Source organism: Varanus komodoensis, unplaced genomic scaffold (assembly GCF_004798865.1).
Source record: "Varanus komodoensis strain SLA01 unplaced genomic scaffold, ASM479886v1 scaffold3, whole genome shotgun sequence".
Classification (NCBI taxonomy): domain Eukaryota; kingdom Metazoa; phylum Chordata; class Lepidosauria; order Squamata; family Varanidae; genus Varanus; species Varanus komodoensis.
Window position 1 is genome coordinate 16,356,135 of NW_025335761.1, and position 144,179 is coordinate 16,500,313.

At 44.0% G+C, this 144,179-nt stretch overlaps 2 protein-coding genes across 3 annotated transcripts; both read right to left on the minus strand.

Annotated features, from left to right (window-relative positions):
• Window positions 1-1,061: 1,061 nt before the first annotated feature.
• Window positions 1,062-56,497, minus strand: LOC123026272 (cytochrome c oxidase assembly protein COX16 homolog, mitochondrial). 2 transcript variants are annotated; one of them, XM_044435697.1, is made up of 5 exons: window positions 56,385-56,497; window positions 26,634-26,711; window positions 13,313-13,375; window positions 10,188-10,278; window positions 1,224-1,337 (listed from the first exon to the last, which is right to left on the minus strand). In XM_044435697.1, coding segments are annotated over exons 1-5 (285 nt in total). In that variant the 5' UTR covers window positions 56,436-56,497; the 3' UTR covers window positions 1,224-1,335. The 2 variants fall into 2 exon arrangements, with proteins under 2 accessions (XP_044291631.1, XP_044291632.1); XM_044435696.1 differs by lacking the exon at window positions 10,188-10,278 and having other exon boundaries at window positions 1,062-1,337.
• An 18,282-nt stretch (window positions 56,498-74,779) lies between these two features.
• LOC123026275 (deubiquitinase DESI2-like) lies at window positions 74,780-121,809 on the minus strand. Its single transcript, XM_044435699.1, has 5 exons — window positions 121,768-121,809; window positions 91,978-92,050; window positions 88,185-88,278; window positions 85,460-85,601; window positions 74,780-75,022 (listed from the first exon to the last, which is right to left on the minus strand). Exons 1-5 carry the CDS (start codon window positions 121,807-121,809, stop codon window positions 74,780-74,782), a joined length of 594 nt encoding a protein of 197 aa, XP_044291634.1.
• Between the last annotated feature and the right edge of the window lie 22,370 nt (window positions 121,810-144,179).

Consider the following 144,179-nt stretch of genomic DNA (forward strand, 5'->3'; position numbering starts at 1 on the left):
GCAATAGATGGGCCAGAATAGCCCTTGTGGCTTCATGAGCTTGCATTTCATCTCAGATTGCAACAGAGGCTGATGGAACAATTATTTTACTGGGAGCCACTGGGTTAGGGAATCTTGTAACAGCAAACAAAGGTCTCTGTGTAAGAGAAGGCTACTTGTGAAGAACTCCAAATCCTTGAGGAACTGAGGTGTCGCCTTGGCAAGTCATATCCCCAGACGTGAAACTGGTAGCTTGGAATTTTCCTGAAAAACTTTACTCTTCTTAGCTGGAATATTTTAAACACTCCCAAAAATAGTAACCAAAGACTTGACAGGTTTGTCTGGTCCACAGTAAAGTGGCAGTAAAGGTCCCTGGCAACTCCAGTGTAAGATCTCAGCAAACAAGAACTGGGGGAGACCTGACTGGGACTCATGTATGACCAAATCTGAGCTGTTGCTATTCAGAGTTGGCAAGACTAGACCAAGATAGGCCAAAGTCCAGATTTGATATAAGGCTGCTTTGTAAGCTCCACCGGAACAACAAGCTCTTTCTTGAAGGAAAAAAATGTTGCAGGCTACCCACACTGCTTTGGGAAGCACATGTCATGGACTGTCTACACAGTCAGCTGCTCAACAGCCACTCTACAAGTACAAACTTTTCATTTGCACTTGTAAAGTTGACAATGCTGCCCAGAATGGCCAGCACTGCACTGATATTTTTAACATTCATGTGAAAATTTACAGTGTTGTTTATGTAGGTAATTATGATCCATGTGTGAAAATGTATTGCCTTAAATAACAGGGATAAATCATGCATTAAAGTCACAGTGAACTACAAATGCAATAAAAATATATTCAAAAACAGAACCAATAAAGGAGTATGCGTGGGATACTATTTGGTTCAGGGCTGGGCTTGGAGGAGCCTAGTTAGTCCAGGATTTGGACTAAGTTACAAGATATCAATCCATCTTTTGATGTCAAGATTGTGGCCTTAACTAGTTGAAGAAACACCAATAAAAGAAACTCTGGCATTGTTGGCAAAAATGGCATGATTACTGCCCAAGTAAAATGTATGCAGTATATCAAGTATTCCTGGAAAACTTCCAGATCTTTATTTATAATGTTTCTACTTAACCATATCAGACCAAGATAGTTGTTTATTCCTGGCATTAACCTCTAGTCAGCCCAGACATTGGAAAAAGTCACAGTTCAGTGACAACCAAGTGAATGACATCAGATTGGCTTTTTGCCTAAGTTTGCTGCTTCTCCCGCTGTTGCTCTTGGACAGACTTTGAATCTTCCCATGGACGGGGACCTCGAATGTTCTTCCAATCCTCATAGGTGTCATTTTTCATTTTCTGTAGGAATAAGCAGAAAGAAATACCAATATACAGGTTGGAAAACATTGCTAGATCCATCAGATATCCTTGACTCCAATAAATGAGTTGCAGCTTCCTTGAAAGTCATGACAAAAAATTCTAAAGGAAATGTAGGGCAGTATCCAAGCAGTGCTTGTGTCCCTGTTGACTCTTTGTGTCCCACCAATTCCCATCCACAAACAGTGAGTTCTGCTGATTCCACTGTGCAGGTGGGATGCACTGTATACCCAATGGGGATTTAGGGCTTCCTAGACAAAGCCCCAAAATGAACAAAAACTGCATTTCTTGATCAGGACAGGTAAGCAGAGCTTCCTTTAGCAAGTTCCACTGATCTACAAATAAGCATTTTCCACTTGGTTTGGCTTGCCCCTGGAAGTGCAACGTTTCTACTCCTACTGAAGTGAAAGGGAATTGCATACTGCAAAGAAATTGATGGGGCAATAAGGAAGCTGGCAAGAAGTTGCAACAACAGATTTGGGAACCTGTCCCAAGCCTGCGAATGGGTAACAAAAGAAAGGGAAAAATTGTAGAAACCTTTATACAACTCTTTAAAAAAGGAAGACTAGTGTAGATCCAGCTTCACAATGCAAGGTAGGCCTTGTCCAAAGGGCATGAGAAATGAAGGTATATTCTTTTCTCCGGGCAGAATCAATCTAGTAGATTCTTTGAGCAGTATCTGATTAATGCTGTCCATCTGATAGCAGAATGGACACCACTGGTGGAATGGATTCCCCCACCCAGAAGTGCACTGAACAACCCCAAATCTGATCCAAAGGGAAGCCTCTCCAAATAAGACTGGGGGGGGGGGCATGGAGTGGAGATAAAGGGAAATCCTTTTGTGTGAGCAGAAGTCTGTATGACACTACTATATTTTTACACTGCTTTTCAATGATGTACTTACCAAGTAGTTTATCATCTCAGAAGCAATAAACATTCTAAACTAGAACAACAAACTGATGACAGGATTGTACCTAAGCAAGGGTTACACTAACAGATCTTAAAGACGAGGCAGGGGAAGGTGTTCAGTATGGAAGAAGATGCTTTTTGAATTCTTGACCCTAAATCTGATGGAAAACTGTTTCCACCCCAGGCCACCCGATCTTGTTCAAAGACATTTTAGCTAGATCTACTTATGTTGTACTGGTGAGGTCAAAATGTAACAGCAGCATCTGCCAATATTTTCCTTTAAACTTTGCATTTACTTAACTAAGGAAGCAAGCTATTCCGACCCCAGTGTAACTTCTGAAAAGAGGTCTCTCCCCTGTAGTTTAAGTTCTATGTGGATGAATGAGAATTTTGTTTTCAAATATCTGGCCAATAGTCTTCTAGGCTTCAGACACTTTGGTTTGATGTGGCAGATCAAATTTAGCTTCTCAGAAGCTCAGTGCAGCTTCCTCAGTAGACATCCTGGAGAAGTGCAGAGATTCCGCTGGGACCCACAGGTGTACCATGGAAAGAGGATGTGTGGCAGTTCCTCCCAATCCAGAGCAGCCAGCATGAAGGCCAGAGGGAACACTGACTGGAGGTAAGTATTACTTCACGCAAGGGTTGCCCAACATCTATAGCGTAGACAACAGAACTAGGTTGCAGAAATAAGAATCTTTTCATAACGAAAAGAACAGAAAGCTGGATAAATGGTGGGAGGAGGGGAAGAAAGACAAAAAAATCACCCCATACTTCCAATTGGAGTTCATTTTTGGTATGATTCCTTTTATTAGATGTATACAAGACAAAAAAAGGTTGACTTGAGAGAATAATAAAATTGAAAATGCACACCATGGCATGGTATGGCATGCCTTCTGTTCTTTCTTCCTGGGTCAATTAGTGTAAGAGATCATGGCTTGCATTTTCAGTAGTAAAGACAGAAAATACTATTTGTAAATAATGTTCAGAAAAGTAAACTGAACCAATAATCAGGAAAAAAATTACAAGCATCTCAGAAATGATATGTTGACATTTAAGATTTAGAACACCTGTTCAGTGTTGGCTAAGGCAATTAACTAAAACGTTTGTGCTTCCTCCCAAGAACCTGAAACATTTTCCCTGAAAAGAGCAACCCAGTGTATAACATGCCTGTTAAATGGCGTAATAAATACTGAGAGTGGGGGAACAAAGGAGCGGGAATCTAAAATATTGACTTTCACTCCCTGGCCTTGCAATGGGTTGAAATATTAAGAGATCTTGGTATTAAAAGCCATAGACTTATATATTGCAAGACATCACCTTATCAATTAACATTCACTGCTGAACTTCTAAAACCCAAACAATATTTGAACAGAGAATACAGAAGACAGGCCCAAAGCTGAGGGGTCACCAACTGAGGTGTTTAACAGCAACAAATAAAATTGAAAGGAAATGTGAACTGGGACCAACATAATCAATTGCACCATTCTATTTATAAAACACTTTTTTTCTAGCCAATCTCCTAGAGACAGTTTAAGTAAGGTCTCCCATGATTGCTTTCAAGTTAGTACCTCAAGTCACCTTTCATCTGGTTTTGTCATTTTACACTCCCCAACAAAAAATCTTTTGTTGCTGCTATTACAAACCTCATTTTTCATCCTGATGTTTTTTAAAAAGAAAAAGAAAAGGTGGTGGTGAGGGGGAAGCTGCCATTTTTTCCCTTGTGGCTGAGAAAGGTTAATATCTTTGGAACTCTGTGTCCAGTCCTTAAAATTTTCCTCCAGTAAACATCCTTTCTTGAATAGACAGATTCCTTACAGGTCAGAGCTCCTGTATTGTTTTTCAGTAATTTTATACAGAGGGAAAAATCAGTTGATGCAATTCCTTCTCAAACATACACATAGTTTATAAACAGAAATCACCTAAAACAGACTGTTTCATTTTTTTAAAATTCTGCACTTGTATTAGTACTCCAAATAATTACTTCTCATACTTTTAACCAACTGATCCCACAAAAGGCAGAGCTGCAATGTTTAGCCAAGTAATCAATTAAGTTTGATTAAGTTGATTTAAAAAGCAGATCAGGCAGATTTTTACGTTAAAAAAAAAGCCACAACACAACACACACAGGTACTTAAATGGGATGCTTCTTGTAAAACAGCTTGTCTGGCAACGTAACACCTGAAGTGTTACTGATAGTCCTTGTTAATCTGTGTATGTGAACCAGTGCGCATATACATGACTCAACAAACCTGGAAAGGATCTTCCACTGAGGCATGGTGAGCACTTGAGCAACTTTTCACAACAGCCTGCTAACATCAGAATCCGCTTGTTCCTAGCAACCATGAGCTTCTTGCTTTAGGGCAGGGGGGCAAAAAGTGCAGCCTATGGGCCACATGCAGCCCACCGAACCATTTCTGGTGACCTGCTAGACTCCCTGCATCTGCCCCCATGAACTTTCCATCTTTAATTAATTCCTTAAAACTGAAAGTATCGATCAGCTCAGATGTCTTTAAATTGGGTAAAATGGACACTGACAGCAACAAGGATGGGAGGCAATGAATCAGGAATAGGGATTTATTTTCCTGTCAGCAGCTACATCACCTCCGTGAAAAGCTGTTGGCTCTGTATTCCAGCAGCGGGTATAGCAACAGCTGAAAGTGGGCAGATGCAAATCTAGGATGCAAGTTCATCACGCAATAACAAAGATATTCATGTCCAGACACTTGGTTTCCTTCATCAGTTTGCAGCTGGGATACTGAGTACACAGAACCCAGAAATCAAGGCTGAAAGACTTGGGAGATTTGATCAATCTATTACAGGTTTCCCAACCCACCCGAGCATCTTACTTGTATATATTGGATGGTATGGTTGCAGCTAACACCAGTTCAATGTCCAATATGAAGTTCTAGTGTTTTGCATTAGACAACTCAATTTGCCCCAAAACACAGAAACACAGCGAGTCAGAAGGGGTCTCTTGGGCCATCTAGCCTGACCCCTGGCACGAGCCGGCTGTACTCATATAATGTCCAACATGTGGGTGTCCAATCTTTCCTCAGTGATGGGGCCTCCACCATCTCCTGTGGAAGTCCATTCCAAATCCTAGTAGACCTAATATCCTAGTAGGCCTAGTAGGGATAAACAATAGAATGTATTCTGTACTGATTTGTTATTTAGAAGTTGTGTGAAATACTGTTCCACTGGGAAACAGGAAAGAGATGATGAACAAAAAAAGGGCTTCAGGCATTCATGAAAAGAATCTAAAATAGAATCTTATTATGAAGCTACACTAAGAAGAAATGCCTTTTCTGCTTCTGGTAAATGCAAAAATTAACTTTTGATAAGGAATCCTACCATTAGACAATAGCCCTTCTGGTAAGATATTCCATAATAGAAATGAAACAATGTAAGTAATTATATTCCATAATTGGGTGAATTGGAAGGAGAAAAGAGACATAAATAGCCAGGTAGATACCATGCTGAGGTCCTTACGAGGCACCAACATACTTGGTTCATCTATGGCTTAAAACTTTGTCTTCATATGAAGCAGAATGAGCTGAATCTAGGTAGAAACCATTTCATGGGTCAGCTGTAAGATACTATTTTTAAATGCTTCACTACTCACCCCCCCCACCCCCACACACACACACAAAGGTCCATACAATAAGAAAACTGGAATAACAGGAAGAAAGAAGGTAGCGCTAGAATCTGAGCTCTGATGCTCTAGTGCTATTCTTTTTTTCCCTTTAAACCACTTACAACCTTAACTGGTGCAGACTACTCGACCAGTGCTTTATCACCTAATTCTGCTGAAAGAATGATGCCAGGGCCAGAACAGGTACGCTCCATAAACACAGTTAAAAAGGAAGGGTGGACAGAGTAGGCTCCTTCCTTGATTTGAAGTGTGTCACTTAGCTCTCCCCTTAATTCCTAGTACCCAGCTCCAAACTTTCACTTCCTTTCCTACTCTAGCTTCAGCTAGGACTGTGCCTTTCCCTCTCCTTGCTCCAGTTTGTACATTTGCCAGAGCAAACAATTCACTTAGTCGATGGATGAGCAAGCTTAACCCCTTGCTTTCAGCATTATGGTAAAGATTTTTGACAAGAAGAACCAATTGTACGGTGGTCCTATATTATATTGTATTGTACTCTACTGTGCTATACTATACTAAACTGTATTGTGTTTTTATTCCGTTTTGCTGAAAAACCATCAAGTTAGTGAACAGCAATGTAAAACAATAAAACCTTAAAATAAGGACAACAGAAACAGTATAACATTAGCACAGAGGAGCAAAATCTTAAGCCGGGGCCAAATACAGCACTTCAGGTTTCCCCTTTTCCAAAAACTCCAAAAGCTCCTCCAACATGGAATGAAGCCTTTGGGCTGAAAGAGGTTCAAAGCCCTGCATTTGGATATTTTAAAAACTACACAATTTAACAAGCTAGATTTAAAAGCCAGCCCTTCATGCCTTTTCCAAAAGCAAAAAGAATGAGGGACAATTTAAGTTCTTGGGAAAGTGCATTCCATAATTTGGTAGCATCCTTGGAGAAAGATCTTTCAGGCATGCCTGACAAACAGGTGTCTGCATGTAATGGTGCCTTTTCTAAAGATTTTAATTCCTAAGTAGAATACTACTGAGATAGGTGCCACCCTGGACAGCCAAGTCCTAAACTGTTTTCCTTAGGTTAAAACTAACACCTTGTCTTGAGCCTGGGAAAGAAGAGGCAACCAGTGCAGCTGGTGAACTTGAAGTAATTGTGTAAACTTGCTCCTTGCCACCACCATCATCTGAAGAATTGAGGACAGTGTAAGATCAAGGGGCATCCTCAAGTTACAATCCTGATGTTTCTACCCATTCCAGAACAGCTCAATCCGAATCCCGAGGTCAAGTTTTCTACTGAAGAACAATAAATTCTTCCACTTTACACTGTACTAGGGATGAGATTGGCTTTGCCCATCTACACGCTTGTGTGAGAAATCTGGTTCATGTGAGATATTATCTGATTTCTAGGAGTGGAAGAAAGTTTGCTCTTCTACTACACAAGCACTTGCCCTTCAAGTAGTTTGATCAAAATGGAAAGAGGATGGTGGTGACAGTGGAAATGCACTGGCCAATTCATTCAAAAGCTGGAGACAAAGGGAAGCATAATGGATGAAGTTTCATTATTCCTCCCTCACTTTCACATCATTTCATCTCTCACTTTCCTTATTCCCCCTCACTTTCATTCCTTCCTCACTTGCATTCACATTAATAAAGCAGCCTGAGAGAAGGTGAGGGAAAGAGCCAAAGTTGGGCAATTCACCTTCATGATCAATCAAATTGGTGTTCCAGTATTTGTAAGGAAAATTAGGGGGTCCCTCTCCCCCTCCTTCTCTACTTGCTACAGTTAGGTCACAGTTGGCTCTACCGTACACATGAGTGAGGAGAAAAACTAACAATGAAATAAATATTCCGTGTACAATGAGAGCTACGCAACCTCCTGCGAGCAGCAGAGATTGGAACAGACAGAGATGAGCAGTGGCTTGGCAGAGTGCCTGTCAGAACGGCCACATTTGGAGAAGGCCCGCACAGGCTGCTTGAGTCAGGTGAGTAACCTGCCGAGGCAAGGCTCGACTACGGAGCATACTCAAGATCCAGCTGGTTCCCGCGAGCTTCTTCCTAAGAGGGTTAGCTTAAATGCTTGCGACAAGCAAAGGATTGCTAGGTGCAAGGAAGAGAAACAATCTCTTCCCAGCTAGCCTGTGGGCGGTTTTGCACTTTGTACACCAGCTGATGGAATCCAGTGCTGTGCTGTTTTGTCAACAGGATTCTCTATGCCACTGGACACCTTCAACAGGCACACTGTTCCACCACTTTGCAACCACGCCTAAGCAAGGAGGATCACAGTCAGGCCCTTGGCTCTGGGTTGGCAAAACATCAGTGAAACCTTTGGGCACAACTTCACCTCTGACCTTGGTGAGTCTAGGGCCTAAACTGCTATTCTGCATTGCTTATTGTTGTCCATTCCAATGTGTGGCCCATGCTGGAGGCCGTATTATGTCCTCCATTTATGGGGGCTATTTGTTGGGCTTTTGCTTTCCCCGCATACTTCTCTGTATAGTTTAGCCAACTGTGAAATAGCAGTAGCAAATGGAGGCTGAGGAGCAAGGCGGGATGCGAATATGCTAAGTTCCTTTGTCTCTCTGGGGATTGGAGATATTTTGGAATAAAAAAGATGACAGCAAGAAGTGCTTTACTATTTAAAGCAAAGTAGCATATCAGAGTATCTTTGCCATTTATACCAATCTGTCTTTGTTTTTGTGTTTTCTTATTCACACTCTGCCACCCCAAATAATGTAGACCACTGTGTTCTAGTATGAAATCCTGTGCGTTGCATTTTTACAGTCTGCTTTACAAGGTGCATCCCAGAAGGGGAACTATGTTCCCATTAGCTCTGGTGGCACTTGTAGAAAGACCGATGATTTATTAGGCAAATGAGACAGCGAGGCCTAGCTGGCTGCATAAGAACATGCACACGTGTGAGCAGAATACTTAAACAGTGCGGATAGGGGTACTTGGGGCAGTCACTTATTCCCAGAGCGCTAGACAGATAGAACACATGATAGACCTGCAAGTGCAGTCATTTGATATATAAATATATGCACCAGTCGTAGCTCTCACTTGAGACCTTGAAAGAACATCAATATCAGAAGCAGTGCTGTATGGATAAACCTATCTTATACAATAAAGTGTGGCAATTATTCAGCAGCACAAACGCCTTCTCAAGATACATGGTACAAAGAGCAAACTACTTCCCTCTTCTAAATATGTTGTTTAGAGACTGTGCTGCATCTCTCACTTCAAAAGCAAAAAAGATGGGGATTTAAGCTTCTAACATTCTAATGAGATAATGGATAACAATTAGCATGCACTTAGAAAGGAGGGGCTGAGTGCCATTACCATTAGAGATAGGCACAGATACAGAAGAATAAGCCCACCCTGAAGCTCATATAAAGGGTAACTATAAAGGGCATTTTGCATTTATCAATTACAAGTAAAGAAATGAGGGTCACTTTTCTCTGTCCTGAAGTTGCATCAGTATTACAGACATTAGAATTTTAACTCTTTCTCCTAGGAGTGTGGACACTGTAAACATTCTGTTATGAATTCATACACCCTTCATAATATCAAGGTAGGAAGAGATTTGTTTGGCATTTTTTAAAATATGAAGACGTTTGCTTTTTGTCTTAGCATCACTTCAGAAGTAAGAATGAAAGAGGTTCACCACTTCCAAATTAATTGTGTGTGGGCATGTGTAAAAGATGTAAACTACCCAGTTCAATTTGCAGTAAGGTTCTCACTGTGGAACAAGTCCCTGGACTGCAAGACTCCTTTCTACTGTACAATTCTTTGACCAAAGTGCAGACTCTATAAAAGTTTTATGTAACAGATGGGAATTTGCTACTACTCTTAACCCTTTATCTTTCTCCTTCAGAGGCCACCAATCTTCTCCTTCAGTGGCAATGAGAGTGAAACTAATAATTTCATTTCTGTTTTACAGCACCTTAAAAGTACAATTTACTTGTACGCTGAAAGAAGACAAAAGATGAGCCACCCAAGCATTTTGCAAATCTCCCCTCCATCTGTCAAGGTCTGATTTGAGTGTGCTAAGGGGAATGGAATCCCCATAGCCAAGCCTTCTCCTTCTGGTGCTTCCCAGATGTTTTGGACTACAGCTCTCAGTATTCTTTGCCATGGGCTAGGGCTGGCTGAAGCTGATGGGAGTTGAAGCCCAACCTAGACAGACAGCATTAGGTTGGTGAAGGCTACCACAGCCCAACATGACATTTTCCCCATGTATAGCTTACCTCAGTCATTGGACAACATCTGGATCCACTTTTTCTGGTGGTTTTTGGAGTGGCTCCAAATAATTAAATCATACTTACAGGCAGACAATATTGCCCTCCTAACAGCAGTTTGCCAGGTACTGTTACATGTGTCAGATGGCAGCATCATGTGGCTTGTGAACCTGCTTCCCTGAAAGGTACCCCGAAACAAAGACCATCTAATTAAAGCCTTTATTTTGCAAAAGCTGACCAGCTAGGCTGCTTTTGTGAGCCAAAAGAAGAATATTGTAGGAGTCAATAACATAAACACAATAGAATACTGGCTCTTCACAAAATGCAGCTTAATGGCATGAAGTTTATTCTAAATGGAATGCCTCTCCTTCCCCACTAACCTAAAGGAGCCATCTCCACTTTGAGTGGTTCTTGCTGCTTATGGGCCAATTGCCAAAAATATATGATGCTTTTCAATTTGTCTGCCTGATGCCGTACAATTGGACTGATGATGTTTTGTCCAGCCCATCCATCTCTGAATGCTCAACCAAGTTTCCCATGAAACTTGACTCTTTCTGGTTCTCCTTGGCTGCCTGTTTTATCTCTGGGTTGGTTGGCCTTGGCATTCCAGTTAAGCATTCTAATCCGATGTCTTTTAGTTCCAGTTCTGAATCTGAGGCTACAACCTTTGAAGGCTCTTTGGTATGAGAAGAAGGCCTAATCCCTACAGGTGGTGATGCCAACAGCAAAGGGTGGATTGATCTTCTCCAGAAACCTCTCTCCAGCCCATCAGGTGTTCCTGCTGCCACTAGTGCTCTGAGCAGATGATGGGCTATATTGACATCCATTATGCAGAAAATATCACACCCTGAGTTTTGACCGTTAGTTGCAAAATTGCCCACTTACATGATCAGAACAAGTTGAACTATACATATATCAAAATTAAGGTTTCTAGATTGTATGGAAGCACTGCAGTTATTTTGGGACACACCTAAGGCACATTTCTTTTCAACTAAAAACCTGTAATTTTTCCAAAAAACTCCTTCAGCCTTTGGCAAGATTGAGACTCTAAAAAGGTGAAAGGAGAGCACTTAAAAGAAAACTCCTTTACTAAGGCAAGAGAAGTAGTAGTAGTAACAGTAGCAGCAGACATTGCAAATGAAGTGTTTAATGGTTCATTGTAAGTGCATGCACAGCATTAAACAGGTGGAACACCTTGTTGATTTAGAACTTGACTTATTTAGCTCAGGAATAGGCAAGGTGGTGCCCATGGGCACCAATGCACACCTTTCTTGAAGTTCACCAAGGTGCCCCACTCCTCTGACTTTAAAGAAACAAAGCAACACATTTTCTTACAGGATGCTGGGATTGCTGTGAAATGGGTTTCTGCTGGTGCAGAAAGCTGTGAGTTCAGGAAGTTATTTAGTGTTTAGTTATTTAGTGTGAGGGGGCTCATGTCTTGTACTCAGTCCTTTGGTCAGGTCACTTGTCCTTTGCTACACCTGCCATGGCAGCTATTTTGTGATGGTGCCCAGGATAGGGTCTCAAATTTCTAGATGTGACCACAACCTCCAAAAGATGCCTACCTTTGTTTTAATTGAATGTTTGTTATGAGGCACTTTCCAAGCTATAAAAATCTGAATTTCCTTCTGCTTTGAGAAATATTTGAATTTTCACTCAATGGGCCAAGGAAAGCATAGAAATCCTACAGCCACTTTTCCATCAGGTACTGTCCTCTCAAGCATATTCTGAGTGAACATGTAATATTTTCCTAATACTTTTTTTAAGTTAATACTTTTGATTTTCCCATCAGAGTCAATACATTTATGGTAATTTAAATATTTCCCTTAAGAGACTATTAAAACCTGCGTATCTAAGTATGCAAACAATTCCAGGATGAGTTGGGGGTCAAGATTTAAATGGGCGACTTTTCTTTTTGTTACATGATAGTACCTTCAAAGCAGAGCTGCAATGCCAACAAGGGATTGCCAAAAAGGAAAACAGATAAAGCATTTTTAATTTATGGATTTTAGAAAGCATTTTCATTCCACTTATGAAATAGTAATTAATGGTTCTGAATGAAATATATTTTAAGCATAGTAATGTCCCAGAATTAATTGGTTTAATCAAAATTGTAGTGATAATTTTTCCCCCTCTGATCTGTGAGTAAATAGCAAAAATTGAAGCAAATAAATGCATGTGAAACCAGAAGAGAGCATTGCATCAGCACTAGTCTGTCTTTGGCCTTCCTTGTGGTCTGGCTCTGAACCTACTCAAACAAGCATTTGTGGGGGGAAGGAGAGAGAAGACTAAAAAATTATGAATGATGTGGAGAAAATGGACAGGGATAGGCTTTTATCCTCCTCCAGCAGTAAAGCCAGGGGTCATCCAATGAAGCTGAATGGTAGGAGAGTCTGGACAGACAAAGGTAGTGCTATTCAGTGTGGCACATATTTAACATGGAATTTCTCATCACAAGATTCTAACCTGAATAGCTTTAAAAGGAGATCAGGCAAATGAACAGGCTGGGGAGAATGAGCAGGCGGGTGCTGTTCAACTCAGGTGCTGTTTGTGGGCTTCCCTTAGGAAGGACAAGCCTTTGATCGGATCAAGCACGACTCTTACTATGTTCTTACTATCCAAGTACAGAAAAGACAATGGAGACCTCTTCTGTCCTGATGGGGATGAGACCTAGAGGTTAGTAATCAGCTGGAAATGTGTATTTTGCAAAATCTCATGTTATTTCCTAAGTAAATGAAAAATATTTTTTCTGCAAAGGGTATTATGTTCATGTTGACACTCAAATAGAGCCAGAAAACCCCAAAAGTTACAAGAGGCTGTTAAATTAATAGCCAGTGCCACTAAAGCAATCATATGGTTTTGCAATTAGCCACATGGATTCCATCATACGGTTAGGAATATAAATGGAGACATATGCTCATTCCAGTCAGACCTGCATTTCTTTTATAGACTACCCACAGGAACAGTAAAAATGGCATTTGCAGTGCTGCATTTGGCAGATGGACATCAAAGAAGGGGTGTGCACTACAAGGCTTTGAACTTTCAAAAGCCTGATTTGACCAAAGTAAATAAAGCACCCGGCTTTTACTGGACGGCCTTGAAATCAAAGCCACAGCTTATTTAATTTTAGTTATGGGTAGAAAACACCGTATTATCACTAGGGCAGGGTAGAAAGAAAACTCAGTAGCACCAGTATATGCAGTGAACCATACCTCATATTCTGATTCCAGAGTCACTTTATTATTTCTTATTCTTTCTTCCAAAGCTGGATCAACCTGTCAAGTTAAGAAAAAAAACCCAGAAAATATATTCATTTCTATGTTTTTCAGAAAATCTAAGATTCTGAATGCTTATAAATAAGGCACCCACTCCAGACTGTTACATATGCTTTGTTTCCATATGTGGAGGGGAGGGGAGTGGAGGAGAATCTCTTAATCCATGGAAGACTCCAATGTGTCAAAATTCCAAATGACTCTTTGTCACAATAGGATCTGCAATATGGTGCAATGGAGAGCTCTCTAGAAAGTGACCCTTCATGTTGATTGTCCCAACTAATTGAAAGGAAGGATAAAAGGATGACCTGCATTTTCGTTATCTGTACACTGAAAATCTCTTGCATCTGTTTATAATCATAAAATGAGAAACTGGGAGAAGCTGACTAGTCTCCAGGAAAGCTTTGGTTTATTTTTTTTCATGGCTAGATGTACTTTTTCTATGTCCAATGTTGATCCCAAACCTAGCAGTTTCAGACTGCCAGAACCTCAAAGTTCAACCAAACTGACCACACCAGGAATACAAACACAGTAGCCAAGCTCGGATCATCTCCCTGAGAAGCCAGTTTTGAAAAAAGCACATTGATATTCTAAGCTTGAACAAGCACCTGCTCTTCAAAAGGTGGTGCACATTCAAACACTTGGCTAAGAAATTGTAGCGTCAGATTCAAGCAATGATACATAACATGCCGTTACGCTCTCTCAACCTCTGCAAGTGGTGAGAAATTCCAGAGGCACAACATTACCTGGGTTTGTTTCTGTGGAAGAAAAGTCTAGTACTTGTGGGAGTTTTGCAAATATACAGGCCAAGCAGTGGTGGAGGCAAAGCTTAAATGCTCCAACAAGCAGCCAGATCCACTGTCCCACATCAGATCTCTGGAGAGAGAGTGCCAGTACCCCCAAATACTGTTACCATACCCCCACCCCCCCCCCCCCCCCACAAAACCAAGCTCTGAGTTAGTTCATCTAATTCAAGCTGCAGTTTGCACTGTTTCATTTCGCACACCCAGGGCAGGGCAGTATCCATGTCTCTGCCTGCTCTGTTGCACCTGCACGACTCGCCACTAGTGTAACAGAAAGCGAGGCCTTTCAAAAGAAACTCTGGAAATGTGGTGCAATGTTAGTTTCTGAAGCAGGATAGCTCCCTTCTGCAACCTAGGCTGGAATGCCCCTTTCCAGCCTCTGAGCTCATTTCTGGGTGCTTCAGGAAGTGCCAGCCATGAGTCCCACCAGTGCACAGACAGCACTGGATACTGCCCCTAGACTCCATCATCTTTAGTTAGAAATCTAAGTGAGGGAAGAAAGCCACTGCTTCCCATCAGGTATTTCCTAAGCCTTTAGAAGTCTCTGAGAATTGTCAGACTAGCTCCTTAGCCAAATGCCCTGGGCTATCAGCATTCCTTTGTCATGTTCAAGCCTTTGGCTAGGTATTGCCTCATTCCTATTCACAGAATCTGATAGGAAACTCCTAACCATACCAAAATGAGAAGCTTGTAAAGTTATGGATAGGAACGCAAGTATAAAGTGCTGTCTCCTTTTTCCTTCTATAAGCTCCTCACTTATACATCTACAAGCTTTCTGGCATTTGACCTTTCTTCTTCCCTCCATGACACAAAGAATTTTAAACAAGAAAACAGGGCCCTGGTTATAAGGCTGTTATGTGCCACTACTAAATATACTCTATGCTGGCTGAACCTTCATGATAGCTCACTTTGGTCCAACAATAATCTAGTCTGAAAGCTAGGGCTGAATTGCATTGATGCAACTCTCCTGTCCTCAAGTGGAACAGATAGTTTTCAAAACCAAGGGAAGGAGAGAAGGGGGTGGAGGGAGAGCACAAGCAAATCAGGCAAGACTCCAAAGCAGATGGGCAGAGTCGATTTCATTGAACAACCGGAAAGAAGTTAAAAGAATCTATGAAAAAAGGCTTTCTGTTTGATTCGCTGGGGCAGCACCTCTCTCAATCCCTGCCTCAAATTCAGTCCTGTGTTGCAGAAACGTTTCACAGTCAAAATTTATTTATTTATAAAATTTGTATGCCATCCAATTACTTGTGTCTCTGGACAGCTTACAACATAAAGTGACCATCCACTCTGGCTGCAAATTAATAAAATACAACAATAAAATTCAGTATTAAAACATATTAAAATATTGATTAAATAAAAAAGTCTTGACCTGGTGCCGAAAAACATATAATGACGGCGCCAGGTGGACCTCTCTGGGGAGCGCATTCCACAGTTGGGGCACCACCGCAGAGAAGGCCCTTCTCCGGTTACTCTGTCTCCTAACGTCTTTTACAGAGGGTTCCAGGAGGACGGCTTCTTTTGCCAATCTCAGGGGGTGGGAGGGCAAATAGGGAAAAAGGCGTTCCTTTAGGTATCCTGGTCACGATGTATTTATAGTTCCAATTTTTGGGCCCAAGGATTCACAGTCACGGTAAAGCCCCTCTGCTGTGTTTGAGCTCTACTACACCTCTCTATATCTTACCTTGACCTTGACTCTGAGATCCAGCAGTGGTTGCCATTAGTGAGTACATGCACGCACACGTGTGTGTTTTAACCTGAACTCTGGATTTCAGGGAACCAACCTGATGTGGGGCATTGCCTTGGTTGGAGTAAAGAGTTGATGGAGGGTCTGTTTTGACTGATTCTGGACCTATACAATGCAGAAAATAAGGCATGGCCTATACCTACCATTATCTGCCACTTCCAAGAAACCCAGCAATCATGGCTTTTGCGAAGCTGTTGGTTTCCCTTGTCATCCTTGTCATGTAGCAGTTGATATTTTCCCAACCATGGCAAGGACTGATTTCATCTGTCATGCATGCAGTGTTGCCACATTGCACACCCGTGTTACTCTTCATTTACAGGGCCCCAACATGCATACCCTCTCCCTAAGGTTTGTGATCAGTATATAGCTTTCCACAACTCTTTAACTCACTTATATATTTTTTTTAGTTTAGCCTTTCTCTTATTTTCAGTGCAGGTTAAATATGGTCCTTACTGAACAGTGAGGTCTTAAATATAAGTTTAATAGTTCCAGAAATGCTTTTTTTCTCTCATTCAGCAGAATTTTACTAGCTGATGGTAGCTATTCCATACATTCATGATCTAAAGTTCAGATTATCTTATCTATGCAGTGAACCAAGAAAAAGGACTGGGTTAAAATAACTTGTTCATAAAGTATTGGATAAAGAATTGTGTTACCCCTCATCAACTCGAAATACCTACATTCTCCTAGAGAAAAAAGGGCAAGTCTTGCAATGTGTCCAAAATGTTAACAAATGCAACACTGCATCACCTTCTCTGGTCATATGATCTGCTATAGAACCTACCAAATTCCCTTGTGTTGTACTACAAAGGGTACCTCTTCATGAACTTTTTGTGCAGTGTATTTCTTGCCTACCTTTGCCAGATATGGAAAAACCCTCTAAGACATTTGACTACACAGACCCAACATTTTGTAAAAAAGTTTAAAAAACGTTTTGCACTGAAAAGATGAGACTAACAGAGGCCCATAACAACTTAACATGGATGGAGACAGGGAAGAATTTCCTGTGCTGGAAATCCTCTTGCTTTCCAGCTTTCCAGTTTTCTCTGTTGCTTCTTGTCCACCACTTCCATGAGGTCTGTGCCCTCCCATTTTAAAAGGGGAGGAAAGCCCTGCACCATACCTCCAATTTACAATCCAGTAATGTTTTTTAAAAAAATAAACAAAATCATAAAAGTGTAGTGCTGATTTACACTATAATATGCCATAAAACTGGCATTTGGATTTATTTATGTAAAATCTGTGTTTTTCTAGCTTCAGTTTTACATCTTCCAGGATAGCTTGCAGTCCATTAAAAATAATTTTTAAACCCCCGAATTATGCGTTTATGTATTGCATTTAAATATGTCCACACAAGTCATGGTAAAATTTACATCTGCTCTGATGTTTGCCTTGACTATATTAACATTAAAACTGAATTGCTCATATGTCCAAATCCTGCTTAGGATGGAGAGCATGCCCACTAGATAGCTCATGCTAATACGCACAAGCCTTGCGTCACACTGCCAACAAACATTTCTTACAATGCAATGCCATGGCTACTAAACAGCATCTACATGGCCACTGTTATGCAGAGTGCCAGCTCTGACCTCAGAAACGTGTTCCAAGGTTGGAGGTGGGCCTCCCACCACCTCACAGCTAGCGTGGAAGAACCACAGCAGCTGCCTCTCCAAGGTCATGAATGCAAACTCTGAGAAAGTGTTGAGTGGGAATTCGTAGGGAGGAGAAGCTGCTGTCACAATGTGAGGCATCCGGGCACTGTCTTAGGTTCCTTCCTGCGTGCTCTGAGAGGTGACACTTAGTCAGCAGAGTCCACACATTTTGCAGGGTGGGGGGATACAGAGGTGACCTTTGCCTCCATGCTCCTCCCACTCTGCACAGGGTGACCACGGTCTTTTAGTTTGGAAGGCTGCAGGCATCGGACTAGACTGTGCCCTTACGGAATTGGTTCCTCATTAATGAAACAGTTGCTCCTCCTCACCTCCAGATGAATGTTCGACTGTGCCATTGATGGACATGGTGGTGGTGATATTTTTGTTCCTTAAATTAAAAAACAAGAGCAAAGCAAAATCTGACTATAGCAGTTCCTACATAATACATTTGTTTCACTTTCAGGGGTGTTGTGAGAACAAGGTGTCAGGATGGAATTCTGAAATGAAGCCATTATTGTAGTGCAGATCACCTGTGGGGAAGAAGGCAGCGAGTTCTCTTTGTGGGGGGTGAAGCTAGGTTGGCAGAGTGACAATGGTGTCTTGTCCAGAAGCCCACGAAAGCACAGCATAGATGGTTGTAAAAATGAATTAGATAAATCCACAGAATGCTGCCACGGACAGGACATTTTGGAGGACATTCATTCATAGGGTCACAATAAGTTGGAGACCAGGTATTAAAATGTAATAGCAACAGGAATATCAAGACCTATTAGCCACAGCAGTTTCCAAGACCAGGAACTATGTGAATACCATGTGCTGGGTACCATCAGGCCCTGCTTGTGATCTTCACAAAGGAATCTAGCAACAAATAAAATGCTGGACTAGAAAGAATCCCAGAAACAGAAGAAGTGTTACTGTGGTAAGGAAGTCAGATAAGACTAGGCAGACCCAGGCTGAAATCCCTAATGTGCCACAAAGATTACAGGATGACCCGTGAGGTGACATGGAGGTCTCCTTATGAGTGCTTAAATGTACAGCCCACCTTGACGTCACTGAACTCTTTTTCCCCCTCTCTTACCCTAGTAGCCAACAGAGCTCCAAGGCTCCTAAGCAAAGCAACATAGGCTTGAGCCTGGATAAACTAACCGAAGGAGCAAGCACTGCTCTAAATAATCCATAAAAGGCTGGCATGAGTCAGAAAACTTAATCAGAGATTAAAAAACAAACAAACACCACATGGGAAGGGTCAATTGTGATTCCTGTGACAGCTGAGAGACGAGAATGTGCATACTAGGGGGCAGAGAAGTAAAAATGGGAGGGGAACATGAAGTTCACAGACCTACAGTATAAGGGAACAGTGTAACTGATGTAAGAGCAAAGTACCTTGGAGTCATGCAGAAAGAGAGAAGAGGGTCAGCAGTACAAAATAAAGAGAGAGATGAAAGGATAGTTAACAGAGGGAAGAGTTCAAAGGGAGCAGTTAGGGTGCTGAAAGAAAAGGAAGCGCACTGTGGGGCACAGTTAATGATATGCCCTTCCTGAAGCTAGCCTGGACAAACAAAGGGTCTCGCTCAGACCACGTATTCACTGCATTTCCGTAACTTTCATACTTTGTTACATGTCCAAAAAGCTGAGCTGCTGTAAAAACACACACAAGTTGGTATAGAGAGTCTCTTTTTGGGACTAGAACATTGCTGCTAAATCACTGGCTGACTCATCCTGAATGTAATAGAGGTAGATGGGGCAGGGGAGTAAGAAAAGTAAGACACCTATGCTTAAAATATTAAAAGACAATTCCTCAAGGTGCCTTTGTAAAGCCTCTTTAATATGCTGTACCTGTACTTTTACAAACCACTTAAATAGCCTGAAGTGCAGGATTTAAAACAAAATGCCCTCGAGGCTGAGGCTGAGAAAGAGGAAATGTTATATAGTGCAGTGCTTCAAAACTTTCCTTCTTTTTTCTGTTCTTCAAAAAGAGAGTAATTATATGAAGACTGCACCAATGTTTTCTGCTAGGATGTGAAGCATTTAAACAACAATCATGCAACCTCAAGTGTGATTTATTGTAGCGTCCTCAGAGAGAGAACTGCTGGGTCATCATAATTATTTATCTAGTGTGTGCTCCTAACTTTTTAAAACTTTGATTAAAATCTATTTTCTGCACACTTCCAGTTCCCTCCATCACTCAGGCATTTGGTCCCTTACATTCAACAGTATGGTTGTCTTCTGAGACTATCATGATACTGGAGCTTCAGGTAAGTAGAATTAGACTGTGTTGAAATGACAGAACACCAAGGTCAGATTCACCTCCTGGCGCATATTCAGAGAAATACATAGCAAATACATATTATTTGTTCATAAATAATGGCTGCAAATACTACTTCTGCATAGTCATTATTAGTTTCAAAATAGTGTTTGTGTGGGAACATGTTGGAAGTCAAATAAATAAATTACTGAATTTAAACACACCTCTTTAGTTCATATATGTAATTGTCCTTCACTGTTTCATTAAAGTCATCAGATTCTTAATCCAAGATTCACATTTCCTTAGGGCTTACAAAGAATAATACCCAAAGACTGAATAATCATAATCGAAGATCCACTAAATACTGGTCAAAATTGCTTCTATAGTGACATCTAGTGAACTGCAACAGCAATAAGAAAAAAATCCATAATATTAAGTATTTACACAGGACTTTTCATGCCCTTTTCATGCCCTAAGTGCCTTATAAACACTCTCTTTGAAATCCCTTTCTAATCCCCTGTAAACCATGGAAAATGAGAATTTATATATTTGAATAATTTAAAGTATATTTCTTTAGATGCCATGGAATTTTTTAAATAACTTTTTCTTTTTTAGAAAACAGCATTAAAAATATCTGGTGTCATTTGCATTCAGAACATGGAACTGATGGAAAAAATGGCCAACACTGTTTATAGGATCATAGGACCTGCTTATACGATCATAGGACCACTGCATTCCATCTGCTTGAGACAACTAAACGCAAAAGAGACAACTTTGAAAGCAAAATGGGGCTAGAGCCCTGCTAGAGTTTGTTTATATTGATGTCTATGCACATGTGCCGGTACACATATGCCAAAATGAGTGAGGTGCTTGACCAATATTAAGGCACAAAAGGGAACAGATACTATGTCCTACAGAAATCATTAAAGCACCAGAGTGACCAGGGAACAAGCACAGCACAAGCTCAAGCACAACCAAACACTAAGTCCCTCTCTACTGCTGTGCCCAGGGCCAACACCTCCCTTTTCTTCTCCCATGTTACAAGTGGAAAAGCACAGTCAGAGCTGATAGCAGTGCAGGTCAGTTCCTGCAGGATCTGAAGAGGACTTTTCAGCAACAACCTAAAGGAAACAACATTCTCTTCCCTAGGAATGAAATGTACAAATGAAAACAAGCCGCTGACACCTGTGATCCTAGAACAGTGATTAGGAGGTTTTGGAATTATAAAGTGTCGAAGTACCTGTAACCTCACTATCAGTTGCCATGGGAAAAAAGAGTGAAGAGGTGCAAGTATGTCTAACAGGAAGAAGATGCATAGCCAGTTCTGAAGAGGGTTGTGCTCCCCAGGAAGGAGCAGGTTTGAAGCTTGCAGTTCTCCTTGATCCAGCTGTCTCCTTAGCCTCAGTGGCACAGAGGGCCTTCTACTAGGCTTTGATTGCTGGCCCAGCTATACCCCTATCTGCCACAGGGGTAGCCTGGTTTCAGTAAGCTATACTTTGGTAATCTCTAAATCACTTCCCTCTAAATATGCTACAGCTTGTGCAAAATGCAGCCACCAGATGATTAACTGGGACCAGAAAGCCCAGCATTCTGTGTAAGCAATGGCTAACCAATATAGGAAACAAGCAAGTAGGACATAAGAGCAATGGCATCCACCACCACCACTTATGTTTCCAGAAACTGGTATATAAAACTATACTGCCTTTTGATAGATGATGAATTTTGGATTAAAATCTAAGACCTTGTTTGTATATAGAAAATTCCTTGGTGGTAAGCCACTACAATATTAAAGCAATTCTGAGGAGCTGCCTTAAAAAACAGATATCAGTAAAAGCTTTGAGGCCAATTTATCTTGCTATCTAAAATTATTTTAGCTTTGCTGCATAAATTAAATACATGTGTGGGTCCTTCTTTGCCAGATATTTTCTTGGATAACCTGGAGACACTGTTCATTCTCACAATGAATTCTGGAGAAATAGACTAACGAAGAGTCAAGATGTCTTTAATCATTTATTTCACACAACACTATTAGAGGGAATTATTGTTCCCAATATGTGGAGAGAATCTTACACTTGGAGCTGCAGCCAAGTTTTATTTATTTTATTTATTTTATTAAAACATTTCTATGCTGCCCCTTGCCGAAGCCTCGGGGCGGCTTACAACATCAAATAAAATACACAATAGAGAGATGTGGGCACTCCACACAAGCCCACCACAGGACTGCAAAATCTGTACCAGAAACAAGAAAAGGGTTCAGGAATCACATCATCATCATCTTATTTTATATTTTCCACCATGCAATTCAAACTGAGATAGGGTTCCTGGGTAGCACCCAGCACTACATAGACCAAAAAACAAAGACAGCTGGCTTCTGCTCTACACAAACTAAGGAACCTGTCTGGTTTGCACAGGATGAAAGTTTTGATTTAACTCCTGGATGTTATATTTTGCAAAATGAAGGATCATCAGTTGTCTGCTCCTTCCTTGTTCCCAATGGTCCTAGTAGAGTCCAGTCTGAATGTTCACAACCCCTTATTTGCCAGGAGCAAACCTATATATCATCATCCAATTCTGCAGTGGAAATTCAGTGGAAAAACAAAAATCGCTGTATTAATTATTCAGCTGCATCAGACCATCCATCATGTGGGATGTGCAGTACTAAAGTAGTCTGAAATTTTAAATAAGTTAAACAAATTATTTTATTAGCATAACTCTGATGAACAGTAGTATGTTGTGGGGGAGGTGGTTCCAAATCTTACAAATGCTTATATCACCAATAAATCTTGCACATACCAAATGATACCTCAAAGTGATTTTTTTAAACATAAAAATAAAATCAGGAGTTGTAGTCCAGTTGACATGCTAATGAATTTAGTCTCTGAAAATTAACTTAGAGAAATTAACAAAGGTTTTTCTTCATTAAGCTCAAAGCTCAGCCTGATCCAAACCTCTTAAGAAGGGGGGCAAACATCATCAATCCTTTGCCACATGCAGTCATCATGATTAGCTTACTGAAAGCCAATTAAATGGAGGAAACCTGCCTAGACAAGACAACTTAATTATTCTGTAAAGTTCAGCAGCAGATTCCACCACCATGACTCTGTATGCCCTTGCTGGCAGATTTAACACACAACTACTTTCCTATCTAGAAAAAGCTGCCTTGTTACGCTGCATATAGACTTCACCTGACTGATATCTTAATTGTCTCCTAGTTCCAGAGGAAAGAACTGTTTCATACTGATGCTGAACAGTCGTTCCATTTATGATGCTTATTTTTATCATTCTATCTTAATTTCACAACCTGCCAGAAAGTTCTGGGCTCAACTTTATTTGGCATATTTTGATTTCCCTTAGCTAAAATGCACACACAAACAAGGTAACAATACTCCAGAAAATGGCTGAGTGTAACGCCATCTGCTTTGAGTACTAAGTGTAAAAGATAGGACATCTTTTCTATGTATTTGTTATTATTCTATGATTGTAAGGCAAGAAAAGGGGTTTTGTGGGGTTCCTCAGCAGCCTTTCAAGGCTGACTCCTTAAGATGTAGTCTTCAAAGTATGAACAAGCCTTTTATTTCTTATTTGGAATTTGCCTCACAAGTGCCACACTGAGGCCATGAATATTTTAACACGGGTTACACAGAGTGGCCTATGAGGAGATGAAACATACTGAGCCAAAATGTTGCCAGTCGGAACAAACAGCACCCCTGGTTCTCAACAGTGTGCGATCACACATCTTTCAACAAAAGGTCAATATTCATAATTCCTGATACAAGGCCCAGTTCAGAGTTTGAGGGAGCTCTTGATAGTGTCTTCATGTGGTTCCAGCTTACAGTGAGGTTTCTGGTGGGAGTAATCAAATCAGCAGCAGTACTTCAACCAGCACTGGGTAGTTTGGTGCTGCCATTTTATATTTCCCATGACACCCAATCTAGTGTTTCCCCAGGGCATTGTGGGAAATTTTAGATGGCAGCTCCAAATTACTTAGTTGCAGGGATGCTTGCAATGTCAAGCAGGTATCACTGTCATGATGAGCTGGAGTCTCTAGCACCTACCTAAAGTTGCTTTGTGCTAACCCTGTGAATCCAAACAAAGTTACACTGTAGTGTAAATACACATGCACAACCATCTAAGGTCTATGGCAATAACATCAGAATCTGGTTAGAATGAATCCAGCAAATTATTAAAATATGCAGTAATGCATTTTGCACAATTCATCTATGCTTTCAGAAGTATCAATGAAGACTGCCTGTATATTTCAAACAACCAGAAGGATTAGAAGTGATTTTTTAGAAGTGAGATGAACAAGAAAACTTTCAAATTTTACACTAGATTTCAGATTTTCTTTGCAATATATATTTTGCAGGAATTTCACATTGCCTGATGAAACCAATAACTGAGAATTAAAGGTTGATTGTGTGGTATTTTGCAAACAATTTTTCTCAGGAGCAGTATTTGCTATGTTCTTTTCAGACACTTTCTCTCCCTTTGCACAGTTATGATCTTCAGAATCATGTTTGATAATGACCACCCTTCTAGGTATGCAGTCCTAACAGCTGCATCATGTTTACCAGCCAAACAGTAACATATGAAGGGGACACCTATTCCTTTAAAACAAAAGAAACTGAACTCATGTATATTCTCACACGGTAACTAGTAAAGCACCAGTGCAGAGGGCAAGGCAAAAATGACTACCAGCCTGCCATTAGTTCAAGCTATCTACAATTGGTAGGACAACAAGATCACACCCCACCCATCCAAGCTTTCACATTTCAGCTCCAGGGCAGTGGCTTATAGAGTCAAACGAGATGCCCATTCCCAGAATTGTTTGCAGGTGAGCTGGATAGCTGCTGGGGGAATACCAGGCTTTCTTAATTCAGAATGTAAGGCTGTGGGAAGTAACAGATTTGAATAAGAGGAAGGAGGTCTTGGCCCCAGTATTGCTGCAATTGCTGATGCCTGGTGCTGTCATTATATGTTTTTCTGTGCCAGGTTAAGACCTTTTTATTTAATCAATAATTTAATATGTTTTAATATTGAATTTTATTGTTGTGTTTTATTAATTTGCAGCCAGTGTGGATGGTCAATTTATCTATGCAGTAAGCCATCCAGAGATGCAAGTAATTGGATGGCATACAAATTTTATAAATAAATAAATACATAAATTTTACAAACCCATAGCTTATTCACTGTAAACAAACAAGCAAGGTTCCTTACTTGAGGATTATAAATTGTGAAGGATGACAAGAAGCTGCAGTAGCCCTGACTGGAAGGAAGGACCAGGCTGCAATGTGCACTGCAAAAAGCTTTACCACTTTGTACAGCCTTTTTATGACCAGCACTCTCAGAGTAAGTTCTTCACACAATACTCCACAGTTCACTCCATGGGCTACTTCCCAGAAGTCTGCAAGGAGCAGAAGAAGAATTTTCCTTTTGTCTGAGAAATTAGCATTTATTCTCACTTTCTGCCCTTTAAGCAGCTGCTGATCCATAGAAGCTCCCACCCTTCCATTATTTTAAGTTTGCTCAGGAGTCTTTGGTGAGGAATTTAGTCAAAAGCCTTTGGGAATCCAAGTAAACAATGATTACTAGATCACCTCTGTCTATGTGTTTATTTAAACTCTCAAAGAACTCTTAACGGTTTAGTGAGAAAGGACTTACCTTGCAAAAGCCATGTTGATTCCTTTCAGCATAGCTTGTTCCTCTATGTGGTCACCAATTCTATCTTTAATAACACTTTAAACCAATTTTCTCAGAACAGATGCTGAGCTAACTAGCCTATAATTCCCCAGAACCCCCTGGAACTGCTTTTTTAAAAAAATATTAAAATGTTTTGGATACTTTTCTAACAACTGGTGTTACATTGACCATTCTTCAGTCCTCTGATACAGACTGATCTTAGGGCCATAGTACATTATTTTTTAAGAAGGTCAGCCATTTCATATTTGGGCTCTTTAAGGACTCTAAGATGGATAATTCCTGGGCCCAATGATTTATTAACTTTCAGTTTGTCAATTAGGTCGAGAATTCTATCTTTCAGCACTACTATCTGTCTTAATTCCTTTGACTCTCTTCCCGAATACATAAGCTCAGGAATAGGTATCTGTTTTATATCCCCAGCCGTGAAGACAGATAAAAATAATTCGTTCAGCTTCTCTGCAATCTCTTTATCCTCTTTTAGTGCTCCTTTAATTATATTAGCATCCCATGGTCCAACTGCCTCTCTCTCTGGTTTCTTTCTCCTCATATTTTTAAGGAATACTTCATAGTTGGATTTGATGTTGTCAGAGACATGCTATTCTTTGTTGGTCACCTTACTTGTCACTCACCTCTGCAGCCCTCTACATGCTGGAGTCTTTCCTACTGGTACAGGATCCTCCTACATTTTCAAATCCTGATTCTCCAAGAATCTCCTGATTCTCTCTAAACTGCATGGACAGTCTACACAATTAGAGACAACTCTGCACCAAAGATACTTAGCTTCCAACAAAGATATGTATTAACATATCTGTTAGTTGACAGAACCCATGAGTAGTGCTTAAGGGTACAGGTTCAGGACTCAGAAGATCTGAGTTCTAGTCCCTACTCATGGAGCAAACTAGGTGACTTTGGGCCAGTCACAGAGTCTCAGCCCAACCTACCTCACCAGGTTCTTGTTTGGATAAGACTGAGAGCAGGAGGAGAATTATGTAAGCCACCAATGAGTTCCTTGAAATGAAAAAGGTGGTATAAAATATAATAAATAATGTATATCATTTGTCCAGTGCACTTGAGGCTTATCTTCTTTAAATGCAAGGAGAAGAAATTAACTTACTTTGCTGTGGAGCTTGTGAGCATCGTATCTAATCTGGGCAAATTCACGGAGCCCAAAAGAGCCACCAATTATAAGAACCTGAAATATATAAAATGAGGGGATGATGGAATCGAATTAGAAACAAAAACATCACATACAGTTCTGAGAAGCTGCTTGCATGGCATCTGGACTCATCCTGAAGAACCATTGAAGGACTCCAAAACAATGCATGTGCAGTCTTTAAACCAGGTGTCCCAAATATTTGCAGTCGAGTGGGCTCATTTGTAGTACTGAGAGTGTGTAATGTTGACTGTCGCAGAATGGCAGCCACTGGGGTGTGTCCACTTAGAAAACTGGTACCGTGCTTGGGCAGATGGCATGTGGTAGCAGCACCTCTGCCTACCCCAGACACTCTGGCTAGTTAGGACTCCTTGTGAGCCACCCCCACTCCAGACAAGCAGGCCTGAGGCCACCTTCATTCCAGCTCATCACAAAGAATCCTTGCCAGCCCAAATACATGTGTGGGGCACAGTCTACTGGGCCTCTTCTAGATGTCCAACAGAAAGCAATTTGTCCACCTCCCTGACTGTGTGCTAGTTGATGAGCTGCTGCCAGGGAGGGAACCACATTCTGGGATAAGCTGTGTCCTGTAGGGTCTCTACTAGAGGAAGTCCAGTGGCACACTGCCTGGATCCCGAGAGAGAGGGGTGGCTAAGAAGCACCTGTCTGCAATGAAAGTATCCTGTCTGTTGTTTCAGGCCTGCAGCAATTGGGGAAAGGCCCCCACCACAGCAGCCAGCCCTTTCGGCTGGGCCCAGTGGTGGCACCCACTACTTGAACCCGCTCATGACTAGGCTAAATCGATGCACACACCCCATTCCCCCCTCCTTGGTACCACTGTTGGGCAGCAGTGGTGGGAGGAATCTCACTGCTCCCACTATGTCCCCGGTATGAGAGAACTTGAGGCAGGAAGTGGCACCCCAACACCCATGTGCCCAATTGTCTGCTTTCTACAGTGCGGTTTACTGTGTTGTGTGAACTGTCCAATCAATTCACAAGCAGCATAGAGTGCTCAATGGCCCAAGGCAGAAATTAAAATCAAAGCTTAATCTTAGTTAACTGGTACACGTGGAAGTGTGAATGAGCGATATGGATGCCACCTGAGATAGATTTGTTCTGCTTCCCGAGAAACAAAGTTGATTGACCATCCATGTCAACCTTTTCATGCGTATCACCACTTCCTACTTCAGAGTGCTCTCTGATTTTCTTGGTTTCAGCTGCCTTAATATGTTCATCACCTGTAAGTTCCCTACATTTAGCAGCACTAAGGTGCCTTTTCACCAGAGTCCTGTGCCTTCTTTCTATTTTCAAAGTTTTGACTCAGTAAGCTTATTGTGGTATCAAGGTGAAAATGACCCAATTAAGCTTCCAGAACAAGCTGGCAGATTGAAACCAGGAGCCTACTGTATATTATTATGTAGCTTGCGAAATCAATCACCACTGCACCTATACGTTCATTAGTTCAGTTGTCCTTAGCTCCAAACCGCAGAGGATTATGAATCACAGCTATTCAAAAACAGAGGAGAAATAGGCCTATCTGCATAAGGGGAAGTGAAATGAATTCTCTCAGTCAGTGAATGTCATAAAAAGCAAATCACTTTTTAAAATGTGTAACCTTTACCATGCCCTGCTGCAGTGTGACTAGGTCATATATATTCATGCCGAACCAACCAACAATGTTGGTTGTTGGGTAGATGCATGCATGACCAGATTTGTGCATCATGGGCCTAGTGAAAACCCATTTGACAAAACAGGAAGACAGGCAAGCCATGGATTCAAATTTAACGCTGCTAAAAGAATTGCTCAAATGCTAGATTTACTAGATTACTTTAAAAACACTAACATGCATGGTGTAAAGTTTATAACTAATGGAAGTTCAACCTCATGGAAACAATGAAAACAACTGGGCTAAATTTGAGTAGAATGGAACCTGGGTACATTTTGCGGAAGCTTCTACCATCTGCATTAAATACCTCTCCTTGTCAGCATTTACCAAGAGGACCTAGAAACATGGGGAAAGTGAGGTAAACATTGACCTTATTTTGATTTGTCTTTCTGACATTGGCTATACAGCATGGTGACATCCCATTAACAATACAATTTTTAAGAGGCTGGAAGTCACCATCCCAGGTACAAGATGATGCAGTTTTAACATACAATGATGAGAGTGAAGTACAAACTTTTAACACTAGCTAAGCAAAAACCAAATAAGTTTCAACACAAGGTATATTTTTAATGAACACATATACACATTTGTTTTAAATTGTTATTACCACAATAATAGCTTACACAGGTGGACATCAGCTGCAGTTTTGCTCTCCACTGATTCTCTGTGTTTATGGATTTCAGGTTTGTGAGCAAAGCCAGAGTAACATGCTGTATGACTAGCAATTGTGCTAGACTAAAACAGGTGCACTGGAAAGTTTGCTCTTCACAATCATCAGAAAACAACACTTAATTTTTGCCAGAGCCATTAAGACCAGTTTGTCTCACATAGAATTTACAAAATGTGTGTTGGGGTATTTATGTTCATGTTATTTATATCAAGTTACATCTGTATGTTATAACCTAACTCCTGATGGCAAAAGGCACTGGGCAAGGGCCCGTCATAAATGGAAGGAAGAGTAAGCATGGCAATCACAGCCATCAAGTGAAATAGTCACGCAGGTTATGACAGCTACCTAAGAAAGACCTACTCAAAATGAAAATCAGCAACCCCAAGACCAGTTCGTTTTAGCTTACCAGGAAACTTGCATGGCACAGAAACCGCAAAGGCAGAACCAGAGTTGTTTCCAGCAGTGTATAAAAAGCAGGCTGCTGTGCCACAGAGCACAAAACCTTGTTTTACTTGATTGCTGCTGTCCTTTGTTGCAGAATAAAGCTGATCTTTTTGATCTTGGTTCTAACTGGTGTGTTAATCGGTCCTGGCATGGCAGCTAGAGCCCTAGTCCCAGGAAGCTAGCCTCCTTGGGACTAACACTCTGACCAAATTGAAACTATCCAATATTGGACCACCAGAAGAAAAATAACAGGAAATCTATACCTATCTATGCAAAACTAAGTCCTACCAAGTTGAATGGGGCTTAAAGGTAAAGGGAAAGGTTTCCCCATGACAGTAAAGCCGAGTCATGTCTGACTCTAGGGGGTGGTGCTCATCTCCTTTTCCTAGCCAAGGGAGCCAGTCAGTGTTTGTCTACAGACAGTTTGCGTCATTATGTGGCCAGCATGACTAAACGCCAAAGTGCACAGAACACTGTTACCTTCCCACCGAAGTGGTACCTTTTTATCTACTTGCATTTGTATGCTTTCGAACTGCAAGGTTGGCAGGAGGTGGGACGGAGCATGGGAGCTCACCCTGTCTGCGGATTCAAACTGTTGACCTTTTGCTCAACCAGTCCAGCAGCTCAGCAGTTTAACCCACTGCACCATTGCACAGCACAGAAACCGCAAAGGCAGAACCAGAGTTGTTTCCAGCAGTGTATAAAAAGCAGGCTGCTGTGCCACAGAGCACATAACCTTGTTTTGCTTGATTGCTGCTGTCCTTTGTTGTGGAATAAAGCTGAACTTTTTGGCACTTCTTGGTTCCAGCTGGGGTGTTAATTAGTCCTGGCATGGCAGCTAGAGCCCTAGTCCCAGGAAGCTAGCTTCCTTGAGGCTAACACTCTGACCAAATTGAAACTATTCAATATTGGCCCACCAGAAGAAAAATAATGGGAAATCTATACCTATCTATGCAAAGTGGAATTGGGCTTGCTCACACTTAAATGCATAGGATTCCAATCTAAATTAAACTATGCAAAGCCCACAAAAGAAATTTATGTAAGTTCCAGAGAAATCACTCTGACATGTGTGATTGATTATGGTGCCCCCTTTGGAGGGAGACACAGCAATAATATGATACCATATTAATGGCATAAAGCAGCAAAGAACTGAACCAACTTCTGATGAGAGTGAAAGAAGGAAATGCAAAAGCGGGAATGAACATTGCAATGAACATTAAGAAAAGAAAAACCATGAATACAGAACTACACAACTTTCAGGTCAACAATGAAGAAACAGAAATTGTGAAATATTTTGCTTTGCTTGGCTCAGTCATCAATTCAAAGAGAGACTTGAGCCAAGATATTAGAAGAAGACTAAGAAGGCCAGAAATGAAGGAACTAGAAAAGCTCATCAAGTGTGCGAATGTTGCATGAAATTAATGGTGTTGCCAAGATAATCCACATTATTGTATTCCCAATCGCTATGCATGGGTGTGAAAGCTGAACAGTGAAGAATAGCTGACAGAAAGAAAATTGAAGCATTCAAAACATGATGCTGGAGGAGAGCTTTGCAAATGCCCTGGAATGACAGAAAGACAAACAAGTGGCTCCTAGATCTAATCAATCCAGAACTTTACCTAGGAGCAAAAATGACAAAATTAAAACTGTCATACTTCAGGCTCATCCTGAGAAGACAAGATACACTAGAGAAGAGAATAATTCTAGGGAAACTCAAAAGCAAAAGAGGAGGAAGAGCAGCTATGCCATGAATTGACTCCATAAAGGAAGGCAGAGCCATAAATCAGCAAGAGCTAATTAGGGTTGTCAAGAATGGGACATATCAGAAGTCATTCACTATAGGGTCACTGTTGGCAATGATTTGACAGCACAGAACAGCAATAACATGAAAAGGTCAGGATGCACTGACCTACAAGGAGAAAGCCTCGGAAATGAAAGTACCTAGTTTTACCAGAATTGGGTCAATAATGAAGGAAAATTAAGTCCAGAGTATTAATTGGCTCCAGTTTCCAAGATACAGCTTCAGGTCGAAATTGCATCAAAATAATTCAAAATTATGAGGGGGATGTGCGATTATGCTCCCTAACTTTTCTGCAAAATGTGATATGAGAATGGTCATTTAGTTCACTCTGTGAAATAAGATGTGGTTCAGGAGGAGCATTGTTGTTGTTGTTGTTAGTCGCGAAGTCATGCCCGACCCATCGTGACCCCATGGACAACATTCCTCCAGGCCTTCCTGTCCTCCACCATCCCCCGGAGTCCACTTAAGCTCACACCAACTGCTTGTGACTCCATCTCGCCACCTCATTCTCTGCCATCCCCTTCTTCTTTTGCCATCTATTGTTCCCAGCATTAGACTCTTCTCCAGGGAGTCCTTCCTTCTCATTAGGTGGCCAAAGTATTTGAGTATAATCTTCAGTATCTGGCCATCTAAAGAGCAGTCAGGGTTGATCTCCTCTAGGACTAACCGGTTTGATCGCCTTGTGGTCCAGCAGACTCGCAGGAGTCTCCCCCAGCACCACAATTCAAAGGCCTCAATCCTTCGGCGTTCAGCCTTCCTTATGGTCCAGCTTTCACAGCTATACATTGCAACTGGGAAAACCATAGCCTTGACTATACACACTTTTGTTGGCAGGGTGATGTCTCTGCTTTTTAGTATGCCGTCAAGTTTTGCCATAGCTTTCTTCCCCAGGAGCAAGCATCTTTGAATTTCTTGGCTGCAGTCCCCATCTGTGGTGATCTTGGAGCCCAGGAAGATAAAATCTGTCACTACCTCCATTTCTTCCCCATCTATTTGCCAGGAAGTGAGAGGACTGGATGCCATGATCTTAGTTTTCTTGAGTTGAGTTTCAAGCCAACTTTTGCGCTCTCCTCATTCACCTGCAGCAAGAGGCTCTATAGTTCCTCTTCACTTTCTGCCATTAGAGTGGTATTATCTGCATATCTGAGGTTGTTGATATTTCTCCCAGCAATCTTAATTCCAACTGGTGATTCATCTAGCCCTGCCTGTCTCATGATGTGCTCCGCATATAAGTTAAATAGGCGGGTGACAGTATACAGCCTTGCCGAACTCCTTTCTCAATTTTGAACCAATCAGTGGTTCCATGCCCAGTTCTCACTGTTGCTTCTTGACCCGCATATAGGTTTCTCAAGAGACAAAGAAGATGGTCTGGTACTCCCATCTCTTTAAGACCTTGCCTCAAGGCAAGCTGGATGTGGTCAAACAAGAGATGACAAGACTGAACATCGACATCTTAGGAATCAGGGAACTAAAATGGACAGGAATGGGTGAATTTAATTCAGATGACCATCAGGTATACTACTGCGGGCAAGAATCCCTCAGAAGAAATGAAGTAGCCTTCATAGTCAATAAAACAGTAGGAAAAGCAATACTGGGATACAATCTCCAAAATGACAGAATGATCTCAGTTCGAATCCAAGGCAAACATCACAATAGTCCAAGACTATGTCCCAACTACTGGTGCTGAAGAGGCTGAAATTGACCAGTTCTATGAAGGCCTACAACACCTTCTGGAATTAACACCAAAAAATGGTGTCCTTATTATCATGGGGGATTGGAATGCTAAAGTAGGAAGCCAAAAGATAACTGGAATAACAGGCAAGTTTGGCCTTGGAGTACAAAATGAAGGAGGGCACAGGCTGGTAGAATTTTGTCAAGGGACCACACCGGTCATAGCAAACACTCTTTTCCAACAACCCAAGAGACGACTCTAGACATGGACAGCACGAGACGGTCAACACAGAAAACAGACTGACTATGTGCTCTGCAGCCAAAGATGGAGAAGCTCTATTCGTCTATTAGTCAGTAAAAACAAGACCAGGAGCTGACTGTGGCTCAGATCATGAGCTTTTTGTTGCAAAAATTTAGGCTTGAATTGAAGAAAGTAGGGAAAAGCTTTAGACCACTCAGGTATGATCTAAATCATATCCATGATGAATATACAGTAGAGTTGACAAATAGATTTAACGAATTAGATCTGATAGACAGAGTGCCTGAAGAACTATGGACGGAGATTTGCAACATTGTACAAGAGGGAGCAACTAAAACCATCCCAAAGGAAAAGAAATGCAAGAAAGCAAAATGGCTGTCTGAGGAAGCTTTGCAAATAGCTGAGGAAAGAAGGGAAGCAAAAGGCAAGGGGGAAAGAGAAAGATACACCCAATTGAATGCAGAATTCAAGAGAATAGCTAGAAGAGAGGAGAATGTCTTCTTAAAGGAACAGTGCAAAGAAATGGAAGAAAACAATAGAATAGGGAGGACCAGATATCTCTTCAAGAAAATTGGAGATATGAAGGGAACATTTCATGCAAAGATGGGTGTGATAAAGGAACAAAGGCAGTGACCTAACAGAAGCGGAAGAGATTAGGAAGAGGTGGCAAGATTACACAGAAAAACTATACAAGAAAGAGCTTAATGTCCCTGATAACCACAGTGGGGTGGTCAATTACTTCGAGCCAGACATCCTGGAATGTGAAGTCAAATGAGCCTTAGGAAGTCTGAGCAACAACAAAGCTAGTGGAGGTAAAAGTATTCTAGCTGAGCTATTCAAAATCTTAAAAGACGATACAGGAGAGCGCAAAAGTTGGCTTGAAACTCAACATTAAGAAAACTAAGATCATGGCATCCGGTCCTCTCACTTCCTGGCAAATAGATGGGGAAGAAATGGAGGTGGTGACAGATTTTATTTTTCTGGGCTCCAAGATCACCACAGATGGGGACTGCAGCCAAGAAATTAAAAGACGCTTGCTCCTGGGGAGGAAAGCTATGGCAAATCTAGATAGCATACTAAAAAACAGAGACATCACCCTGCCAACAAAAGTGTGTATAGTCAAGGCTATGGTTTTCCAGTTGCAATGTATGGCTGTGAAAGCTGGACCATAAGGAAGGCTGTGCGCTGAAGAATTGAGGCCTTTGAATTGTGGTGCTGGAGGAGACTCCTGAGAGTCCCTTGGACCGCAAGGCAATCAAACCAGTTAGTCCTAGAGGAGATCAACCCTGACTGCTCTTTAGAAGGCTAGATACTGAAGATTAAACTCAAATACTTTGGCCACCTAATGAGAAGGAAGGACTCCCTGGAGGAGAGCCTAATGCTGTGAACAATAGATGGCAAAAGAAGAAGGGGACGGCAGAGGATGAGGTGGCTAGATGGGATCACTGAAGCAGTTGGTGTGAGCTTGGGTGGACTCCAGGAGATGGTGGAGGACAGGAGGGCATGGAGGAGTGTTGTTCATGGGGTCGCGATGAGTTGGACACGACTTCGCGACTAACAACAACAACAATCTCCAAGGTCAATAATTTCCCAAAATTTGTAGACCAGTGATACCTGCCTATACACCTCATATTAATAGCTAGTCATTCCTCAAGCATGCTCCCCAACAATCCCCAGAAGAAAGCTTCTGGAATTCTCTGAGCACCAAGGTCTGCCAGTCTCTGCTGACTTTGATCAGAGTGGTAAGACTTTCTTCCAGACCATTACAGGATATAATGATTGGGTCATGTGTGAATAAGCTGAGGCTGCAACATACTGAACCCATCCATGGCCTCTCCACAGCTTCATCCACTCATTGTCCCTCAAACCAGAAAGGTGTTCAGCCCTCTATGTCAAGAGATGTTTCATAGCTTGGTCCATGGAACAGCACATTTTAACAACCAGGACAGACTCACTTGCTTCTTTTAGAAACTCTGTATTTCTGAACAAGTGAGCCAGCTTTAATTCCCAAAATATGTTTTGGCATCTTGGCAAAACCTTGTAATAACTGAGACAGATGCTGCTGCTTCTTTTATCCACTGTTCCAAAGTGATGTTTGGGTTTTTATTGCTATAATTGATGTTTTTACAGTTTTATGTAATCTGCCTTGGGCATTGACTGATGGAAAGGCAGAGTATAACACGAGAGAGAGAGAGAGAGAGAGAGAGAGAGAGAGAGAGAGAGAGAGAGATCTACTTTCCCAACAGGCAGACAATATAATATTGTCTTCACACACTATTTCTCTGATTCAAGGGCATAACATGTGTTATAAATTTGTGCTGTTTCTATCACTCCCTACTGTAGGCATTTATGTGTTGGATCTAAGGTTTTCCACATTTGAAAATATGAACGTAAGGGATCTGTTAGTATTCCATGGTCTGCATGACCTACAAGAGAAGCAGGAAAATTGGGTTTTAAACTTACATGCAGAATTGTCTCACTGTGACTCTGACAACTGTACAGTCATGAAAACAAGGCCCTGATAATAGGTTCTGCATTTTACATCTGAAGGTCACCTCTAACAATATGTAACAGTAATACTCCTCAGCTGGCCTGTTTCCAAGATAGTTTGTAAGGCAGTCTAGCAGCATTGCAATTAAGATATTCATAAAGAGATTCTCTTGATGCTTCAGTTAGTTCACACAAGACACAGCAAGAGCAACATTTAAATCAATATGTGAACAGGATGCAAGGTAGAATAAACTGGGTGGAATGGTTAACACCCTGGAAGACAAAAAGAAGATCCAGGATGACCAAGATCTTCTAGAACACTAAGCGGAAAGTAACAGAATGAAATTCAACAGGGACAAATGCCTAGTTCTCCACTGGTGGGGGGGAATCAAATGCATCAATAAAAGATGGGAAATACTTGGCTCAATAGCATTAAAAAAGAAAAAAAAACTTGTTGTGGACAAGAAGCTAAACACGAGACAGCAATATGATGCAGCCGCAAAAAGGGCAAACACTATTTTAAGGTGCATAAACAGAAGTATCACTTCCAGCATAAGAGAGGTACTGGTTCCCTTTTACTCAGTACTTGTCAGACCTCACCAGTACACTGTGTTCAGTTCTGGACACCCAGGTTTTTAAAAGATGCAGAAAAACTAGAAAGGGTTCAGAGGAGGGCAACAAAGATGATCCAGGGTCTGGAAACTAAACCCTACGAGGAAAGATTGGGAGGATTGCACATGTTCAGCCTTGAGAAGAGAGGACTACACGGGGATATGATAGCACTCTACAAGTACCTCAGAGGCTGTCGCAAAGAGGAAGGAAAAGACTCCTTCTCACTCATCCCTGAGTGTAGGCCATGGAGCAATGAACTGCGGTACACCAGATTCAGGCTAAGCTCCAGGAAAACTTCCTAACTGTCACAGCAATATGACAGTGGAATCTGTTGCCAAGAGAGGTAGGCTCTCCCACACTAGAGACATTCAAGAATCTTGAATCAAGATGAAACTTGTCAGTCAACTGAGTGGGATGGTGCAACTTGGCATCCTGCACCAGCAGGGGGTTGGATCCCATAGTCTCCTTGGCCCCTTCAAACCCTGAAATTCTATGAATCTATGAATCTGTGAATGATGGTATACAACTCAAAAGCACCATCTGTCACATATGATCAGCAACCTCTGTATTTCATGCAGAAATTGCCATTAATTTCTCCTTAATAGTATTTTGAACAGCTATTTGTGGTTCCTTCAATAAAAACGGTGACAAGCAAAAAACTAGCAATTGCATTGCGTTGATTATTAAGGCTGTTCTTCAGCACAAAGACCTGATACATCCAGCCTCTGATACTGTAAGAATTCCATGTTCTACCACAAACTCTGATCTCACCAAATTATTCAGCGAAACCTCAAGAAGTCAACTTCTGAGTTGGCAAAACAAGCAGCAATTGTTCCAGCACTGCCTAGCAATTTGCTATGTTAGATCATCTCTGTTGCTAGAGAAACTCATTCTATGCTGTATTACTGATTTCGAAAGCCAGATTACAAAAAATTACATTCCCTTTGTCACAAATCCCTAAATTAATCATTTCACAATATTCACTACTGGCAACACTGATCATATGCTGGTGAAAAGAAAGAAAGGGAAATGTTATGAAATATTTTACTCTGAAATGGAATATGATAATTTTCAAGCTTTTTCTTTAAGATGACTGCTGTTGAAGCCTCCAGCTATGCATTGTGCAGATGCAGAACTGGAACAGTCAAATGAAATATTCTCTTTTTACTTCACAGCAATGGGAATTAAAGGGGTGTGGGGAGGGAGCTTTTGAAATAAAAAATTGCTGCGTGTGCAACTTAGGGATGCTGAAAGGTCCCAAGCTGACAGATCTAGAAACGTCATTTATCCACTACCCAAGCATAGCAGTGGCAGCAACAGTATCAATATGGCTCAACCGCAGTTTGAAAAAGAAATACACCAAAGAGCCCCCAACTTTTTTTACCATTCAAATTAAGATGAGGCTTTGCCCTCTCAAACATCTCAGGTGTATCAGAACATTTATTTTGAGTTGACGTATTCCTAGAAGCATATGCCAAGAAAATATTTTTGTTCAAGAGAAATTACTTTGCAACTGCAAAACTTAGGGTTGAGTAAAATAAGGCTTTAGAAATGCAATTACCTCTTATCCAGTCATTCTTCTCCATTAAACTGAGGACAGCTAATATCTGTATCTGCAGTGGTCCAGTAACCTGGAACCATGTCTTTCTACCTGTGCTATTAAAAAAGTAACATCATTTCTTGGAGGCTCTACTCCCACCTACAGGTCTTACCAACATTGTTGCCTTCCTTGCCTACAGTTTAGCTTTGTACAGACCTCCAGCAGCAGCTCCCTTCCTTCCTTCTCAGGCAACAACAGGCCCCAGAAAGCCCTCCTACAATGTGGGTCAAACGCAGTCTAATTTGAACATTGTTGTGCTCCTCCTTGTCGGTTTGCAAAAAAGCACGTTAGTTGCAGGCAGCCATCTTTTTGTACCAGAAGCACTCCTACATACATGGGAGGCACATGTGTGACTAAACTTTGGATTACTGCCTCAAATGAGTGTAAAAGACCTAGAAATGTGCAAGTACATACACATTTTGGAAACATTATGTGTTCAAAATCTACAAATCCTCCCTTATCAAGCATGAAGGAAACATACATGTAAAATTCGATGTAATTTATTTCAAAGCAGTCAGAAACATGGGTCCATCCTCCACTAGCCTGGAGGACTTTTTAAAAAGAACACACAGCACATTTCATTTCTGATGGGGTTATGCATGTATTGTGTAGTCTGCTATTTGAACCTGGAGACAAACATGTCTGTGACTAGAAGCCAGACTGCTGACATAGAGGAGCAATAACCAACAACCAACTTGTGCATAACTCCATCAGAGGTATAAAAGGCACTCTAACTGAAGGCATGAACAGAAGTTCTTGCCTCTTATAGCTGAGCACCTAGCAGTATACGCAGTTAGCCTGAGAGAGAACAGAACTAAGCAGAAGAGCATGAGTGAGACAAATGGTTTTGTAATCTGTGCAGATATATACTTTTTGTTCTACTTCAGGATGTTTAGCTTTTGACAGTTCTCTCTTATCCATTGTTTTCCTATAAAATATAAGGGAGAGACACCCTGGAAGACAGAAATAAGATTCAAGTTGATTGTGACAGCTTGGAGCACCGGGCTGAAAACAGCAGAATGAAATTCAATAAGGACTAATGCCAAGTTCTGCACCTAGGAAAAAGAAACCAAATGTGTTGTTCAACAAGATGGAAAATGCTTGGCTCAACTGCAGGTGAAAAGGCTTTTGGAATTGTTGTAGATCACAAGCTGACTATGAGTTAACAATATCATGTGGTAGCAAAAAGGGCAAATGCTATTCTAGGCTGCATTAATAGATCTAGCACTTCTTAATCACCTGAGGTGCCAGTACCCCTTTGCTCAGCTTTGGTTAGGTTTCATCTGGAGTACTGTTTAAGAAAGATGCAGACAAGCTGGAAAGGGTTCAGAGGAGAGCATCAAGGATTATGCAGGGCCTGGAAAGAAAGCCCTGTGAGCAGAGATTCAAAGAACTGTGCATGTTCAGCCTGAAGAAGAGAAGACTGAGGGAGATATATGATAGCACTCTTCAAATACTTGAAATGCTGTCACAAACAGGAGGGCCAGGAACTCTTCTGTATCATCCCAGAGTGCAGAACATGGAATAACAGGCTCAAGGTACAAGAAATCAGATTCCAGTTGAACATCAGGAAGGACTTCCTGTTAGAGCAATATGACAATGGAACCAATGATCTAGAGAGGTTGTGGGCTCTCCCATACTACATGAGATGCAGCTGGACGGCCATTTGAGAAGGCTGGTTTAACTTGAAGACCTGGTTTAAGCATGAGTTTGAACCTGATTAGCTTCTTGGTCCCTTCTATCTCTAGTATTCTATGAAATATGTATGAATCTTGCCAATATAATTCTAGCTGGGCCTGCTCTGCTCCCTTCCCCTTCCAATGTTTTACTTTTAGAAAATAGCACAAGGGCCCTGAAAAGGTATTTGACCCAAAACAGTACATAGTCATGAAAAAGATGATAAATAATTTAAGAATTGCAGAAGACATGCATGTGTACACACACAAAGCTCCAAGAAGAGAGACCTCTTTTAGTTATCACTCTGTCTAATAGAAAACTAGGTCTGACAATGTTAGAGAACTGATTACTTAGACAATAGTGCAACTTGCCCTTTTCTGACCTTCCAATCTCTCATTGTTGCTGCCAGATTAATTACTCTGTGCTAATTTGCAAAATCAGCTAGCACAACTATTTCAGACAAAGGAAACTTAATCATCTGCAGGTATAGCAACATGTTTGTGGGGAAGGATGTTTTCTCACTCAGTTCATAGAATCATAAAGTGGTAGAGTTGGAAGGGGCCAAGAAGGCCATTGGATCCAACCCCCTGCTGCTGCAGGACACCAATTTATACCATCTCACTCAGATGACTGTCCAGTTTCTTTTTGAATGTCTCTAGTGTGGGAGAGCCCATGACTTCTCTAGTTCATGAAAAGGAAGATTTATATGGGAGACAGTCTGCCTCTGTGGGAAAAATAGCAAATATGGGTTGACTCAGTACACAGGTTCAGGTCAAGCAATAGCATTTTACACCACCTCCCATGGTAAAATACCAGAATCAGCAATGTGGGTTGAAGCTTTTTAGCTCACCTGACTTAGGAGGAAGACAATGACTATTCTGTGCAAAAGATATGACTACCAAGTTCAGCAAAGAGCAGCACCTCTCAATCACAGATTAGTATTTTAGCTATCCTGACCGTAGATGTGCTCAAGTTGAAAGGTCCAGCTTCCCAGGCTCTACTGAATGTTATTCCATCAAGTATGCTCTACTATTTCTCACATACCATATTCAAGAAAATGTAATCTATACTTTCCTATCAGGCATCTGAAGCTGCTTTCTGTTGCTCAAGCAGATTTACTCTCTTTCTCTTTTCATGCTTCCTATGTAAAATATTTCCACAGCAATCTTATCCATGCTTCCTTACACATCAGTTTATTCAATGTAATGTCAATGGGACTTAGTCTCAAGCATGTGTGCATACGAATGCAGGCTTCCTCTCTTACCACTTCTTTGAACTTCCAAAAAAGACAAATCATCATCTTTATTAGCACTGTTTTTCTCAATGAGACTGCCAGCTGATTTCTTCCCTTCTAGATAAATAACATGCATTTTAATTCATAGACTGAAACTTTGGACAGATGCTGAAATATTCTCTTGCCCAATATAGGCTCATAACATCACTGTTCTTCAAAATGTTATTCCTCTGTAAAAGCAGCAGTTATTTCTAACAGTGCTCATTAGGTCTTTTGTCCTTTCGTTGAATTCATGTATCATCATCATCCTATATACTTTGTAATTCAGGTTCAATTCTCCTAGTTCCACTGCTTATGAAACAGTCATAGACAAGAAGAAAATGTCAGCAGTGTAACCCTAAGGTTTGCAGAGGTACAAAAACAATTTAGAACACTCTTGCCAGGGGAACTGCCCACCTGGGAAATGAGGACTAAATGTGCTCAACACCCAGAGAATGCTGATCAGTTTTTGAGAAACGGATGAGAGAAGGAATGGAATGAAGTAGATGGGAAAGGAAGATGAAGGAACTGGCACACAGGTATAAAAGGGATAGGTAGAACTTACTCCCCTTCATGGATCAGTGCCTTGCCGTGGTGAAGGGACTTGTGTAGCACAATGAAGCTATGAGCTATGCTGTGCACGGGCACCCAAGATGGTCAGGTCATACCAGAGAGCTCTGACAAAAGGTGATTCACTGGAGAAGGAAATGGCAACCCACTCCAATATCCTTGCCATGAAAACCCCATGGACAGTATCAACAGGCAAAGAGATATGATGCCAGAAGATGAGCCCATCAGGTCGGAAGGTGTCCAATGTGCTACCAGAGAAGAGCAGAGAACTAGTACTAGTAGCACCAGAACAAATGAGGTGACCGGGTCAAAGCCGTAAGGACACTCAGTGGTCAAACAAGAGATGACAAGACTGAAAACTGACATCTTAGGAATCAGTGAGCTAAAATGGACAGGAATGGGTGAACATAATTCAGGTGACCATCAGGTATACTACTGTGGGCAAGAATCCCTCAGAAGAAATGGAGTAGCCTTCATAGTCAATAAAACAGTAGGAAAAGCAGTACTGGGATACAATCTCCAAAATGGCAGAATGATCTCAGTTCAAATGCAAGGCAAACCATTCAACATCCCAGTGGTCCAAGTCTATGCCCCAACCACTGCTGCTGAAGAGGCTGAAATTGACCAGTTCTATGAAGGCCTACAACACCTTCTAGAAATAACACCAAAAAACGATGTCCTTATCATCATGGGGGATTGGAATGCTAAAGTAGAAAGCCAAAAGATAACTGGAATAACAGGCAAGTTTGACCTTGGAGTACAAAATGAAGCAGGGCACAGGCTGGTAGAATTTTGTCAAGGGATCACACTGGTCATAGCAAACACTCTTTTCAAACAACCCAAGAGACAACTCTACACATGGACATCACCAGACGGTCAACACAGAAACCAGACTGACTATGTGCTCTGCAGCCAAAGATGGAGAAGCTCTATTCGTCAGTAAAAACAAAACCAGGAGCTGACTGTGGCTCAGATCATGAGCTTCTTATTGCAAAATTTAGGCTTAAATTGAAGAAAGTAGGGAAAAGCAGTAGGCCATTCAAGTATGACCTAAATCATATCCCTGGTGAATATACAGTAGAGGCAACAAATAGATTTAATGAATTAGATCTGATAGACAGAGTGCCTGTAGAACTATGGACGGAGGTTCACAACAATGTAGAAGAAGTAGCATCTAAAACCATCCCAAAGAAAGAGAAATGCAAGAAAGCAAAATGGCTGTCTGAGGAAACTTTACAAATAGCTGAGGAAAGAAGGGATGCGAAAGGTAAGGGAGAAAGGGAAAGATACACCCAACTGAATGCAGAATTCCAGAGAATAGCTAGAAGAGATAAGAAGGCCTTCTTAAATAAACAGTGTAAAGAAATAGAAGAAAACAATAGAATAAGAGAGACTAGAGATCTCTTCAAGAAAATTGGAGATATGAAGGGAACGTTTCATGCAAAAATGGGCATGATAAAGGACCAAAGGCAGTGAACTAACAGAGGCAGAGGAGATTAAGAAGAGGTGGCAACCTTACACAGAAGAACAATACAAGAAAGAGCTTAACGTCCCTGATAACCACGATGGGGTGGTCACTGACCTCGAGTCAGACATCCTGAAATGTGAAGTCAAGTGGGCCTTAGGAAGTCTGAGCAACAACAAAGCTAGTGGAGGAGACAGTATTCCAGCTGAGCTATTCAAAATCCTAAAAGACAATGCAGTAAAAGTGCTACACTCAATATGCCAGCGAATTTGGAAAACTCATCAGTGGCCATGGGATTGGAAGAGGTCAGTTTACATTCCGATCCCAAAGAAGGGCAATGCCAAAGAATGTTCAAACTACCGCACCATTGCACTCATTTCACATGCTAGCAAAGTTATGTTCAAAATCCTACAAGCTAGGCTCCAGCAGTATGTGGACCGAAAACTACCAGAAGTACAAGCAGGGATTCAAAGAGGCAGAGAAACTAGAGATCAAATTGCCAACATATGCTGGATCATGGAGAAAGCTAGGGAGTTCCAGAAAAACATCTACTGCTGCTTCATTGAATATGCTAAAGCCTTTGTGTGGATCACAACAATTTGTGGCAAGTTCTTAAAGAGATGGAACTACCAGACCATCTTATTTGTCTTTTGAGAAACCTGTATGCAGGTCAAGAAGCAACAGTGAGAACTGGACACGGAACCACTGATTGGCTCAAAATTGAGAAAGGAGTTTGGCAAGGCTGTATACTGTCGCCCTGCCTATTTAACTTATATGCAGAGCACATCATGAGAAAGGCGGGGCTAGATGAATCACCAGTTGGAATTAAGATTGCTGGGAGAAATATGAACAACCTCAGATATGCAGATAATACCACTCTAATGGCAGAAAGTGAAGAGAAACTAAAGAGCCTCTTGATGCTGGTGAAGGAGGATAGTGCAAGAATTGGCTTGAAACTGAACATCAAGAAAACTAAGATCATGGCATCTGGTCCTATCACTTCCTGGCAAACAGATGGGGAAGAGATGAAGGTAGTGACACATTTTATCTTCCTGGGCTCCAAGATCACCACAGATGGGGACTGCAGCCAAGAAATTAAAAGATCCTTGCTCTTTGGGAGGAAAACTATGGCAAATCTAGACAGCATACTAAAAAACAGAGACATCACCCTGCCAACAAAAGTGTGTATAGTCAAGGCCATGGTTTTCCCAGTTCCAATGTATGGCTGTGAAAGCTGGACCATAAGGAAGACTGAGCACCCAAGAATTGAGGCCTTTGAATTGTGATGCTGGAGAAGACTCCTGCGAGTCCCTTGGACTACAAGGAGATCAAACCAGTTAGTCCTAGAGGAGATCAACCCTGACTGCTCTTTAGATGGCCAGATACTGAAGATGAAACTCAAAAACTTTGGCCACCTAATGAGAAGGAAGGACTCACTGGAGAAGACCCTAATGCTGGGAACGATTGATGGCAAAAGAAGAAGGGGATGGCAGAGAATGAGGTGGCTTTATGGTGTCACTGAAGCAGTCAGCGGGAGCTTATGTGGACACCGGGGGATGATGGAGGACAGGAAGGCCTGGAGGAATGTTGTCCATGGGGTTGCAATGGGTCGGGCATGACTTTGCAAATAATATAATGTAACATAGAACTTATTGTCTGCATACTTCACACAGAGAACCTATTTGCAAATGGCCCCAGAGAAAAGGGGGAAAATCCCTTTTGTGAGTTCACTAGTAACAATGAATGTATCAATTGCAAATACACTACTTGGCAAGCCTGGCAATTTTAAAACTGCAATTAAAAATTTCCAAGGGATTGTCCCTAGCAATTACAAGAGTGAATGTAACCTTCACACTGTCATCCATCTTCAGCGGAGAGATGAAAACAACAGACATTCCTTACCTGTCTGCAAAGGACTCCATATGGAACAAAGTAGCCCAATTACTAGAACCAAGGTGGACAAGTGTGAAGAATTTGCTAAAAACAAATTTTCAGTGTGGAAATGGATGTGGATCGACATATAACTCTATGGGAAGGGAACAGTAAAACAACAACAAAAGGAAGCTCTCGTAGGCAGATTAGAAAGCATCTTTCGTAATGGGTGAGGGAGTAGAGAAAAGGCATTTTGCAGAAGCCAGTCTTAACAAGAAAGCAGCCCATATGTTCCATAGTGCAAGCATGAGCAAAAATGGCTTCTTCAACCAGACTGTTGTCATTTTGCATTACATACACTGCTTGCCCAGGTCATATAACAAGGGAATTATCCAAGTTACAGCTGTTTAAAGAACAACTCTGTTGAGGTTTTTAACTTCTTGTTAAAAGCAAGGCACTTCTCCCAAAGCAAGGTACATTCCATTTTACAGGATACACTCTGAGTTAAAAGGTGTAGCTATTTTGGCATTATTTCTTCAGTTGTTTCCACATGATGTAAAGAAAGCACCAAACACTCCCATACAGGGCAAGAATTTTTTTCTTTTACTATACAGTATTCCATGGTGTAAGAAACACTGACTGGGAAAAAAAAGTTTTAAAATATGGGGCCCAACATCCATCTATTAAATGCTGCAGCTTTTTCCTTTACTTGGGCAATGACTTTCTTGATCAGTTAAGTGGACTACAGGGTAAAAGATCAAATGGTGGTCAAACTCCAAAGCAAGAATGCTTTGTGATTAAAAAAAAAGGGAGGGGAGAGGGGCAAAGGTGAAAAAGAATGAGGTGACAAAAGCAACAGCTACAAGCCCTGCTGAACCACAGACGGCATCACTTGGTTCCTAGAGTGATGGAACAACACTCAAAGGCTGAGAAAGTCTTAGTAATCTTAGAAGTGGCTTCCTATTTACGGCTGTTTTCTATTAAAATTGGGAATAGCTTGTAAACATCACTATTGGTGTGCCACATTTTTTCCGTGGCAAGTGCATATAGACCAGGGGTCTCAAACGCGTGGCCCGCGGGCCAATTGCCGGGACTGGCGGGGCACAGGGGAGGGGCCCTGCGGCCTTCAAAGTGCCGGCAGCGCCCGGGCCGGCATCCGGATGAGCGGCCCACCACCACCGTGGTGGTGGAATACTTGATGCGGCCCAGCCTCACCCAGACTCTACTTCCAGCAGCCCCCAGGTAAGTTGAGTTTGAGACCCCTGATATAGACTGTTTTCCTCAAGTAACTGCCTCAGAACTATGGAATAACTTTTTCATGGGGTCTTCCCTGGCAAGGCATAATGCATGACTTGATTGTGGATGAGGGGGCCAACCTGTCATGTCTCATCCATGACTTGATTGTGGATGAGGGGGCCGACCTGGCTTGCATAACAGAGACCTGGGCGGGAGAGGGAGGGGATGTTGCCCTCTCCCAATTGTGCCCACCCGGGTATCTGGTTCAACACTGTTCATGCCCAGAAGGAAGGGGAGGGGGAATCGCGTTGGTTTACCGAGCCTCCATCTCTCTCACAGGTCTTCCGGTCCCTTCGAGACCAGGGCTGGAGTGCCTCTACTTGGTGTTGGGCGAACGAGACATATTGGGGATTCTGTTGGTGTACCGTGCACCCTTCTGCCCAGCAGTCTCCCTATCTGAGCTGACAGAGACCGTCTCGGACCTGGTGTTGAGGACCCCCAGGATGTTGGTCCTGGGGGACTTCAATCTCCATGCCGAGTCTGGACTGACTGGGGCGGCTCAGGACTTCATGGCCTCTATGACGGCCATGGGCCTGTCTCAACACGTCATCGGCCCGACCCATGAATGTGGACATACTCTGGACCTGGTATTCACGACGGGGCAGGAAGAGGATGACCTGAGGGTGAGGAACTTATGTTTGACTCCCCTGTCATGGTCAGATCACCTCCTGGTGAGGTTTGTGCTCGAGAGCGGCCTCTCCCTCTATAAGAGTGCGGACCCGATTGTATGGGCCCGCCCCCGGAGACGGATGGATCCGGATGGATTCCTGAAGGCCCTGGGGGAGTTTCTGGCTGACAAGACTAGTGCTCCTGTCGAGGCTCTGGTCGAACTGTGGAACGGAGAGATGACCAGGGCTGTGGACACGATCGCTCCCAAGCGTCCTCTCCCACCGGGCAGAGTCCGCTCTTCCCCTTGGTATACACCTGAATTGCGGGCGATGAAGCTGGTTGGGAGACAACTAGAGCATAGGTGGAGGAAATCACGGGATGAATCTGACCGAACACACTTGAGAGCCCACTATCGGGCCTATGCTGTGGCGGTGAAGACGGCGAAAAAGAAGTTTTTTTCCGCTTCCATTGCCTCGTCACAATGCCATCTGGCGGAGCTTTTTCGAGTGGTACAAGGCCTGGTTCGCCCGGGTCCTAAGGAAGATCCGATGCCACCCTCAAAGGCCCGCTGTGACGACTTTGCCAGGCATTTCAGGGAGAAAATTGCTCAGATTCGTCACGAGCTGTACTCCACTAATGAATCAGAGGTCTCTGGGGAGACGCCAACGCTACCGTCTGGTCCAAAATTATTGGAGGAATTTCAATTATTGCGGCCCAATGATGTGGACAAGGTGCTTGGACGAGTACGTCCCACCACTTGCCTATTGGATCCTTGCCCATCTTGGTTAATAAATAACTCCAAGCACGGGATTGGGACCTGGACCTTGGAAGTGGTTAACGCTTCTCTGAGGGAGGGTCGAGTGCCTGCCCCTTTAAAGGAGGCGGTAATACGACCGGTCCTGAAGAAAGCGTCACTGGATCCAGAGATGGCCACTAACTATAGACCTGTGGCCAACATCCCGTTTCTGGGCAAGGTGCTGGAGCGAGTGGTGGCGGGACAACTCCAAGCACTCTTGGATGAAACTGATTATCTGGATCCTTTTCAGTCCGGCTTCAGACCCAGGTACAGTACTGAATCTGCCTTGGTCGCCCTGTACGATGACCTGTGCAGGGAGAAGGACAGGGGGAGTGCATCCCTGTTGGTTCTTCTGGACCTCTCGGTGGCTTTCGATACCATCGACCATGGTATCCTTCTGGATAGGCTAGCGGGATTGGGGGTCGGAGGCACTGCTTTGCAGTGGTTCCGCTCCTATCTCAACGGTCGATTCCAGAAGGTAGTGCTGGGGGACCATGTCTCTACGTCATGGCAGCTATGCCATGGAGTACCACAGGGCTCCATTCTATCCCCTCTGCTATTTAACATCTATATGAAACCGCTGGGAGAGGTCATCAGGAGGTGTGGGCTGCGGAATCATCAATACGCTGATGATACCCAGCTCTACCTCTCGTTTTCCACTAATCCAGGTGAGGCAGTGGCTGTGCTGAACCGGTGCTTGGCCGAGGTAATGGAATGGATGAGGGCCAATAAACTGAAACTCAACCCAGACAAGACGGAGGTCCTGTTGGTTGGCGGATCGGGCTTCGGAGAGGGTGGATTCGACCTGGTCCTGAATGGTGCAACACTCCCTCTTAGGGATAAGGTCCGCAGCTTAGGAGTACTCCTCAACCCGGAGATTTCTTTGGAAGCTCAGGTGACAGCGGTGGCGAGGAGCGCCTTCCTTCAGCTTCAGCTGATTAATCAGCTGCGCCCCTACCTGGAGTTCGACTGCCTGGCGACGGTGACACATGGGCTGGTAACTTCCCGCCTAGACTTCTGTAACGCGCTTTACGTGGGGCTTCCCCTGAAGACGGTCCGAACACTTCAATTGGTGCAAAATAGAGCTGCCAGGTTGCTGATGGGGACGGGGCGTTATGCTCACATGACTCCAGTCCTCCGTCAGCTTCACTGGCTTCCCATTGAAGCCCGGGCCCAATTCAAGGTGTTGATTATGACATATAAAGCCCTAAACGGCTTGGGTTCTGGCTACCTGAACGAGCGCTTACGTCCGTATATGCCCGACCGCCCTTTGAGATCTGCGGGAGAGTCCCTTCTCCGGGAACCCTCCATGAAAGAAATTAGGAGAGTAAGTACTCGGAAGAGGGCTTTCTCTGCGGTGGCGCCCAACCTATGGAATTCACTCCCCAAAGAGGTCCGCCTGGCACCGTCGTTACTGGTTTTTTGGCACCAGGTAAAGACCTTTTTATTTAAACATAAATTGTTTATGTTTAATTTTTTTATTAATTTTAATTTAATAAAATATGTTTTATTTAATTGTTAAAACATATGATCTGGCCAGGGCAACTTCTTCTTCCTTCTCTTTTCTCCTCCTATATTATTTATTTACTTATTTTATACTGATAATTTTAATTTTATATTATTATGTTTGTAACTCAGTGTATTTTTTGTATTTTTGTATTTAATGGTAATTTATTATGTTCTATTGTATTTCAATGTATTCTATTGTGTTGTAAGCCGCCCCGAGGCTTCAGCAAGGGGCAGCATAGAAATGTTATAATAATAATAATAATAATAATAATAATAATAATAATAATAATAATTCTTTCAGTTTGAGATAGTTTCTGGCTAAATCAATTACTTCAAATTATTTATCAAAGCATTTCTTATTTTACTGTTTGCTGATTCTCAGTATCTTGACAATCTACTTGAATTCAGTCTTGAATCATTCTTCCAACACCAACTGTGCAATTGTTTGGCTACTAGACAGCAACTGGAGGTCATAAGATTGTTCAGAGTCCCAGCTTCAGCCCTGGAAACTTGTTCAGACATCAGAGCCAGGATGCCAAGCTTGGAGTACATCCCGTACCCCCACCTCAGCTGACATGAAAGGAACTGTCTTCTCCAAGGGCACAAAGATAACAACAAAGAAGGGGTTTAACAGGTGCTGCTAAGATATGAGGTATCCTGGTGGCACCTCAGCCTGCTTCCCTTTCACTCTGAAATGCCAGAGCTAGACAGCCAAAATTGGTTACTGAGCTGTTTCACAGATGGGATAGGTGAGGCAATCTTTGCCTCTGCACTCCTCCTGCCTTGCATAGGATGCCAGTAATCCTCAGAGTTTCAAGGGTTACAGACATCCTGAATGGTTGGTGCCCTAAAGGGCAACATGAATAATATGACACTTGCCATTTTATCCATTGCCCTACTACAAATGTCATTAGTAATGACAAAAAACAAACATCAAACAAGAAACAAAGGACCTGGAAAATACAGATTAAAATTAGGTTTGCAAAGATCTATTCATAACTGCAACAGGTAAAGGGCTTGTCAGTAATAAAGGCTGTATTTATTTTTTCATAGAGGAATCAGTGAAGACATTCACTTCTAAAGGACTAGTAATATTGCTGCAGCAAGAACTGCTGAGGCTGGAGGCAACACTTATAAAGATGTCCTGTGGATTGTCCCAAATTCAGAATTTTCTTTTCCTTACAGAAGTGAACAGCTTCCATTAATTTCAATAGAAAAAGATGAAGCAGAAGTGTATAAACATCCTCCAAATGGCAGGATGAAATACATACCAGAAGTACTGCCCGGCCAGGCAGAACCCAGAAACTTGCTTTTATAGATAAATTAAGGTTCCTACACTTGCCTTCTATTTGTCCTAAAGGGACTCTTTTAAATGTCCTTTGAGTTCAGTGTTCTAAATATGCAATGCTCAGTAAAGGGTCTTATGGCAGTTAACTGCAGCATGGCCAAAGAGGCATACTCTCTCAGTACAGTGGGCAAGGGTCACATGGGGAATGAATCACTGACAGCTGCAACCGTTTTCAGAAATATGAATTCAACACAGGAATTTCAGCCACTATGCTTCAGAAAGTGGAGCAGTATCTACTACACTTGAGAGCCAGGTGTACAACCAATCTGATGCAAAAAGGGAAGTAGCAGCACTTTGTCCTTTGAAATCAGCTTTAGAACAATACAGACAAATAAGAGCAAGGTAATGTGAAAATTGATGCAAACAGCACAGCCTCCTGGGAGACATGTAAGAAATATCCATGAGGTCATGGGAGTCCACCCCAACATCCAGCCAGATGTTACCATGCTGGTGCTCCAGGACTTTACACCCTGGAGCACACAAGCTGTTAAACAGCGTTCAGTGCCAACTTATATCACTCTCCTAGGTTCATGATGGTTTATGTTAGGCACTGATATGATAACACACATTGCCAAGTTCATATACAGAAAAACCAGATTGGCAAATTCCACCAAAGAACTACTGAAAATAGTTTGTTTTACTGTGTTGGTTATTCTAGCCCTTCTAAAAACTCAGATCCCTCATAATCCAATGCCTTCTCTGGTCTGAGGATTAATTTTGTTTTCATATTTCTTGTCTTCCTAATTATGAAATATAAGGAATAATTCTGACAGGTTAAAAGTTTAAAAATCATTAAAATATGGAAAAGAAAACTATAACTTCTTTTCCCTATCTCATAAGTTAGCTTTCAACTTGTAATTTATGACCCACAACTTGGTTACATCTGTGGTACATTGACCATTTATCTTTCCCTTTTTTTAAAAGAGAAGGAAGTTAACAATAAAATAAAGAGTTCTACAAGCTCACTGCTAGTCACTAAAACTGAGAACCAAATGAAAACAAGCCTTCAGGTTAAAAACATAGGGCAATTGCTTATACTGCCACTGTGCTCCCACTGTTCCTTTTGTGCCAGCTTGCACAATTTTGATTTTGCTGTTCCAAAGGTCACCTTAAAAACAAGCAGAAAAACTAGTTTTCCCTTCTATGAACAACAGTCAGTTCCATTGCCGAAATGCGGCTCTCTGCTTATTCTGAATTGCACATGAGCACACCAGGATACCCTAAGTCAGGGGTGTCCAAACTTTTTGCAAGGAGGGCCAGATTTGGTGAGGTGCAAATGTGTGGGGGCCCACCATTCAGTTCGACATTCTTTGAACCATTAACATTAAATGCAAATGAACTATTTTATGAAAGACTAAACAAATAACTTAACTGCACTAATGTGAAGGGTGATACTGAGATCTCGACTGCATTATATAGGCCAGGTGTGGCTCAAAAACAGTGGTTTTGATGCGCAAGATGTCACGCAGGTGAAAGTCACTTAGTCTTGTCCTCACGCGGTTCTTGTTAATGTTCATAACCGAGAATGTCTTCTCACACAAGTATGTCGAACCAAACAAGCTCAGCATTTTCTTAGCAAATGTTCGAATCTCTTGGAACCTGTCTTTATCCAGCTGGCGGTAAAAGTTGACAAGAGGGAGCTGTTGGTGCCAACTGCGACACTCGGCATCACACTACAGCTCAGTGAGCTCCAGCTGCAGGTGGTCTGGAGCATCATCAGGGTCCACAGAGAAAGATGAAAAAAGCATTGTCTCCTTTTCAATAGCTGCAAAATCCTGAAAGCGCTGTTGAAACTCCTCAGCCAGAGATGTGATGTCTGCTTCATACCTCCTTATTTGCGCACTCGTATTGTTCTGTGGAAAACTGGTCATTATTTCCTGCAGTGATGGGAAATGTGTGGTACTGGGCTACATTTGTGACAGGTGCCTTTGGAAAAGTAGCAGCTTGGTCCCAAAGGCTTTGATATGTGAATACAGTTGGCTTACCACTGCATTTTGCCCCTGAAGGCTCGTGTTCAGCACGTTCAGATGTCGTGTTATGTCAACTAAAAATCCAAAATCAGCCAGCCAAACAGGACCAGATAGCTCTGGCATCGGTTGTCCCTTTTTTGCCAAGAATTGTCCAATTTCCTCCCTAAGAGAGTAGAAGCGCTGCAGTGCAGACCCCCGACTGAACCATCTTACCTTGTTGTGATACACAACATCTCCGTATTCAGCCTGGATGTCGAGTAGAAACTGTTGAAACTGGCGGTGGTACAGGGCTTTGGAGCAAATATAATTAATAGCCTTCATCACTGGTTTCATAACATGATCATATTTCAGATGTTTGGCACAGAGAAAGTGTTGGTGAATAATATGGTAGAGTTTTATAACTTTGCCTCCTTCTTTGCTGACTTTGTTACAGACTAGGGTTGATAATCCACTTCGCTTGCCAGCCATGGCAGGTGCATCATCTGTAATAATCCCAGTGACTTTATTCCACGGTAGTTTCATGTCATCTATGGCGGAACAAACAGAAACAAATAAATCTGTTCCTCTTGTTTGGTCCTTAAGGCTCTGGAGGTCAAGTAGCTTTTCACTCACATTCATGTCATTGTCCACTCCTCTCAAAAAAATCAATAACTGAGCGGTGTCAGATGCATCCATGCTTTCGTCGCAGGCTAATGAAAAAAAGTCAAACTCCACTCCTTTTGCCTCTGTCTCTTAATATCAGATGAAATGTCTTCAATTCTCCATACCACAGTGTTACGAGCCAGGCAAACATTGGCAAACTCTTGTTTCTTCTCAGGACCAATTTTCTCCACCATTTTCATCATGCAGTCTTTAATAAATTCAACCTCAGTAAAAGGTCTGCAGTGCTTGGCAATCAGCGTTGCCACCTTGTAGCTCACCTTTGTGGCATTTTCATTTGACTCATGGGCTCTTGTGAAAAAGCGCTGCTGTGCCATTAAAGCAGCTTCCAGTTCCTTCAATTTTTCGCTGCGTCCGTTCCCAGTTAGCTTGTTGTAGTTAGCATGTTTCGTCTGGTAGTGCCTCTTGATACTACAGCCACAGTCTCTTGGCAAATTAGGCAGACACAGTTGTTTTGTATTTCAGTGAAAAAATACTCCAATTTCCACTTGTCCTGGAAGCGGCAGCCCTCGCTGTCAACTTTCCTTTTTTTAGTTACAGTCGCCATTTTAGAAATGGGCACACAAGCCTTGTGTCACAAGGGTCATGCGGCGAGAGTGCTGACTCAGGTCTACTGCCATCTTCTGGTGAAATATAACCACCAGCCTTGAAGGAGCAGGAGGCAGCAGGGGACAGCAATTGGCCCCCGGGCCGGACTTTGGACATACCTGCCCTAAGTAGTCCTCTGACCATATTCAACATGACAAATATTTGGCTGCTGTTGTGTAAGCTATAAGAAAAGGTTGCAACAACTGATATTGTCTTGGAAAAGACAAGAGACAAAAAGACAAAGGCATGATCGAGGGGAGGCGGCAGGCACAAGTAAAATCAACAACCAAGAAATGCCAGGCATAGAGACAAGGTGGTTTGGAAACTTCAATTAGTCCAGAATAGGGCAGTGAGACTGCTGCAAAGGACTGGCAGGTATGACTGGCACTCCTCTATCACCTTCTCTGGTTACTAATTGAAGCCCAGGCCCAATTCAAGGTGATAACACTTGTGTTTAAAGCCCTAAATGGCTTGGGCCCAGGGTATTGAAAGGAGCACCTCTTCCCATATGAACCTACCTGGCCCCTTAGATCATCATCAGAGGTCCTTCTGAAAGAGGATCCACCTCAGGAAATAAGGAGGATGGCTACAACAAGAAGTGCCTTCTCAGGATTGACACCCTGACTTTGGAATCAGCTCTCTAGAGAAGTTAGCCTAGTACCCTCTTTGTAATGTTTTTGGTGCCAGGAAAAGACCTCTTAATTTTCCTGGTATTTTAACTGTTAGAATAATTTTAATAATTTTAAAATTAACATCTGATTATAAACTGTGGCTATGCCTTTTATGTTAATGTGGTTTCTGTAAAGTGTAGCACTGGTGTGGTTTTATTTGTTTTAGATACTAAGCTTTAATATTGTTAACGTTTTATTATAGTTCTATTGTATATTTTTATTTGTAACCTGCCCCAGGAACCTTATGGCTAATGGGGCAGGATAAAAATCAAATGAACGAACAAACAAACAAACAAATAAGAAGAAATGGGCAGTTCAGTGGAAGAGTACATGGCTTGCACGCAGAAGGTTCCCAGCTGAATTCTTAGCACCTCCAGGTAGGGCTGGAGAAACTCCTGCCTGAAATTTTGGATAGCTACTGCCAGCCAGGGTTGACAGTGCTGGGTTAGGTGAATCAAAGATTTAACTCAGTATAAGGCAGTCTCCTGTATCCCTCTAGTGGCATCTCCATGCTCAGGGGCTTTAACTTGAGCACCAGTTCTCCCATACTTGGTTGGATTTCTCCAGTGTCAAGAAATTAGGGACAGGGTACCACAGAATCAGAGGAACTATGCTCCTCCAAGGTTCAAGAGAAAGTGGAAAAACATCCAGCTGACTCCGTAAAAACCTGTAACTTATAATCCTCCCATATTTTCTAGCTGCTTTCAGAAATTAGTGACAGGAAAGACATTAGGTTGGAATGACATTAAATAAGAAGCAGAGAACAGAAGCTAGAGGCTTGTCTGTGACTAATATATTGCAATCTCTGCTCTAACTAAACGCTGCAACCTCTGATCTTAAGATATGATAGTTGTTGCTCTTAGTGGCAAGGGTTGTTTATGAGAGAAAACAGGATGAAGAATTTTGGAAAAGCATTGTGCACTTAGCTATGCTTTTTCTGGTTTGCGACAAGCATAAATTTCTGGCAGATAGTCAACTGGGTACAAACTCTTGAAACTCTCTCTTGAAGTCTGACACACTAATAGAGCTAAAGATTATTATTATTATTTTTACCTCTGAGAGTACCTGTTTTTCCCCCATCTTTTCTCTTACTGTCCCCTCCAAAAAAAAAAAAAAAAAACCCTTTGAGAAAAGACAGAATAGCCATGTGAAGTCTAAATTGGTAGCATGATGAGTTCTCTATTTAAGACACAACCAGGTATGTAGCATTTTTCCCCCGGGATTTTCACTCTAGTTCTGCCTCCCCGTCCTATGGTTTACTGGTTGAAAAGTCAGTACTGTGCATTGCTATAGCCATCAGATCCAGAGGCCCCCAGGTTGGGGGAGGCTGTAGTGGGCTAGCACTACTTCATAAGCAATTTTTCAGGTTATGGCTAGCTTATCAACCATTTCCCCTTATTAGAAAAATTGACAAAATGTCATTATTGCAATTTTTTTCTCAAAACAATTAAAATGCAATCCTATAGTCAGAAAACAGGTCTATATTTCTCCCAGCATGCCCAGGAAGCCATCGTATAACAAACTAACCCTTAGCTGACAGCAACTGGTCATTTCTGTGCAAAATATGAATGAGAGGTGTGCAACTTCCCTCCAGCCACGAAGACGCAATCTTACGTATATTCAGAGAGAAGAAAGGTATTTCCATTCCAAGCATGCCTTAGCCAGTATGCTTGGTTGGGGCATGCTGGGAGTTATAGGGCTCTTTCCCTATCTATGCATGTATAGGATTGCACCCTCGCAAAAACAATACAGAAAGCAATTATTAATATAACGGAAAGAAAACCGATTAAATCCCATATTGCTTATCATTAAAAAAAAAAAAAAACCCAAAACGGCTCCTCAAAGAAATTACGACCAGCTTTCAGCTACCCGTCACAACGTCTCTTATCAACTAAGAAAAATACTAATAAGGCCTCAATTTTCCCTCCAGCTCCTAACAGTCCTTCCTTCCCCATCGGTCCGAAGGCGCGTGCGTCGGGAGTGGGGGTGATGAGAAATCGGTTATTTTAACGAGACTCCGGGGCGCGCAGCCCCGTTGGGACCAGCGGGCGGGGGGAGGGGGGGAGGCTGCCCGTGCGCCTCTCTTCACGCCAACACCGTCCCCTGGCGGCCAGCCTGACACGCTACAGCCGGCGAAAACACTAGCCAATAAAGCCTCCCTAGAGCCGTGTAGTTCCACCGCTGCCGTCGCTTACCATCATTGGGATTCCATATTGCAGCGTCTTGTTCTTCCGCAGCGCTCGCATGACAAACTCTGTCTAGGGCTTCACTTTATCAGACCTAACCTTACGCGGTTGCTTCACCACTTCCGCGGTTCGACACACATCCATGTCCCCCTGGATTCCGTAGCCAGAAGCGACATGGTTCCGCCGTGCGAAGTGGCGGCGCAGGCCAAAATAAGCATTCCCCGAAGTGACCTGCAACGTGAGTGCTGTGAATGCTTCGTCAAATAGAGGCCCGGCTGCTAAAACCAATGGAAGCCTGACAGGATTCCTGAACCTTTGAGAGTTGGCTGGCCCAAACCGCGCGGGCACAGCTTCCCTCAGCGGAGGGCTGCCCGATTAAAGGGCAAAGAATGTGCAGTCGCTGTCGCAAGGGCGCTTACCGTGGCTGGTTTTGCAGCTTGATCCATCCTGGGAAAACATTTCCTAGGTGCAATCCTATGCATGACGACTCCGAAGTGATATAAATTTCTGATGCCCTGCTTTCAACTCTTTGTAATATTGCTGAGGCCTCCCTCAATCCAAAAAGTACCCCTCAAGTTGTACAGAAATTCAACATTTTTATGTGTGTGAGTGTAAAACTAGTGTAACAGAAATCGTTCAGCTGAATCAGCTTCCTTACTTGTGAAAATTCTGAGAAGACAATTGTTGGCACCTAACTTTCTGCTTAAGAGAAGTGTGGAATGTGGCCTACTTTCTGTAACAATGCGCAGAAGGTACCAGTGTATGGATAAGGATACAGAACAATTGCTCTTAGAAGTATAAAAACGTTTGATTGTTAATAGCTGGTGCTGCTTTCTTATGAAGTAGGAGTGGGCTGCTCTGTATTATTGGTTGTATGCTTCAATAAGGAGCTTTTGGGTTTTTAAGATCCTGCTGGTAGTTTGTTGTCTCCTATGGTTAGATAAATGAGCCTTTAGGTTAGTCAAGGTTCGAGTTCCTGACAGAAGGAAGTCCCACTTAGTTCAGTGGGGTTTACTCCAGGCTACTCGTCTAGAGAACTGTAGCCTCCATATTCTAATATATCTATTTCTATCTTGCAGACCTATAAAAGCATGCATTATACTTTTTCTGCTCTCTGTACAGTTCCCCATTCAGCTCAGTAGTCCACCAACACAGGCAAACCACCACAGCAAGAACACACAACCTTTTGCAGGTTGCTGTACATCACTGGTGCCAGCCAAGGAGCAGAGCAAGGAAGAATTGACGATTCTTAAATGCTGCCAAACAGGCCTGATAATTGTTAAGTGTGTTTCTACATCAGTTTTCTTCCCAAGCACTGAAGGTGGTTTACAGTTTCCAAATACCAAATCAAGTGTTACCCACCGACCCCCAAACTTACATTACGAAACAAAACTCCAAACTATAGTTCTCTCAGCCGGTTGGTGGTCCCATCTGGAGCTGATGGATTGAGTTCCCTGCCCTGGACTTCAGAGTGCATCATTGTGGATGACTGGGTGTGGGTTTCCAGATTCAAGGGTATGGTTTGCAGGCTGATTTAAATCTTAGTGCAAGAGTGAGCAACTTCCATAGGTCAGGAAGGCCTACCTGAACACCAGTGTGAGCTGCACTCCTGCTGCCACACTGCCAAATAGCCACCTACATTTGCAAGTGTGCGCTTTTAAAATAATGCTTCCCACCTACAACCCACCACTCACACAAACACCAGATTTCACCCATGAGTGCATGAGGGAAACACAGAAAAAACAGGAGGACTCATGAAGCCCACAGACTACAGCTTGCTTACTCCCGCCTAGTGCTGCTACTTTTTTTTCCTCAGTGTTTGAAACTGGGTGGTAGATTATGTTTTGTATTAAAAGAAAAAAAAAACTACAAATAAGCTTGGTAGCAGTGACATAGCTTTTAGAAATGAATAAACATTGTGCTAAATGGGGGCTATGTGCACAAATTCAATTCTTAGAAAAGTGTTGTTTATTTTAGGTAGATTTGATCTGATTGACTAAAGCTAGACACATCTCCCCTCCCACTTCTGTCATATGACTTTTTCAAATACTTCACCTTAGCGACTAGATGTGACCATTGTCCTGGTGTTTCTCCACTAGATGGCACATTCTTTATATGGGATGTTAGCACAATCCCTTTTCTTGTTACTGTATTGCTTGCATAAAATTAAGCATTATTAAGTGCTTATCTTCTGTATTACACATAATTCTTCACTAAACAGAGTCATGTGATTCTCTTATATTGCTCTCAAACCACTATAGATTGTTGAACGTACTTTAGAGAACAGACCTGCAATGGATCATATAAAGACTGGGCTATTTACTCTTTGGCCAACAATATCATTCATAAATTAGGGTGATGCCTTGGATATAGAATGGGTCCCATGCAAACAACTGTTGTCTTAGATATGGTCCTTACTTTTTTGAGGTACACATTTGGAAAACAGAGTTTCCTAGGATTTTTCAATACCAGGGTGCTAGCCATGGTTCATGTGAAGAAAAATCTGTAGCCAAAGAGCTTCAGCTATTGGGTGAAATGGAAATGCAATAAATGAAATTAAATAAGTCAGAATTTAAGTTTCTGAGCATGTGCAAAGTTTTTTCACTTGTCCTTAATTAGCTGGAGCTTCTTCCCTTGCATCAAGGATAAATAGTTTCTGGGTTTAAAAACAAATAAACCATAGCAACACAAACCTTGAAAATCAGGGTGCTACCTGCTTGCATCCATTTTTTTCAAGTATGTGATTGATTGTTTGATTGTATTTCCATACCACCCAACAACCAAAGCTCTCTGGGTAGTTTATAAGAATTAAACACCCAACATAAAGATTGCAACATAAACATTTTAAAACAGCATAAAGCTAAACCTGAGTAAAATCCAGCAGGTGTAGAAAGATCTAAAAATATATAAAGCCAGTTCACACAATAGAGCAAGCTCACTGTGGGTTACTTATGAGCTGTGGTGTGAGCTGTGCCGTTTTGAATAGGCAGCTCTTGATAGGGATTGCAGCGTGACATGCAAACATGGCCATTGAGGATTATGTGAGTGGTGTTTACCCTGATAGCCCCATTCACACAACATATCACAACCCCATTATGAAATGCATATAGAAGACGGCAGCTGACATGTTGGTTAAATAACCAACTCTGAGCCTGGAGTGTCTTGTGAACAAGATCGACAGCATACTTAAAAGCAATGCCAAGGAACTGAAAAGCTTTAGTGAGATGAAGAAAAGGTCCTCACCTGGTGCCAAAAGACCATCAGGTGAGCCTCTCTGCAGAGGGCATTCCATAACCACTAATGTAAAGGCCACCTTAGCAGCTCCCCCCGCCTCACCTCATGGGCAGGGGCACACCAAAGAAGAGCCGCTGAAGATGGTCTCAGGGGCCAGGCAGGTACATATGAGAAGACATGATCCTTCATTAGCTGCATCCTGAGATCAAAGCAGGATGATGTTGCTCCCAATACTGCCTCCATCTGATCCTGCATAGTATAAAGCCAGTAGCAATTAGCCACAGTAGGTTGGTTGCTGTGCAAACAAGCCATTGTGCACCCAAAGGATAATTCGACTCACCCTGGGATAGTCTCTTCCTTGGTTCTCCAGCCAGTCTTCCCGCCATGAGCATGTGCTGTTTTTTGGTTTGATGCAGCTTTTTCTCTTAAACTATCCCCTTTTGGGAATTGTGAAATAGGATAGGCACTTCACCCCTTTGTAGTGGGATCTTCATGGCTTTGAATAATCCCTTAGAGGCCAATGCCCCCAACTTTGTCACTAATTCCCAAGACTTTAGGTGCTCACCCCTTTTTTGCTGATAGTTGTTTCAGTCAAATGTCAGAAATTTGGGAGGGGGGAATGTCTGCTTTGAAAGCAGAGATTTAGGCAGACATAGACAGAGAAGGATACAAATTACATATGTGTACTGTGTACTTCCTCTTCTAGTGACAGATTTTATTTTCCTGGGCTCCAAGATCACCGCAGACGGGGACTGCAGCCAAGAAATTAAAAGATGCTTGCTCCTGGGGAGGAAAGCTATGGCAAATCTAGACAGCAGAGACTAAAAAGCAGAGACATCACGCTGCTAACAAAAGTGCGTATAGTCAAGGCCATGATTTTCCCAGTTGCAATGTATGGCTGTGAAAGTTGGACCATAAGGAAGGCTGAGCGCCAAAGGACTGAGGCCTTTGAATTGTGGTGCTGGAGGAGACTCCTGCGAGTCCCTTGGACCGCAAGGCGATCAAACCGGGCAGTCCTAGAGGAGGTTAACCCTGACTGCTCTTTAGAAGGCCAGATCCTGAAGATGAAACTCAAATACTTTGGCCACCTAATGAGAAGGAAGGACTCCCTAGAGAAGAGCCTAATGCTGGGAACAATTGATGGCAAAAGAAGAAGGGGACGGCAGAGAATGAGGTGGCTGGATGGAGTTACTGAAGCAGTCGGTGTGAGCTTAAGTGGACTCTGGGGGATGGTGGGGGACAGGAAGGCCTGGAGGAATGTTGTCCATGGGGTCGCGATGGGTCAGACACGACTTCGCGACTAACAACAACAACAACTCCTGTTCAATCTGAACTATTTTGCCCTGCCTACATCCCTTCTTCCAAAAAATGGGGGAAAACACTACTTCTGACAGCCGTCAAATGCAAGTGAAAAGGAAGGTGCTTTTTTTCTACTTACCTGAGCACCGCTTGTCTCAGGAATGGGTGGAAAATTTGGGAGCTCTAGAACTGAAGGAGAAGGGACACTCAAAACCCTGAGGATCTTGCTGTGCAAGGAAAAAAGAAATGCATACTGCCTTTTGTGAGATGCATGCTGCTGCCTTGGATAGCTGTCACATCAAAGTGGCCCCATTTGAATTTTTTCTGGGTCAATGTCCAGCACCGATACCTGCTGCACTTTGACAACAGGTACAGAACAATACTCTGGTGAGGCTTTCCCTTTTCAGACCCATGGAACTAAGCACCTCCACAGTTATATAAATCTGATTAAAATAATGATTTTAACATTATGAAAAATATGTGCACATTTGAAGTGCATTTAAAAAAAAGAGATGACCAACCAGTTAAAGCCTCTCTAATGGGTCACTTGGGCACCTTGAAGGGTCTGCCACTAGTAGCAGCATGGGTGAGCTTGCTGAGGGTTTTGTTGCCAGTCTTGCTAAGCACCTCATTCACCCCTTCCCTCCACCCACAGTGAGATCCGTCATCTGGCTTCTGATGACACAACAACCCATCATGGGTTGAGAAACCCCAAGAACAAGCCATGGGTTTTCAAGATGACTTGTTGGAATAAAACAAGCCACCCTGTGGGAAGGGGTCTGGGTTTCAGTGGCACAATTATCCAGGGTGGCTCACCATACTATGTATTGTCATGTCATGTGAACCAAGTCAATGTGAAGTTGCCAGTGTCATGGAAAAGCACTAAGAAAGAAAGCGAAAAGGGACTGTGGAGCAGGTCAAGGCCATGGAAGGACTGTAATGTCCTTTTGACTCTGAAAGATGCTATTTTCAGACTGCTTTCTAGCACTTTTAAAATTCTTTTGATGTAACCACTAGTTTTTTATGCACTCTGTCTGCAGGAACTAAATGCTGGGGACAAAAGAAGCAGGTAGTGTATCATGCCCTGCTAATTAGTGGTCTCATTCTGCTGTTAAAGTCATATGTTCTTAAGAAGTCCACGAACCACGTTAAATAGATTACAATAACAGATAAAACTATTTGACTTTTAAACATTGTATTTTTATTCAATAGAAAAATATACAAAATGCCTCTGAACTATAAGCATCATGTTAATTCTTAAAATTAAATGTAGTCAAATGCTAAATCCAGATCTGATCAGATATCAACAAAGGATTTAATAGTAAATATAAATAATTATATTACATATATAATATACTCATATTTTACACAGGCATATGCCAAACCCAACTGGTGTGTTTGGAACTATTCCTATTTCCCTACCTCATTAAAATTAGGAAACTTGCTGTGGATAAACCCCACATAATAATTCCTTCTTGTTAGGAATTTTTGCAGGGTTAACCTAAAATAATGTTATGGCTATTGAGGAGGTGGCCTTTTCCTCTAGCCTTTTAATTTAATAAAGAACATGCCTCAGGGGACACTAATGGCTCTAAGATGCTTTCTCAGTTCCTTCTGATGGCTGCTAAGTCCTATCTATTAATGAGACTGCGAAGAGGGGAAACCCAATGTTTGCTTCTCTCTCTTTCTCTCTCTCTCTCTCTGTGTAGCTAGAGAGAATGATTTAGTGTGTATAAAAGAGAAAAAAGTCTGATTTTCTTAGCTGGCTGGTGATGAAGGGGCTATGAGTATACTATTCAGTTCTGCGGGATTTGAGGCTAGGTGGGTTCTCCCTTATGTTCAGCTAATGCATTTTTCAATAACATATATTACAAAGCCCCTATCACTCATATCCAGCTAAGATCATTTGCTCGCCTCATCAGATTTCTTGCTGGATCAGGAACTCCAGGTATAAATTGGCTTCTGAATGCTCACCTTGATTGTGGATTATATTTACCTGCATAGCATTCACTGCTTTCTGCAGAACATCCATTCTTAGATTCTCTTTCCTCAAATGATAAGACAGTGCTAAAGATGCAGGAGCTTTGTGCCGTTTTTAAAGTGCCTGGATATTCCACATGGGAATGGCGCAGTGAGGAAATGCTTCTCCTTTACAGAACATTTTTTTTAAAAGAAGGATGAAGAGCAAACTGTAAAAAAATCACATATGGTGGTGGCAGGTGAATTTGTATTTCTTATCGCAAAAAGCTCACAGAGATGGTTTAATCTACACTCGTGACAATCTTCCAGTAAGTGTCCACACAGTGTTAACTATCATGGCAAGGCAAGCCATTTGCTTGGGCAAGGTTGAATCATGTTTTCCTGCTTATTAGATACTGCCCGCTGATAGCTGGCAAATGCTATTTGCTTGCAATAGAAGCACTGCCTTGCCAAATAACCTAAATATAATACAACTCTTTTGTTGTTGGTGTTGTTGTTGTTGTTGTTACACATGATCTGTGTAGAAGGGGTGGGCAGCACATAGACTGAGGGCTACATGTGCTCTCTATCCCCCATATGGCCCTCCATATGGCCTATGTTTTTAATGAGGAAAAAAAATAAAGCCATGGTTTGCTGATAAAATTCAGCAATAAACAAGCTGTTTTTGTCTGATTTAAGCTTCTGTAGTGGTTGCTGAAAAATTTCTTTACTGCTGCACATTGTTTGTGTCGTGGCAATGGGAGTTTGGCCCAAAGATGGTCAGTGGGAGATTTGATTTATCTCCTGGAATATCCAAAGTTTCCCACTCCTTCCAGTTTTAGGACTGCTAAAACAAGCTACTGGAAGAAACACAGGGCAGAACTGTGGCTGGTGGATCATTCTCCAACTTGTTCACTCTCTGTCTGTCCATGTGTGTGTACGTGTGTTTAAGCTAAATTTCAAAGATTGCCTTGTAACAGTTTTTGAGATCAAGCAATTTAAAAACTGACAAAAACAAAACCATCCATCCATGACAGCTTAAAAAATTAAAAAATAACACAGTTCAACACAGGAACCAGCAACAACTGATAAAGACAACACAGGGTAAAACAGCAGATAAAAGCCATTGCACTTTTTAAAACCAAACCTGTTGTTAAGAAAATTTGAAAGGTCTGGGAGCTGACCTCTTGGGAATTTTCATTAATATCTGTGATGTAGTTCTAGAGATGACTGTGCTTTATCTCCTCAGAAATTTTGAAACAGCTGTAAGTGGTCAAGCACTAGTACTTTGATTAGTTGCATTCATCCAAGGAGCAAATATAGAAATAACGTTTTAGCCAGAATGGAACTAAGCAGCTCAGAATCAACCTTGTGGTATTTTGTTAACTCCTAGTTAAGAGCTCGGCTGCATTGCACCAAGAGCAACCTCTTCAAACAATTTGTACATCCCTTGATCTGGATTTTGGCTGCAATCTCATCCCATTGTACTCAGTGGGTTTAATAAAAAGCAACATGCACAGGCTGCATATCATATTTTATCTAGGTGATAAAAAGGGAATATGTGTGCCTGGAGCCAAAGAAGCAAAGAGGTTATTACAAGTGCAATACCGAATTTCCTCCTCTAAAGCTTTTTGAAGGACAAATCCATTCATGAAGCAATGAACTATCTATGCTTCCTTCCACACTAGCTATTAGCTTGGGATAAGCATAATTCATTCCCTCAGTTTTTACAGAGAATCTGGACAATATAATTGCCAACCTGTTGATTCCTGTGTATCACCCATCTTGTCCTCCTTTCTCTTTTAAGACCAGAGTTGTGGTGAATTGTTTTAGTGTAACTATGCAATTTCAAAGCGAACCTCTCCACTCTGGACTGGCATATTATATCTGCTACTCTCGGGCTTACTATCCCTTTAATTGTCTTCCTTGTTTCCCCTGTTTTAACTGATATCCATTTTTTCAGCTTCTGCCACTTCATTTAGTTCCTTCCTTTTCACTTTCTCTGTTCTCAGATTGGTCCTTAATGAACCAGTTCCTCTTCCCTATGAAGGGATCATGGGCGCACGTTAATCGTTGCTATTCTCTTTGAAGCCAGAGCAATTACTCATTGCTGTTTCCCCCTTTATTGTTTTACAATTGCACTTGCACAATTACATGTTCAGAAATGTTTGATGGGCACAAGCCCAGATCTCTTTTAAAAATACTGCAATCTGGGTGAGGACATCTTTGTACAGGGGGAGATGGGTGGTGTCTTTGGCAGTGTGCCTCCTCAGCCACTGCAGATTCTATTCTGAGCTTTGCAGAAGCTATTCGAGGTAATGAACTTCAACCACAAAACAGGTTTAGAACCATGGATAGGCTAAAAAGCTGAAAATGATAGCAGCAATGGATGAGGAACCCCACTGATGTAGGGGTCACCGGCCTCTCCTACTTGGGAGGTAGAAAATCTAATAGAGAAACCAGTTTTTAAAGAAATGGAAATGTGACAGTTTTGTGATAGTTTTTGAATGATTTCTTGCTATGATCACATCCATATCCATAACCCAGTCAGTACCAGCTGCAAACCCAGGGCAAGGTTTCCCTCATGCTCTACCATTTCTCACTCACTTAACTAGTCCTCTCCCTCTCCCTCCACCCAGTCCTTCTCTGTACCCAGGCTGACAAGCGACCACAACCCTGAAAATGATGAGTATTACTGTGCAGAAAAAGTCCATGTAGAAATATAGTTGTAGCAGGCATGCTATTGTGTTGTGTCAAGTGACAAGATCATAATCCCTGTAGTGCTGTTTCGTAAACAACAAAAAAGTTTCCTTCCTGGGCTGGCTAGCTCAGCCTTTCCCAGTCTGGTATCTTCCAGAGGTTTCGGGAAATTGGGAAAATGTGTCTGTGCTCAGTAAAGTGAATGGTAGGAAGAGTGAGCCTGACACTGCAGCCAAATGGAAGTTCAGCAGGGCTTATGCTTCAGTAAATATGCATTGGATTTGCTCAGAGTATGGATACATTCGACCCAGTACTGGTGGACTATTCTGATTAGCACCTGTTGTCTAAAATATCAAGAAAGGATCTTTTTCATGTATGTCACCTGGTTCTCTTTAAAGGAGGTATGGACAGTTTGTTCTCCAGACAGTTTGGCCTGTAAGTTCTGTCACCCTTCACCATTGGTTATACTGGCTAGGCTGATGGAAGTTATAGTTCAAAGGGAAAGATGATGGAAAGGCTCAAAATAGGGAAAGTGATAGGAACCCTAGACTGGGATGGGAGTTTGGCAGCGATGCAGCACAGATTCTTTAAAAACAGATCCTGCCAGACTTAACTTTGTGGAATTCTATGATAAGGTCTCGAGTGGCTTGACGGAGAGGTTGCGGTAGATGTGGTTTACTTGGATCTCAGCAAGGCCTTTGACAAAGTGCCGCATGATATCCTGGTCAAGAAATTGTTGAGCTTTGGGACAGCTCGATGCACTGTCTGATGGATTAGGGCATGATTGATGGACCGCAAGCAGAGGGTTGACTATCAGTGGAGAATCATCAGGATGGCAGCCGGTGATGAGCAGAGTTTCCCAAGGGTCATTTCTGGAACAGATTCTGTTCAACCTTTTTATCAATGGCATGGAGGAGGGGATAACCAGTCTACTGACTAAATTTGTGGATGATACAAATGAGGAGCATGTGATCCAGATCCAGAAGAACCTGAACAGGCTGTGGAAGTGGACGGGGGAAAACAGGATTGCATTCAGTGGGGATAAGTGCAAGGTCTTGCACTTGGGACACAGGAATAGGTGTCACAAGGACAGGATGGAAGACAAGTGACTGGAGAGCAGCACTTGTGAAAGGGTACCTGTTGACAGCAGGCTGAACATGACCCAGCAGTGTGATGTGGTGGTTAAGAAAGCAAATCCCACCCTTGGATGTATATCCAGAAATGTGACTTCCAGATCTAAGTAGGTGTTGGTATCACTGTACATGACTCTGGTGCACCCACAGCTGGAGTACTGCTTCCTGTTCTGGGCTCCACATTATAGGAGAGACATAGCTAGGCTAGAATTAATTCAGCGCAGGGTCACAAGAATGGTAGCTGGGTTGGAAGGGATGACATATGAGGAGAGATTGAGGAAACTGGGTCTTTTCAGCCTGGAGAAGAGGACCTGTTCTTTCCTGCAATGGAGGGGGCGACATGTTCCAAAGAGGCAAAGCTCAAGGAACTTCCTGGATATCAGAAAGTACTTCCCAACAGTTAAGACCCCTAGGATATGGAATGGGCTTCCAAGGGAGGTGGTTGAGGCCCCATCAGTGAGGATGTTCAAGGAAAGATTGGACAGCCACATGTTGGGGATTACATGAGTGGAGCTGGCTGGAGCCAGGGGTCAGACTAGATGGCCCAGGAGGACCCTTTTGACTTGCTTTATTTCTATGTTTCGATGTTCCTAAGGCATCTGGTGGGTCAAAAGTTGCCCACCCCTACTTTAACCATAGCTACTCGGAGTTGCACTGGGACCTTAGACATACTGAGGTTTGTTTGTTTGTTTGTTTTTAACCACAGAGCCGTGGTCCTCATTAGAAACTATGTACAAAGGATGAGGCCATGCACCCGAAGAGGTGACAGCCACGAAAGCTATTTTTATCAGTGCTCTGGCTGCTTCCTCAGTCGTTCAGCAGTTCGGCACTCTAAACACTGTTTACAGTGTCTGCATAATGATTTCTCCATTCTTTACTCTGCTTTGCCATTGAATGGAATTTTTTTAAAGAATCACAATTAGTCAGAGAGGTAACTTTTGAAATGGTACAGAAAATATAAATTGCAGATAGAATTTGGATCAAACCACCCTTCACAGCATTGAGCACAAGCAAGCGCTAAAGAATTCCAGCCATATTCATATATACCCAGTAATGTTCTCCCCATCTCAATGCATTTTTGGGGTCTGAAGCTTTAGCCTGAGATCAAATGCCAAACAGAAGCTCAAGTGATGGGCAGCTGTCATGCTGTCAGGAAAGAGTTGCTTTCACATCTCATCCTAATTGCAGGTTGCTCCCTCCAAATGCATATTCCTGCAGTGACCTTCAGTCAGTCCCCTGCAGCCATGTGTTACAAGCCATTGCACATAACATAGATTGCAAGGCTGTTTGTCAGCAGAGAGCGAGACCTGGGAATTTCAAAAGAAGCAAAATGCAACTGCGCATAATCTTTCAGTGCAATGAAAGGGCAACTCAGCCAACATACTTTTTCCTCCCTTAGAACAGCACTAGAAATGTCAAAATAATGGCAAGCATCAACATTCCCATATTCACATAATACTCAATTAACTTGGAAAGAAGAGACGGTGTGGAGCCCATTTGGAAGATAAATGAAACAGCCGGCAATGTGGAGTCAGCAGTCCTGGAAAGCCAAAGAAAACAAAGGGTTGACTGACATATGACTGATTCTGGGCATGGCCACCTAGCATAGCAGAGACTTAACTAATATTGAGTCTAACAATTGCCCTTTATTAAGATATAAGTTTATAAAAAAACAAAACCCAGCAACAAAGACCTTTGCTGAAAGGCCTTTGTACTATGTATGTGACTGGGTTCAGACAAAGGTTGAGTGTGGATTTGTGGGCTGGTGTTAGAATGTGGATTAGCATGGAACTCGGCTGCTCTAGCAAGCCAGGGCTTGTTAACCACGAACAATCCAAGAATAGATCCCATTCTATTTGTGGGTTGATCACCATGGATGGTTATCTTGGCTAGGTTCAGACAGCATGATAACCCATACTTCAACCATATCCCACAGTTCAGCAACAACTCAACCTCTGAGTGTGGGTTTTCATATTGTCTGAATTCAGGCACCGTGTGTGTGTGTGGGTGGGTGGGTGTGCATGTATGTGTGGAGGGGGAAGGAAATTTCTACATATGTAATATAGTGCTTGGGGACTTCCCCCAGAATGCCTTCTTTCACAACCTAAAGAAAGCATTCTTTGTTTAGCCACCTCAGAATCACACCTGCAGTAAGTCTTGATGTAGCAAGTGAAAGAATGTTTGGCCAAAATTCAGCTTGTTCTTCACTGATCTGACTGAGGGAGGTGCTTGAGGGGAGACCAGTCAGGAGTCACACCAGCCAGTGTGTGATGTGTAAAGCTATCCTTGAAGACGATTTAGTACTTTTAGTTTACTATAGTACTTTCCTAACTATAAAACCAGCCCAGTTTCAGCCCTCTGGAAAGGGTAAAAAAGCTGTGGAGCAGGACCATGCCTTGGACTTCTTCCATGGCAAAAGTGACTAGGTCGTCAGTTCTCAAATTCCACCTCCATCACTTGAAAATTGTTGGGGGTCACAGCAGACGTCTTAATAATTACAGCCCCCTCCCTCCTAGTGAAGCCCATATGCCTATTTTGATTGTTGTCCTGGGTTGTTGAACAAACTGGTCACTTTGTATACCAGTAGAAAGGACAGTACTGATGCCAATTCATAGGAAAATTGGGGAATACTTGGATTATAGGGACCTGAAGAAACAGAAACCTGTGGAAGGCAGAACAGGATGGGGTGAGTGGATATCACAAAAGCTCTGCCTCTGTGCAGCAACACACTTGCTGGATTGGGCCCCTGTGTGTGCATTGACTACACACACATTAAGGGTGTGTGTAAGCCTGGCAAATGATATAGCGCATAGCATCCTTTCCCTCCTGTGAGCCAGCCAGCCAGCCTCTTCTAAGCTGGTGCCCATCAGATGGATTCCATTCCCATCACCCCCAGACAATGACTATACTTGGGCTGATGGGAGTTGTAGTACAACACATCGGGGGGAGGCTGCATACATTTAGGCAGAATCAATACCTTGTCTAGAGCATCAGCTCAAGATCCATTTGTCTCATTTTGAGGCCATGAACACAAACATTCTCATTCCCATACTGTTAAGTGCTGGTCACAATGTCTGCACAGGTCTCTTTTCAACTCCTGCAAACCTGGACTCTAAGATTTCAGAATACAGAACTGGGAAACATTTCTCACAGTGGATGGCTGGTCACCTTCTTATCATGAGCTTTGATAGGAAGTGTTCATTTAATAATGTATATGTGATAACCAGTGTGTACACTCACAACTACCTACCTTGGAAGTCTAGGGTGATCTGAGTCCAACTTTTCTGCAGACTTCCATCTTTTGAGTGAATGTGGTTCATCCATGAACACTGTGGGGAGTGGGAAGTACCATCATGGACAGGGATGTCTTTCTTCTGACCCTAATGTAAGGTAAATAGGTACGTAGCTACTATAGTTTCTTTGCCTGAAAGAGGATCACTCATAGTGGTAAAACTAAACATGGAACTAAATTATTTTATTGGGTGAACATTTGGACTCCCTGGCTCAATTAAAAAAATAAAAATAAGCCAAGTAACTTAATTATATGGAAGCTTTGTGCACACCCATCACTTCATCTCCTCACTCTTGAATTTCTATCTGATTATAAGGGCAGCTGTCCAAGGCACAGATCCTCTGTGGAGAAAAGGAGGAAAAGGACCACGGCAGCCTCTTTGCAACCTGCAGTTTTGCAACCATCCATTTCTCTTGGTCTATCTAGCCAGTTCTGCCTACTCTGTGGTAGCTCTCTAAGGCTATTCTTGCTCTTCTTCACGAGTTCTTTTCATGGACATTTCTACTTGAGGCATTGATTATGTGCTCACCTGTCTTTACTCACAGTTGATCATGAGCTCTTTAATCAAAGTTATCCTCCTCCAGTTTCAATTCTGATTTTTTCAGGTCATTTTCTCATCCATTTGTTTTAAGAACAAGAAAAAAGGAACAATTTGGCTGCAACAGGCTTTGCAAATGGCTTTGGGCCTTCTAGTGTATTTGCGCTATACTGCTGTAGCACAGCTCCACCTAGAGCCTGCCCCACAGAAAAGCAAGCAAGAAAGGAAGAGGGGTGCGTGTAGAGTTTAGATCCCAGTGCAAACTGAAAGTAAATACAGGGATTAGCAACACAATAATGCCTCATGTAGAAAAGCCCTCCATGGAAATCTCATGAATTCCTCTTCGGACCGTTCACAGGCAAGGCGCATCCATGACTGTGCCTTACCCTGTGGACTGTGAATGTTTCTAGCAGGCCTGTTTGACACCAGCAAAGTGCCCTCTGGGTCCCCTCCAGGATAACTCCCCCGCCAGTGACTTTGACACAGAGCCCCTGCCCGAGCTTCCACCTGGCAAAGTGAACAACAACAAAGATGGCATTCCAGCCCAGCCAGGATTACACTTTTTCCCCTTCCAAGGACTGGAGCAGAAAGGCGCCATGCTGGGTCAGGCAGTTCTGCAGTGGCCTCTCTGCAGCTTGGTCCTGCCCGCTAGTCCTTATCCCACCAGCTGCTAAGTGCAGGGGAATGGCTCTCCCAGGCAGGAGGGGGCTGGACCAATGACTGAAGTGCGTATCAGCTGCAGCAAGCATCTTCAGTCCTGCAGTGCTTCCAGGCATTGCCCATAATGCAGCAGAACCATAAGGAAGGTGGGCTCAGAGGCCTTTGGGAAGAAACATGTCAACCTGGAGCAACCGGGCTGTACAGTCTTGAAGGTATAGTAAAATAATCCTGGCATCTACGCCAATTAAGAGGCCCCAAGCTGGGTGCTGACTCTGGGCTGATGCCAAGATTGCATTTAAAAATCAGCAGCCCTGCTGGTAGTACATGGAAGGTTCAGTGGAATAACTACAGGTAGGCACCAAGGGATCTCACCCACAGTGCGGCTACACAGGGGACATTTTCTAGCAGCAAAAACAGAGAAGATAGTATTTTGGGGGGAAAAGACATCGGGATCAGAGTACAAAGCTCATTCAAAGACAGCTTAGCATTCTAGGGTCAAAACAATTAGTGATGTACTGTAGTTTTGATTCTTTTTTTTTTAACCATTTGTTGGTTAAAAAAAACAAGTGGTACCATTTGATGGTAGAAAGGAAGTGAGAAGGAATCACACCTGAAAATTGATAAATAAAATAAGATTTTTGGAGAAATGTGCAGTGCTTCAGTGCTTCCCTCACTGTAACAAGCTTGCTGTGTGTGGTGGGGTGTGTGTGCTTGTGTTTTTTCTTGTTGAGTTAGGTTCAGTGTAAACAAGCACAAAGTGATGCATGTTGATCCAAAACACCTAATTTCAAGTATAACCAGATGGAATTTGAGTTAATAATGCCTGACCAATGAAGAGATCTTGGGGTTGTGACAGACAACTTGACAGAAATGTCAAACCAGGATGTGGCTGCTGTGAAAAAGGCAAACTCCAGGTTAGGCATAATTAGGAAAGAAATTCAAAATAAAATTGCCAGTGTCATGCTGTCCTGAAACAAATATGTGGTTTGATCACACTTGGCATATGGTGTACAGTTCAGGTCACCAGACCTAAATAAGACTATCATAGAGTTGGAAAGGTATGGAAAGGGGCACGTAAAATGCGCAGGGACCTCTAGTGTCTCTCTGGTGAGGAAAGGTTGCAACAGCTGAGATTGGTAAGCTTAGAGGAAAGGAAGACATGATAGAAGTGTGCAGATCTATAAAAGGTGTAGAGAAAGGGAGACATTAAGGAGACTATATTCTCCCCCTCCCGCAGTCCTAGACCCCATGGTCATCCCATGAAGCTGGGTGATGGGAGTTCAGGGCAGATAAAAGGAAGACCTTCTTCACGCGGCACATACTGAAGCTATGGAATTCACTTCCTCCGAATGTAGTGATTGCCACCCAGTTGGGGATTAGAAAACTTCACCGAGAAGACCGTTGGTGGCTAGATCATGCTGGCTACAGCCTACCTTCAGTAGCAGAAGCAGTATGCCCACATGTACCAGATGCTGGGAAACATGCGCAGGAGGCGGCTGTTGCGTTCATCTCTTACTTGTGGGTTTTTCCAAGGGAAACCAGTTTGGCAAAGTGTGAAAAAAACACTGGACTTGATCAACTCTTCTACTGTTCTAATGTGCTTTCCTCCCACGCTTTACAGTCTCTCCAACTGCGTGTGCTTTCAGGAAAGCACCCAGACAATTTAGTCAGGGCTTTATTCCTTAGGGTTTTCCAGTACTGCTGCTTCCTGAATGGCTAAAAGATGGGCCAGGCATTTTTGTTTTTGTCATAAAAAGGACAAAAATATCACTGCCTCCTCCACCTCCTCCTCTCTTCACTTTCAGATACGCAGTAGGCAGATGTATCAGAAAGTTCCAAAAGAAGAAGTTCTGGCAAGTCCTGTAAAGAACTTTCCAGAAAGCGCAAGTAGCTGAGCAGACTGCAAAGCACTGGAGAAAGGGGGCTATGCTGAAAAAGACAGAGCACACGGACACAGACAGATACCTCATCCACCTCAGGGCAGTGAAACAGACTCCAAAGAACGGCTCACAAAGAAAGTTCACCCAGTAAGATTCAGCTGTGGCCAAATGTTGGCAAACATGGAATGGTGATCTGATCCAGCAAGGCATTTCTTAAGGTTGGCGCTTGATCAGGATATGAAGAAGGCTTCTAAGTTTTGGCTCTGTAAAGGTCAGACATACAACATTTTCTATCATCGCCCTTAAACATGGAACAAATTGTCTTCTGCATTTGAAAGGCTTTGATTCATCCATCGTTTCCCCATTCTCAGGCTCTTATATTCTCCTTTCCATTCTCATGTTAGAGAAATGAAGATGGGAATCAGCTGTTTCCTGCTAGTTCACCCCAAGTAGCAAGCCCAGTTAGGCTGGCCAGTTCTGTTCCAGATACCGGTTCCCCTGCACTGCCTAGTCAAGGAATTTTGATGTCTGAAGTAGGGCCAAAATGCCTCCAGCTCTGCTAGGGCCAACACTTTAAAAAATCTTGTTGCAACAGACACTGATTTCTGACTTGACCCGCCCCACCCCTTTCCGCACTGGTACTGCCTTGCATGGGTAACCTCCCTGTTTTGTATGGCAGGGCTGCCATAACGTGGAAAAAATCAAGAGGCTCATTTTATCCACCCTGGTTCTGCAGGCTATAGCCCAGTGGTACAGCTCGGGCTTTCCATGCCAAAAGTTCCAGTTTTCATCCTTGGCATCTCCAGGCAGGGCTAGGAAAGTAACTTCCTGAAACCTCAGAGAGATGTTGCCAGTCAGTGATCACAGTACTAGCCTAGATAGCCCAGCAATCTGCCTTGGTGTAAGGCAGATTCCTATGTACTTCAGCTCCAGCAATGGAAAAAATGTGCCTTTTAAATTTGCCCATGGTGTAATGACAGACATGAGAACCTCTGTCCAGAAAAGAATTAGCAGTCCTTATTGTAGCTTTCTGACTAAATAAAACTCGGATCCACAGATTCATTGCTAGACTCTTTTTGCTATTGTTGTTGAAGGGTGAAGAGTACTTCAGTCTCTTACACAATATTCTAATTCACAAAAAATCTACAGTGGTCAAACAGCAGCACCTTTCGTTTATCTTTCAGATGATTTAAGAAACTAGTGATTACAAAAGGAAAGAGAAATTAGAAGGTGGAGCGTTAACTGGAGCCTGTTGCTGGTCTTCAGGATGAAAAAGTTACGCTCTGATTCCAGTTGATCATTTGGTGCTTGAAAGAGGTGCACTGTAGGTACGATGCAACCTTGAAGGAACCGGAGAGAAGGTGTTTTGTGTGCAGGACAGAAGGAGGCAGAGGATTAAAAGAGCTCCAGATGAGGAAATCTCAGTATGGCTTCCCTTCAGGTCAAGTCCCGGAGATTCCAGAAGGATTTGTTTTGTTTTTCTGGATCAAAGAGTACAAATCAGCCCTAGGAGTTGAAACTCCAAGGCTTGTACACAACATAATTCTAGAATGAGTCCCTTTACTGAGTCGCAGCAGTATTTTTAAAAAAGAGGCAAGTGTTTCCTCTCCTCTTCGAAAGCACATTTGAGAGAAGGATAGAGAGGTTATTGGGTGGTAAGTGAGCAACAAACTGGGGACCCAGATGGAGAGGACCCAGATGAACCTAGTTCAGACCCTCGTATGCCTGCAGGTTCGCGAAGGGCCGGAGGCAGAAGCTGCTGCGGACGTGGACGGGGACTCCTCGTCAGTAGCGTCTCCCTGCTCTTCCTTATGGAGGCCGAGGCTGATGTGGCTTTGCAGCGCAGCTGGAGTCAACCATTCCTTGGGGAGGCAACTTTGCAGGAATGGAATACAGGAGCTAAAGTAGGCCAAGCGGTTCACCCAACGCGGGATTTCCTTCCCACACAGGATCTGTGGAATTGATAGGGAAACAGTGTGAAACAGTTGCTACTGACGTGCAGGTTTAATAGGTTTTTCCATTTGCCATCACCTCTTCACAACTCCTTTGGGCAGAGTGTGGTGGGGATGATGCAAAGTATTGCCCACAAAGCAGACAAACAGAAGCATCCAATAAAATGAGAAAGCAAGGAGAATAAAGATGGCAAGATGGCATTTCAAGTGACTTGCGAGCTAAAGCATGCAGTCTCTGCTGTCTCTGTATGGAAGATTGCAGAGAAACGAAATCTGCCCCCATCTTCTCAAGGTGAATGTGGCAGATTTCCTCTTATATCATTCTTACAACTAGACTAGACTGTGGGACCAAGAAAGGGGAGGCTGAGAACTTCCCTGTAGAGAAAAGCAGAAGCCTACAGGAATCAGCAAAACAAGCTGGGCAGTTGGCCACATGCCATGCAATTCATTCCGCAGGCATGCTCTGGGGACAGGATGGCCTTCGTCTTTCAGTGCTGAGAGAGCACAGCTGAGAATGGCAAATGAGCCTGCACAAACTCAACCCCTGCTTTCCATCCCGGCAAATTGTATGCAACAGCAAGCAGGAGGAAACGCTAGAAAACATTTGAAACCAATCCAGCAGCAGCTGACCTACAGACCTCTGCAGCCGGATGGCTTTCTGCTTTGCAGCAGAAGTGGATCTAAAGAAGATAATATCTCTGCTTATGCAGTGCATCCTATTTTATGGAACCAAATGGAAAAGACCCAGATAACACCTTATCATATCTAACGCACTCTACCAGCCGTGTGCTATGCTCCACTTCGCACAGAGCGTAGGAAGGGCCCCATAGCCTGTTGGATCACTGGTCTATCTAGCTTAGTGTTGTCTGCCCTGACTAGCCAAGGCTTTCTGGGCTTCCAGGCAGGACTCTTTCTCAACCCCACCTGGAGATGCCAAGAACTGAATATGCATGCAAAGCACCCACTGTGCCACTGGACTACACGGTCCTTCTTCAGCACCTCTTTTAGTTTTGGAGGCCTGTTCTAAACTCAGCCTTTCATTCTACACCAGGCTTCAACTAACTGCTTCTGTCAATCCCACAGACTGGCTTGTAAAGCCCAGAGGATACCTCAATCTGCTTTGAGAGAGGGCTAAATAGGAAAGACCACCATCTATTTCACTGCTGGCACATCTGCATAACTGACTTGTTTAAATGCAATCTATATTGATGGTTTTGAACAGCCAAAAGGGAGGTTTCCAGCTGCAGAGCAGCTGACTAGCAAATGATTTGCCCACATCTCTTCTCACAAATGGGGAAAAGCTTTATTTGAAAGAGAGGACAGAAGGGCTGATGATTGATTGCGTGCAAGGTCCCAGCATCATGTCAATCTGCCTGCTTGCATTGAACATTTGGTACCCAACTTTCCTTTCTTTGCACCTAAAGCTACCAATGTTTCCTCAAGAGAAATGCATGCACACTGAAAACAAAGCCAGAACCAGGGCAGAGGAACAATAAAGGGCCCCGGATGGCCTCAGCGCAGCATCTGGAGGCGCAAGGAGTGCTTCCTGGCGGGTGCCTCCAGAAAAGGGAGATAGTTTGATTTCTGCCTCATGGTGGTGCTTTCTTTCTCAGCATCTTACCATTGGAGCAACTCATCTCAAAAAACATCACCCTCTCTGCCAGGCAGATTAAACAACAACATCAACATGAAGCGTTGTCCAGGCCTGCCTAGTCTGTGACTCATCAAGGTGCAGAGGGACCACCAAGCAGATCTTGTGACCTACCAGCTGCTTGTCAACAGCCCCCTGCCCCAGTCATCCTCCCTTCCCCGGGTTCAGGCAGGCAGGCAGCAGAACCAGGAGACCAAGAGACTAAATTGTGAACTACCTTACTTGGCTGACATGTAAGCAAGCTGCTGTTAAAAAGAGTCAGGATACTGGAATCAAGCAAATGTTACATCTCCATTGGCTAAATGTTTCCAAGCTCAGTTTAAAGTGCTGGTATTTGCCTTTAAAACCCTTTAAAAATCTGTCCCAACTACAGTGGAGATGCACCAGCGCCTTTTATCATGCTCTTTGGCAAATTGTGAAGAGATTTTGAATCTGTGACCTGCTGCTTGCTTGCTTGAAATTTATGATACTTTTGATGAAGTTTTAACATTGCTGCCTCTTGTTTCTTAACTGCTTATTTTTAATAACCCTTTTTTTGTTTTTTTTTTCCACTATAGAGGGCACAAAAAAGTACAATTGACTACCTTGCCTTCTAGTGAAAAACACATGTTGTCTCTGCCCCCAACATTGCTCTGCTCTAAATCATTTTGTTTTATTCTTTTATTGTAATTGCTTTGCTCATTATTTTTTAAAATGGGATATAACAGGGTTAGCCCTACACTGAGCATGGGGGGCATCTCTCCCGAGCACCTTCCACCCCGCCTACCTGCTCCGTGTATACCAGCTTAGCTACCCCAAGAGTGGCAGAAGACCCTGTCCTGTCACCAGTGTTGAACTGGATTCAGCTCCCAGTCTGGCTGGGCTTCGTATGTGGAATAAAAGGGGACACCATTTTGTCCTTTGCCTCAGGCAGCAAAGCATTCTGGGCTTGCCCTTGGTGTAAATAGTAAGCAAGCAAGACTAAACCAAACCCCTAGGCTGCGATAAGCCAGGGCTCCTGAAGCTCTAAGCTTCCCCCACACTGGAGCAGTGCAGTTTACCAGTGTGAATGGTCAGTTGTTAGTGTCAGCCTAGCCAGTCCAGGCCCCTGCGGGGTGGCCTCAAAGAGGGGCCTCGGACTCCTGCGCATCCTGGTGGGATACACATGCTCGGTGCTGCCAGCATTCCTGCCTTCTCAACAGCTCTGCTGATTGGTTCAAAGGCAAGCCTGGCTTGCAATGCAATTATGCTTTTCTTATGCACTAAAGTCCTTGAGACAAAGATTTTTAAGTACAGGGAACAGCTGCAGGATGACAGGAAAGGTAACAAGTGGCCCTCTGGGGAAAGCTTGGTTATAATTAAGACTAAGATTGCTGATGACACTGGAGAATAATGGATTTTACTCTGAATGGGTGAACAACCGTAAGTCATCCAAGCTATTGCCCTGGATTTTTTCTGCCCCAGTAGGTGTAGTCAAAGTGTCTTAGAACAATCACAATGAATAATCAAAAGGGGTATTATGATAGAAGTCTATCCAAATTATAGCTTTGCATATTGTCCTTGAAGAAAAAGCACAATGATGTGGGAAAGCTGGCCTGGCACCCACTGGACTCATGGGTGAAACTGGGAGTCATCACTACTGCAAATCCTTGGTGGTTAATGCAAGGTCTGGAACTGTGGAGATTGAAGTACATGCAGACGGCCCCACACCGGAACTTCCAGATCATGTTGAGCCAACCCTACACGTCTCTGAACGTCAGGCTCAGCTCAGCACCAACTGTCTTTGTTGCTTCAGCGGCCCCCTTCCCGCTCCCATTAGAACTTAGCTGGGAGTGGTAGCAGCCATGACAAGATGCACCTGTTTCACTGAGCTACAGATGCTAAAGGCTTCATTGGGCCGCAGCAACAGTATGGCTACCAAGATCTCTAAGAAAAGTATTATATATTTATTATTAAGTAATTAAAACACTTCTCACCTGCCCTGTATCAAAAGGTCTTGCGGCAGGACAATATGAATCAAAGCAAGTCAACATAAAATTATATATACACTGCAAACTGCCACAATCCAGTATAAAATCAGAGACAAGTCTAACCAAGCCAAACTACAATTACCAAGAACCAAGAAGGTTGAGTAAGGAGCCCAGTCATGAAGTCTTGGTGCAAGCCAGGCTTCTGTGGGAAGGACATTTCAAAATTGGGGTGCCACACCTGAGAAGATCTCCTTTCGGGTCTCCATGTAATGTACTGCTCCCAATGCCAGGGTGGGGGAACCCTTTGGTAGATCCTCTTACTCAGGCAGGTGTATACAGGGACAGGGAACCTCTCAAATTGGTGCTTAAAGCCTTAGAAGCAGAAATGTCTTTTTCCCCCAGTCACTGATTCCTTTGAGCTCAGGTGCCCTAGTAAACTATGATCTCCATGGATCTCCATGGGTGCTGCTTTTGGCATGCTCTGCTCTATTGTGGGTATTAGAATCCCTAGGAACTGTGAAATACCAGGCTTCCCAAGTCCTGACTCAGGATCCAGTGGTGCTGATAGCCATTATCTTGCTGCTGCCTAAATGAATACTGCAACAGCAGGGCTTCTTATAACGTGCTTCTGACAGGTAAGTTTGAAGAGAAAGGGAAGAGGCTACCAGGTAGCCCCACAAAGAAAAAAACGTCAGGGTTAACCCAAGCTAATTTGGGCTTGTCCAGACACCCAACTTTTATGTGGAATAAGGGTTTTTTTACATAGAACAATTCCATGGGGCCTGGGAAGATGGCCCATCAGAATCCTAACAGCCAAGTGGAGATACATTGTGGATATAAAAATGCAGGATGATTGAAACTACTTAAATTTGAGAAATATCTTTTTGTTTTTTGGAAAAAATAACCCTGAAAAACATATTTCCATTTCCTGAAACTTCTGTAGATTTGTTACAATTCTCTATGGGAAAGCAGACTTCAGGCAGAATGCTAAGTTTTGTTTGGAACTAAAATTTGCATGGTAACTTTGCCTTTGAACCCATGGGGAAATCTTCAGAACTGAGCGAAGATTCTGTTGCACTCCCAAGTACCATACACCTCAGGAAGTTTTCTTTTTAAAAATGGTATACTGCATACCTGATTTGCATTTTATGTGACAAACCTGTTCGTGGTAGTAAAGTCTGCAAGGTGTGTAAAAAGTGTGATAATGTACACAGAAGCCTCAGTTAAGAACCAAAGATAAAACTGCTTAGATTGTAGTCCCCTTATACAAATTTTTGGTGCAACTGCACTTACAACATTGTGTACAGTTCAGGTTATCACACCTTAAAAGGACATTTTTCTCCCTCTATCATAATGCCAGAAATTGGAATCATCCCATGAAGCTGACTGATGAGACATAAAAGAACAGATAAAAGGAAGCACTTCTTCACACCGTGTGTAGTTAAACTATGGAATTCACAGCTGCAGGATGCAGTGATGGCCACCAATTTGGACAACTTTAAGGGCATTGGACACATTCATGGAGGAGAAGGATATCAGTAGCTATTAGCCTTGTTGGCTAATATTCTTTTGAGATCAGTGGCAGTATGCCTGTTTAGACTAGTTGCTGAGGAGCTGGACTGGTGGAACCCTTATACCAATCCTGCTTGAGGGATCCTGTGGGCAGGTGGTTTGCCACCATGTGAATGGAGGGCTGGACTGGATGGACCATTGGTCTGATGCAGCGTGGCTTTTCTTAGCCATCACTTCCCAGGATGTGATGCAGCCTCTCTGGCCTATATTCAAGGTTCTCCCAAAGACCGCAGGCCCTTTCCTTGGCTTTGTTTTCCTGCCAATCATTTGATGGCTTCCTGGCATTTGTAATGTTTTTCCTCATTCTACAAGGTTGGAATGTCTCTCCTAAGACTTAGGGCAAATTTGTCTGACATGGCAGCCCACTCTGCAAATAAGCTGTGTAATCTGGGCTATTCACCCATAGTGCACCTGAAGACAAATGGACTCACTGTGGGTTGTCCCCACTTCCCCTTTGGTTCTCTTGCCGGTTTCCAGGGGATTTAGTGAGGGAATACATCTTTCCTCACTCCAATTTTGACCCCCCTTTTGTTGTTGCAGCTGCCTCCCCCTTCCCTTTTTCGTTTGGAGCCTTTTTGTGATGTCTCCCATTGCACATTGGAGCAACTGTTACTGGTTCACCACCTTGTAAAATTATTATTTTTGATCAGTCTTTAAACTGCACACCTCCAAATAGCTGAAATGTAAAGTCTGGCCTGGTCAATGTCTGGTAAATGTCTCCTGACAAAGTTCAGGAGGCAACATCTGTGAACACTGACAATACAAGATGGCTGATGGGTTAATTTGTTGCTTTGTTTTTCACTTCACAGTGAGCTGTCAATTGGAAAGCAAAACCAGAAAGGGAACTTTGTGTATGAATTCAGATGGCTGGTAGACCTTCCTTTTGACAATGTGTTTTTAAGTATTGCCCCAACAATTTTCAGTGCCCCCTCCCCTTTCCACACTTTCCTGAGCCTCTAGGTACTCTAGAAAGGTAAGATATATACCTCCTCTTTTGCAAAGACAGACTTTTGACAGCTGTCAAAAAGAGAGGTTTGTTTGCTTGCTTGTTTAGCCAGAGTTTTTGACAGGGCTAAATGAGGCTGTTTTGACAGATTTCACAGTTGCTGTGAAAGACCAACCAAAACAAACCCCCAAAATAATTGTGCATATTTTTGGCACCTCTGGGGAGCTATCTTTGGCTGTCACTGAGAGATCATGAAAAAGCTGCAGAACTGACCTGACAGCCCATCATGGGTACTACAGCCTCCACAAGAATGAAAACTATTTATTACTACAATTAACTAGTGAAAGTCTAGGGCAGACAACTTGGACTGGAGGAAAAAGAACTCCTGCAGCTTAATGGAGAATTGCTAAGGGTCTGTCTAGGCCCAGCACTGCTCTACCCCCTGCAAAGACGCAATGGAACCTGTGCTCAGAGAGGTGGCGCCAGCACTTTCTCATTAGCCAGGGATGCTGATGGCCTCTTCCGCCTTGCTCAGATCTCCATGTTCCCTCCAGGCTTAGACTCGTTCCTCACAGTAGCTTGGGGAGAAACTGCTTTTCCCAGCCAAACTATATTGCTCCCTGTTGGGATGCCAAGTATTTGGGGGTGTCTTGGCCTGTAATGTGAAATGAAGACCCATTATATTGATAAAAGACTTGCTGCTGGAAGAGATGAAAATGTGTAGTACTAGTTGTTTTTGAATTCTCATGGGTGGAGTGGGGTGAAATGTAGCCAAAGGGACCATCATGATGAGAGCTGCATCTCAAATTTTACTTTTTGCACCACTGCTGACTAGTCTTGTAGGTCTATCACCCCTACAGGATTCTGCTGCAAAAGAAAAACTGTTTCTTCTCATGGCCAGCTCATGCTAGGTCTTGGCTTGCCTTTCAAAGAGACATCATGCAATGGAACTGGTGAAAACCATCCTCTTTGGCTTCCACAAATGGAAATGTCTTTCATTAAGACAAAGCCCTACTGGATGTTGATGTGATGTGCCATCAAGTCATCTCCAACTGTTGGCCAACCTATGAATGAGTGCCCTCAAAGTGTCCTTTCCTCGACAGCCCTGCTCAGCCCTTGTAAGCCACCATCGAATACAACCTCCAAAATGTGTGCCATGCTGCTGGTGCCTGAAAAAGAGAAGAGGGTTTTGTTGCTAAGATGCTAATGTTTTTCCCCATCCACTTTATGAATCAGATCCAAGGAGAAAAGTGTAGGAGCAAGGAAGCTTCAAAATAATAATTGCACTTGAATGCTGTGCTAAAGTGCAATAACTCCCAACTTAAAATACATCTACTTGCTTCCTTAAAAAGAGAGAGGGAGAGAAAGGGAAAAGGAAAGAGAAGATGTAGTGAAAATGACTGGAGGTGCTTAATTATGTCTCAACATCCCACAGAGTCTTGTAAGGGAAGAACACATTACACACCTACACAGCCCATTTCCCCTCTCCAAGACTACAGTGGAGGTAGATCTCCATTTACCTGAGTAATTTGACCTCTTAAAAAACGATTTCATCACAGTCACAAGTAAAGAAGCACTTTCCATCGTAAAATACCCTTAGGAAGGGGGCAGTATGTATCCAGCGAAAACGAAGTGCTTAACTCTTCCTCTGCTAACTGCTTTCCTTCTGCATTTCCCCCCACCCCCAAGTTCTCTTCTGCCTTCTAGTATTTTCTGTCTACCAGTATTCATCTTGTAAGCAGAAGTCTAAACCCCAAGCAGCAGGGGGACAGGGAGGATGCCTGTGGGGAGTGAGTGGCAGGGGAAGAGTGAAGAAGGAGAGGCCATTCACGCTTCAACGTGCATAGCTGGAGCCAGACACAAGGGTGGGCAACTTGAGGCTTTGGTCTTCAGCTGCCATCAGCTGTAGCTGGCAGAGCCAGTGGTGAGGGACCGTGGGAGCTACAGGCTGAAATATCTGGAGGCCCCCAGTCACCATCTCCGGGTAGCACGGCCGATTATCAAAACAGACATCTTTGAGAACATGTTTCCATGATGAGGAAACTGATTCGCGAGCTTGCTGCTTCTTTCACTTGCGGCCCTGGAGACTAACAAGCAGGTCAGAATGACTGATTTGGCCTTTTCCATTCTTCTACTTTAATTATGGTAGAACAAAAATAAAAACACGCAGAACAGTTTCATGGCAGCCATGAGGCACATAACTAACTGAGGGGATGGGGAGCTGCTCCAAGAGAACAGCAGTTTATGACATTTTCTGTAGCACTTGATACAGATTGCCCATGCGGATCTGAAAGATATCACACTTGAAAGCTTTTTTTCCTTGCTAAAGAGGAATGTACGTAGTTGCTCTTTGGTCAGACTAGCCTTGCCTTGTCATTTCAACAAGGATGCATTTTGAACGAGGAAAGGTTGTGAATCTATTTCCTGATCACAGTGCCATCATCTTAGGATGCATCCACAGTGAGAGCAGTTGGGATCAGCTATAAGGGCTGATGCATCATCTGTGTTTGATTATACAGCTCATGAAAGGGAGCAGAGGAAACACCGGCTGAACACAGTCTGTTTCTGGTCAAAGCTCTTGTTCAGAGGGCTTTTGTTCCTAGGGCAAAGGATGAATCATTAAACATGTGTCTGACTGAGACTGGGGCACTTCTAGCTGAATGGCTCCTCACTCTTCTTTCCCTTATTAAGAATTTTTCCACGGTTAAAAAAAAAAAAGACAAGGTTGCGTTGCAAATGGAGGTTGACATTGTGTGGATATCCTCCCCCCCCCCCATAAAATTCTGTGATGGAGACTGGAAATTCTAGATCGAGAGAGGTTTTACTGCCACTCTATTCAACTCTGGTACACCTACAACTGGAGTATTATGTTCAATTCTGGGCCCCTCATTACAAGAGGAATATAGCCAGGTTAGAGTCAGTACAGCAAAGGGCAGCTAGGATGGTGGCTGATTTGCAGGGTAAGCCATATGAGGAGAGACTGAGGGAGCTGCTTCTCTTCAGCCTGGAGAGCAGGAGACTCAGAGGGGACCTGTTTGCGACATACAGGTATGTGGGGGGGGGGGTCATGCAGAGGTGAGTCATTACCTTTTTTCCCCTGCAGTGGAGGGCAGGACATGTTCCAGTGGAGCAAATCTCAGAGAACCAAGATTTAGGGTAGATGCCAGGAAGTACTTCCTGATGGTTAGGACCCCTAGAGGTGGTTGAAAGCCCTAGAGGTGAGGCTGTTTAAGGATAGGCTGGACATGCACATGGTAGGCACGTCACAAGTGGAGCCAGCTGGAGCCGGGGGTCAGACTAGATGGCCCAGGAGACCCCTTCTGACTCACTCTGTTTCTATGTTTCTAATAGCACAATCCAAGTTTCTCCTGGAAGCACTCTGAGGCCCTAATTGGGTGAGATCAGGACACCATTCTATTGACTATGGTATCAACCCGGGGTAGGGTTATACCAGTAGGGAATTGCTATGCAAATAGGCCAAACAGCTGAAGAGCAGTAGAAGCAGCTGCACAGGGCAGTGTTGCATCTGGATCAAGGGTTTAAAGATGCTCAGTGGCACATCTGAAAAGTTACCGGGTTCCCCAAGAGAAAGTTGCAATTGGCAAATAAAACTGCTTCTCATTCCAAGAATTACTAAGGCATCACTGCAAACAGGACAGGTTTGCACACGACAAACCATGGCGGGTTGTTTTTTTTTAACCATTGTCAGTCTGTTGTTTAAACCCCATACACGGGGTCTTTAGAAACCAAGAACAGAAGCAACAGTCCGTTCTATGATTGCTCAGTACCTTGATGACTTCTTGTGTCGTCAGAAAGAGCAATTCATCATGACACCAAGGCCAGAATCAGAGAGCTGCTTGTCAAGAACAGCTCCTTTCTGTAGCACCACCCAGCTGATTTCCCCTCTTTCACTTGAGCATTACCCAGAGACCTCCCCACTCCCCGCTGCTGCCTTCCCTAGTGGTTACTCCTGCAGCGGAAAGTGAGGCTGCCTGATCAGCAACCCTGTTCCTCCTGCTGCACTTCAGGGCATGAGTCCTGTCTGCACCGCAGGGGCTGGTTGGCAGCTGTGGCAAGCCACACTCAGCTCGCAATCACAGCTGTCAGAGAGGAGCCTTACCCACGATTAGCCACCCCCCATTCCCGGTGTCTCCACTTGACACAGTGCTGCACCTTGGAAATGTCCGTCTGGCTGCTATAGCGATTCATGAGAATGCTCTGTTTATTCATGGCTGGAGTCTGCTTGCCCACATAGTCTCACACGCATTGCCGGAGGGCTGCGAAACATGGCACAGAAAATAAAGGGAAGGCAAGCCAACCTCTGCCAGAGCAGCTGAGAAGTGGTTGCAGTTCTTGTGCATGAGGTGGTAGGCATTGCCCTTGTACTCCTTGCCCAGTTCCTCCATGATTTTATCCACATCCTCTTCTGTGAAGTCTGTGGTGCCCAAGGCAATAGATTCTCTGGTTGCAAAAAGAGAAAGAAAAGGTTACTATTAAGGACAGAGAACATACGATAGAATAACATCAAAGAAGAGTGTCAAAATGTAAGTTTAAATGATGTAGAAAGTAGCACTTGTAAAATATCCTTCCCCAAGCTTGTACCCTCCAGATGTGTTTGCTCTACAGCTCCCATCATCCTTCATTTCAGATAACAGAAGTTCTAACCCAATATATTTGGAGGATACCAGGCTGGAAATGGTATAGGTTGATTCTACCTACAGCCCCACATTCCCACCCCAAAACCAGGGCCTGTGCTTACATCCTCCTGGAAAAGAAAAACAAAATAGCAATGCACAAGAAATGGTGCTTTGACTGACTGAGCATCCAGGACCATCATTTTGCACTGAAACATCACAGAGTTTCAGATCTGTTTAATGCACATGATACAATTCTGACTATTTCATCAGTCAGTGTATACTTCATGGAGAACGAAGTCATCCATGCAGGAATCCTGTGAGGATTATAGCCCTACAGCAGAAGACTTCCAATGCAGTCCAAACCATGTTTATGCAGAAAAAAGGTCTATAATTCCCAGCATGCTCCAGCCATGGTTGGCTGCGGTACTCTGGAAATTCCAGTCCTTTTTCTGTCTAACTATGCCTAGGATTGTGCCTTTACAGTGCCTATCCATAGTTACTCTGAAGTAAGTCCTATTGTGTCCCCAGGAAATTCACAGGGCCATGGGGTTGCAATGATCTCTTTTTAATCCCAGCCGTCTTCTTTTGTTGGGCAAACTTCTCATGCTTGGCCCTCTCTTAGAAAGTGAGAGGAGCCAAAAGGAAGTCCGCAAACAATCGCGAAACTCTAGTTGCGCAACCGGCAACCTCCTTCTGTGGCATGAGCTGCAAGCCACATGCGTGGAAGAAAGATGCTTCACGCAGCTTTAGTGTGGGACTCAGCCCCTGGCAGGGGCCCACGTGAACACTGGGTGTGCTCAGTGCCGAGTCAGGTTGGAGTCTGGGGAGACGAGCTATGGGAATGCAACAGATTCTCACCCTCAGTGCCGATTCCTCACACAACCTTATTAATTGCTGGATTTTTAGAGAACTCCTGATATCTTTGATTCCATCAAACGGGATTAACTGCCATGCTCTTGGCTGCTGCTGCTGCTGCTCATTTTCAGGGAGGCCTAGTGTGGATTGGGAGGGCTGTTGACCTGCGGACTGACTCTGATGAACTGGGCCACCGTATACCTGAGCTGTGCTGAATATCAGGGGGTGGTAAAAAGCCCAAATGCTGCAAAAGCCACCCCGGGCGAGTAGTTGGTCACTTTCCATGGAGACCACTGCTTCTAGGATTTGGATAAATATGCCAGATCTGATGGTCCTGCACAGCTTATGCTGGTCACTCATTTTGTTTTCCTCACCTTGGGACATGGATACGGCAAGGGTCAAGCAATTACACAATTTTGATTCAGACATTTCAAGTTACTATGACCCAGTGAAGTAGTGCTACAATCAAATTAGCAGCTGCCCTAGTGCCCTTAAAAAGGTTGGTACATGTGGGCATTCAGTGCAGGGGAAGGCAAACTCTGCACATGCTCTGAATGTCCAGTTCCTTCACTGCTTCTTTGCATGTTTCAGGTTGTAGCACTTATTTATTGTCATTCATATCCTACCTTAACTTTAAGAAGTGCTTAAAGCACATGTTTTTTCCCGTGTTGTTGCTTCAACAGCCCTGTGAGGTAGGGTAGGCTGAGAAACTGTGACTAGGCCAGGGTGACTCAGTCAACCTTCATGGCTAAATGGGAGTCCAAACCTGAGTTTCCCCAGTCAAAGGTATGTACTACATTCACTAGAGCACAAAAGCAGGTTTAAGTGTCTCAGATACCTGTGTTGTTTTAAATGATGCTATAAACCTAGGGGTGGGTGAGAATTTTATTTCAGTTTGTGTTTGACAAGAATTTACCAAAATTAGCAAAGTTCTCCATAAGCAGAACAAAAAGAAAAGAACTTGACTTTTTTAATGAAATATGGGAGAAACCCAAAGTGACAATTCCGTCCTCTGTGCTTTGAGTACTTTGCTCTTAAAAGTTCGGATTTGAATTCGTGAGGATTTGACCGCATTTGCAGTGCTGAATTAGGGCTGCCACCTCTTTCCTCTAAGAGGCTCTTCAGCTTTAACTGCATGGCAGGCAGATGCATCATGGTTGTGCTACAAATGCACCTAGATGTGCTAAAAATAGTTGTACTTCTGGTGTGGCTGGATGAGAATTTTACCTCAGGCCATGTTTGATAAAAATGTACCAAACTTTGTGAAATTTGGGAGCGAAAGAACACAAGATTAAAAACAATCAGGAGAAAGCAAAACTGACTGACCTCCCCCTTCCTTCAGGAAACACTCAAGATACTTTTGCAGCACAAAGCCATCCTCTCAAAGCCACATCCTGCTGCTTTGTGCGCATTCTGACTATCACAAAGGACCGAGAAGCAAAAGTAAATGTGAGAGGAGAGAATGGAAGGACGGACTGAAGCATGGGATGTTCCCTTGACTGCTCCAGAGCTGCAGGATGACAGATGGGGAGAGGAGCAGGAAGGCCCTTACTTGAATTTAAAGGTCTCGCCAAGCTCTACTGCACTGCCCGGTGTGATTTCGAAAATCCCACTGAAGGTATAAGGGTGCCCTCCGTAGGCAAACTCTGGCAAGGAGAGAGAGAAAGAGAGAGAGAGACTATCAGTGCTACAACAGGAAACCTGGCTCTGGGAGAAGGCCACAACAAGCAGGGGTGGGCTTCCAACAGAAGAATAAGATACCACCCCCACCACCCACTTGCAGATGATACAATGCCATGGTTTTCTCCTGTGTGGAAATAATTTGCTTGCCTCCCCCTTGGCAAAGAGATCAGAGCGCCAGTTCAGAAACATAACCCAATTTTCTCATCAGCAGTGGCTCCTCGCTGGCCATCGTTCAGCATGAAGCACTCAGGTGAAGACATGCGCCCACAAGAGCAGAGTAGAAAATCAGAGGCATTCTGGAGCCTGCTGGAGTCTATCCGGTTATGTCTTATCTTTTGACTGAATTGAAAACCCCTGAAATTAGTTCTTCGAAATATTTCTATTGGTTAACCCAGTACAAGGTTCAACACAGCCACTCCGAGCTCAAACGGCTGGCTTGTGGTAGATGTGCGTGCCTCCTCTGCATACGACTGGGCTTTTGTAGGCCTGGCTGCGGGGTTGGCACCACAGGTAGGCTTGGTCTGGCTCTTGCCCAGAGCCCGCACCCTGGCCGGGGCCCCGAGGCAGGAGGTCCCTGGGGCTGCCCCTCCTCTTCACAGCCGCAGGGCACCTGTGCACCCGCTTCTCACTCCAGCTTGGATGGTAGTACAGTGAAGCCCGACCCTCTGAAAGCTTGACAAGCAAACAAGCAATAGCAAAGGCGGGAAAGAGGGCGAAGAGCAAACGCAGCGGGTGGCGACTGGGGAAGGAAGCCACCGAGGGCGCCTCCCCAAAGGCTCTCAGCGTCTTGGGGTCAACACTGCTGCGTCTGATGCAGTCAAGAGAATTTCAGCCGGCCCTCTGCGCTTGGACCGTATTTGCCAACGCTGCTCTCAAGCATTCTGTGCCATTTGCACGGGCCACGGCTGGCCCTGGCTGGCCCCTCCACACCGCAGGGCAAGGCCCTGTGCCTCAGCTGACCCCTTGAGCAGGGAGGGGAAGCTAAGTGAGCAGGATGGGGTGGCCCACCTTTTCTGCGTGTCTGAATGGTACAACGATGCTTTGAAAAGTGTTTGGGCAAAGGGTGCATTCGGGCTCCTTTTAAGAAGCAAAATGTCTTGGGTCAGCATGGCCAGGGCATCCTGAACCTGTCCAGGATCAGGCCCAGGCTAATGGAGTTTGCTGCCTAAGGAAGGCAGCATTGCCGCTGCCGTTGCACACCCCCCAGCCTGCCCACATAGCTGAGCCAACCAGCCACCTGCTTAGGCAGCTCCTCACCTGTCCAGCCAACTGGCACGACCGGCTCCTCACCCCAGCCTGCTCTCTCGGGGGCTGTCTCAAGGGGCTGGCCACAAACGAGAGGTCTGGAGCTTAGAACCTGTACTTTCTTTTTCATTCATTCACTCACTCGCTCACTCACCCGCTCACTCTCTTTCTCTCTCTAGCACACACTTTATATGCATGCTCTGTAGATTCAAATGCTATTCAAATCTATGCAGCCACACATTTTTCCTTCCTTTTCTTTTGTTGAAATTTTAATTTATAAAAGCCTTAGAGTAGCAAATAACTCAAAAATCAACACCTCTCAGCCATTCTCAGCATCCTCAAGGATTTGTCAGAGAAAATTTAAGTAAGTTAGTCAAGAATTTATTGAGAATGCATTTTTCCCCAATAGAAAACATATTCCTTGCCAGGAGAGGTTCTTTGGAGAAAAGGTTTTCTTTGACAAATCATCTTATTTGGGAAATGAGAGTTGCATATATGCACAACCCAGAAAGTGAATATGGAACCCTGAAGGGAGAAGGGGGAACAAGACATTTTCCAGGGGTTCAAATACTCCTCCAGAATCTGTCTAGAGCACAGGAGTTACTATGGAAAATCTTCAGCTTGCATGGGGTTGGTATATCTTTTTTCAGGGAGGGGGTGTCACTTTGCATGGGAATCTAATTTACTGTGGCTGAAAGACAGTGGGAAATATTGAAGGGGAATGTTCCCTTGAAATTGGCCATGCCAGATTAAGGGTTGTGAATGTACTTTGCATCATCGGTAGCAGAGTACAGCCCTCAGCTAGATGTCAATGCAAGTTTGAGGGCTTGATCATATGCATGTTTAGAGAACTGCCAGGAGCAGCTTAACACAGCTCAGGGAGCTGTCTCTTTCCACCAGTGCCCTGGACCAACCTCTGCTGGTGGTCCTCAAAACTGGACATTATAACATTGCAGAGGTCATAATACGGTCAATGATTCAAGTTACCTTGTTTAATTAATTCAACACTAGTGAAGAATCCTACAAGACTCTTTGTCTTTGATGAATGAGCTAGTAAAGGTACTCCAATAAAAAAAGGAAATTATATTTCATGATAATTGCAACCCATCATAGACGTTGTTCTTAGAAAGCTTCTCCTTCAAAGCACAACCTCTCCAGGTTCTGCTCTTGTAAAGTATTGCATTACAATTGTGAGGAATCCAATAAATGGATAAAAATCCAATGGATTGCTCCATCAGCCCCATAAATCCTTTTCTGTCAGCCCTCACTGGCACCGTCTTGATCTGGCACAAGCTGAGCTAACATATAGACTTCTGTTTTTAACTTTGTGAGCTTGTTTTCTAAAAGAAAGGAAAAATTGTGCAAGATGTGAGCCTCCATGCCACAATTTGCATACATTTGTGCAAACTACAAAGCTCTGAATTTTGCACAAATATATAATTAACCGTCAGAAAATGCAAGGTGGCCAAAGTGTCGTGTGTGCACATGCAGTGAGAGGAGGACACTTCCTTACTTCTAGAACAAGTCACAGCAACACGAATCGAACAAGTCAGATCCAGTTTGTGCAAATACATGCAATTGCACTAGAGACGTGCAGTTCTCAGCTCCAAAGGTGCACAGATACTTTGCACTGTTCACGGAAGCTGAAACAGCCTCTCTACTGACACGATCTGCTTTGGGCTGTCTGGCTGGAAGTGTGTCAAAGCTCCACAGAGCATAAATGGAATTATTTCTCTGTGCCACTCATCCCTAGGTACAACATTCATGCACCTACATCCACAAACAGTCCCTGTTTAAAAACCTGCAGTGATGCAGGGAATTGAACAGTGTTAACATCCTGCCCTGGTCGTCTGGCATCAGGAGTAGGCAGATCTGGGCACCTGCGGAGTGCCCAGACCCCAGAAACCACAGAGACCTTGGACTCTGACAAGGGCTCCTTGGACTTACTTCTCCTCTCACCATTGCAAACACCTTGTTCACCTGTTGCTTGTCCTGGCCCAGGTAACGGTGGTGGTGGTGAGGAAGAGCAGGAGCTGCTCTGCCTGCAGGCTCCCTGGCTCTCCATCTGTCGCGCAAGTGAGGGGTGGCAGTGACATGAAAGAGGATGAGGAGCAGGAGCAGCTGCTGGTCACAGTGACCAGGGAGCAGCTTCACCAGGGAAGGCCCTCAAATTCCTGCAGCCAACGCCGGCTTCTATGAATCTTTTGAACAGAAAAGATGGTTGCTTTTTAAAAATAAAAATAGCAATTGCAAGCTGAGCAGCAGTGGGGTGGAAGCACATGGACAACTGTGGTATGCAGATAGCACTTCCTTTAAAAGGCACATTTCAGACCCATGAGAAACAGCACTGACCCTGTTTCTAGAACACAGTGGCAGGTTCCACTTGTTTCAGGCATAACTAACAGAAAGCTCCATACCTCTGCCATAGATCTCAATTCCAGAGTGGAAGACGCCAATACCCAAGGTGGAGGTGTATTCATTTATCCAATACTGGAGAAAGGGGAAAAGACAGATTTGGAAGCGTTAATGGAACAGACAGTGTCCGAACAGTCAAATATTTACGTCTATGTACTTCTTGCATCTCACCTTCTCCTCAACATTCTGATTAGGTTGCCATTGCAAAACATTTAAAAGACCAAAGCAAGCTTGTAAAATATATCCTATAAAATATTAAGACTATAATGGCACCATACACAGCTGGAATATATGTATATTTTAATTATTGTGGAACAGGTTTATCTTAGCCCCTGTATGCTTAGAAGGTGTTCAGACACCTCTGAAAGATCCGTTCCCTGCCTTTTTTGAATACTTTCATACATTTCTGGATCACAACCGATTCTGACCCATGGAGGACCTGGAAAACTGAGCTAGGACGCAGGAGCCCATGCATGTGTCTGGACAATCATGACACCATCTCTCACTCAGGAGATCCCACATCCATGGGGGATGTGCGGGGAAGTCATGCTGCTGGCATCAGGTTCTGGTACTGGTGGCTGGAGAGTCATCGAGCAGGAATGGGGAATTGTGTTGTCAACATTTACTCAGTTGAAAAGAATCAGCACTGTAGTTATTATGGTTGTGCATAAAAATGAACTTTACAGTTAGCTGAAACCTCTCTGGAGAGAAACTGAAAATGGCCCCTTACTGCCTGACACCACAGAATGAGAACGGCATAGGTTAGCCCTCCAAGTGCTGCTGAAAATGGCCCAGTCTTTGGGGCTGGTCTTTTACACACTTTCCCTGATCACTCTGCTGTCACCTGCCAGGCCCCCAAATCTTATCCGGCCCTAAGGCTGAGCAAGCGGAAGCCCTTCAGTCTGCCCATTGTGGTTACTGAACTGGTCTTTCACTGTGTCGTTTCTAATCACGGTGCTGTCACTTTTTATGGGCCACACAAGGACTTGCCTTGACCCAACAGGCCTTTTGAGGATGAAAAGCTTCAGTCCTGGTTTTGCAGCAGAATGTGGAGAGATGGGAAATTTCCTCACCTGCAACTTCAGAGACCCCCAAGTCAAAGGCAGGGAAACATATCCAGGGAGTGGAACTGATGGGGGTGAGTGAAAGGAGGGACCAAGAGAGGTGCATCGCCCGATGGCTGAATTGCCTCCCACATTGTAGGGGATGAACACTGACTGTGGGGCAAAGGAGGTGGATGCAGAACAGGAAGGCTGTCTAGGAACGGAGAGGGTGAAGGTGATAAGTGGATTGAAGTGCCTTTAACTTGCTGGCTTAGCTGTAATGGGCAGAAGGGGAGAAAATCCATTCTTAGTCGGGGCTCCAAAGAGATACTAGGCAAGTTCCTTGAAAGAAAAAAGGGCAGGGTATAAGTATAATACATAAATAAATAAAGTTGGGACTGCGCTTGAATTTAGGTAGTTATTCCCTTCACTCCCACCATGAAGGAAGGAAGGAAGGAAGGAAGATGCCGTCTGCCCCTTTAAGCTTTTCAACAGGAGGCATTTGATATGCTCTTAGACACTTCATCTACTTTGGTTTTGTTCCAGTGTTGAGATCCAAGCTCTGCATAATCAGCTCTTCCCTTCCTGCTTTTCTGCTACATAGTCCCTTGGTGGAACTCCCTCATAGTGGTATAGCACAAATATGTCTATTCTCCCAGTTGTAATTTACCAGCTCATTTCCCCAAAATGAAAAAAACAAAAACAAAAGACTGAGAAAGTGCTCTGAAAACACCAAAGTGAAACTGGAGGATCATAAGGTCAACTAAAGAGCCCCTAAACAACCATAAAGAATCATGAACGCATGATAAATGCCTCGCGTAGAAAAGCCCTTAATCTTGAGTGTGTGAAGGCAGGCTACAGATCTTGGGATGAAGAAAGACCCTCGGGGCATGTGCTGGCCCAGTTCATAATGCTTACCGCAGAAATTCCAAGGATCAGCCTGGCAACAAGTTTAGTTCCACAATGAAACCCTTGCTCTCCACCCGCCCCTTCCTCTGCTAGGATGCCAGTTGCAACAAAGTGCCAGAACTTTTTCCGGAGAGTTGTGTAGCTTGCCTGGATTTTTCCTGCTCCGGGTTCTAGCTATTTTCTCCTACCCATGCCAATTACTTTGCATAATAGCGTCAGCCTATTCAACACCACCCAACTGTGGCTCAGAGAGAGAAACCTGGGGAGAGCACAGCCACATGGGCCACAGAGCATGCCTTGCGCAAGCGGCAAGAGTAGCTCAGATGCCCAGCAGTCCGGTCAGGTCACTGGAGGTGCTCGATCAAGGATTTTGTTGATAGTGCCGGGGTCTTGAGTGCATCAAGAAGTACAAAACTGAGGGATTATATCTGGGAACGCTCTTCTTCAATCATTTGAGTGGGGCCTGGACTTCTAACCCAAAGCCCTACCCTGAGGTCTCTCGGCCAATTCCAGAAAAAGATCTTATTTATTCATTTCTTTGAATAAATGGTGTCTGAACTGGTGTCTGAAGTATCCCATGCTTCAAAGCATGTATTTTCAAAAAATTACAACAAAGCAATTAAATTAGAACCTGTTCCTTTTATCTTTGATTGTAAGCTACACAGAGAACTTTTTCATATTGGCCAACTTATAAACATCATAAACAGACAAGCAAAGCAACGAAACCAAAAAATATTCAAACAAACTTAAAAGGACTTAGAGAGTTAAAAGTAGCATAAAACATAAGCAAGGTTTATGAACTTGGAAAATAAGTCTTTTTCAACTCGAGAAAGCATTTGTCTTGACTGCAGAGGAGCTGGATGGGTGGACTGTACGGTGTCTCTAGGTCCTTGGTCTGATTTCACATAAAACAGTAAACCAGGATTGTGCATGTGCACTTCTGAGCACCCAGCTTAAGTCTCATGGTAGGCAAAACGTGTTGACTATTTGAGGCATCTTTGCATTCTGACATCATTCTCAAGTGGACCGTATTTGTTTAATAGAATTGTATTTTCCAAAACCCAAACAAAGATAGTAGGTTAAAAAAAAAAAAAAACCAGGCTGAGATTCTGTGACCTGCATACTCTATGCAAATTGGCATCTGTTTGCTGGTCCTGGGAAATGGCAAGACACCCTGAGAGGCACCATGGGGAGAGTGTTGTTGTGCAGTTTGGTCACAAGGTGGCAGTGGATTTAGTTGTGTCTGGTTGGAGTTTGCACCTGCTCTGTTCCTTTTGAGGATGGACAATAATTCTTGTCTAATCCCCAGACTGGGACACCCTCAAAACCTTGTATTACAGGCACCGAAGCCCAAGCCCTGAGAGCCAGTGTGGTGTAGTGGTTAAGAGCACGGGACTGGGACTCAGACGATCTGGGTTCTAGTCCCCACTCAGCCATGGAGCCAACTGGGTGGCTTTGGGTCAGTCACAGACTCTCAGCCCAACCTACCTCACAGGGTTGTTGTTGTGGGGATAAGATGGAGAAGAGATGATGTAAGCTGCCTTGAGCCCTTTGTAGGAAAAAGGCAGGATATAAATCGAAAAAAAATAAAATCTTGCCCCTTTTCTGATATTCCATCAAACATATGTGGCGCCGTCATGAGGCCTAGAAACTTCTGTTTTAAAAAGATTCTCAGGATATTGAGTTTATTTTCTGCATGTATGTGCTACAGTGAATGAATTCATGTGGCCCTGATGAAACTTAATTGTTTGGCCATTATATTTTGCTCTTGTCAGCTAATCAGCTAAGTTACTTTCCACAAATCCCTCTGCTTCCTTGTCTTTGGGGGAGAGTTTTCTGCCATCTGGACTGTATCTACCTGCCCATTCCTGGGTGGCCCGATATATGGTAATATCAACTAGCGCATTCCTTGTGGATATGTTTCATCCATTTCCTTGCCTTTTTCCTTGCATTATTGATGATTCTGCCAACCCTATTAGCTCTCTAAGTGTCTGGAGATGCATTTTGAATGAATGCTACAGTTCCATATTAAAAACAGAGTTGCCTTATTATTCAGCACAGGAATCCCAAAGGTGGAGACAAGGGGGCCGGATCAACCTAAATAGCACAAGCCCCTAATTCCAGACTGCCTTGCCAGCATTTCCCCACTAGCTTTACACGTCGGCTCTCCCGCCAGAAAGCCCCTTAATGCTCCTTGGTCTCCGGCAGGGAAATTAATGCTTTCATTTTCGGGTAAAGGCTGCTGTATGATCTGCGCCTCTGCGGTCCCTGCCACATCTGCCACCCCGTCCGCTCTAGTTTTAATCCCAACATGCTCCTTATTAGGCAGGCTTTGTCAGTCTGAACTTTGCACAGTCCCACATGAAGGAAAGAAGGGAGCTAAGCAGGACATGCTCTTGCTACTTAGAGGCATTCGTATAGCATTTGTCCTGAAACAATAACAAATGCAGATTAATAAAGCATCACCTTGGACAGAAAGGCAGAGTATAAATTAAATAATAATTGCATGCATACAGTGCAGATCCAGATCAAATCTGGGATAGCTGCAGTTTCCTTCTGTTTCTGAGCTTTGGGCTGCGTGTACGCTTGTTGATGTTGCCAAAAAGGTTTGCATCAGCAGATTTAGGTGATTTCACACTTTATAGAAATGCAACAAATCCTAAGGGGGGAAATCCTATCGAGCAAGAGTCCTATCCACAACAGCCCTGTGAGGACTAGGAGGGTTTGGTGGCTGTGGGATCCTGGCTCACTATGGGCAGTGTGCCGGCTGGGTAATGTTAGGCACAGGTCTTACGGGTCCCTGTCAGATGGCTGTGTGCCATGTTTTGGTTATGAAGCTTGCAAGTTATATTCATTTCCCAACCTTTCAGGCACAATTCCCTGCTTTAAAATGGTGTCTGCATTAAGGATGGGATGGATCCTTTTGGAATTTGTCCCAGCCACTGCAGACTTCCTCTTGTCCTCAGCCCTGTCCTGCAAAGTGAGCCAAGCCCAGAGGAGGCCCCCAAGGGCTTGTGGCGCAACCGGCAACCTCTTCCATCAGGAGCACCTGCAGCCTGCGAAAAAGGCGCACTGCGAGTGGGCACGCCGGCTCCCTTCCCGGCAACCAGCCTGCTTCCCTGCTTGCTGCTGCTGCTGCTGCTGCTGGCGGCACCCGGGGAGAGGGGTGCTCCTTGGGCAAGACATGGAGCTCAGCTCCTGCAGGCATCCTGCGCACACGGGATCTGCTTGCCAGGAGCTCGCACTCTGGGCCACTGTAAAGCAGCCTGGAGTCTGGAGTTCCAAGTCCAGGGAATCTGATGGCTTCCCACCCCCAAATGTATTCCTCGCACATCCCTGATCTACATTCCTGATCAATCCTGACAACCTCAAAACTTGTCAACCCTGATTAACACCCCCCACCCACCCACCCACACTGAGCATGTCCAGTTTTGCATTTTAAACCCCCTTAAAGCATCACGAGCACAGAAAGCAAATTGCGTTTGCTTCTGCACCTGCTGCTCTCTGGGTGGCCGGAGGGGGCGGGGGGGGGGGGCTGGCCTGTGGGGTCCTGCCCTAGTGGCTCCTCTGATGGTGTGTGTGAGAGAGAGAGATAAAATAGCATAGAATGGCTGTAATCTCAAACAGCAATACTGCACTCCACGTGGCAACGTTCTGGCTGCACTCACACAACACAGCAGGTAACTCTGCCTGGGCACCATGGTTTGCACTTTTTAAAGCATGGTCTTTCCAGCAGGTGATCAATGATCGATGCTATCATGGCTTCCATTCTCCCAGTTCAGTCCTCCTGCTGTCGGCATGTATCCCATCAACCACCATGCCTAGATTCCAACCCCAGGGTGCATCATTCACTGCCTGTGTTGCCTGCTCGTTCCTGATTGGTCTGCACATAGAGGCTGGATGGCCGGAGTGGTACCTACAGTTGCTCATCTTTCCATAGATCTCTGTGGTAGTCACATACTAGGCTGATCCTGGATTCAGACAACTTGGCAAGTCATGGCAGTACAGAGAAGCCATAGAACAAATCGTTGTTTCATATTGTGTTTTCTAAAAACCAAACTTATTTTACGTATTCATTTTTAAATTTATAGACAGGGCTGTCTAAGCAGCATATAACGACAATAAAATTTAAGACAAAACATAACAGTTTAAAAAAACTCTCACAACTGCTGGTACTGCACAAAATCTTAAAACAACCAGTTCTTAAAATCAGGTTTCAGAATGTCTACAAAAAAGGATAGTCTTCGCCTGACATTGAAATGAAAGCAGGGATGGTGCCTGGCAGACCTCTCTAGAAAGCCAATTCCAAAGATGGGGGGCAGCCACTGAGAAGGCCCTTCTACTTGCCCCCCCCCTTTCACTTCCTTTAGGGATGGCTCTTTCAGAAGGACTCGTGCCCAGATCTCAATGGGCAGGTGGTTATATACAGGAAAAGGTGGTCCTTCAAGTAACTAGATCCCAAGTCCCAAATGTCACAACTGGGTTTGAACAACATGACAGACCAACAATGGTAAAACACCACCATGGTTTGTCATCTTGCCTGAACCTTTGCCTCAGTGTAATCTTGACATTGTTACTCCTTCCTGGGTCAACAACTATCCTCCAAAGTGGACGGCAATTCACCAGTCAAGCAAGGATAGCCCAAGCTGCAACTTGGGCTGGATAGATATGGGCTATGTAAGGTTCAACATCCATTAGGAATGAATCATGGAGAGCCACAGAGTGTCAAACTGGCATATGGTTCTTCGGACTGGCCCTTGGCTTGCCTGTGAAAGCTCTACAATTTGTTTGGCTCCCATACAGGCTGAATGATATTCATGATGGGGACTCCTTGTCTTAAGGAGAAGCAGGGAAACGTAACTCTTCATTATTATACTTGTAATAATAAGTATAAACAGACTTTACCCTACCCATCTGAGTAGGTCTGTTTAGGACTTCATCTTTACAGAGAAATCGGGTGTGTATCTACTCAGAAGTAAATGTTCAATGGGACTGATTCTCACATCTGTTGCAGCTTTAGCCTCGTCACTCAAATACATTGTACAGTAGTCCCCCGAAATTTGCGGGGGTCGCATTCCTAGACCACCCACAAATTATGAAAAACTGTGAATTTGGTGCCGGCAATGGGCGCGGGCCGCCAAGGCAGTGCAGGTGGGGGGCGTGTGCTGGGCCAGGCCAGGGTGTGGGCACCCACGCAGGGCACGGGCAGGGGTGGGCGCACGCAGAAATCGAGTAAGCTGCCACATGGAGAATTCAGCGAAAGACTGAGGCCACAAATGCTGAACCGCGATTTCACGGGGGTATACTGTATAACTTTTCCACATTTTCAGATTGTAGATTCACAAGTGCTGTGGAATAACAAGAGGAACCATATCTTGCCAAGGGTTAATGCTGCTTCTAAGGGCTCAGCCTGCTGACAAGGCAAATGGGATCTTGGTTGAGAGCTCAGCTCTGCAGATCAGGCCGAAGACTGGGCATTGCAAAGCAGCCCTTCCCCTAGCACAGTAGGTGGGTTCTAAGTCAGAATTGAACAGTTCTGTTCTACCCCTGTCCCTGTAAAGGAGAGAGCCAGAGAGAAAATTAAATTTATTTTCTATAGACAAAAATGTGTCAGAGAAATCCACAATACTTCTGCAGTGGATCAGCTTTTTCTAAGTTGTGTAGATGCTGCGCACTTGCAGACCTGCTTTATTGTATTCTACTGCTGGGGGTGGGTTTGTACAAATACAAACAGCAATGAAATTCTCATGCATCCCTTTAAAGAATGATTCCATTAGTGAATAGATGATGGAATAAAAGATGCCTGACAGTCTGCAAAGCACAGAAAGAACGGGCATAACAAAATCCGGACATCACCAGGAATAAAATATCAGCACACAGGTACTGATGATGGCAGAGAAGCAGAATTCCCTGCTCAGACAAGAGCAATAGTATCACTGAATGTTATGATGCCCCCAAACAGCCAGTATTGACCCAGTAGACGAATCCCCAGCACTGTGGCTCTGCTATTCAGAGCAAGCACATCGCCGCTGTTTTCCTGCTGCACTTAGTTTGTTCATCGGAAGCATTTTACCTGCCTGCTTAAAAAAAAGATGGGGGGAGCAGTGCTCCCAGCGAAATACAACAGAGCACAAACACATCCATATCTAACTGCAAAATAACCTTCCAGGTTGTAACAGAGAAGAGAGAGCACTTGGAGTGGGTTGGTTGGAGGTTGAGCCAAGGGCAAATGGGGAAGCCATGCCGGCTGCCAGTTGGATCATGGGGTCATGGCTTAAGGGAAGCTGGTGAAGTAGTGGGTGAAGTGTCTGAGCCCCAAAAGGGAAACCTTATTTCTTTTGATGTTCAGTAGGGACGTTACAAACAAAGCAGATGACTCAAAACACCCCCTTTGTGCGTTCCGCTCCTCCTTTCACCCCGTCGCTAAAGAGCTCAGAGGTGTGCATGACTAAACTCAGCAAGCCATGCATGGCTCTCTCTGGAATGATCCTGGCGGCAGCTGCTGATTCCTGCCACACCTGCGCTTGGTGAGCTGGAAGAAGCATGGAGACCATTTCATGTTTAGAAAACCACTGGTACATAGTGCTTCTCCAGTCCAAAGAAATGAAGGGAGGCCTGGTAGCACAGTCATCACTTAGGGGACGGATGGGAATCCAGTGGTCCTCCAGATGTTGCTAGTCTACAGCTCCCATCATCCCTAGTCATTGGCCATGCTGGTTCAGACAGCTCTGTATTGTAGTGTTCAGTTCTAGCAACAGCTCAAGGCGTACTCATGATTTCAGGTAGTCAGAGTCAAAAGAAGACATGGTGTTTGGACATTAACACTTTTCTGGAAGAGGGAATTCAGGCAGGTGTAGCAGGTCAAGAAAGTTGCACCTGTTATTTTATGAAACAAATAAAGCTCAGTGCTTTTTTGCATTTATCACTTCCAGAAATAGAGAAGTGCTCATTCCTCTCCACTCTGCATTAGTCAGACCTCATCTGGAATACAGCATTCGGTTTTGGTTTAAAAGAGATGCTGATGATCTGGAGAGGGTTCAGAGGAGGGCAGCAATGATATACAGGGCCTGAAAAATAAGTCTTATGATGAGAGGCTGAAAGAATTGGGCCTGTTCAGCCTTGAGAAAAGAAGATTATGAGGTGACATGTTAGCATTCTACAGATACTTCAAAGGCTGTCACAAAGAAGGAGGAAAAGACTTCCTCTCTCTCAGTCCGGAGTGTAGGACACGGAACAATAAACTTAAACTACGGTACACCAGGTGCAGGCTAGACGCAAGGAAGAACTTCCTAACTGTCACGGCAATACAACAATGGAACCGGTTGCCAAGAGAGATCATGTGCTCTCCCACACTAGGGACATTCAAGAAGAAGCTAGACGTTTATCTGACTGGGATGTCGTAACTGGTGGCCTGTACCAGCAGGTGATTAGAACTGTGGCCTTCTTGGCCCCTTCTGTCCCAACTATTCTATGAGTCTATGATCTTATTCAGGGGTTCAGTACTATATTGTGATATGTCAACCCCATACTGCTGTTCCCAGTTAAGTGCCCAAAGGAATTATGCCAGCGGCTGGAATCCTGCCCAGAATCCAAATTCCCACTGTGTGTTTTGCAGGACACATGTTGGTAACCCTCCTAGTTTCAGCAACCAATTTGAAAGTGTGGGCAGAATCTGCTGAGTGTTTGTGAGCCCAGGAAAGCCTTCAGGTGGGGATTCCAGTTGTCTTTGTACAGTAACTCTTGGCTTTCTGCCCAGCTGTCTCAACCTCCATGTAGAGCCAATTCCTGTTTCTCCTAGGCCTCACCACTCTGATTATGACTCACTTACTTCTTTGCTTCCATTGCCTTATCAAATAGGGCCAACGTCTGCTACAAGTCCTTGCACGCCAAAGAGTCAGTCCCCATGGCTTCAGAGAGCCTGGATATTTACCCTGTCTTGTGCCCGAGTCCAATGCCAGGTTGTTCCAGGGTAGCAGGACTCCTCAGACCATGAACTAAGGCTGATATTGTGGTCTTTCCCTAGGAGGTGTAGAGACAGGAGGAAGTAGAGATAGGAAGGCCTCCTTTTGTTATTTATTTATTATGTATTTCATTTCTATACCACCCCTCAGCAGAAGCTCCTTGTCTGTTCTCCTGGGCATTCTGTTTCTGGATGCCTTTGGAGAAGGAAGACCAAGGAACATCTTCCTTCATTCCTAACTCCTGTGATGAGGGTATCTTTTCCTCCAACCCTTCCAGCAGGTTGGCTGCAAGGCCTCTTGCCTTGCATTTCCCGGCTAGGAGGGAGACTTTTTCAGGATCAGGAACATCAACAATGGTGCCAACATCCCTATGTCATTTCCCTCCTGGTTTGCTTGAGATGATGGAGGCCTAGAGGTGCTGATGGTCCAGTTCCTGACACCAATATCGAATGAATTCTTTATATATCCCAATGTTCATCACCATACAATTATTGTGGGTAGAGAACATGGGCTTCCACTGTGTGACATGGGGATTTGCCGGGGAAGAGATGCTGTGGAGTCTTAGCTGCGTCATACACTGATGCTCTGGTAAACCTTTGGCCACGCTTCAAGTTCACCTGGTGGCAGCTGTTTCACAGGCTGAAAAATGAATACTCGCCCTTTGACCTCCCTCAGTTATCACCTAGCAGCAATAATTCCATCAGGAACCTAAACTGTTTTCATCCCAGCTGGTCATGATAGGAACTGTAACTTTCAGAATCAGTACCCAGGTTTGATCTTTTCCTCCTTCCTCCCCATCCTGTTTTTCTTGCCTGTCATGTCTTTTGCATTGTACGCCTGAAGGCAGGGCTCATCATGTAACATCCTGGTTACCCACCCTGCGTGCCCTTTGATAAGGGTGGGTAAAAATTCTCCAAACACATAAATGCAATAAATCAACTCTGTTTGCATGGAAAACCAGGCAGCAATGATATAAACTGCATTATGCCTACATAGATTGAGGCTTGAAATACAAATAAACTCAGATTTGTGAGTCATTCTCCTGAAGAATTAATTTTTCTTAATGCAAAGCAGCTCCAGCAATTTTAATCAAGGGTAAGCTTTCTCACTGGTAGGAAGGAAAACACAGAGACATGGTATTTTCCTATTCCCCAGCCAGGAGGAGGGGGGCGGGGGCTGCATCTGAGCATCATGAGTAGTTCGAATTTTCACTCTTCTCAGCTGCAATGAAGTCATTCTGAGCAGCCTGAAAATGAGCGATGGTGAACACGCAGGAAACATCCCATCAGGTGCTTTAAAACAAAAGTATTCCTCACGGAAAGCTTGGAGCTGAGTGTGGCACTGGAGCCTGGCAACATGTTTTGGGACAGGGTGCCTCAGGTCTTGGATGAAACAGATGCTTAAAGCATTAGGATGTGGAGCCAGAGCTGCTTTCCAAAAACCTCCAGGAGCTCCAGGTTCAGTATGTTGTACTTAAGCCTTAAGACAGCCCTCCTCAAGCCAGTTCCTTCCAGGTGTGTTGGACAACAACAGCTGTAACCCACACTTAGGAAGCCTTGCCTGGGGATGATGGCGTTGCAGTCCAACACCCCTCTGGAGGGTGCTGGGTTGATGAAGGCCACCCTAAGTCATGGCAGAGGCTCCGGGAGAGCGATGATCGCTACTGTTTTGCCAGGGACCCCTTCTGCTTAACAACTTGCCATCTGCATTCTGTTTCAACAGGCTGGCCGCCAAGGCTAACTTGAGTCTTACTGGCAGCTGGCACACAGTTTGCCTTCCAAAGAAGCATAACTGGACTGAATTAATCATCCTGCGAACAGTCACACTGCTTCTGGATGTACTTTCTGTGCTGATAATCACAGCCCTATTCATGTTCCTGGGGGTCACGTGCAAAAGGAGAGTTCACGCGTCTCCGTGGGGAGAAGCACAAGCTGTCCCTGCATCCATGCATCTTTCTGTGGCAGAGATGCATCATTTGCCCCAGTGCTGGGACATTCTGCCCCTGATTTTTTAAATATATATAATGGAAAAGAGTCTTTAGGAGGCTGCATGGATGAGTGTGGTGGAGCTGGGGTGTGCGGGGAAGGCATGGTTTACAGTGGTATATTTATATAATGGTATATTTATGTATCTGGAGCTCCATAGGAGAAAATAGATGGGAGGGGGCAATTTGAGTCAGGAAATCTGCTGATGGGGAAAAGATTAAGCACCCCTCTGCCTGGACTTCTGCACTCAAAACTGCAGCATTTCAAATCTGGTTTTCGATTAAATCACACACACACAACCTTATTGGGGCCTTGTTACATGATGTGTACTTTGCTCCTGGAAGTATAGAAAAAGAACACCTGATACTTCATTCCCAGGTTAATTTCAAGCATGGAAAGCTCCGGAATAATATCACATGAGGGGTGTTCCTCAGACCAGGTCTACACAAATAGCATATTCAGGGGGTCAGAACATGAACTGTAGTGCTGCAGAATGGGGGAGCTGGGATCTCATGTTTGTGCACACAAACCAAACTAGCACATAGCAGAAAAGCTACGCAAAGCCCCTTTCCCCTGATGGACCACTTTCTATGTGCAAAGTCACAACCCATTTGAGGAATTCCCTAAATGTACTCATTTTGGCACCAGGAAAAAACATTTGTATTCCTCTAGGCTTTAAAATAATATGCTTTTCTTTTTAAAAAGCACCCAATAAGAAAAGTTCTTACAGATTACAGAGAGAAAACATTAGGACACTCTCTCTTTTAACATGTTGTGTGAATTGTTTTATTCACATAGTAGCTTATTTCTTATACCCTGCCGTGGAAGTTTTATTGAAGGGCACAATATAGATCTTTTAGATAAATTAAAATATATCCAGGGAAGACGAAACTGTAGGCGAATTCCACCACAAGATCCCCACCTCTGCTCTGGTAGCACTGAACTGAACAACATTCTCCAGATTCTTCACCCTTTTCACATGAATGCCCATGGCTACTTGGTGATGCTACGGCTACCTGATAACATGGCAAACTCCACAAAGCCAAGAGCGATGCTTCCCTTTAGGGAATCCTGGGGGGCAAAAATGGCCGTCACCGGCTGCAGAGATACATTACTTTCCTGATGATGATGATGATGATGATGATGATGATGATTTGTGCTAACCCACTAAAGCCTTCCGGTTTGGTCAAATGTGAATTTAAAAGTTTGGTGATGATGCAAAAGAGGGCCTCCTCGGTGGCTGCTCCAAGGCTTTGCCAAAAATGGTTAGATTCAGTACTTTTTTATTTTCTTCTGCCAACAGGCAATGAATTTTTTATTCAAGCATGCCTTTGGCAAGACAGTGAATCTGTCGGGTTGGATGCTGTCCTTATTTTGTTACTGTTGCATTTTTAATTGTGCTTTAGGGCATGATTTATTATCACTTTAAACAAGTTTCATCTATGATTGTAAGCCATCTCTAATGCCGCTTTTCTTGATGGAAAGATCAGGGTACAAGTCAAACCAGTCGATTTAAATATTGATAAGCTGCCTTCCTGGCCCAGGCGCACTCATGGCTCAGCTCACACCTGCTGCATTCCAGCAGCTGTTCCCACCTGTGATTTTATGCTCACCTAGAATATTGTCCATCCTTGTCAGCCATAAAGTCCATTTGCTCAGGGCTCAGCAAGAGACTGAATGAGCCAGTTTGGTTAGGCTTATTTATTTATTTCCTCCAATCTTGTATCTAGGAATGGAAGTATTTGTTTTGCTCTCCTTGTTTAAAATATTTGCATACCATGCTTCCTAAAAAAAAAAAAAATGGGTTCCAGGGTTTACACAAGAGAATATATTTAAAAATGCAAATGTAGCCATGAGCACATAGCTACATAATTCATGCAAGGCATGGGAAAATCCATTCATGACTTCAGGGCTGAAAAGCAGCCAAAATCATTACCAGAGCCTAGCTGTATTGATTCCCAGCGTGGGGCAGCGACGTGGCACTATGCAAGAGTGCAGTCTCACAATGAACCATAAGGCTATATTGATCCGCGTGTGCGCAACGAGCTCACGGAGGAAAGAAGAGCTGCAGATTTTGAAAAAATGTGTTTTGCAAGAATTTTTTGTTTGCAAGCAAAAAGCAAAATGCCTACTTCTTACTTGGGGCTTCAAGGAAATAAATGAAGGAAAAAAGCTTGATGGTACACTTGATCCTCTAGGCTTCCCAAGACTAGAGCAAGATTATTATAGGCAAGCGAGACCTGAAGCACGGAGTGTCCCCTGTTCAGGGTTCTGCCCATCCAGCCCCACCTCTTCCTGGATGCTCCATTCACTCATCCAGCCTGACACGCACCACTAGGTGGCCACTGAGCATGTTCAGTCCTCATTAGGCTGTTTTGTAATTTCTACTCCCACCCCTCTTTAAGATTTCTTTTCTAGTTTTAAACATTATTATTTCCGTAAACCGTTCTGTTCATCAAGTCAGTGAAACTCAAATTGCAGAAAAGTTTCATGCAAGTGGCATTCTGGGAAGGCAGCTTCCCAACCCAGTCGCTCCTCCTCGGCCACCACCATGCTTGCCACTTGCCTCCTTCGCTCTGTTGGTTCCCTGTGTTGAATGACTGGATGTAAGCTCCTTGGGGCAGGACCTTCCTTTCCCAGGCGCCTCAGCCAAAACAACTCTGGGGGACCACTGGGAAAAGCTTCCCTTCCCTTCCCTTCTAGCAGTGGGAAGAAAGGCCCTTTACATCACAAGTCGTGCACCCTCCCCTCACGGGGATCTCCTTCCCACGTTGTTGCCACGCCGAGTCCTGAATTCTCACCACGAATCAAGCCCCATAAGCTGCATAAATGCCCCATGCGCACTGGACAAGGAAGGCTGCTTGCGTGGGGTTCTCCAGGAATGGAGCCCCACACCAGCCCTGCGCATGCACATCGCTTGGCCACGCCAGGGGCAGCTCTGGCCCATGAGTATCTGTAGACTTCTTGGCTCAGCTTGCTTTTCAAGACTAAGCGAAGCACAAGAGGAAGTCCACGAATGCTAAAGGAATGGGTTCTGCTGAGTTTCACCCCTACCCTGTCTGAACCCTCTCTAGACCTCCAAGCAGAACTTGCAGAAGGTGCATGGCTACTGCTGAAGACGCCAGCTCTGCCTCTTGTCCTCTCCTTGGTAACATGGGTACTACAAAGCTCATGATGTGATGGCATCGTGCCTCATGCCACAGGTTTCTTGCTCACTACAGATGGAAGCCAAAAGGTGGACTGGAAGCATGGGAATGTATAGTGGAGTGTTGTCATTTCATGAAATTGCACAGGGTGGAAGATTGCTGCATTGGGCTTTGTGGTTCCGTGATGGCTCCAGGAATCTAGTGTAATGAGATACAGGGCTGACCTTTCATGGATTCCTTACTGCTTATTTGGAGCAAGCGGAAGGAGGGGTCCTTAAAGGGCTCATTTGAACCCCAAATCTGAGGCTCTGCTGGAAGGTCTTCTAGGAAGTATAGAGCAGCAACAGCACAATCAATGAAGAAACTCTATTGGGAAGAACATGCGCCAGGTTAGAACCTGCACGCCTTTCCGGAGAAGCTCTTTGGGGGCTGCATGCTAGTGGTGAGCAGCCCACCCCCCATGCCAGCATATTTAGCTCTTACTGCCAGTAACTGCATCTTAGGGAAGGCATTTCAACCTATTTAAAAGGGGGGGAAGTGGCACAAAAAGCAGGGCTAGGGGGCAAGGCCAAGTAAGCAGGGGCAAGGCAACCTGGGGAACTCTGCAAGGCCAGAGTCCAGGGGGAGATAGATCTGCACCACCCCCCCCCCCAGCCTGGAGATCTCTGCACCCGCAATAAGAGAAACTTTCCTCCTCCCTATTTTTGTGGAGAAGCAGCCAAATTCAGCTCAACATTGGGACGCTCTAACTGTTAAAACAACACAACAGCCCTGATGCAGCCATGGGGCACTGACCGCATGTTGTGGTCTTCCTCTGGTTTGGCATCTAAGTTATGCGAGCCCTGGAAAGCCATGCGGTGCAGGAGACAGCCTTTTCTCCACTCTCAGCAGAAAAGGATAGCTACAAGGAATCCTGCTTTTCTCCGGAGGTCTCCTCGGCTGGATCAGACAAATGGTGTGTGTGTGTGGGGGGGGGGATTAAGGCAATGGAAAGTTCCTTCTCTTTGCTCTTCCCCTTTTATCTCCTTCAAGAGTGGGATGCAATAATAAAAAAGGCAGGAACAAATTATATAAATCCCATCCCTCCACCCCCAACCTTATGCCCTGCACATAAGGTATAGAAAAAAAACCTCTACAAGGTCTCTCCCTGTGACATGCAAGTATTTTGCAGATTAAGTATATATTTCCAGGGTCTTTAAAGCCATTACCAGGAAGGAAAAATGCAAATGGAAATTTAGAAAGTGAAAGTAATGACCAGTTTGACACATTAAGCACTGTTCAAATGGTTCCCCCTCTGTGTCCATTCCTCTTGTAATGGATTCTAGCTGCTGATGTTACTATTTTTGCTTAAGACTCTGGAAAGCCTCTGCCAGTCAGATCAGACAATACTGGGCTAGATGGGCAAACGGTCTGCCCTGATAGGTGGCAACTTCCTACGTTCCTAGTGCTGAGAAGCTGGAAGTGCACCTTGGCTCTCATCATTCCAAGGTACAATTTATGTTTGGGAAAGTACAAGTGCTTGAAATGCGTGTTAATCATAGGTTCCAAGCATGCACATGCATTAATAGATTCTATTACATTTAGGATATAAATGTGCATATATATGCAGACACTTCTAAGGTTTTTTTTTCAAACTGTTATATTTAGAATATAAGGGTTATATCCAATGTTATGCTAGTGAAAAAATTGCACTATCACGAGCACAATTAGCAGAGCAGGTACAAGTGGCATTTAGCTTAATGAAATTATACTGCATTATACAGCACTTTCTCCAGTGTTTTCTGGGCCACTTGTGTAACACTTTATCTGATGCCTTGAGCAGGGATGTACACAAGTGGAAATAAAGTACTGAATTTGACAATTGCACAGAGAAAAAATGGGCTTCAGCAAGTGGTAGAAGTGTTGCATAAACAAGACGATATCAGTAGATAAACCCTAGGAGAGGAGAGTGCAATTCTTCTGAAATCCTGGCTCCCCCTCCTTTCTCTTCCTTTGCGAAGCCACTGAGGACAGCTGTGCTGGATGAAACCAAAGGTCCATCTTGTTTACCATACTTCTTCCAACAGTGCTGCAAGGCCAGAAGCAGGGCATGGAGACAAACGGCTTCTTCTACTGGGGGGTCCCCAGTAATTGCCATTCAGTGGCCCACTGCATCTGAATCTGGAAAGACCTACCTACCCCCCCATTCCTTTTGAAGCCATCTAACCACCTGCACATCTTGTGGCCAAAAATGCTGTGAATTAATGACGCCTTCTCCATGTAAAACAGAGACAGCTCATTCTTCCTTCTTCCCAGAAACAGTTGCAGCAGGAGGATGAATTCTCTTGCACAGTGCACTGACAGGCACCACTGTTTCTCTTTGCAAAAATAGCTGCACAATGTACATTAGTTTCTGTAAATGGCCAAATCCACTGACTGCTTGCATAGGACTTGGCCTGACTTCTGTCCTCTTCCTGCCTGACTTAGAGTTTTCATGAACCAGGCTCGTTTTCCATTAATTTCAGCTCAAAATGGGCAATGGATATGTACTGAGTTCTTCCTCGTGGCCAAATGATGAATTCACGAGCTTTGGAAACCCAGTTTTTCTCCTTCAATAAGCTGCATCCTTGAGACTACAATATCTCTATTCACACAGCCATATGAAAAGCAGGAGAGCAATGGATTTCTCCCTTCCGTCTATGAATGCATATTAAAATGTAAAGAAAAGAAGGCATTCCGATGCTGGGCAGCTGGAGGCTGGCTAGACAGCCATGGGATAGGTCAGAAATGCATTCGGAGGTGCCTGGGACTCTGGGACTCTGACCTCAGAGTGCCCTTTTCTGCCCTTGCAACTGGCACAGTTCTTTCCAGGCCTGCTGCAGGTCTGGGGTTCCCTGGAATTCCTGGGGAGGCCGGGAGGAGAAGGAGCATGGCTCTGCCAGGATAACAGGAATCCAGGAGTTGCCTCATCGCCTCTTCCTTGTGAGTAGATAGCTGGCATTTACTGCCTACAGTTTGGGGGTTGGTGGTGGGGTGAAGGATGTACAGAGCGATCCTCACTACCACATTTCTCTTGAATTTGACTGGATGCCCATAATCTCCCAGGTTTGGAGGTTTATGATCAGCAACGCCAGATGGCGTCCTAGGGCCCACCTCTTTAAGTCAGCTTTCCTTGAGAGGTGACCCAGCCAGTATAGGTATGATTTTATTCTCAACAGTGATTATTTTATTGTACTTTATCATAATATTTTGTTTGGGTTTTTGTTATGTTACTTCTGTTGATAGTTCACTGGAAGGTGAATTAGAAACCTAGATAGTGAAAGAAATGCTTCCTACTCTCCGGTATAGTCAAAGGCAGAATGAAGAGAGTGAACTTCTATAATAGTGTGTATGAGAGAGACAATTCACATCTGTGCATGAAGTAAATGCCTCTACTGATACTGTCTAAAGGCCCTTGTGAGGAGGTTCTCATTTCAGCTGCTTCACACTTCTTCATTGCGAGGCATCTCTTCAGCCTTGCAGTTCATTCAGGGCCCATCCCTGTTTGTTCCACGTGATTCCCTGCTCCCTTTGTGAATACTACGCAAATGATAAGTCCTTTGGAGTCCCTTTCAGTATTAATTAGGGGCTGCCATTCAATCCATCGCCTTAAAATCCCTCCAGCCACCCTCAGGATGAGAGACCGGCAAGTCAAACGGCATCTGCGCCCATTTTCCCATGCAAATTGTGGGTGCCTTTTCTTTCCCATTGGTGCTTCTGCTAATTTTCCTTTCTGTTAGAGCTCTTTTGAAAGAGGTCCAGTTTTATTCATACCAAACCGGCTTTTCTAGGAGCTGGCCCACGCACCTGTTCTTGGGCTTTGTTTCTGCTGCCCTTTGACCACATAAGGCACATGAAGTATTTAGCTGCAACATCTTTCTCTTTCATTAGCAGAGAGGTTCCCTGGGGCAGAACTGCTGGCTCCGTGACAAGTGAAATTGATTGCAAAGAAAGCTTTTATTTCCCCCCTTTCTCTCCTCTTCTAACTTCACCACATACAAATGCAGTTTTCTGAACAGGCCTTTTCGACTGTTCTTTGTTTCAAGGAAGCCTAACATTCTGCAGAAAGTGAAGGCCAACACATCTGCCTGCATTTAACAAAAGGAGAAACAAGTCTTTAAAACTATACAGAGCTTTCAAGTGACATAACTGAAATGTCTGTTATGAGTTACATTTGCACCCTTATCTATATTTCAGACTGCCCAATGCTATACAAACTTACTTGAAGGCAGATCCTGCTGAGTTCAGTAGGACAATCTAAGACAGGAACTCCTTAATCCTCATTTTAAAGCAAACAAACAATCCAACAATCCAACCTGGGATATATAAGTTACTGCCATTATTCTGAGTGCCCCTTTGGGGTAGAAACCTAAGCAGAAGTTAAAACATAAAGACAACAGTATTATTCATGCCAACTTTTCTTCCCATCAGAAACAGGGCTAAATTGCAACAATTCCCCGTGGCAGTTTGAGGTACTGCAGATGTTTTGGCTTACAGCTCCCATCATCCTTCACCATTGGCTAGCCTGGCCATGGCAATCCTGATTCATAGGAGTCCTAGGCCAAAACATCTGGGAGGCAGAGGTTGCCTACAGCTGCCCAAAGGCCACCCTCAGGGCAGCTGTGGGTGTACAGCGAAAGAAAAATTATGCTTCAAACAACAACCTGGGATCTCTTTTCCTTGCATGGGGCACCTACAGGCAGAGTAAGGGAAGCCGTGAGTGTCTCCTAAATTCACCTCTGAGCCATAGTCTGTGTGTAACCATTTAGCTCCAAATCCCCATATGGTGTAGTAGAGTTTTGGGAAATGGCATAGATAGATTTACAAAGCAATATGAAAAACAGCCAATAATTTCCAGGTAATCTGAAACTTAACTATAAGTGCGTAAGCCTAAACCATCAAAAGCAAGGTGTGTGGGAGTTTTTTGCACTGGCACATTGCAGACTAAGCCCTGAGAAGGAGTACAGTCATGGATTAACATATTTGCATCTCATTGATTCCAGTGGGAGAATTGTTACTGTTCTGTGCCATCGTCTCTAATTTATGGCAACCCCATGAGTGAAAGCCCTCTTAAATGTCCTGTCCATGATAGCCCTGCTTAGCTCTTATAAGTTCAAGGCCATGTGCTCAGGATCAGAGCTGGTTGAAATCTGGATGGGAGACCTGAATCCTGCATTAAGTGGGTGGTTGGACATGATAGCCTGGTAGGCCCCTTCCAGCTGCACGATTCTATGATTCCTTAATGGGTTCAGTCAATCTCATATTTGGTCTTCCTTTTCTTCTTCTGCCTTCCACTGTGCCTAGCATGATCGCCATCTCACGATGTGTCTGAAGTATGACAGCCTCTGTTTCTCATTTTTGCTTCTAGGAAGTATGACCCACTTGTTCATCTTTCTGTCAGTCCAGGGCATTCACAAAGCTCTCCTCCAGCACCATGTTTCAAATGCATCAGTTTCCCTCCTGTCAGCTTTCTTCACTGTCCAGCTGTCACATCCATAGGCTGTGATGGGGAATACAGTGGTCTGGATGCTCTTGACCTTGGTCTTTAGTGAAACATGCCCACACTGGATGATCTTTCCTAGTTCCTTCATTGCTGCCCTTCCAAGTCTCAGTCTTCTTTGAATTTCTTGGCTGCCGTCTCCCTTTGCACTGATATCTAAGCCGAGTTATGTAAACTCTTTCACAACTTTCTTCATTATTAATACCAAAGTTATGTAGTTCTTCTGTGATCTTGATTTCTGTTTTCTTAATATTTACCTGTAGTCCTGTTTTTGCAATTTCTTCTTCGCTTTCATCAGGAGTCATTTCAATGCTTCTTTCTGACGGTAGTCTGTTGTCATCTGCATATCTTAAAATACTGATGTCTTCCACCAATTTTCTCTCCTTCCTCTGATTCTAGTCCTACTTTCTTTATGATATGCCCTGCGTACAGATTGAACAGATAGGGAGATAAAAATCCTCCTTGTCTGACACCTCTGCCTGTAGGAAACCTTGGTGTTACTCCATACTCTTTCCTAACAAGACCTTCTTGTCCATGTCTATGCGTCAGGACAATCAAATGTTGAGGCCAATCCATTCCTTTTAGGACCATTCAAAGCTTGTCATACAGACAGTCCAAGGCCGTGCTGCAGTCTAGATATCCTAAATCTTTTTCTCTGAAATTCTTTGGTGCACTCCAATAGCCAGCATATATATGCAATATGATCTCTCGTGCCTCTTCCTTTTCAGAATCCAGTTTGAACATCAGGCATCTCTTGCTCCATATAAGGCAGTCGTCTTTGTCGCAACACTTGGAGCACCGCTTAGCTTGTGTGGGAGATTCATGCAATGGTCCCACGGTTGCCGCACTCTTTTGCATCACCTTTCTTGAGGATTGGAATGCACATGGAACGTTTCCAGTCTGTGGGCCGTTGTTTGGTTTTCCATATTTGTTAGCATAGACTTGTTAGGATTTGGACTGATTCATTTTCTGCAGCTTGCAATAGTTCTGCTGGGGTCCTGTCTATCCAGGTACTTTATCATCGACAAGTCCTTTCAGAGCAGCGTTCACTTCATTTTCAAGTATTGTAGGTGGATGGGCAAAAGGGAAGAAGAGATGACCAAGCCAGGGAGAGAAGGGAAGAGTAAGAGGAAGGGATACGAGGAAGTGGGAGAAGGTAGCTGGGCAGCCAAGAGAGGGCAGCAGCATGTCTTTTTGTGAGGAGCCTTGCCTAGGTCCCCAGAGCAGGTCGAGAGGGTCTTGCTTAGAACAGGCAAATGTGGCTCGCATTCAAATTGACTTTGTTCTGAAGCTCCCTAGCAGCTTGCTATGGGATTTGGGCCACAGGCTGCTGTTCCCCCTTCCTGTTTCTCAGAGAAATGGGAGTGCAGCCCGCAGTGAGACTGGCCAGGGGCTGCCCAACACTGCCCACCCCTGGTTTAAGCTAGCTTTGCTATACACAAAAGGAGAGTGACATTATTTGTAACCAATAATAGATTCAAGGACTTAAATGTCATGGTGAAAAGAAGACACTCTCTCAGCGTGTGCGTAACTCAGAAAACTACAGAGGTGCAGAATCTTCAGGATATGAATTTTTCCACAGCAGCTTACAAAGTACATGAAATGCATTAATAAATTCACAGTGAACAATGTTAAGCTGTACTATGTTGTATGTATCCTTCCCACAGTGCTCTTGGAGTGAACAGCCAAGTTAACTGGGTGGGGAAAATACAGACACCAGAGGTTGTCCTTGGCCTGCTTCTCTTTCCCAAGTCTGGCACCCTACTGGTGAGGGCTGATAAGAGTTGTAAGCAAAAACATCTGGAAGGCCATCTGTTTTCTACCCCCAAATCAGATCTCAAAATAGCCCTGCAAAGAACACTATTTTATCCTTCTTGGTGAGAATATTAACTATCAACATATCTTTATGTGGAATACTTTGTTCCCTAACCTATGTGGTTGGGTCAGAGTGACTCAAAGCTACTAAATACAAGGATGATGTTTTTCAGATGTGGTGGCGGGGGTAGCACTGGGCTTGCAGACTGTGTGGGAGGTGGGAAACTGCCTCCCCCCTTCGCATTGGAAAAAGCAAATCCGCAGCAGGAAAATGGATTTGGCTTTCACCTCACTGGACAGGGAATTAATGCAAGCTCATGCCTTTTGCATGCAATGTCTAACTGGGCAATTATATTTTGATCTGTGAGAACCTTCCCATAAATTGTATTGCAGTAAGAATTAACCTGAGTATGCAGCCACAGTGGCTTGGGCAGGCAATCAATCTGCCTAACTTAGTTTTGATACAGCAAACAGTGCTGCAGAGGAAATTTGCCTTGATGGTACATCAACAAAGCATCCCTTTTCTTATTATTGTGTACTACTCCTTGTTGCCTAAAGTGGTGTGTCAGGATGTGCCAGAGTAAAGGCCTGAAAGAAACAGCATCATCTCCCTCAGACTAAGATCCTTCCATTTCCTCCAGAGAAACAGAGGGGCTCAAAAAAATCCAGAATCCTGCAAGAGCTATGTCAGTTCTGTGCTGAGCAGGAAAGCTAGCATAGTGCTACTGTGTCTAATTTCCAGGCAGAAAGGTAGAAAGAAGCCGAGGATCGTGCAATACTGCTTTTAGCAACATTCCTGCATGCAGACTGCTTAGTGTTACATCAGCTTCAGCGGGGTTTCAAGCCCCCTAAGTATGTGTGAGATTCTGCCCTCTGGGAAGCCCCTTTTAATGGATTGGCTGATAGACCAACTGCTGAATTAGCTTGCTATTGTGCTCATTTATGCACATAATGGTCATGCTGGATGGGGATGATAGGAGTTGTAGTTCAAGCTATCTGGAGGGAAGCAGCTTGAAGAAGGCTGCTTTATAGGGATGTAGGGATTTTCAGCTTGTGAGGTGTTTAGTTGTACGAGGTTTGTTGCTGCTGCTGCTTCATTGTCAGATTATTAAGGATACGGTTAGCCTACCTGTCTGTGTTGGAGATGCTAAGATTTTTTTTTATTTACTTTTCAGATGTGAGGATATATTGGCCTTCCATTCTTGGGTATATATAGCATTTCCTCTTGGAGGGCTCCTGATGCTAGTCTTTAGCTGCATTTAATATTTCTGCTTCTTTTGGAGAAGTAGAGAGTTGGGAACTAAGCAGTCTTTGAAGTCCAGACGAATACCACAAAAAAGGGAGTTGAGGAAGAAGAATATAGACAACATGGAGCAATGATCTGAGTTCTAGGATATGATTGCAGTCCGAATCATTTCTCTGCATCACCCATAGATCTTGTTCAGATAGCATCTGAAAAATAGGGGGAAATGTGGGCAGTCACAGCTCACATAGCCTGTCAGCTTTCAGCTCTCATCAGCCCCAGCAAGCACTGTCAATAGTCAGGACTGTTGGAAGTTTGCACCTGAAGCATCTGGAGGGCACCAGGCTGGGGAAGTTGGTCTATCGAAGGTGTGGGCTGCCTTCCACTTGCTTTCTTACTTGAGCTCATCTTTAACATTTGGGGCGCAATCCTATCTAAATCTAGAAAGGCATGTAGGGATTTTTCTGTCTAAACACATGTTTCTTCCCTCCTCTAGAGTGGCAAAGATTACTAAAAATTATTTATGCGCTTGGATGCATATTATGGCTCACCTACCCTGTGACTTTAAAGGCTTGCACCTTTAAAGACTGCTGTCAGTTTAGCTTTTCCTTTCTCCTCCACAAACTGCTTGCTTGGCTTGTTCCCTTTCACACGTGCAAAAAAGACAGTCGGCAGATGTGCTCTGAAGTCCTTGGTGCTGCTCTATTTCAGGTATCACCATCTTCAGAGGTAACACATACGGCAACCGGGAAGCCCTTTTTGGTGGTGGCACCCTCTGTGCTACTCTCTGCCTGAAGGAGCTCATGGGGCTACCTTGCTGGCTTTGTTTGGGGAACTCAGTGACTCCTTTGTATTTGGGAAGACATTTCACTAACTAGCTAATGTTGCTTGCTGGGGTTTGTTTTTTCTGCTTTCTGTTATTGTAGCATCTCATTTGCTTTATTGACACACACACACACTCACGCAGAGGATTGGTAGCCCCCTCGAGAGACCTTTTGGCTGACTAGCAGGATAAACATCTTAGAATTAATAGAAAATAATAACATAACAAGGGGACTACTTTTAGCATTCCCCTCCCAACGGCTCTATTGCAAGGTCTTCCTGTTCTCTTGCAGGGCTGGCTTCAAACTTCTGAGTTTAGTCACAGCATGAGGACTTTTATGACTCAAGCCATGCATGGTCTATTTTTTGTTTCTTTCGACTTGTTTCCAGAGTTAATAAACCAAAAGTGAATATTCAGGATTCTTTAATGGTTAAGAAACAAATAATCCAAATAAGTGATCCTAGGTGCTGTACTGGATTCAGAACCAGCCCCAGTTTAGAGGGAGCCCCTGGCAAAATGATCCATGGTGGCCCCTTCTTCCTCGACGTGAAGCTTTACATGTGACCCTGAGCACATGTCCAGGCCTCCAGGCTCTGGGCTTTCCCAGCAACAGCAGCTGCTGGACTTGAGAAGCTGCTCACACTGTTGAGATCTCACAACGCCCACAAACAACATTATGTTAGCCATTGTGAGAAATGCAAAATTCAAAATGGAGGCAGCTTCGCTATGGCTGCTGCCCGATGGGCCTGCAGCCAGGATTCCAAGCAGGTAGGTAGGCGCTACTGGTGCTGCCTCACCTCTGGCTGAATCAGACCAAGGACCAATCTTTGCTGCAGACTCTTGGCAAGTTTCTCAACAGACACTAGGCTTGCTTGCTTGCTAGTTTCAAAGTCGTGTCTGACCCATCACGACCCCATGGACAACTTTCCTCCAGGCCTTCCTGTCCTCCACCATCCCCCTGAGTCCACTTAAGCTCACACCAACTGCTTCAGTGACTCCATCTCGCCACCACATTCTCTGCCATCCCCTTCTTCTTTTGCCATCTATTCTTCCCAGCATTAGGCTCTTCTCCAGGGAGTCCTTCCTTCTCATTAGGTGGCCAAAGTGTTTGAGTTTCATCTTCAGTATCTGGCCTTCTAAAGAGCAGTCAGGGTTGATCTCCTCTAGGACTGACCAGTTTGATCGCCTTGCGGTCCAAGGAACTCGCAGGAGTCTCCTCCAGCATCACAATTCAAAGACCTCAATTCTTCGGTGCTCAGCCTTCCTTATGGTCCAACTTCATCAAAGTGGTGCCTCCAGATATTTTGACTGCATCTTCCACTGGGCCCAGAAAACATGGCCAAAGGTTAGCAATAGTGTGAGTGGGTTATATTGCAAAGCAGTCTTGCCTCTTGGCTGAAAATGATGGAAAGAGCTGTCCACATCTGGCAGACACTGTGTTGAGGGAGACTGTCCTGGATGGTCCCTTGGAGACTTGTCAATGCTCCACTCAAGGGGTGTGATCTACCCTTTGCCTACTTTAGAGAAAAGCTTTGTCACATCAGTTGCAAAACAACTGCTTGAGCTTTCCCCTGCAGCAGTAATGAGGATGAAGAAAAGGGTGCGGCATACCAGGTGAGGGAGGTGAAAACAGGATTGTGGGAGGAGCAGGCAGAAGAAGCCCCCGTGGCTGTTTTCTGCTTTCTTGGTGGATTTAAAGGAAGGTGTTTGGTTTGTACCACTGCAGGTTGGGTAACTCGCTGATCACAAGCTGGCCAGATGTTTGTGATTACCTTTGCCAGTGCAACTTCTCATGTCACCTGAAGCTGGTGAAGGCGACTTGCTGGAGTGGCTAATGAACCTTTCTGTAATGCTGCAACAGCCCATGCGTTTTGGGTGGTTTATTACAGACCACAACAAGCCACCCTTGCTAGGTGCAAACAACAGAAGAAGCGGGTAATTTTGCAAATGCGACTACCATGCAACTGGTGTGTGCAGGGTGGTTAACAAGCCATTGTGGCTTATGAGCACCCTGTGGTCCTGTGAGCCAAGACAAAGTGTGACTTGCCCGCTTATGGCATTCACTATCCAGTTTTCGATCGGCCATGTTGGCTAGGAGTTATGGCAGCTGCAATCCCACCCAGCTGGTGGGTGACAGGATGGAGAAGGTAAGTAATTGTTGGAAATGAAAGATGCAGCTGTTCTTGGCATTCATTTCAGAGCCAGGTAGGCACTGCCTGTTCCGAAGAGGATGGTGAGGCCTGGGAAACAAGGCCTGCAGACACAGAGGTGGTGGAGGAGGAGGAGGAGCTTATCTTGAGGCCACCAACTCCAGGTGTTCAGACAGACTCTGGTAACTGACAGGATCTGGAGTGCTGGGAGGGGACATGAGAGAGGAGCCAGAGCAGCCCAGTCTGATCCTTGACCCCATGACGCAGCACTGGGAGTGAAGGGCTAGCCAACTAGAGGCTTGTGTACAGCTAGGAGCCCAACCTATCTCCAAAGGGGCACTCCTAGAGGGGTGGGGTGCAGGGTTACTCAAAAGAGGACTCTTGGGAATCCTTTCTGGGTACAACAAACTGTTCTGTGTATGCTCAGAGGCTCTTTCTTTGCTTGCTATAGCTTGCTGGATGTACATGGGAAATAAATAGGTTTTGCCAAAGAACTATCTGTTGCTTGAAAGAGAGAAGGGGGAAATCCAGAGCCCAATGGTTATCCACATTTGCAGAGCATGGGACAGCTTGCCACGAGGGGTGCATGCCTGAAAGTTGCCACCATTCGCAACCCTGAAGCAGATGATTGTACTATCTCCAATTCTTTTTAGAAGAATTGATATTCCTAGAACACAAGATGCTGAGATTGGTTGCCAAGCAATGTTGCTAAGCATAATCCCTCCATCAGTGATAGACGAGCTATTGAGCAGTATTATGCAGCCACCCACGCCATGGAGCTCATTAAAACCAGCAAGGACTGAATCTCTATATCTACATACATCAGCCCCCACCCTGGCAATACAGTAGAACTGACAATATAATCTTCAGTGAGAAATTCCAGTGTCTTTCTGAATTTATTAACCAGCTTCTTATGGGGAAATAACTTCAGGCTTGTCTGTCAACATCCAGAGCTATCAACTAATTAGACATGAATGGCGGTCGGGGCTTCCAAAATGCTTGCGATTAGCATTGTCCCTCTTTGCCTTAAAGCAAAAGAGGGGGCACCCTTACTTCCCAGAAAGCAGCAAGACTCCATTTTCTCTCTGAGTGTGGACTAAAAGGGAACCTGCTGGCCATGATGCACCGGCACATTTTGCGGTACGGACACTCAGTGTGACCGTCGCCCCCAGAGAGTCCAGCAATGACGCTAGCTGTGCTGCATACCAGCAAACAGTCCCAGCTCCCGCTTTCAGACCAGGAGCAAGGCTTTGGCACACCGAACGGGTCCTCAGTGCCTATTCAAGATCAAGCCACAGCAAAATACTTTTCATTGCCACATGGAGCGATACACTGATGGTGGGAAAATTCGCTTTCCGCAGCTACTGTGAGGATTACAGCAGAGCACAAAAGGAACCAGGAATTTTCTGTGGCGGCAGTGGCGGCACATGATTCCAGTGCCTCCATTATCAAGGAGAGTTTTGGGGTTGTGTTCCTGTGAGCTCTGAGTCCACCACACCACCCCACACCAGCCTTTTGGGTTAATGGATGTCCATAACAATTACGTTTCATGACTGATTAGCAGATAATCCTGTGGTCAAGAATGCTACATGTGCAAAGCCAAAACCTGGAGGAAGAAATGCTGCAGCTCTTCCTTTCGGTCTCCTGTGGGTTGCATTACGTAAGGTGTTCCCAGAAGAGCAGGCTTGGTCCATTAAAGGCTGAGATGGAGGAATCCACAACCGATTCACGTGAACTCGGATTTCTGCGAATTCAGCCCACAGATTCCCAGTGGACTGGCCTTTTCTGAGTCATACAGAATTTTTAGACTTTTCTTTTCATTTTCTGGAATTTTATGCAAACTAAGTCATAGAAAAAATGGGAAAAAGTCAGAAAATATGCATTTTTTCCCTTAGGCTATACTGCAACGATGTGCCTTTGGGTGATTTGAAGAGCACAACGGCCACAAATACAAGACCAGGAAAGTGTGTGTGTGGTGGTGGTGGTGGGGGGGGGGGGGATTAGATTCCCTGAATGAGCAGACAAAGGAATGAAAGCTGCTGATGATCTGAGAGAAGTAAACGGAACTTATTTAAGCAAGTCTGCACAGCCCTTTTAGCAGCAAGCGGCACAAGGGCTGCTGGGCAGAATCATCCCTTGGCCTTGCTAGCACTGCTGCTCAACTCCCTGCCCTCTAGTCGCCAAGAGCTCATTGCCACATGCAGGCCTCTGGGCCATTTTCAGGGCTTAAATGTGAGGCATGAATTTACCATTACGCATAACAAAATGAATCGGTAACTGGAGCCTTGCCGTGAATCACCAGGCCCTGGCTTTGCTTACAGCAGCTTTGTCAAGTTTGATGTGTTGGATTGTAACTTCCCATCCAACGAGCCAGTCCAGCCAGGGCTGTACAGATTTTGTTTAGTATGTCCAATGTGTGGTCTGCAGACTGTCAGGCCCCTGTTGTTCCATTGTCTGCTCACTGACAGAAGCTAAATTCCCCTCTCCCTTCAGAAAGGATGTAAGAAGCTGTCCTCTTGGCATGTCCCGATCTGCACGTTTTTCTGAGAATGGTACAACCCACGAGGGGAGTGCATAAAAATGAGTGCTACACAGCAGAAGATGAAGAGAGAACAGAGATGTATGAAACACTGTTTTGGGTTGTTTTTTAAGTGGCAATTATACATGCATATTTGCATATTTTCAAGGAAATTCTATATTTTTATATAAATACATTTGTATTCCAGAAAATATACAAGTCTATGTATACAGTCTACAAGTCTATGGAATCTTAAGGACTTAGAAGGTGCCAATCTCCTGTGGAGGCCACAGGTCAAATTCATAGACATCTGAAGTCACTGGAATCCATTTCAGATCTCTGTCATGCTGAACACCAACATGTCTAGGCCGCACCAGGCTGGGGAAACACCAAACTGGGTTAGAGCATTGGAAGCTGCCTCATTAACCTTGGAAGGACACAAGGGGCCATGTCTGGGTGCACTAGCATGATCAAGCATGACAAGGACAAGAGGGGAAAATATGAATTTTTATTCTTGGGAATAGTTTGATCACTCAAACAGAAACTTATGGAGAACAGCTGCTTGAGGAAAAATGCTTTAAGGTGCCACAACATGCTTCTGTTTTTGCTGCAACCAACTGTTGGTAATCTTGTTTGGAAAATAGAACTAGCCTGTCACTGTGTTCTCTTCTTTTGCCTTACTTTTGTGGTGACCGAGTTCTCACATATGGGACTGCTGTACATGACGCCTACTGCACTGAAAACTTTGATGGAGGTATGGAATTGACAAGGAGTTATAACAGAGAGAGGTGTCTACGTAGATGTGGAGCATCCAAAATTTGCTTGATTCCATGAGCCTCTAATAGAAGGACTGGACAAAATTAAATTGGGTTACTCCAACTGGGGGATGGAAGCAGAACATTTGAAGAGGTAGGAAACCCAGAAGTCACAGCCTGGACCTGTTACATATGCAAGGCTAAACAAAGAAGTTCCTCATTCCAGCATCATTGCGATTATATGACCACATGAGGATTTCAAATTGCAGCCCTGAATTAGTTTAATCATTGTAGTTTCACTCTGCCTTAAGAAGTACTAGGAAATGTGAGTGCAATTTTTTAAAATCAGCCATTCCATGTCATGCCTCTCCTGGAATGACAAATCTATAATTCTGCTTAGGTGAATTCATGATTTAAATGGACGTACGGTTGTCTTCCTCCCTAAGAGAATAGAAGCGCTGCAGTGCAGACCCCCAACTGAGCCATCTTACCTCATTGTGATACACAACATCTCCGTATTCAGCCTGGATGTCAAGTAGAAACTGTTGAAACTAGCGGTGGGACAGGGCTTTGGAGCGAATATAATTAATAGCCTTCATCACTGGTTTCATAACATGATCATATTTCAGATGTTTGGCACAGAGAAAGTGTTGGTGAGTAACACAGTGGAGTTTTATAGCTTTGCCTCCTTCTTCACTGACTTTGTTACAGACTAGGGTTGATAATCCACTTTGCTCGCCAGCCATGGCAGGTGCGCCATCCGTAATAATCCCAGTGACTTTATTCCACGGTAGTTTCATGTCATCTATGGCGGAACAAACAGAAACAAATAAATCTGTTCCTCTTGTTTGGTCCTTAAGGCTCTGGAGGTCAAGTAGCTTTTCACTCACATTCATGTCATTGTCCACTCCTCTCAAAAAAATCAATAACTGAGCAGTGTCAGATGCATCCGTGCTTTTGTCACAGGCTAATGAAAAAAGTCAAACTCCATTCCTTTTGCCTCTAACTGTCTCTTAATATCAGATGAAACGTCTTCAATTCTCCGTACCACAGTGTTACGAGCCAGGCAAACACTGGCAAACTCTTGCTTCTTCTCAGGACAAATTTTCTCCACCATTTTCATCATGCAGTCTTTAATAAATTCAACCTCAGTAAAAGGTCTGCAGTGCTTGGCAATCAGCATTGCCACCTCGTAGCTTGCCTTTGTGGCATTTTCATTCGACTCACGGGCTCTTGTGAAAAAGCGCTGCTGTGCCGTTAAAGCAGCTTCCAGTTCCTTCAATTTTTCGCCGTGTTCGTTCCCAGTTAGCTTGTTGTAGTTAGCATGTTTCGAAAACAGCTACAGTCTCTTGGCAAATTAGGCACAGTTGTTTCGTATTTCAGTGAAAAAATACTCCAATTTCCACTTGTCCTGGAAGCGGCGGCCCTCGCTGTCAACTTTCCTTTTTTTAGTTACAGTCGCCATTTTAGAAATGGGCACACAAGCCTTGTGTCACAAGGGTCACGTGGTGAGAGTGCTGACTCAGGTCTACTGCCATCTTCTGGTGAAATATAACCACCAGCCTTGAAGGAGCAGGAGGCAGCAGGGGACAGCTGCGGGAACCGCTGTGTGGTGAAGGGAAAAACGCCGGCTGGCGGGGATGAGTGACAGGCTGAGCCGGCAGGGAGAAGAGGCTGCGGGCCGCTCGAAATTTGAAAACTGGCCGCAATTGGCCCCCGAGCCGGATTTTGGACATGCCTGCTATAGACATACAAAGGGTGCATTCCTATGGCCTCGTGACATCAACTATGGGGCCATAATTATTCAGAATCTGAAGTCTACAAGCCCCTGCCCTGCCCCTCTCAGAGCTGACGTGGAAAAAACCATGCTGCAGCCTCTATAAGGTCACCAACTGGCCACAGATGTGGGGAGGGGAGAAATTTGTGGCATTCTGGGGGGCCAAGGAAGGGAGGAGGCTGGGACTGATGGTTATACCAAATTTAGCTGGTGCCCCAGCCAATTCTCCTCCACCCTTACCACTTCACTGGGGAATGTGCAGGCCATGAAGATCTCCACCAATGCACCTCAGTCTGTACATTGGATGCCTTTGAAACACTGAGTTGAGAAGTTTATGTGTGCTGAGGTGGGGCCATTGATTTGCCTTTCTTATAACCTAATCTGACCTCTACAGTCTAGATCTAAAATTCATTTAAATCTATTTTCTTCTGAGAACATGTTTCTTGATACCCCAAAATATCAAATTGCTTAAATCCCAAAATTCTTCATTGAAGGCTTAATTTTACAATATTCTAACTCAACTTTTCCAGGACTTGATTGTCCTGCATTATAGTTGGTCAACCTATTTCTTCACTCTTATCCATTTTTCCTCTCTTATCTGCAGAAATACTTCCATTTCTCTTTGTTCACTTCCTCTCCTAACTTCTCCCTCCTCCTGTTGATCTTACTATTAGGCGCAGAGTCACTCAGTTCTGCCAAGTCAAAAAGTAACCTTATTTGATGCAGTGTTTATAGTAGATACGGTACAATTATACCCTCCCTTTGGGGAGTGTTTTCCTTTCTAAACTATTGCATGCTCTAAGGTTCTCACTCTGTTGTTCATTTCCCATCCCCATTCCTCTTTTATTAGCTTCTATCACCACTTTCCTTGTCTTTTAAAAATTATATCCAGAGTACTTTAGGCCTTAAGTCACAGTCTGTCTGATGATACAGGATTTCTATCAAATACTTTAAACTCAATATTACTTCATTTTGAGACTAGATGGATGGAGCACAAAATTTATTTCAGAAGACTGTTTCCTTCAAAGATAAACTTATCATCTCTGTCCATAATCTCTAGCTGACTCTCTTGCAGTGGTTTGTGCTCACTTCTTTCTAACTACTCTGAGTTATCCCTATCTGGACAATCATGAGCTATAAAAGTATTCAGAATTATAAGCTCACCCTCTCATTGCTCTCTCCATTATTAAAGCGTTTTTCATCACAATGAACCAGAAATTCTGTTCTAGAATTAATACAGGAAAGTCCTTATTCTCAAAAAATCTAGAAACAGTTAACACTATATCCAGAAGCTCAGCTTTCCTACAATATAGTGTCTTGGCTGTTTGCCATTCTTGGAAAGGTACTACTGCAAAGGCATATTTATAGTTGAATAACAAATATTCAACCTTTACAGCATCAGTACTAGGTAGAACCCCCAAAGTAATTGGCTCTAGAGAATGTATTAAGTGCAGCTTATGCTGACTCAGAGATAAAATGCCCTTAGGCTTTAGATAATTAGAAAGGACCAATTTATGATACATTAATACCAGTTTCCCAGGGTTTCTTTTTAACCATCTATCAATTCTGCCTGATTAGACAAGGCATTGTGAACTAAATCATGTATTCTAATTAGGGTATTATTATTTTTACTGAGGGCATAAAGCTATGGATCCTGCATATTTGTCATCTCGCATCTTCTTGCAAGAGGAGGGGAGGACCTACTAGAATAATTCATAGGATTTCAATATCTGTCTGTTTTTCATTATTTTTTCTCTTGGATGACTTCAGGGTTTGACTTTCTTAGATTTATTAAGTACATGCGAATTCTTAAAATCCATTTTTTAATTTATATATAACAACTTTTGGTTTTCATCACCCTTTTCCTTTTAATATCCTTCTTGTTACTCTAGTCTTTATTTGTTCATTTTCTTCACACAGGGCTTTTGGTATACATGGAGTTCTCTGGCTGTAAGAGTGTTAGTAAGATTCCAAGTAGATGTTGCTTTATTGTACAAATCATCAGAGCAAAACATTCCCTTTCTCCATAATTCCACCATAGATAGCAATAACCACCGGTATACTCGGGAAGAAATTTTATCAGACCTGTAACCCTAAGCAGGGAATTAATTAGTTTTCCCATTTCAGTTAATTGTTCAGCTTTGTTGTTCACATCTGTAATCGTTCTTCACATCTGTAACTCTCTGGGCTACAGGAATTCCATCATCTATCACTGGGGGAGGATATCATGCCAATTCTTTTCCTTGCCTTCCTATAATTCCAAGAATTTCCCCTCTCCTGTTCTCCTGGCTGCTGAAGACTTGCACTCTCAGCAAGAGCCAGTTTTATGATATCTCCAGTTGGTTTTATAAGTGATTTGTAGCCAATACCTGTCAGTTGCCCTCTGAGTGCCCCAAGACCACTTTCAAGGAAGAAGGAACACTGAGAAAAAGGTTTGATAAGCACACCAACTTCTCTGAAGAAAATAAACAGGGGAACAGGTCCCAACATCTAGCTCTTCTGCAGGATTCTTCAAAGGTTTCAGGATGAAACTCCAATGTATTTTGGGGTGAAGCAAAAAAGATCTTGTTTGTTGAAACCCTGCAACCCTTTAGGCTCCTGTATAACTCAGTGCACTAAAAAGTGTACCTGGCACAAAGGTGGTGGCTCAGCACAAGCAACTCTCAAATAGGTACCCTGAGGGCGGGCAGGACAAATGGCTTGGTGTGCAGCAGTTCCCCCAATGTCCCCTGGAAAGTGAATATATTGCCCGACTTGAATGCCAGCTCTGCCTCTGTGTGGATTCTAGCCTTGGAAGTTTCCATTAAAGAAAGCAGCAGCCTCTACCTAGGCTGGTTGAAATATTGGGCTCTATCAGCACTATAAGCTTTGCTGGGAGTGCTGGGAGGGTGGTCCTTGTAATCTGATTTGCAATAAAAAATGGTCTTACTGTGTACTGTGTTCTGAGTTGGGCTGCAAGCATGTGTCAGAAAGTCAGGCTGAGTCCAGGAGTGCACCCAAGGACGAGCCTCCATGGGGAGTGCAACTCCACCTGGCATGCCCTTGATTCTTGCTCTGCAACCTCCACACAGCTGGCTCAGGGACAACCATTGCCCCCAAGAGCAAACACGGGGGTAAACCTGTGATCTGTGGACTTGGGCTTCTGTGACTTAATTCTTGTTCTTACAAAGAAAGATCAGTCGCTGAGCAAAGAAGACAAGCAAGTCAAGTAAAGAGGAGACATGTCTCTCCCTGACAGCTGCATTGTCTATTGTCAGTGTGCAGGGATTCCCTGCCCTATTTATTTGTATGGTGGAGGCTTACAAAGGATGTACAGAAAGGCAAAAAGGTCAACCAAGCCACATCTGCTGAAGTTCCCTACTCTCTATTCTACACAACTGCTAATTCAAGGTGCAGGTGCCCTTCCCTTTTTCTGTGTGGCTGCCCTACAAGTGAGGAGGGGAACAGCAGCATGTCATTAAATGACTGCCTATTAGAAGAGTGGGCACTGATCCATTGCCAGAGAGAGAGAGAGAGAGAGAGAGAGAGAGAGAGAGAGAGAGAGAGAGAATGCAGCATCAGAAATGTCACAGGACCACAGAGGGTAGGGTTTTGTGTATGATTTGCAGAATTTATCTGCATATATGCAAATACAGAAATAGTTCCTGCATTTTCAATAAAAATAAAATGCATCGCACCATAGCGAGAAACACTGTGAGCAGGCAATCTGCCTGCTTGTTTGATCTTCTGGGCCCCTTCAAGGCCCAGCTCTGCCTTCTGATGGTTCTTTACATCTAACTTGACCTAGAACAGGGCAGCCCTTCAGCAGATGACATTTTTAATAGAGAACCCGTCTTGGGTAACCTTCACATTCAGGACTGTCTTCTATAAAGTGGGGTACATGGTCATCCTGCATGCAGGTTTTCCACTGATCTTGCCTAAAAGATTTTCGGATCACAAAAACACAACCAGGATCATACTTCATTGGCTCCGCCAGCCTATTTCATTAGTACATCAGATTAAGAAGGGTGGTCCTTATTTTCAAAGTTCTTCATGAAATGAAGGAAGGAACAGGGGTGGATTTATAAGGGAAAATGTTCTTGGCAACTGAATTTTATCTGCATCAAAGAAAGATTCCGGTTGGTTTGATGTCATCAGCAGAAAGGTTCTGACATGAAAGCTACAAATATCAAACCAAACTTTTCCAGAATGCCTACCCAGTGGCTGAGAATTATGGGAGTTGGAGTCCTACACAAGACTGAGCATGGCTAACTTAAAACGATGGTTGTTGCTGAGAAACTTGGAAGAGGCTGCTTTCACAAGCACCCAAATAAACATCGAGTTTCAAAGGCAGTTTCTCTCACAAACCGTTGGCCGTGCAGATGGTGGAAAATAATGGATTAAGAATATGAGCAGCTGGAAAATGCAGAGCAATCAAGGCTCTGAATGTAAACGAATAACTTCCTGGCAGCTATTTGGAAGGATGTAAGTGCAGGACAAGCAGTTCAGATATACTGTTCCTAAAATGTGCTTGCCTTAATGCAAAATACCTCCAGAGAGGGATTACACCGGTAAGCAGCCAACAGTGCTGCTGAGAGAGAGACGATTATGCTGCCAGGGAAAGAGCAAGTGCTTTGTGTTGGGCCAGGGGGCTCTGAGGCCTTCGTGTGCTGTTTCTTGTGCTCTGGTTTAAGGCCACAGGCTCAGCTTGCTGCGCTTTGGTTTTGCACAGCAGTAAAGAACTGAGCACCATTCAAGGCCCTGGAAACCTGAGAGTGCTAACATCTGAGCGTTTTCCAGAAGTCAAGAAGCTGAGATGGCAAAGATAGAAAAATATTCTATCTGCAATGTATGAATATGGCACAAGGTCGTGTTCTTCAGTAGACTGACTTTTTTTGTCCATCCACCAACAGTGTTTTGGAAGGGAAGGAGGTTTCAGGAAAGCTTGTACCCTGGACCCTCCATTCCCTTTCTCCTGCCCACTGGAATGTCCCCTTTCCCCCATCTCTGGGGTTTAGATCCCAACCTCAGAGGCCGGCTGGGATGGGTCTTTCCACACTGGCTGTGAAGCAGAGGAATGTCTGATCTCCCTCTTGAGGTTGCAGTGCTGTCTCCAGCCTGGGGCTGGGTGCTGTGGGGGGGGGGGGGGGGGGGGGGGGGGCTATATTATTCTATAGGCCCACCAACAATGTATAGGGATCATAGGATGCTCCCTCCTAGATTCAGCAATTGTAACACATCACAGTAAACACAGTAAACACAAAAACACAAAAATACAGACTGTTCCATGCTTGCTCCCACTAGAAACTGCTTGGCTTCCAAGAGTCACCTTCATCGGCCTTCCCCATGGTCCCCTGCCATTGAAAGCCGGGTGGATTGCAGCTGGCATGGAGCTCTTCTGCAGTTGCGGGCCCAGCTGTGGAACGTTCTTTCTAGGGACAGTTGCCTGGCACTAACCTTGGTGGTCTTTAGGTACTAGGCTGAAACCATTTTACTTGTCTACATTTTAATGATCATTTTTGCTGCTGCTTCTGAAATGGATTGCTTTGTAGCTTCATAACCTTTTATTCTGGCTTTCTAGTAATTTATTGATCCACTGTGGTATTGGTTTGTGCTTGTCTGTTTTAATTGGGAGCTACCTTGGAAGATTTGGGCAGAATCCAGCATTGCATGATGCCTGCTTATGCCATGGGGCTTTCTCCCTGTCTCTTCTGTGAGCCCTCCTGAAAAGGCACCTGGGCCATGCCTGGGGAAATACTGTGGCCTGTGCAGGTGGGGAATCATGCCTCTCGAGCAGCACTTCCCTCAGCAGAAAACAATGGACTGGATTTCAGACTTAAAAAAAAAGAAAAGAAAAGAAAGGTGGGATGTTAAGTAAAATATCACCCCAAACTGGTTTTATAGTTTACTGCTGAGGGATATGAAAAAATGGATGAGTGTTTGACCTCATTATTTAAGCAAAATAAAATAAAATAAAAAATGGCTAGCACAGATTGAGGAGAGTATGAATTTGTGTGACTTCATTCAAATGGTCCATCTATTAAATCTAGGTCTTTGGAAAGCTAAAGACATTCTGAAATCCAAACTGACAGATATTGAGCATCAAGAAGACATGGCAAGTAGTTAAGCCTTCACAGGCTCACCTTGTAATATTTTTATGATACAGACTTATGACTGACCAAATTATCTTTCAGAGTGAAAGTCATCCATCAAATAGCATTCACCACTCTTTGCCTTCAGAGGCAATGGACATGACAGTTAAATTTGGTACCTAGGGGCAAATTCCATATAAGGAACAATTGCATCCTAATGTTTGGGGAAAGCAGAAGATTTAATCTATTATTAGTTTAGCGTATTATATGCATATACCATTTTTGGCAACCAAAAGCAAATTACATAATAATGATAATATTGCACTTTATTATGTATATATAATTATCTACTCCTACATGGATCACTGCCTTGTCGTGGTGAAGGGGCTTGTGTAGCTCAATGAAGCTATGAGCTATGCCATGCAGGGTCACCCAAGATGGACAGGTCATAGCAGAGAGCTCTGACAAAACGTGATCCACTGGAGAAGGAAATGGCAACCCACTCCAGTATCTTTGCCATGAAAACCCCATGGACAGTACCAAAAGGCAAAAAGATATGACGCCGGAAGATGAGCCCCTCAGGTCAAAAGGTGTCCAATATACTACTGGGGAAGAACAGGGGGCTAGTACTAGTAGTGCCAGAAAGAATGAAGCGACTGGGTCAAAGCCGAAAGGACTCTCAGTTGCTGATGTATCTGGTGGTGAAAGGAGAGTCCGATGCTGCAAAGATCTATACTCCATAGGAACCTGGAATGTAAGATGTATGAATCAAGGCAAACTGGATGTGGTCAAACAAGAGATGACAAGACTGAACATCGACATCTTGGGAATCAGTGAACTAAAATGGACAGGAATGGGTGAATTTAATTCAGATGACCATCAGGTATACTACTGCGGGCAAGAATCCCTCAGAAGAAATGGAGTAGCCTTCATAGTCAATAAAAGAGTAGGAAAAGCAGTACTGGGATACACTCTCCAAAATGACAGAATGATCTCAGTTCAAATCCAAGGCAAACCATTCAACATCACAATAGTCCAAGTCTGTGCCCCAACCACTGGTGCTGAAGAGGCCGAAGTTGACCAGTTCTATGAAGGCCTACAACACCTTCTAGAATTAACTCCAAAAAATGATGTCCTTATCATCATGGGGGATTGGAATGCTAAAGTAGGAAGCCAAAAGATAACTGGAATAACAGGCAAGTTTGGCCTTGGAGTACAAAATGAAGCAGGGCACAGGCTGGTAGAATTTTGTCAAGAGAATACGATGGTCATAGCAAACACTCTTTTCCAACAACCCAAGAGATGACTCTACACAAGGACATCATGAGATGGTCAACACAGAAATCAGATTGACTATGTGCTCTGCAGCCAAAGATGGAGAAGCTCTATACAGTCAGTAAAAACAGGACCAGGAGCTGACTGTGGCTCAGATCATGAGCTTCTTATTGCAAAATTTAGGCTTAAGTTGAAGACAGTAGGGAAAAGCACTAGGCCACTCCGGTATGACCTAAATCATATCCCTGATGAATATACAGTAGAGGTGACAAATAGATTTAAGGAATTCGATCTGATAGACAGAGTGCCTGAAGAACTATGGATGGAGGTTCGCAACATTGTACAAGAGGCAGCAACTAAAACCATCCCAAAGAAAAAGAAATGCAAGAAAGCAAAATGGCTGTCTGAGGAAGCTTTACAAATAGCTGAGAAAAGAAGGGAAGCGAAAGGCAAGGGAGAAAGAGAAAGATACACCCAACTGAATGCAGAATTCCAGAGAATAGCTAGAAGAGATAAGAATGCCTTCTTAAATGAACAGTGCAAAGAAATAGAAGAAAACAATAGAATAGGGAGGACCAGAGATCTCTTCAAGAAAATTGGAGATATGAAGGGAACATTTCATGCAAAGATGGGCATGATAAAGGACCAAAATGGCAGGGACCTAACAGAGGCAGAAGAGATTAAGAAGAGGTGGCAAGATTACACAGAAGAACTATACAAGAAAGAGCTTAACGTCCCTGATAACCACGATGGGGTGGTCACTGACCTCGAGCCAGACATCCTGGAATGTGAAGTCAAATGGGCCTTAGGAAGTCTGAGCAACAACAAAGCTAATGGAGGCGACAGTATTCCAGCTGAGCTATTCAAAATCCTAAAAGACAATGCAGTTAAAGTGCTACACTCAATATGACAGCAAATTTGGAAAACTCATCAGTGGCCACAGGATTGGAAGAGGTCAGTTTACATTCCGATCCCAAAGAAGGGCAATGCCAAAGAATGTTCAAACTACCGCACCATTGCACTCATTTCACATGCTAGCAAAGTGATGCTCAAAATCCTACAAGCTAGGCTCCAGCAGTATGTGGACCGGGAACTATCAGAAATACAGGCAGGATTTCGAAGAGAGAGAGGAACTAGAGATCAAATTGCCAACATATGCTGGATCATGGAGAAAGCTAGGGAGTTCCAAAAAAACATCTACTTCTGTTTCATTGACTATGCTAAAGCCCTTGATTGTGTGGATCACAACAAATTGTGGCAAGTTCTTAAAGAGATGGGAGTACCAGACCATCTTATTTGTCTCTTGAGAAACCTATATGCGGGTCAAGAAGCAACAGTGAGAACTGGACACGGAACCACTGATTGGTTCAAAATTGAGAAAGGAGTTTGGCAAGGCTGTATACTGTCACCCTGTCTATTTAACTTAAATGCAGAGCACATCATGAGAAAGGCGGAGCTAGATGAATCACCAGTTGGAATTAAGATTGCTGGGAGAAATATCAACAACCTCAGATATGCAGATGATACCACTCTCACGGCAGAAAGTGAAGAGAAACTAAAGAGCCTCTTGATGCAGGTGAAGGAGGAGAGCGCAGAAGTTGGCTTGAAACTCAACATTAAGAAAACTAAGATCATGGCATCCGGTCCTCTCACTTCCTGGCAAATCGATGGGGAAGAAATGGAGGTAGTGACAGATTTTATTTTCCTGGGCTCCAAGATCACTGCAAACAGGGACTGCAGCCAAGAAATTAAAAGACGCTTGCTCCTGGGCAGGAAAGCTATGGCAAATCTAGACAGCATACTAAAAAGCAGAGACATCACCCGGCCAACAAAAGTGTGTATAGTCAAGGCTATGGTTTTCCCAGTTACAATGTATGGCTGTGAAAACTGGACCATAAGGAAGGCTGAGCGCAAAAGGACTGAGGCCTTTGAATTGTGGTGCTGGAGGAGACTCCTGCGAGTCCCTTGGACCGCAAGGTGATCAAACCAGTCAGTCCTAGAGGAGATCAACCCTGAGTGCTCTTTAGAAGGCCAGATACTGAAGATGAAATTCAAATACTTTGGCCACCTAATGAGAAGGAAGGACTTCCTGGAGAAGAGTCTAATGCTGGGAACAATAGATGGCAAAAGAAGAAGGGGATGGCAGAGGATGAGGTGGCTGGATGGAGTCACTGAGACAGTTGGTGTGAGCTTAGGTGGACTCCGGAAGATGGTGAACGACAGGACGGCCTGGAGGAGTGTTGTCCATGGGGTCGCGATGGGTCGGACACGACTTTGCGACTAACAACAACAATTATTATCTAAATACCATCTGCAATAGCATATTCAGTAAAGCTGTATGAATGTACAATATCTCCATCTAACAAATCACCTAACAGAGCCAGACAGTGACAACGGCCATGGGCTTTTCAGAGTGTCAGCTCCACGGTCGGAGCTCCAGCATCAGAGAACAGCCACAACATTGCAACTGGGATTCTGCACTTGGAGCTCCTTCCCCTTCCGGTGCAGCTGGTGTGGAAGCAGCCCTGCCAGCTGCTTCTCCAAGGTTACAAGCAGACCTCAAAGAAGGGGTTTGGGGGGTTGAGTGGGCAGAGAATGTGGACACAGCAAGAGACATGGTGGTGCTGTGGCACCGCAGCATCCCTCCCTCTCTGGCAGCTAAAATTGGCTGCCTAGCTGCTTTGCAAGGGAAGCGCCATATGGAGGTAATTTTCACGTCTGTGCTCTTCTCATCTGGCATAGGATGTCCCTAATCCTCCAAGTTCTGACATTCTGGGCATCCCCGTAGGATTGTGCCCTAAAGGACATAAATCCTTCCTTCTTTCAGTACATGCCCCTTCTCCCAGTACATGCCCCCAGTACACCACATCTTGCACAAGCTACTGCCTCTGAGCCATCTCCAAAGGCAGCTCCACATAAAGTATGCACTCTATCGTGCCTTGCACCAACCTTGAGAGGCACTTGGCCAAGATTATGTCACACATCCTGAGCAAAAAGCCAATAGATGGGGGTGATAAATGTTTCGTTTGCCTGATGTTCACATGTAATATTCATGTATTCCATGAACAGCAGTTCATATTTTTGTGGTTATGTTTCGTTGTCTATGCTATAAGGCAATCTTTTTGCAAAGCAATGTAATTTGTTATTAAGAAAGGTGTCCTTACCACCCGTCTTTTACAACAGACAAGACTGACTTGTCCAATGACCAGATGGCCCGCTGTGGTGGCATACAATCTTTGAGCAGTAGCACATTTTGCTAAGTTATGTCTTGTGGAAATATGCTTATCTTATGGCCTAACTCAAGAGGTTGCATTAGCGAATGAACCAAATCTTGTTCACAGTTGTAGTCACAATAGTCAAATGCATGCAAGTGCTTCACTCAGACATCTGGCTTGGCAAAGAACTGGGTGGCAATGAGGAAGGCAGGATGCATTGAGTGGTTATTCATCATTCTGGCATCGTTGGGCTACTTTGACCACCCAGGAACTACCTGCGAGGCCTAGCCCTGCATGACCTGGGCTTGGATCTTCAAGAGGAAAGACTGTTCTTGAGAGGATTTGCTCCACATGGGGAAGGTCCCTCTGCTTGATTGCTGAGACCTCCCTCCTTTGCCTCGTGCCACAGCTTATCCCATTCAGCACGGGCTTCTGACTCGCCTCTGGGTAGCACTTTGCAGGGCAGGAAGGGCTGCTGTGAGAAGGAAGGGGCAGGGAAGGCCATGTCCTTCAGCACAGTTGCTCCAGATTAAATTTGGATTCAGCTTAAATCTGAATCCCACCCCAATATTTGTCAGGAAAACAAGTATAATGGGATTATGATGACGGAAGAAACGCATGATCAAAAAATCATGCTGTGCAATTGCTCATGGACTGAACCATTTCGGACCGCAGTGGGTGGAGGAGGGTGCTTGAGTTCATCGCCATGTGACAGAAGCCTCAAGGCTAAGCTAAACCTTTCTTCGTGAAATGCCAGTTTGTGCCTGTGTGAGGATTATAACCTTCACCGCCTGACAATTCTGATCATACATTTCAGCTTTACTGGAAGCATAGCAGCTTTCCTGGAAAATCCCCCAAAACAGCAACAAAAACTCTCACTCTTTTTTCCAAAAAGCAATTTCTCCTAGAAAATCAAATGCATGAAGTGTGTCCACCACGTTTTTCCTTTACTTCTTTCTAGACCAGAAGCCTAAAGAAGCTTTGAGAAGGGGGAGGGGTATCTAATAGTGAGCGTGGGTCAGTAAGAGAGGCATGGCCAGTCTCTCCTGGATTGGAAATGGAATTTACTGCTGTAAAGAAATATACTTTCCTGTAAGGGAGCATGGAAAATCCCAGCTATTTCAGGAGTCAGAAGAAGCTGTGTATCCCACACTCACCAGCCATCATTTTCTGTTCAGGAGAAGTTGGTTCTAATTTTCTCTGCCTCCTAATTCACTGTGGAAGGCAATGAACTATTTATCCCAGGCTTCTGGGTCAGAAATGACCTTCCTATGTGCACATTCATTTGCATTTCAGAAGGAAGTCCTTTCTACCACTGTGTCTAAGAAGACCTCTCCATAACTGGCTATCCTTCCCCTGTGATCAAAGACACGATCTTATGCTTTGGAATGACTGTGCTGAACCCTATTGTGTGGGTTAGACTCAAATTAGACAGGATCTTGGACTGAGGCTTTATATTTTGAATTCCCCAACCAGAAATGCACCTGCATCTCTACTTGCTGTTACAGATACTATCCATATCTATAGGATCGTTTTCCCTCTGATTCTGGGAATTTGGTTTACTTCTTCTAGGCTTGAGTCCAGTTAGGGCTCTGATTAAAAATGGTTCAGTGTACTATTTTGTACACCAACCTTCCCTAACCTTGTTCCCTCCAGATGTTTAAACTGCCACTCTTGGCATTCCTGACCATTAGCCTCCTGGCTGAGATTGATGGGAGTTCATGAAGCCCAAAACATCTGGAGGCATCAAGTTGGGGACACCTCCTCCACAGTGGTGTTTGGAGTCATTCACCCACTACTAATCACCATTATTTCTTTTCTTCTGCTTTCAACTAGGAGCCTCCCTGAGCTGGGTGTGAATTGCTTTCTCATTTGGCAAGAGCAATGAAGATGCAGTAGCTTCAGTTGGAAGACCCTCTGGAATTTCTTTTCTTTGGCCTTCTGATCTAACATGCATATGTTTACAATTTAAAGAAATGCCCAGGGAATGTTAGAATCAGGCTGGAATTCATCTGGAGGAGAAAAAGTCGGGAATGGCACTGTTCGCCCCTCCATTGCTCCATTTTGATTAGCCATCCAGGGAATTGGCTGTTAAAATCTCCTCCAATAAGTTTCTGAATAGGAGACATCTGTGAGTCTCTCCCCAACTGGGTTCATTTAAGTAAAGAAGGGGTAATGGATTTATTTGTGTACTGCCTTGAACAAGATACAGATAAAACCATTCATTTCCTTCAGAGAAAGTCAAGCCTTTAGAACTACAATTCTCATTGGTGCCAGCCATCCCTGCTTAGTCAGGGATGATGGGAGGTATAGCTTGCAACACTGGGAGAGCACCTGGTTGGAACCCCTACCTGATGTGGCAGGAAAGAGCTCTTACAGGTGTTGTTCTCCACTTGAGCTATCATCAGTTCCTTCCAGACAAGGCATTTCTGTCTCGTACATGTCCAGCAGGGTGAAGATAAATAGCTGCTGTCTTTAAATATACAAGACATCAAGCCTTCTTGAAGCTGAGATTTCATATCTGCATGGAGGCCCTTAATTGAACTTTTGTCCTCCGGCAAAGCTTTCCTGTGGCTAAAGCATTCCCATGTGCCACAGAGGGTCATGTTCTTTGTCAGATAAGACAGAGCTTTAAATTCCTGTTAATTGCTATTCCCAGAGGTGAATCCTCTCTCAGTTGCTACCATTACATGATTTCTGTTTTGCAGCAATTCTTCCATTACACAATTGTTGCCCCCAGACCAGACACAGTCATCTCCGCCGTGCTGTGCTGTCATCGCACAGGAAAGTGCAAATGTGAAGGCTGTAAACCCTAACTCCCATAACGTCCAAGTGAGGCTCTCATTTTTGGTGGTCCATGAACGCTTACTAAAATCCAAGTAATCGCTGTTTTCCCTTGGCAGGGAAGATGAAATCTAGCTCTCCTCTCTCTTTCTCAGTCTGTCTGTGTAATATTGGGATAGGGAATGACAGCATGGACCAGTAGCTCAGGGACCAAATAGGGGGAAAGGGGAAAATAATGTCCTTATTTGTACTCCCTCCATGCCAACCAAGCCTATCAGGCTGCCCTTGAGTGCCGTCCAGGAACTTCACAGAGCAGAATCCTGCTGCCACATTATTATCAGGAGTTTGCAGGAAAGGCCAGCCTATGTCTATTCTCTCAGCTCTGTGTCTGCTTCAGCAGCTGCAGGTTAGTCCTAGGCCCAGTTCAAGGGACTGGCTTCAACCTTTAAAGCAGGCGGTCTTTGGCTCAGTTTCAGAAAGCCTCTTGCAAGGGATCAGTTCCCACTTCCGGCAGGAGTGGCATCCTGATGGGCAGGAAGAAAGGGAGTCCGAGTGGGAGTGGGAGATGGGATGGATCCACCCACTCCTGGCACACGACCCTCCGCAACAGCAACAGCCAGGTTCCCCCACAGCTGGCTGCATTGAAGCACAGCTGCACGGGGGCAGAGCATCCCAGGAGCTGCTGCCACTGTGTGAACCACCTTTTGTGGTCAGAAACGTGAATGAGGCAAATGGCCTTTCCTGCCATTGCTCCCAGGCGGTGGAAGATCTTCCCAGAGAGGCACCGCTGTCCTCTCTTCACCTGCTTTTCTGTGGGCTTGCAAAACTGTCTGACCATAGCAGGCATTTGTTTTAACTGTTTCTAGCATAGTTGTGTTTTGATTGTACTTGCATTTACTCTTGTTTGACTTGCTTTCTCTTTAAATGTCCTGTTCGTCAGCTTGAGTGTGTGCTTCAAAAGGCAGGATGCACATTTGGTAATGAACAAATAAGAATGAATGACATTGAGGAGCTGACTCGTGGGGGGCATTTGCCCTGTTGGCTCATGGCCCACGAGAGCGCGTCCCACTAAGGATGCAGAAGCTGTCCTACGGAATGAAGCCAAGTTCCATCAGAGGCCTGAGGCTGCACTACCAGGTCCTGCTTGGAGCAGGGCAGTTACTAGGCATGGGATTCAGTGGCTTTTGGTAGGCTGGGGTCTAGCCCACACCTAGCATTCAAGGTCTGGGAATAGTCCTTGAACATACCAGGCCAACCATCTATCCTTGGAGCTCCTCCACTGGGTGGAAGGGCCAATAATTCTCCTTCCTGATGGTAAGTGAAATCTGTGTGGAAGAACGGTGGCTCGGTGGCAGAGCTCCTGCCTTGCAGGCAGAAGACCCCAGCTTTGATCCCTGGCATCTCCTGGTGGGGTTGGAAAAATCCTCCTGAAACCCCGGAGTGCTTCTGCTAGTCATTGTCAATTGTTCTGGGCTAGATGGTCCAATTCAGGACAAGGCCAGCCTCCTGGGTTCCAGATTCCACAGTCCATTCTGGGGGTTTGTTCTCATTTCATCTGGATTCCACCAAACTGTCTGGGAGTAAGGCCAGTGGTTCAACCCATTTTATTTGAATCCTGTTGAAATCAATGGACTTTAAGTGGAAAATTTGGCCCATCAATTTCAATCAGCATTAAGTACATCTAACTTGTCCTGTATTGGATTTCCAGTGCATTTAGGAATGGGATCCTAACTGACATAAAGTCTATCAATGGAAAGTTGCTTGTTTCACACACACTGTGAAAGAATTTAGTTACCAAAGTTTTAACAAAGGCAATTTAAGATCATGCTTAACTCTCTCATTTAAATCAACAGGTATTCAGACTACTTAATTTTGCCTGGATCATGCTCCAAATGCTCACAATGTATTTTTGTCAAGAGAAAAGGAGCAGTACTTTCTGTCGCAGTAGGCCTTTTGGATTTAATGACCATTGATTTGGGGACAACAGTGGCTGCTCTCTAGCCAATGGCTGTTCAAGCCAGGAAGTTACCCTTTAGCAAAGAAGCATAAAGAAAGAACCACTCACAAAGGAGAAGGATCTTAATTGGCTTCTAATCTACATTCTTGCTAAGGCCAGCTGTTTTTCTCGGTGTCACCTCTTCTGAACTGGGTACATTGTGAACAGGTTGCTATAATGCTCGTAATGGATAAGCAGAATTCTGTTCCAGCAGAGAGCCAAATTTCCCCTGCACAGCACCGAATTGTAAACTTTTAAAGAAATAATCTGGTACTCTGAGTCTGTGGAGAGCTGCAAGTCTTCTACTGGAAAAGATGCCGTAAGGTAAAATGAATTATATGGATAGAAGCAGTGGAGGCAGGAGTAAAACCGTTAAGCAAATAAACACTGGGATTGTTCTAAATCCCCTCATATGTTGTAGATCAGCTTCCCCAGCCTGGCACCCTGAAGTTGTGTTGGACTGCAACTCCCATTGCGCCCATTCACCATGGCCAAGGGCAGCAGAGGTCAGTGGTTACTCTTGTAGACTGGTGAATCTGGATGTGACAGAATCTGGATCCTGCCTCAATCCAGTTTTGAGTGGGCGGGATTACCATCACTGAGCAGGTATCTGCAGGAGCAGAAAATTCTCCTCCTTGCACTTCTGAAAGAGGAAAGGCTACAATGTAAATAAGTGCCCAAATATGATCATTGCTTAGTTTGAGAAGGCATCCTTTCAGCCCGGAGTTGAGACACAGGGATGATGGGAGCAGGAGTGGCTGGGGGAAAGGACAAGTTGGTAGCCCATGTACCTGACTGGCATTGAACTACTACTGCTTCAGCCCTGGTGGCCAGACAGAGTCCTCAATGGAGCCCGAAGGCAACCTGTGAGCATGAGAGGTTGCAAAGCGGAGGCAGCTCTGTTCTCCACTGCCTTGGGGTGTTTCTTGCAAGGCCAGCATCTTTCACCTGAAGCAACCACTTCATCTGCAGTGGCCCTGGCTGCGGCCGGTGGTGTTAACCTGCCTCTGGGTTTGTAGTATCCTGGAGGAAAACAACCATCCATCTTCTGCATGTAGAACTATTTATAGAGCAGTAAAAGTAATCTAGCTGGGAAACATTATTTCAGAAAATTAAATTTACGTTTGTGAAAGTAGCTTCAGGTTTCTAGGATATGGCTGTGTGTTGGGAAAGAAATCTATGTAAGGAAGGGCAGGATTCACAGTAAGTTTCTGTTCTTAATGTATTAAAAATTAAAGCTGCATTCCTAAACACACATACTCAGTGGAACTCGCTACTGAGAAAACACACATAAAATTCCACCATGTGCTGCACAGAAATATACTTTATGAACTTCATGTGATAGTCACTTTTTAGGTTCCCAGAGGTTACAAGCTCCTAAGGAAACTGCTGCTATGATTTGAGGAAGAGGAGGGGGCTGCCCATTAACTTGAATAAATTATTCTGTGCTCATAAATATAAACCACGTGCCCGCATGCAGCTTCCTGCTGGCAAGACACAGACAAAGCAAGAGAAGGGAAAAGTACCCAACTGAAGGGGGTAAGAGTCAAAATGGAAAAGTAGTTGAGGCAGGCAGGTCTTGATACGGCCTGTGCTGCTCTTTGTGCCAGGTTAGTCCGGTGGGAAACTAGCCCTCTGTGTGCCCATAACACAACTTTATATTAAACAGCTCTGCGGAAGACTTTTCCAATGAGGGCTTCTGCTTTCCCAGCTTTTACTACCAACAAATAGAGGGAGATGAAAGGGAGACTGAGGCCATTCCTCCAGCTCTGCTACAAGAATGCATGTTTCTCCTCTTCCCTCCTCTTTCTGTTTCCTTGGTACAAGCCTTAAGGCAGGGGCTGCCTTCTTTTACTGATTATTTCTATGCCATTCTGATAACCTTTCTGAAAAGCTGCAGAAAACAATCTTCAAATAAATGAACAACCTCTTCCCTTCCAACCTGACGCCCTTCAGATTTGTTGGATGCAACTCCCATCATCCTCATCCAGCATGTGGAACCTGCAGTGCAATATGGAATGCTACTGTTTGGGGCTCCAGCCATTCCATTTGCTCCCCCTCTCCCTGTTTCCCCCAAAACAGTGAGTCAATATTCTTGGTCCTCACTGCATTCTTTGAATTGGGGTAGCGGGTGAGGGGTTGTACCCTGATGGTATTCTTCCTGTCCTTTTTGTACTTCTATAGACCCCAGGGTTTCCCTGCTCATACTGATACCTCCCTCCTGGCACTTGTTTGAATATATATATATAGCCTGGTCTTTGGAGAACTGAAATTGCTATTGGTGTATATGATTGTGCTGAAATGTTGACTTATACTGATTTCTGTCAATAAAAATCAGAGACTGTTGTTGGTGGGTAAACAAAGCATGCATTCTTCAAACAAATTGTTTACTTCTATGTGCAGGCATATTAAAAAGAACCCTGTATTCTACAGTTGACTGGGTGGACACATCTCTAAGCGTATCAGCGGTTTAAAAGTCCACACAATGAACAAATAATACACCCTGTGCATTTAAAACCTTTTACCTGCCAAGCCATTAAATGTCTGTTGCAACTGAACACACACAAGCACACCACACAGAGACTGACTTACAGGGGGCTTAGTGATACAGCTTTTAAAATGCCATCTTTTAAAGAAAAATAAATACATAGTCAAAGCTTAGGAGCAGCTCCCAAAGAAAAGCATGAAACACTCATTTAAAAGCAACCTGAGGCCAGAGCAGATTCAGTACAATTGCACTTCAGTTAATTAGAGTAATACCCTCAATAACTTTCCCAGAAAGAACATTAGAGGCAATAGGCTACCCCTTTCCAGAGTGAATGCTACCTCATTCTGATTCCCTGCTCCCTTATTTATTATGAAATTAACCTTGACCCAAAGAAAGCCAAGTTGCCTAATCTCACAGTGAACTCCAAATGACTTCAAAAAACTGAGGTCAGGAGGATGTGCTTGCTCGACTCTGTCGTAGCTTCAGGCAATCCCATAGATAGGACATAATTTAATATTTCAAATATTAGCCAATTCTTCAGTTCATGATTACTTTCACTGAAGTTCTATGAAACCATTTACTAAAATTCATTAGTGAATGCTTCCTGATTTGCTCGTGCAATTGAGCTTTTATCAGTCCATGAGATACTTCATAAATGTTTCAGAGTCAGAACTGAATGTGGATATGAAAGAGCCAGCTGCTGGATCTTGTGTGACAACAAAATTGGCTAATATTTTGTGTGTCTGCTAAATATTTGAGTCTCCAATCATAAAAAATTGGGAAAGCATCTTATCAGTCAAGAGGAGAACCCAGGCCAGTTCTGATAGTGCAGAGTTTTATTAAGAAATTCATCTTCATAGATAGCCCATGGGAAGCAGTAAATTGAACTGAACTCTCTGCTCTGAATTCTTCCCTTCCTTGATTGGTGTTATGATCTTTATTGTTTGAATGACCTCTTTTCTTGATTGGGTGAACTCCCCACAACACAAGGCCAGCAGAGTAAAGGAGCTAGAATTTCATAACAAGCAGCACTAAAGCCGCAATCCTAGACCCATTTGATTACTTCTGAGTAGGCATGCATGAGATCGCACAGATGGGGCGGGGGGGGGGGGAGGAATGCCTCACTTCCTATGCCACAGTTGTGAGGCCTTTCTTGTCAAACACATCCCAAAATACAACTGAACCAAGGCATCCCTTGCAGCTGCCCCAGTGCCCCGGACGTCCTCCGTTAAAATGAAGGCTGCAGTCTTGTGCAGGCTTACACACCGGAGCAAACGAGTGCATTTATACAGAAGGGATGGGGCTCGGGGGCGTGTAGGGGGCGTTCTTGGACACATTAACAGGGCAACCCTGCCTGTCTTCACTGAGAAGTCAGCCCCTCTGTGTTCCCTCAGCCTCCCTTTTTCCAGGGCCCTGTGTTTGGGATTACTGCAGCCCAAAGCGCGCTCTCCCCGTCTCGCTGTTCCTCCCCGGCTGAAGGCGCTTAATCGCTTTGAAAGTCAAGGACGTCCAGCTCCGATCGTAAGGCATCGCTCCCCGTCTCTGCCCACCCTCGCTGGGCTTTTGAAAATTAAAGCGCGCGCTGCGGGAGGGGGAAGAGGAGGAACCTTTTCCAGCATAATCTCTTGGCAATCCGGCCCGATTGTACCTTTAGCCCCTCTGACGGGCTGCCCCGAAGAGCAGAAGCGGGGCGGGCGGGGGGGGGGGCCGCTTCGTGGAAGGGGAGCTCTCTGGCACGAAGGGCTGTGTGGCGACCGCGCCTGGCCAGTGCCTTGCGAGCGGCTTGGCTGGCTCCTCATAATCGAGGCTCCTGTCCAATCGCATCCCGGCATCGTCTCCCTCACCTCCCGCCCCGACGGAGGCATCAGATTGTTTCTTACTCACCATGTCATAAACATTCAAAATCACCGGTTCATTTGCCATTGTGGATTGCAGCGAAGGCTGGCTTTAAGCCCTTAATTCCCCGCCAGATGTGGCAATGCCCACAGGGATGGGATTTCTCTCCTCTCTCTTTATACTTTTCCTTTTTTTTCACCTTAGCTACACAGGAAAATCAATGCCCGTGCAGAGTCAGCTGTGCTAGAAATGTCCGGAGAGGGTTTTCTTTGCCCTTTGATGCCAAAGTTTCTTGGTCAAGATGCTTCTTTTTCACCTCCCGACAGAACACTCTGGTCTTGTTTGTTTGTTTATTTGTTTGTTTTAATACTGCATCGGACTGATGTGGTGGAGTTTGCACAGCATGTTCCAAGCCAGTCCCAGTCCTGTTTCCTAACGACAAACCCTAAACAACACCTCCAAAAGGCAGAGTTGTTTGTTTTAAATATCAGCCTTTGCTCTGAATCTCCCAGAATCGGGGTGAGGGCGCACAGAAAGGAGAAAGGGTTAAGGGACGGGTGGGTAGAGGGATACGGACTAAAGTTTCGGTACAGCTATTTAAAATGAACTTCAAAATGTGGAATGAAGGTGCTTCGGGGAGACGGAAAGCTTTACTCCAGGATGAGCACCCGTTTCTACGCTAGTACATATTCCGGACAGAGATTAAAAGGATGGCAAGACCTCCTACATATATACAAAACACAAGCCTCGAAAATTCAGCAAAGGCGAATAAAACAGAACTGCCAACTCCTGTGTTTCTGTCCCCGAAGTTTAGCAGTCTTGGGGACTGGGGAGGGAGCGATCCGAGTGCTAAAGTTTACCTCTGAAAGCCTGGCTCTGTGTGGCAAGCAAACTCA

Excerpts from the sequence above, each read along its gene's own strand:
- LOC123026272 (XM_044435696.1), bottom strand. The coding sequence starts at position 56,435 with ATGCGAGCGCTGCGGAAGAACAAGACGCTGCAATATGGAATCCCAATG. Across the intron at positions 26,712-56,384 it reads AATATGGAATCCCAATGATG|GTTCTTATAATTGGTGGCTC; the intron begins GTAAGCGACGGC and ends TATATATTTCAG. Across the intron at positions 13,376-26,633 it reads CTCACAAGCTCCACAGCAAA|GTTGATCCAGCTTTGGAAGA; the intron begins GTAAGTTAATTT and ends TTAACTTGACAG.
- LOC123026275 (XM_044435699.1), bottom strand. The coding sequence starts at position 121,809 with ATGTACAGCAGTCCCATATGTGAGAACTCGGTCACCACAAAA. Across the intron at positions 92,051-121,767 it reads AGAACTCGGTCACCACAAAA|TATTGGATAAATGAATACAC; the intron begins GTAAGGCAAAAG and ends CCCTTTCTCCAG. Across the intron at positions 88,279-91,977 it reads AATTGAGATCTATGGCAGAG|AGTTTGCCTACGGAGGGCAC; the intron begins GTATGGAGCTTT and ends TCTCCTTGCCAG.